The following is a 144,179-nucleotide window of genomic DNA, read 5'->3' as shown; positions in this document are numbered from 1 at the left end:
AATCTACTTTTTTATGTAACGGACTTTAAAAAAAAAAAAAAAGAAAAAAAAAAAAAAAAGGAACTTTTAAGACTAGTCTAAGCAGTTTATGCAACCGGTCACACAGTATATATATATATATATATAAATAAATATATATATATATATATAAAATAAATATATATAACAATAATTATAATAACCAATATATAACAATAATCTTTGTTTTATTTACAAATCATTTTTTACAGTGTGTGAGAGAACCATACTTTAAGAAATTTTAGCAGTTGCACCATCACTCTTTCCATTTTGGCTGTTGTTTTGAAATAAAAAAGGATCATACGCCAAATATTATACAATTGCTTTCATTTGCCACAACTTTATAACTGAATAATTTAGTCTGGCGTACCTTGACAGTTTTAGGTTTATAGGAGCACCTTTGAATGGTCAAAACTTGCCAAGCTGCAGGAACCGCAAAAAAAGCTGCATTGTTCCTCAGTCCAATGTGAGCTAACATCACTTTTCCCCATAGTTCCATAAAAATACAAACAAGCTGACCCTCTCACCAGAAAGGAAATTATGCTTGTCTAGACAGGATATAGTGTGGCACAGTAGGCTCGAGGCAAGGGCACCTGTTACTCTGAGGTCATTATTTATAATTTTATTTGAGAAAATGATATGGTTTGAGATAAATCATCTTAAACTGTATGTAGCACAATGTCTATAACTTGAAAGAGAAGTGTTATATTTGTACTCTGTTCGAATAATATTATTATATGCATTTTATAGTAAAAGAAACTATAATGTTTATCATATTTAAATCCAATCTTATCCTTCCTGGTGGACTAACAGTTGAGGGTCACCATAATACAGTCCTTTATTCACCAGAACTTCCATGCAGTTTTACAGTGCACCTTTAGACAGAAAATGCTGCGTATGTCTATTTTGGAAACCATCTGATTTAATTTGTCATTTAGGTTTACTTGACTAATCGTGGGTGACATGTAACGTCTCTTGTGTTTGAATTTATTTGAAAGGGTCAGAACACAATCTCCTGTTTGTTTATGCTGGTCAGAGTTGGCATAAATGCCACTGTTATTGTAAATGAATCACTGTTGTAGTCTCACTGTCAAGATGGTGCCACTTCAAATAAACTGTTTATAATTCCAGCTTTATAGTCTCAGAGTCCAAGCTTGTGGTCAGATTTATAAATTCAGGCTCATCCAAATGAGCATGCAGCTTGAAATTCCTCTTCAGCTTGCATGCTTCAAAATGAAGTTTCACATTTCTACAAACAATCTCTTTTGACTTGATGTTCATTCGACTTAAGGGATTACAATGGGTTACTGGGACAGAACAATAAATGCAGTATTGCAATATTTTTGTGTTTACAATAGATGAATCATAGTGAAACTCTTCAGTATAGGGGATTGTCTTTTAGGGGATTTAATGGTTCCTCCAACCATCATAAATCATCACAGTTATTATGAATTTTGTGGTGGAAGTCAATCTAGTTCTTCCATTGTTAAAACTCATGGATCAGACATTTTCTTGTCAGCAGTTCCATGGCGATGATCATGCCAGGAGGTTTTTGGAGTTTGTGGCGCCAGAAGGCCTTCTACAGTATGTCTCTCAGTGAGTACCTCACTGAGGACTTCAGTTTTACTGACGGCCCCCCTGGACTCTGGCCAAACTTATGATCCGTGTAGCTCGTTCTGGATCATGCCACAAAAAAGCAGATGGGAGAAAGAACATTTTTGTGAACGAATCCCAATCTCAGCAGGTCATGTGTGCTGAGTTTGAGTGTCAGTTATAGATGACAGATACTGGTGAGCAGCTGATTAAGTGAATACAGACGCATGAGGCTCAGTTTCTGTTTGGGAACCCACAACAGGACAGTAGTCCTCTATTTAGTTTAGGTGAAAGTGCTTGTAAGAGCAAGAATAGCAACTTAAACTTCATACTAGTAATCATATGGCCTTATAAGACTGGGATATAGATCATGAGTCATATGGACTATTTTTGGTGGTTTTGTGTCCTTTTTTATGCTTAATAGCTAGGGCTACACAATGAATTGAAACAAAACCAAAACTGCAATATGGCTTAGTGGGATTATATATGTGTGTATGTGCTGTGTGTTTCAGAGTGAAGTGCTACACTGCATGTGTTAATTTACACATGAGCAGCTCATGATGCAGTGTCTTGGAGCCTGCTGCACACAAATTCATCCCTGCTTTTGCTGTGAGTTTAGGTCATTTTACTCAATTTGTAATGATAATTACCTATATACTGTCTGTTTTCAATGAAATAGAAGTTTTAAAGGCTCCCTGCAGTTTTCTGCCAAAAAAGCTTTATGGTTTAACGTTGAAGACATTAAAGATGAAGACATTATACGACAACCATAAATATTGGCCATTAAATTGGCCATTATTAGCCATAAATTACATTGTACTTACTCAAATAAGTACTGAGTAATATTAATTAACTACATGTTCTTACTATAGAGTAAGAACATGTAGTTCGGCCATCTTTGAAACACCTCTTGGGCATTCAAGTGCAGCTCCTATCTCTTTGAATGGGGAAACATCAAATTCTCCAAAGCTGTTTGCCAAGCTTTCGATTAAATTTCATATTTGAAATCACAAATGAAATCTGACAACAACTGTCTCATAAATTTTGTTTCTAAATGCTCGAATCATGACAAAAAAAACTGCATTTTTCAGGCTGGATCAAGCTAATGTGCATGCGCAGTCCTAAATGTACGTCTCTTGTGTCTAAGGAGTTTCTAACGGCCACTGCAGTGACGCGGTGACTTTACCAATCGGCGATTGGCTCTTATTTAGAAGGATTTATTCCGCCATATTGCGCGTTGCACTTTTTCCCATTCAAAATAATACGAGTGACGCGTCTTGTGTTATTCTATAGTCTTTGGTTTGGTTTAGGGTTAGTTACTACCATTATGTTATTACCATTAACATGTGTAACTAATGTAAGTAACTAATGTGTAACTACGTCACCTTAAAATCAAGGGCCAGATTTTCTAAACAGAGCAAATTAGCGTGAGAGCACAATTCCACAAATGCGCCGATGGCAAGTTTTGCACGTGATCTACTGCTGACGTGCAAATTAAAGAACACAGACGCAGTCAAATTATTTACATAATGACCAACGCAATCTACCAAGAGCAGTGCAAATTAGCGTTGGGTCGCAAAACAGCAGAGCTGATGCTCATAGGCCAACATGGCTTGGCAAACGATATGTTCGGATAACGTCTTCCTCTGGCATTCCAAAGAAATTAATATGAGTGGAAAATATTTTCTCCTTTCTACCACACGTGCTCTATGTTCTCTGCGGTATCTCCTCCTAGCAGCAACAATTGCAGCCATGTCGCAAAATGGGTTAAGACATGCTTTTTTGGGGTGTTAAATAATGGCGCAAATACCAGTAAATTAACTATCGCAAACATTAGTAAATCAGGTTGCGTGATTCATTTAAATACTCTCCTCCCATTAATTTTGCGTCTGAAAGGGAAACTCCTACAAATGCATATGCAATAAGGTCAGCCACAACACCCCGTAGTTTAAGGATCCACCCAAATGTTTTGACATCATTGTAATATTTTGTGCCATCATACTTAGAACATCATGTGCACATAAAGACATCTGAAGGACTGCAATGCACTGAAAGTGAAGGTACTTTGAAATAAAGTTTATTTCAGTTGACACCACCAGATATGATAGATGCAGGGACAAGCATCCCTTGAAACACACCAGGATCCAGTTCACAGGTTAGGATTTAGTCTGCTGTGTCATAAATTACAGCTCAAGGCGGTCTGCAGGAGATGATGTTTGTTGTAACATCATGGGCCAGAACATTCCGGCAAATCAAGGGATCCCAAATATAGGTAGATCGAAGGAGGGGGAACACCAGATGAGAGCACGAGGGAGATGAAGAAAAAGGGTGAAAGGATGAGAGAGAGAGAGAGAGAGAGAGAGCTCTGGATTGTATTATGTGTTATTCCGAGCCGGGTGGTCCAGAGTTGCTTGGTTGAAGCAGTAAATTTTACTATTCCTCTCTCCAAAACAACTCAGTCTCAGAGCTTTTCTGCTGCGCGGAGGGGGGTCATTAACCATTTATGGGATAAGACAACACAGGCCGTGTTAGAAACAAAAATAAGATAGAGGAGAGAGAAAGACTAAGTTGTAAATGTAAGATTAAAAGTAAGTAAAACAGGCAAAATGAACTCAGACCATTGTGTAAACCACTAAATGTCACAGTAGTCACACTAAACAGAGGAGGATGAGCAAGGCAAACTATTTCACTTCAGTAATGTATAAATAAAAATGCAGAGAATGCATTCAATTCTACAGGCACAGGATGGTTTCAGGGCTTTGTAAATATCCTCTAACTGACTATGCTTTATATAACTGCCATGACTAGATCTCAAGCTGCTTATTCCAGGAACCTGCAAATCATTATTCAGTCCATAAAGATTGTTGCCTACTTTGAATCTTATCGTTTATGTGGAATGTCTTTTTGTACTGTAGCCTGTTTGTGTTTACGTGAGTACCTGATCTGATTCATTCAGGAATTATCTTCATGCTTGTCTTTGAACACAGCGACCTTTGATGCTAATATAAGAAACCAAAGAGGTTTTGGTGGAGCCTCCTGTGATGGGAGATCACCTCATTTTCTCATCTGAAAGTTAAGAATATGCTTTTATGTTGTTCTTGGCTTTTTATGGTGATGGTGATCAAGCAGTGGAGAAAGGGAAACTGCTGAGTTTTATGTTGATTCTAAATTTAAAGGGAAAACTCATCCAAAAAAATGAAAATTCTGTCATTATTTACTGACCCTCATGTCTGTTCAAACCTGTATTACTTTGTTTTTACATGAAATACAAAAGGAGATATTTAGAAGAATGTCCAAGCTGTTTTTTTTCTCCACTCAATAAAAATTAACTATAGCCATTTTTTGGCCTTTGTTATTTTATTTATTTATTTATTTCCACCACATCTCGAATGATATATTGTATTCAATAGCATTCTGTTCTGAGATGAAAATGATGGTGGAAATAACTTTTTTCAATATGTATCCTAAATACACACAATTAAGTAATATTTTAACTTTTTTATTAAATTATTTAACTCAAATCATAGCTGTCTCATATGTTCTCTTGAACACACTAGTACTGTTGCCTCCTTATTAAACTACACTAACTAGTTAGTACACTAAGTTAGTACACTAACTTTAAAAAAAGTTTATTAGCGCCAAAATTGTTTGGTGCGGCCCAAATGCTCTAATTGATAGAAATAATAAATATTCAAACGGTTTATGTTTATTTCTCAATCATTTAATTACAGTGTCATAGTTTTTTTTTATTATTTTTTTTTTAAAGATCATTTATATTTTTATTATGAATTATCATATTTTAACATTGAAAATCCTGGTCTGGGACAAAAAAAATAAATAAATAGAAATCTGTTAATTTTAATAAAAATCATCCACTGGGCCAAAAAAGAGCCTGAAGTTGGGGAAAAAAAAAAAAAACCCTAATATGCTGAGTTCTGTTGCAGTACATCTGTATTTTATATTTTGTAATCAAGATCCCAGGGGCATCTCTGCAGTTTCATGTCATTGAGGGATGACAGGGGAGCATGAATGACCTATTGTTCACCCTCCAACTGGGGAAAAAAAAAATAAAAAATGGAGCTAGAGAAACTGAGAGAGGGAGAAAAGAAGAGAGAGAGGGAGAGAGAGAACAATAATGACACTGTCTCATCTCTGTCGTCAGTGGGAAACAGGGGCTCAGAGGAATTAGGCATCTTTGGTCTGAGCCATCCTGGATTACACTGGCTTGCCTCTTGTCTGTGAGAACTCACTTGGGAAACAATTGGTGGAACTAATTACAAGTTCAGTTGAGGCAATGAAACTTTGTCTTTGGGTCTTCTGTGAATGATATTTATTTCATCTAACGAATATTTGTTATTCTGAAAGGAAGGAATTCCAGGAAAGATTATATTGGCAGATATTGGGTTTTTGGTTTCTTTTTTGCATTCACTAAGCAACTTTATCTAAGCCTTGGAGGAGTGATCATCTCCCTCAGGTTGTTCATGCTGGCTGACGGCTCTTGGCATTTAGCTGTGCAGACAGTAGATTCGGTGCTGCTCAGATGAGGGATCGCCTCCCTAAAAAGCTGCCAGTGATAAACATGATTTTGATCTGGTTGTTATTAGCACATTCCATGAAGGCGCTTACCTTCAGATTTATCCCGCTTCTCCACATTAAATGGTTTAAAGGCTGTCAACCTCATAGGCAGTTCCCTATCGCAAAAATATAGGCACAAACATTTTTTGACAGTAAAATCTGTCTTTAAACCTCACAGTCTCTCTGTGTTGTCAAAGGAGCGAATGCATAGTGGAAGGCTTTAACTGTAGTCGTCTTTTCTACTAAGTATCAAAGTAGTGGTTCTTTTTTGTTTATCTTTTTGTCTATAAGCATAAGATTGGATTTATCTCACAGTATACAAGACAAGTAATACAACACAGGCGTTTCAGCTAAGAATGTGCTACAAGGGACACCGGATGAAGGCAGACGCCTGCGACATAAAAACTGGTCAGTTGATGATGCACTGGAGAGCTTTTCAAAGCCACAGGGCATATTTCAAGGGCAGAGGAATGAAAGCTGAGGTTTCTGGTTTGGGGTCATCAGCGGAGTCAAGAACAAGAATCCCTCATGGAGCTCTGACAGGAAGTCATCATGCAGCGCCCAATTATGAGCTTGTTAAGTGTGTATGTCTGAGGATGTCTCCCTACTTTTTGTGTTTTTGTTTTGTTAGCATTGACAACATTTGGTACAATGCACTGTAGATGTGAAATTGTAATAAAAAAGTGCTGGTTTTGCTTTTGCTTTCTTTTCAAAGTGTTGATTTAAATTACTTTTTAGTGTGTGTCTGAAGTCCTCCAGCCCAATCCCAAATCCCTCCTGGCACTTCAAGTATCTTTATTAAGCTATATAATGTTTATTTTCTTTAATAAACTATGTAATGTAGAGATAAACACCTCAACATCAGAAAGAAGCACTCCATTTCACTCACTCATCACAGCACAATGTTAGTAAAGACCCACGAGACGTTAACTACCCTCAGACACTGTTTCTGCTCCTAAATGTTTACACAAGTGCCATTTTTAAGACCTACCTACCCTCAGCTGGCCCTGATTGTTTAAAGTAATATATCAGACCCACCACCTCTTAAGAGCACTCACTGTAGTCTGGGAGAGTTCACTAAGGTTCACCGACCATAATGTGTATGTATTCTTACTGTAAATATTTCCTTAGCTGTACATGTGTCCTGTGCCTCTTTTTCAAGCACTCACCAATACAAAACAGGGTTTATAAGCAGATATACAGTGCCTGTTCCTAATGAGCAGTGCCATCTTGAGGGTACCACAGACACAATGAACAAGAATTGTTACGTTAATAACGATAATGCAATTGCTGACATACAGTAAAAATACAATGAAGCATTTATTAATTGTGGTTAATGTTAATTTCTACTATTTATACATACATTAAGAAATTAAGACTTATTCAGCAAGGACTAATCAAAACGACAGTAAATACATTTATAATGTTACAAAAGACTTCTATTTCAAATAAATGCTGATCTTTTAATTTATCAAAGAATCCTGAAAATGTATCAGTTTCCACAAATATACTAAGCAGCACAACTGATTTCAACACTGATAATAATAATAAATGTTTCTTGAGCAGCAAAACAGCATATTATAATGATTTCTGAAGACTTCTGCGACACTGAAGACTGGAGTAATGATGCTGAAAATTCAGCTTTGCATCACAGGAATAAATTACATTTAATACAGTGGGTACGGAAAGTATTCAGACCCCCTTAAATTTTTCACTCTGTTATATTGCAGCCATTTGCTAAAATCATTTAAGTTCATTTTTTTCCCTCATTAATGTACACACAGCACCCCATATTGACAGAAAAACACAGAATTGTTGACATTTTTGCAAATTTATTAAAAAAGAAAAACTGAAATATCACATGGTCCTAAGTATTCAGACCCTTTGCTGTGACACTCTGGTTCTACACCTTCATTTGAGTCCAGCTGTGTTTGATTATACTGATTGGACTTGATTAGGAAAGCCACACACCTGTCTATATAAGACCTTACAGCTCACAGTGCATGTCAGAGCAAATGAGAATCATGAGGTCAAAGGAACTGCCTGAAGAGCTCAGAGACAGAATTGTGGCAAGGCACAGATCTGGCCAAGGTTACAAAAAAAATTTCTGCTGCACTTAAGGTTCCTAAGAGCACAGTGGCCTCCATAATCCTTAAATGGAAGACTTCTGGGACGACCAGAACCCTTCCTAGAGCTAGCCGTCCGGCCAAACTGAGCTATCGGGGGAGAAGAGCCTTGGTGAGAGAGGTAAAGAAGAACCCAAAGATCACTGTGGCTGAGCTCCAGAGATGCAGTCGGGAGATGGGAGAAAGTTGTAGAAAGTCAACCATCACTGCAGCCCTCCACCAGTCAGGGCTTTATGTCAGAGTGGCCCGACGGAAGCCTCTCCTCAGTGCAAGACACATGAAAGCCTGCATGGAGGACTCCAAGATGGTGAGAAATAAGATTCTCTGGTCTGATGAGACCAAGATAGAATTTTTGGCCTTAATTCTAAGCGGTATGTGTGGAGAAAACCAGGCACTGCTCATCACCTGTCCAATACAGTCCCAACAGTGAAGCATGGTGGTGGCAGCATCATGCTGTGGGGGTGTTTTTCAGCTGCAGGGACAGGACGACTGGTTGCAATCGAGGGAAAGATGAATGCAGCCAAGTACAGGGATATCCTGGACGAAAACATTCTCCAGAGTGCTCAGGACCTCAGACTGGGCCGAAGGTTTACCTTCCAACAAGACAATGACCCTAAGCACACAGCTAAAATAACGAAGGAGTGGCATCACAACAACTCCGTGACTGTTCTTGAATGGCCCAGTCAGAGCCCTGACTTAAACCCAATTGAGCATCTCTGGAGAGACCTAAAAATGGCTGTCCACCAACGTTTACCATCCAACCTGACAGAACTGGAGAGGATCTGCAAGGAGGAATGGCAGAGGATCCCCAAATCCAGGTGTGAAAAACTTGTTGCATCTTTCCCAAAAAGACTCATGGCTGTATTAGATCAAAAGGGTGTTTCTACTAAATACTGAGCAAAGGGTCTGAATACTTAGGACCATGTGATATTTCAGTTTTTCTTTTTTGATAAATCTGCAAAAATGTCAACAATTCTGTGTTTTTCTGTCAATATGGGGTGCTGTGTGTACATTAATGAGGAAAAAAAATGAATTTAAATGATTTTAGCAAATGGCTGCAATATAACAAAGAGTGAAAAATTTAAGGGGGTCTGAATACTTTCTGTACCCACTGTATATTAAAATAGAAAATAGCTATTTTAAATTGTAATAATATTTCACAATATTTCTGCATTTACTGTATTTTTTTGACTTTCAAAAACATAAAAAAGACCCCAATTTTTTAACAGTAATGTACTAATATTACAGCATTAATTTAGTATTATTTTATTAGAATAGTGTACTAATACAAATTTTTAACATTTCAGGTTTATAATTTAATATTATAAATTAATATGAATTAACAGTGAACAATACTATTACCTATAGATTAATAAATATTGTAAAACGTTGTTATTTATTGTTAGTTCCTGATATCTGAAGCATTAACTTAACAAATTGACCTTATTATTAAAATATTACCATTTTTTGTTGGTAAAATATGCCATCTCATAGTTTCAAGGACAGAAGATGATCAGTTGTTTTTCAATAAAACTTTAACACGATATATAGAATTGAAATATTAATTTGGATTTGTATGTAGCATATCTAACACTATAAATAAACTGTGATGTTTAAAAGATACAATTTAGTAACTAAAAGCACAATTAGTGAGTCTAATGTTAGATCAGAAGATAAACAAGAATATGTGCAATTTTTTTTTTTTTCAGTTTAATTTAAATTTAAGTGTAATTTCTCATTGCTCATTTGTTTCCTCATTTGCAAGTTGCTTTGGATGAAAGCGCCTGCTAAATTAATATATGAAAATGTAAATTGGAAAAATATTGTCTTTTCAAACACTCCCCCTGCAGTTCATTGGTCAGACAAACAAATATTCCTGACTCTAACTCATGACTTTGGTTGATGTTAATGTTATGATGTATGTCTAAAAGACTGCAGTTCAATTTGTTGCCACTAGTAGTGTGGAAAGGACACACTTCACCTTTTGTCTTATGCCATAGTTATCACCTTACATCTTCAACATCAGTCTCTAATCCCCCAGCAGATGTTTTGATGCATGATTCAGATCTGGTTCGGACTCTCACAGGATCTGGAAATTTTAACCTCTCCCTACAGGACCTCAAGGTAATGATGATGATAACATGATACACGTGTGAATTCCCTGCCCCCTTCATTCCTGCGCAAAGATCATGAGCCCCATGTTAGCTGCATAACACATTATGCCATGCTGATGCAGCCACATGTGCAGAATAAATGTCTTGTCTACACTGTAACTTCTTTTAAAAAAAATGCAAAGAGATTATGAAATCTAATCCGCCAGCTGAGATTACAAGGCCGGGCTGGAGTGGCGGCCGGTTATGATGGTAATTCGATCTTGTTGGCAAAAGAGATGGACGATGTGGAATAATCAGCTCCAGTATGCTGGCACCCTCAGCTCTGTGTCATTTTAGATGCCTGAGGGTTGACAGACGAGAGGAAATGGAGTAATAAAGAAGACATTATAGAAGACCTTATAGGGTGAAAACTCAAACATGGTGTGTAAACAAATATATAGACAATCTAGAATAGCTATTTCCTAATAACTAGTCTTTAAATGTAAATCCTCATTTGGAACCTATTTCACTTCTGAACTATAACATTTTAAAGTGCAATTAGGGAAAAAAAAAGTAGGAAGGGGCTTGACTTTTTATGATTGGTTGGTGAAAAGTGAGCGTTTGGTCACTTTTACCGTTGCTCTGTGAAATTTTACAATAAAGAATTTCATCTGATGAACTTTGGATGGCGAAGAAATTTAGCTATGCAAATTTTGCTGTAAGGTTCAAGTTTGGTGAACTTCGACACAAATTTGCAGCGCCGACCAATAACAAGTCTCTTATTTTGGCAGTGATCTCTCTGTGGGCGGAGATTCATAACATAGCAACAAAGCAAAACTAAGACTAAAGCAGTTTTAAAGGGTTAGTTCACCCAAAAATGAAAATAATGTAATTTATTATTCACCCTTATAATAAATTACATTATTTTCATTTTTGGGTGAACTAACCCTTTAAGGGTTAGTTGCTTCGCAGAATAGTATTGGATGCTTATTTTATCATCATTATTCCCTTATCTTATTTTGTCAAAACTACTGGGTTTTATATCAACTATATAAGAAATGGTCAAGTGCTTTGGTCTTGTCCCTGCTTTTATGGCTGAATATAGTATTTATAGTTAAATATAAGTGTCCTAAAACAAGCCTGCCTTTATTCTTTATTGGGAATCCATACAGCTTCTTATATATTCCAGGCATAATACGCCTTGCGGATTATTTCCATTCCAATTTGGGATGTTTGAAAGCAGCAAAGGCCATGGGAGGCAGAGATGGAGTAAAGTTACATTAATTGCCTTAGTACAAGAATTCCATGAAGATAAATGATTAAGCACCACGAGTTGTCACTGTGTCAGGGAAAAAGTGATCTTACCACAGTGGAATGTCGTCTTCTTCCCTTTGCCAAAAATAGGATGGAAATACTTAGCTGGAAAGCTACATGTACTAGAACAGCTAATAATTTGCTTAAAGAAGCCACATCTGGTATGCTCCTTACAGCTAAGGTTAAGAGTCTGACAAAACTAGAGCTCTAGGCTCTTGCCAGGCAGTGGCTGAGAATAGGCCTGAAGTTAAACAAAAATCTTAACTACAGGAAATTAGCCTGTTATCATAACAAAAGCATTTACATTGGCCAACAGCCAGTGTCACACATTAAAACCACTTGTTTACTATTTTTAATAAAGGCAGAAGTTTACATATAAATAGTGGAGACTCTTGCAAAACAGCTGCAGATTTCAATGGTTTATTTAGAAAAATCTCACAGCCAAAAAACTGTTGCACATTCACAGAACAAGTGCAAAAAGAGTTTGTGGTGACGCTTATCAGCTGCTGTGGAAGGCAGTTGATGACTGCTGTAAACTGACTGAATCTCTCAGCTATGTTACAGAGTTGTCAGGAGAAACTGTATGACAGATGTTAAAGCATATGTTTTTGCATTATTATTATCCATGTGAATTGACATTCTTGAACAGTTACTTAAAATCGGTAGTTGTGAAAAAACAACAACTTGGCATCGCTTCTGCTGAAAAAACACCTAAAATATTTTAGCTGACTTCAGCAGAAGCAATGCCAAGTTTTTTTTTTCCAATTAACGATTAAATAATATGACAACATATAATTATTTCAGAACTAAATAATTAAGTCTTCTTTTATGTCTATGTGTATGTGAAGAATGAAAGGTTACTGTCAGTTATACCTACTTCAAATGGAAGAACAATTGTGAAGACTTTTATGTTTATCCCAACAAAAGAAGTGTGTAATAAAAGTGAAATGTGTAATTTGTTCAACGTTAAAGCACTTTTCAATCTCCAAGTCTTATGTGGATAGACTATAAGAAAGTCATTTGTTTATTCTCTGTGGTGCATTGCTCTATTTGTTTGAGCGTCCCAGTCCACCTGACAATAGCAACACTGGCTCAACCAATGGCTTAAGTTTGAGGCAGGGATTTCTGTTTGTCTGATGTGGAGGGAGTCTTTGGAAACCTGTGTGAAAGCTATCATTATTTATTTTTGCAATTGTATTTGGTGCCACTAGCAGCTCAGAAACGAAATGTATTTTTTCATTGTAGATCTCTGACTTGTTGGACAGTGAGATATAAGTTTCACTCAACAATGAGGACCAGGTTCACCCTGAGTCTCAAATCTTTGGTTATTAAATCTAAGCTTAGTCACCAGTGCTTAAATGCTGACTTGAAGTGATGTGCAAAATAAACGTTGGGACCCAGGGACTGTGCGGCACCCTTGTTAAGACAGAACCCTGCCGAGTAAAGTGTTACGTAAAGGGGGGAAAGCAGCTGGGAACACTTAGAGCAAAGTACGGAAATTAAACTTCAGAAAACAAAGTAAAGGTTTTTCTTGTGTTTCCAATTCCACTGGTAAGAAAAAGGAGGAGCTATTTCTGCTTCAGGGATGTTAGCTGATTCGTCTGCCAAAACGGCATGTTTTTGTTAGTTCCTCAAGATTTTTTTTTCTCAAATAAAACAGCTTGGAAAAGGTCAAGAAGGGAGTGGTCAAAATGGCGGGAATGTGACATCATGTCCAATTATCCACTGAGAAAATCTGTTTGCTTCCCAAATCAGGCACCAATCAAATTGCTCTCATTCAGCCTTATCTGAATAGCAGGCTGCTTTGATCCCAAGTACACTTAATCGCAGAGAGACTTGCAGCCTCTATCATAATGGCCTGTTGATTATGAATGGAGATCCAAACAATTATGCTTTTCCCTTTGGTCTGTTTAACTTGATACCAGTTTTCCTGAACTATTACCATGCTATTATTAACCCCGACCCCTCATACATCAGAAAGACAATGCAGAGTCCAGACTTCCGGTTATTTATAACATTTAAAGGGAGATATTAACAACTGGGAAAGCTGGATATAAACCTAATGTAACTAGTTATTAGAAAAACATGCTATATGTGTCTTTCTTTCTGTTTTTTAATTCTCACCAAGATACACAAAACCAATCCACCACACACATTGTACCTAAATTACAATGATCTGACAGGAAATCCAGAGGAAATGCATTATGCTATCTTACAGTAATCCATGCCTCGTTTTTGGTGGTCTACAACATAGATGAGAGAGGCTACATCTATGTATGACCATCTGTTGATTTACCATAATGAAACTATTTGCTTCTGGCTGCACAAGCCTCTGTTACCGCATTTCGATTTAAGACAATCAGTGAAACGTTTATGAAAAATAGCCCTGTCTGGGCATTAACTCAGATTTTTGAGCAGGGTTGTGTGTGAATGTCTTATTTGTTTCCCTCCCAAAATGCCTCCATTATTCCAAAAATGTCAGGCAAACAAACTGCCAGGAGATTTTCGGCACACAACAGTATCTCAGCATCAGAGGAAATGTAAGGCAGGGGACCAAACTCAAGCTACAATCTACAGTCTCTCCTCACTCTCATTTTCCCCTGCTTCACAATGAATTCCAGATGTGTGTGTGAGTTTAAGTGAAATTGAGTTGGTGGTGGGGGCTAAACTTATTTCCTGCGTGTTGTTCACCTATTACACTGCAAACGAAGGCAGGCGTTGAGAATTTGAGGAACTTTTTAGGGTGTTTTAGGGGCAAAGGGATAACTGGTGTATTAATATAAACCATATATGTAAATAACATTCACTTCCATTGACGTTAAACTTGGCGCTTTGCGAAAAGAAAACCTGAAAGTCCTATCTGTTCTTTGGCTTCTGTGAAATATCTGTAATATTGTTTTATGCTGTCATACTGTTTTTTGTTTTGCATACAACCAGATTTAGCAAATCATTTGAACATTTTATGGATTTGAATTCTTGTTTTAAAAGTGATTGTTGTGTTCCCTAAACACAATACAGTATATGAATATATGGTCTAAACTAAAGCTTTGAATCTAAACTGAATTCACATTGTGTTCTTTCTATTAATTCACCCAAAGTATTAATAAATGTTTAGTTATAGGGTTTGCCAAAGGGAGTTTCACAATGTTTTAATAGTTCACTTTGTAACCTGTCATTACTAAAACTAAGCACTCCGGGAAAAGAGACTTGGAAAAAAAAAAAAAAAAAACTGTAAGAAAAGAAAACAATTCCTTTTCATTCTGATTTGTGAGGTTGTGTGTTTTTGCCGCAGTGTTCACATATGTCTGTATTCATGTATGGGACGGAGCGTGTGTGGTCTGCTTGCACAGTGCAACCCCTGAAATAGAGTCATGACTGAAAGAAAAATACTCTCTCTATTTTTAATAAATCTTAAATCCCCTCAGCCTAAGGGCCAGAATGTAAACTGGCGCAGAGCTTAACCATGATGTGTTATACAGAAACTGCCCCTATTGCGTGTGTGTGTCCAAGATGTGAGCTCCTCAGGCTTATTTGAACAAATTCTTTGAGTTGCCGACCAATTGGTGATGCACCAGTTTAGGAGTCTTAATGCAACATAATAATCAACATATGTTATTTGTGTTCTGACTGATTAACCCCAACCCCTCATACATCAGCTAGACAATGCAGAGTCCAATCTTCTGGTTATTTATAACATTTAAAGGGAGGTATTAACAGCTGGGAAAGGATATAAACCTAATTAGAAAAACATCCTAAAGTGTCTTTCTTTCCATTTAATTCTCACCGAGTCACACAAAACCAATCCACCACACACATTGTACCTAAATTACAATGATCTGACAGGAGACCCAGAGGAAATACATTATGTTATCTTACAGTAATCCATGTCTCGTTTTTGGTGGTCTACAACATAGATGAGAGAGGCTACATCTACATACTGAACGACGATCTGTCGAATTACCGCAATGAAACGATTTACAGCGACTAATTATATATATATATATATATATATGTTTAAACATGTAAAATGTTACTGATGCTGTAGAAATTGATACAGTAAAATGCCATGTCTTCTTGGGTAAATGGAAAACTGTACTTAAAGAGGTTGTTCCACATTATTAAGGAAGTCACAGTTCTCGTGCAATATGGGGAGGTTATTTATTGAGATATTTCTGAAGATGAAAGGCATGAAATGGTGCAATGTCTTGCAAAAGGCATGAAAACAACTAATATTTTGCGAAAAAACTGATTATCGAACTATCAAAAGATTTGTGAGTGAAGCACAGAAAAGCTTGTAAGATAAACTTATACGATAAAGCACAGATAAAGGCTTATTAAGGAAAGTTTCTGTCAAACAAATTAATTGTATTTAAAGGGCAGCTATAAAAAGCCACTGTTGAGCAGCAGACAGGTAACCCCTAACCAAAGCTCACAAAGAAAAACATTATCAGTGGGTGTGTAGCAATACATTTTAAGCTTCAAAAAGTTAAAAAGCACCATAAAAATCCATTCAACCTGCACTATATTTCAAATATTCTGAAGCATGATTCTTCTGACGATTCCTTTAGTGTTTTGATTTAGCAAAGCATGTACTCATATAAAGAAAAAAAATACCACTGAAAAAAAAAATCATAATGTGTATCTTTGAAATATAAAATGTCATATGAACAGCCAGCCAGTAGACTTATTTAGGTCTCACAAATACAGTAAGTAACAGTATCAGTTCTTGATTCATGGAGTCAGGCATGACGAAATGAATGACTTGAGGTTCAGTACGTGAGAAGCTGAGAATGACCTGTATTTCAATAAGATACTAAGATTAATTGAGAAACTGATTCATAAGTGTTTATGGTTCACAAAAAAGAACCAGTTCATAAGAGTCATTCAATTGGATTGGATCAGATCTGAAAGAATGATTTTATCAACAGATTTTATGAATCATATTTTATGGTCAATCTGTATGTTTTTGATTCACTGTTCCCTGTTTGTGCTGTATGTTTTGCACTAATGCAGGGAACCATTATTATTTTAGTGCAATGTTCTGTCCAATAAAAGAACAAATGTCTTGAAAATCATTTGGTTCCTTAATAAATAAAAAAAGGTAATACATTCACTAAAACCATATGTATGTTCCCATACCTAAAGACCAATGCTATTTCAACAGATATCTAATTTGGTACTGTTATCATTTTATAAAGAGCTAACATTATATAAGAGCTAAGATTTATGCATCACATTTTAATAAGGACAACAGACGCAATGCCACCCTGTTTTACACAGCCTCTCTGAACTTGTTTGTTTGTCTTTATATTTGTCACAGTGGTGCACTTTTGATTTTTACACGCAGGCTTCTGGCAGCAGATGCTGGGAGAAGTGGCAAGAAGCAAAATATACTGACCGCCTGCAATCCGTCCGCAAAAGCTAAATATTGACTTAGTGACCTGTAATCAGATTCATACACATGACAGAATGGAAATAAACACCAACATGTGCACTTCGCCTCTAACTGCCGGCAGCCCACAACAGAGGGAGAGTGCGGGATGCTGGGAGAGCGAGGCCGCCTGAAGCTGTCTGTAAAGTTAATCTGGTAATGGGTGCACAGGAATGGGAGTTAAATGATCCCATTCACTGCATGTATAAATATATATGCAACACTGTACGTCAAGGTTTTTTTCATTTGTTCACTCTAGCATTTGACGAATGTCACTGCCGTCAAAAAAATCATGATGTGTTTCTTCTCACAGTTGGAAACTGTTGGTTGTGAAACTGTGCTGTGCATGTGGAGTCATACGCAAGTCGTTATGTGCTGCATAATGTGTGTGAAGTTTTTTAATCATTACCCTCTGCTGATTATACATAGCCAACATCAGAACAAACCTTTTAGTGGTTTTCTACATCATCCATGCACTTTGTTGTTTATCGAGGGACAGATAGTTGGAGCGATACTATTACAGGTGTGATTTCATTGAACTTCACAACTGCCTGTCTGGCAGGGAGAAAGAGAAAATGAATGAAAAACAGAGTTGTCCTTTTCTTAGCAGACTTTCATGTGGCTGAAATCTGCATGACTGTGAATTATTCATTCATTAGCGCATACATGTGCGTGGCTGAGGTCAGGTTGTCGTATTCATTTGCTGTCAGTGAGCAGAAAAACAAGGAAATGTGTTGCAGGCATATCAATGCATCATAGAGCTGAACTGCAACTTACCAAGGTAAAAACATATGGGTGAAATTCAATGGTGGACATTTTTCAAGTTTAGCACTTTTTATCAGAATGGTTTCCTTATGAGAAACTTTTTTGATAATTTCTTTCCTTACAAAGCATAATAACTGACTTTTTATTCGCATAAATAGCAAAAAAAAATTGTTATTTTGAAGTGAAGCAGTTGAGTATTTCACTAAGAACTGATGATGTCCGATTCACGAATGAAATTTTTTTTTTTTTTTTTTTAACCCACACCTTTTTAGAAAAACTGGTTGAATCGTTTCACAGATTATTTTGAATGATTCTTTTGTAAATTCGACCAACACACCCTTCTTATTGCATTAAATACCTATTTTACATTTTGTTGAATTGGTGGCTAATTCATATCAATTTGCACAAAATCATCTGTATGTTTTCATTTGATTTGCTTATGCTCCACTGACAGTTTAGGGATGGGGTTAAGGGTGGACCTTCATGCTTAGGTTTTTTTTCTATCTAAAAATCGTATGTTTCCATATTAATAACGTCATACGAATTTATACAAAGTTGCCTCATAAAAGTTACATTTTCTCATGAGACTGGGTTTATTCAACTGATTCAGTGACCCAATCGAATTAAGTCACCAGTTAAAGGGATAGTTTACCCAAATATTTCTGTCATTAATTACTCACCCTCATGTCGTTCCAAAGACCTTTGTTCATTTTCAGAACACAAATTAAGATATTTTTGATAAAATCCAAAAGGTTTTTTTTTACCTCCCATAGAAAGCAACGAAATTACCACATTCAAGGTCCAGAAAAGTAGTAAAGACATCGTTAAAATAGTCAACGTAACTACAGTGGTTCAACCTTAATGTTATGAAGCGACGAGAATACATTTTGTGCGCAAAAACAAAAGAAAAATAATGACTTTACTCCACAATTTCTACTTTACCCTGTCATTCTCCTATGCCATTTATGTTCAGTGCTTCTGGGTTCTAAGTCAGAACCCCAACTCAGTATTGGCCGGTTCCTGCGTCAGCATCACATGCATGCGCCGTGCTGCTCATGTGAACAGCGTCGGCCAATACTAAGCTGGTGTTCTGATGTAGAACCTGGAAGCCTGCACTGTCTATACAGCATAAACATCGAAGAAGAATGACAGGGTAGAGAAGAATTTGTTTAATAATGTCATTAATTTTGTTTTTGCGCTCAAAAAGTATTCTCGTTGCCTCATAACATTAAGGTTAAACCACTGTAGTCATGCTGACTTTTTTGACAGTGTTTTTACTACTTTTCTGGACCTTGAATGTGGTAATTTCTTTGCTTTCTATGGGAGATAAAAAAAAATTTTAAAAAAAATTCTCAGATTTCATCAAAAATATCTTAATTTGTCTTCCAAAGATGAACGAAGGTCTTACAGGTTTGGAACTACATGACAGTGAGTAATTAATGACAGAAATTTCATTTTTGGGTGAACTAATCCTTTAACAACTCACTAAATTTGTGATGTCCAACTCGAAATGACTTACAATATGGTTCTCAGATGTGCTGCCTCATCTGTGTGACAATGGCTGCATTTGGTAAATTGCATAGCTCTTCTCCATCGAAAGTTAATTGTAATTCTAAATGATTATGAATTCATTTTACCCTGCCGCACCACCAGAGAACATTTCCCAAGCTTAATTCTTAACCCAGATGTTTGTGAATAGTGATTTGGGCCTGTGCACTATTCCATCTGCTCTCAATTCATTTTCCTTTATGTCTCATATGAATTGTACACCCGTAGAACTGACGTCCAAAACCCTTTATCGCATGCCAAAATATGAAACGATGAAAGAAACAGAATCTTTTATCCAGATCGTTTTGTTTTGAATTACAGCGTCTCCAAGTGCTGGTAAGAATTCGCTCTGTATTAAGGCCAATAGATGGTGTGCTCTGAATGTGTAAATGAGTGGCGTAATGGTTTTTGAAGTGCTGAGTTCGAATGTGTGCAGGATTTTTAATGCAATGTATCGGGAGGCCCAAATGGACTTTGCAGAGTGGAAGACTGATCATGTGACATAAGCAAACCATTAACATTTTGTCTTCTAAGAAATCTGGAACTGGTTTAGTGCAACTGAAAGTAGTCCAACTGTTTGCATCTGTGCAAAACACACACACACACACACACACACACACACACACCTTTCTGTATTGAATAAAGGGGGACCAATTAAAGATACATTTTCATTATAAACAACATGTTGCCTCTCTGCTCTGAATGGCTCTAATTGTTGCCTGAGAAGACTGTCGGCAGTACAGTAAGATTTTTTAAACAGGCCCTGCTTTAATAACCCATTTGTCTTGCATCCATGCTAGAACGTTTTTGGCGAGACTACACATGAGAGCAGAGATTGTATGCCGCTGACGCCAAGCACAATCGTAAGTATGTGAAAAGACTTTTCTGAAGCTAATTGGAAGGCGACTGAGGCTAATCAAGCCCTGGGTTCATAGCCAAATATGACTGGTCTTTTGGGCCTTTGACCCCGTGTTGCACAAGGAGAGGACACAAAAGGCTATTTATGAATTCAGTGCAAACTTTAAAGAGCCGGTAGTTATCCTTTTCTTGGCATCCATTTTTATTATTTTATAACTTACTCCAGACATTATAGTCCTCCTTGGTTCACTTAGCAGGTCTGAGAGTGTGGTTAAATCATGCCTGAACCGTAGTGGCATTCTTGATTTCAAGAAAATATTACTCATTTAGCAAATTTATTAGGCCACATTCTCCAGTTTTATATATAAAAGGTAATTAACAAAGTCCACCTGTCTCTATCGTCTACCTCGCTCATCTGTAATCTTACTTGGAGCCTTTTAGCATCTAATACAGTATTTAGAAGTGTCAATGAAAAAATGCTAAAATTCAACAGTGCTGCTTAATAAACTTGGATGTTATGTGGCATACCCACATAATTGCTGTACTCATGTTTGTTTCAGTGCCCTGCAGTTATTCAATCCGCAATAATAACAGGTTTTGATGTGTGTAAGCTTGGTTATATTTGAGAGCAGGAAAATGATTTTAAAACCCCTAAAGACTCTAGAGTAACCACAAGCAACAAACTGACACATGGTAAATGAAATTGAGATGATGCTTTAGGGGGGCATGCTAATGTCACATTTAAGATTAAATGTCAATGTATGATACATCCAATCTGTTGTTTTGTTTGCTGGATCAGAGTTTAAGTGATTAAATAATCTTTTGTATGTGTGGTAAATGTGGTAAATTATATTGAACCAATTAAGCCATTCAAAGAAGGACTTGGGTAAAATAAAAATAACCCATCAGAATGAATTTAATGCATTCTTGCTGAATAAAAGTATTAATTTAATTTATAAAAAAAAAAAAAAAACGTATCGACTCCAAACTTTTGAAGAGCAGTGTATATGTACTAAAAAGGTTATATATGTACTAAAAGATATATATATATATATATATCTCCACACAAAACAATTTGGTCTTTGAAGAAAATATTAATGAAACTGAATACTGAAATATATAGATGTTTTCTTGCATTCATTTCAATTATATAGTATATATATAAAATAATCAATTCTTTATAATTATTTATATTACATCCAGCATTTAAGGTTAAATCTCATAGGTCTGGCTTCCCAGTTAACTTAGCTCAGTGATCGGTTTAGGTCATAAGGTCATAAGCAGCTATTATTTCCCTCTCAGGCGCCATGTATTTGACTCTGGAGTCAGAGCTGTCAGACAGTCCTGGAGGCCTCATTGTGAGGGATTACTGCTATTAAAAAGAAAAAAGTTTGTAGAGAGGACCAAACAGAGACCCACAGCATTTATTCAGTGGCTTTCTCACTGTATGGCCAGAGTTTGTATTTATATATAATTTGATTGGATATCTGCCTACAGAACTGTTTTTTGTTGTTGTTGTTGTTGTTTCTAGTTTCAGTTTTAGGTAAACTCTAATGAACAGTGTTTTATTATCAACTTTCACATTCCCTGTGAACTAACATATTTTGTATTAGCATTTCATGTAAAGGTCTCTTCATTTTGGAAAATAAAATCCAGTACTGTTAAGATTTGTTTGCCTTTGCCTAATTGTAGTGGCTTATCTTAATCATTAGTTTACAAATACTTCTGCACTGGACTTTAGTATCAACAGAATCTCATTCATGAAAACTCCCCATTCACAAACAGAATAACTGCCTCTATTTATCTACCATCTAAAGGTCTTCTGACTTCACTGTGTCTCTTTTTTGCACAATGTGATAAATTAATGTTTACTAAACTCTTACAGAGTTGCTCTTGTGCAAGCAACAGTTGTCCTTTGTAACGAAGCCTGCTGAGCTATAAATTAAATTACCAGCACTCTTCCCAAAGACTGGAATGGAATGAACTTGAACACTATAGTATTTCACTTTTCTAGACATGCTTGTCAAATGCCTTAAAATGAGTTCTGTAGCCAGACGAATGAACTCATTTCTTGGTGACAATGTGACAGCTTGCAGACTGTAATCTCAAAGATGACGAATCTCGCATTTTAAAACGATTGTTTGCGGAAAGGGACCTCATTGCCAACAACCTTATATATGTATTAATAACTTTATAATATTTTAATAATAATACATTTACTAAATCTGACAAAAAAGACAAAATAATCTAGATATTTTGTTTGTTAAATGTTAATTAACATTTCTAATTATTTAAGATAATTATTTTGCTGAACGTAATGTAATTGTGTTGGTTTTTCAACATCCACGTGTGAATTAAACTACTGAAATACTTTGTGTAGCGGGAACCAAAGTAAATTGAGTAAAACCCAATAAATTCAGTGCTGAAGTACAGTAACTTAATCTTTTGCAGTAAACTATTTCTATACTCAACAGCTTATATTAATGACCTCAATTAAGGAAAAAAAAATGTTTTGAGTGTTAAAACAGTCTCGTCTCATCTCTCTCTCTCTTCCTCCCCTCATCTCTTCGCTTAATTAACTGCTTGGACACTTGCTTGGATGTGGTTCTGTGGGATTCACATATGTAAACAGCAGTGTTTCCCCACACTTTACTCTGTAAACCTCAAATTTGTCAGCCTTACAAGCTATGTAATGTGTGTGGAGCCTAAAGGTGCAGTAAAGGAAATGTTAATTACACGCCAGCTTGATGACCAGATGTAGTTGGTGGCACAGACAGTTTAGACCAATAAATTCTTATCTAGCAATGTTGTAAACTAGCTCACAATGTGTGTGTATATATATGAATGAAAGATGAATTTCGTTATACAGCTTAAATATTAAATAGAATTGTTATTTTTTACTTAATCTTACATTTGAACTTTTTTGGTCTCTGCATTTTTCCCAAAACTCTATTTGTATAGTTTCGATTTGACTATAATAAGAGCAACTAAGTAAAGTTGCTTTCTCTCTCAAAATATATACACTCACCAGCAACTTCATTAGGTGCACTTGTTTAACTGCTTGTTATGCATTTAGACATGTAGACATGGTCAAGACAATCTGCTGAAGTTCAAACTGAGTATCATAAAAAGGAAGAAAGGTGATTTAACTGACTTTGAACATGGCATGGTTGTCGGTGCCAGACACAGTGGTATGAGTATTTCAGAAACCGCTTATCTACTGGGATTTTCACACACAACCACCGCTAGGGTTTACAGAGAATGGTCTGAAAAAGAGAAAATATCCAGTGAGTGGCAGTTCTGTGGGCGAAAATGCCTTGTTGATGCCAGAGGTCAGAGGAAAATGGCCAGACTGGTTTGAGCTGATAGAAAGGCAACAGTAACTCAAATAACCACTTGTTACAACCAAGGTATGCAGAAGATCATCTCTGAATGCACAACACATCAAACCTTGAAGCAGATGGGCTACAGCAGCAGAAGACCACAGTCAGCGAAGAACAGGAAACTGAGACTACAATTCGCACAAGCTCACCAAAATTGGACAATAGAAGATTTGAAAAACGTCACACTTTGGGACCCTTAGTATAAACTGAGCATCATTTAAGCACCACAGCCTACATACATATTGTTGCTGACTATGGCCACCCCTTAATGACCACAGTGTACTCATCTTCCGATGGATACTCCCAGCAGGATAACGTACCATGTCACAAAGCTCAAATCATCTCGAACTGGTTTCTTGAACATAACATTGAGTTCACTATACTCAAATGTCCTCCACAGTCACCAGATCTCGATCCACTAGTGCACCTTTGGGATGTGGTGGTTTGCAGTACATTTGCATCGTGGATGTGCAGCCGACAAATCTGCAGCAACTGCATGAGGCTATCATGTCAGCATGGACCAAAATCCCTGAGGAATGTTTCACCTTGAATCTCTGCCACAAAGAATTAAGGCAGTTCTGAAGGCAAAAGGGGGTCTAGCCCAGTACTAGCAAGGTGTACCTAATAACCTGATGACCGACCTGTGTGTGGACAATGATTCACACCTGTAGGCAGAGGTCAAATTGTAAAAAATCTCAAGGGCAATGGTGTGGTCATGGCAGGGTCGGGGGCAAATGTTTCTAATTTTTAAACATTTTTATTTATTAATTTCTTAGCATTTTTTTCTATTCTGAATAACTGAATAAAAACAGCCAGAAAATTTGCCAAAAGTGCCACTTTCAAGCTATTAGACAACGATCCCTTAAGGAATCAACGCACTTCAGCTATGTTTGTTATTCTTTCTAATGTGTCAGGGGCAAATCCTTAAACACTAATCAAAGAAATATCATACCTTCTGTTCTTTTTTTAAAGAACGTCAAAAGATATTGATTGAGTTCTGATTGGTCAATTGCTGTCATTTATAGTTTATTAATTATGAAAATATTGCAAATTCTAAAATTTCATTTACATGATAAGTTTTACATAATGCACAACACTTTATCTAATGAGGATGGTGGTTTTACAGAGGGGAAGCTTTCTGTCATTTTGTTCATCAAGCCCTGTCTGTAGGACACTAAAGCACAGAGGTCAGAGAGCCTGATATCAGTGTTAGCTGCTGCATAGGGCCTGTCCCTACAAGCTCATCTCTCTCTTTACTTTGCCCTTATAGTTGGTTTCCCCAAACAGGAAACTCAAATGGCTGGAATGCTTGCTGAGGTAAAGTGGCTAATTCTCATGGGATCAATCCCAAATCATGGTCTAACTCCTTCTCCTTGAATCCCATGCTGCATTTCAGATTTTAAACATCTGGACAGTTTAAGTAAAGTAACAGCCCTGCCATCTCACCAGTCAGAGGCTTATACTGAGATCATATACAGATCATTATCATACAGTCTAGACTCCAGTATCAAGGCTACTCAACATCTACAAACAGGCCTTTAAAGTAAATGGTTAAGGGCTGGCTTTGGATTTTGCCCTGATATAGCACACTATCTGTTGCATAGTTTAAATCAAATCGTTCCCATACAGGAAGCTTGATGCATGGAGATCTGAATAATGTCAGGAATGCAGATGATGACGAGCGAATACACAAACAAAAGCAAACGAGCTATTACCTTCGGAACTTGTTGCGTCATTAGCGGCTCACGCATGAGTCGGTCTGATTAGGATTTGACATGGAAAATGGAAGTGCAGAGGAAGAGGAGGTGTTTCCGGAGCCTTATTAATGTGTCAGGTGCAGGGCAAATCTCCACTGTGAGGAAAGAAAAAATGAGTCATTATTACAGCTGAGATGTCGAGAGACTTGCTGGTTTTGAAGGTTGTCAACATGCGTTTCCAGCACCTGACCTGGGCTTAATCTTAAGCCTGAAGTAAAGAGAGCATAAAGAGTTCTGAGTTCTTTTGAAAAATGTTCAAAAATAATCCACATTTACAAACCTTCCACAATTGTACCCTCTCCAAGTTACACAAGCAGCTAAAAGTGTGACAAACTGGACTGAATTTGTTTCTCATGATCCTAAAAACTGCTTTAACACATTAAATTAGATAAGAGTAGACAGATAAAAATATGTTTGTGCCTATACACTACCGGTCAAAAGTTTACTATTTTTAATGTTTTTGAACATTAACGAAGTCTCTTATGCTTATTAAGGCTGCATTTAATTCATAATAAATACAGAAAAAACAATAATATTGTGAAATATTATTACAATTTAAAATTATGGTTTTCTATTTTAATATACTTTAAAATATAATTTATTTCTGTGATGCAAAGCTGAATTGTCAGCATCATTACTCCAGTCTTCAGTGTCACATGATCCTTCAGAAATCATTGTAATATGCTGATTTATTATCAATGTTGGAAACAGTTGTGCTGCTTATTATTATTTTATAACCTGTGATACTTTTTCAGGAATCTTCTATAAATAAAAAGTAAAAAAAAAACATCAGCATTTATTTCAACAATATACACTACTGTTCAAAAGTTTGGGGTCAGTCATTTTTTTTCTTTCTTTTTTTTGAAAAAAATTAATACTTTTATTCAGCAAGGATGTGTTAAATTGATAAAAAGTGATAGTAAAGATTTATATTGTTAAAAAAGATTTATATTTTGAATAAATGCTGCTCTTTTTAACCTTGTATTCATCAATGAATCCTGGAAAAAGTATCACAGGTTCCAAAAAAATATTAAGCAACACAACTGTTTTCAACATTGATAATAACTGAGTATCACATCAGCATATTAGAATGATTGCTGAAGGATCATGTGACACTGAAGACTGGAGTAATGATGCTGAAAATTCAGCTTTGCATCACAGTAATAAATTATATTTTAAAGTATATTAAAATAGAAAACCATAATTTTAAATTGTAATAATATTTCACAATATTATTGTTTTTTCTGTATTTATTATGAAATAAATGCAGCCTTAATGAGCATAAGAGACTTCGTTCAAAAACATTAAAAATAGTAATGTTTCCAAACTTTTGACCGGTAGTGTATATGAATTACGCTTAAATATATTATTATAGTTTAATTATTATTATTAGTTTTTACTGTAATATTTTAATGGTTGAGTTGGACCACGTAGAAATGCAACAACCAATAAGTGTCCATATGAAAACTCCTTCAGGTCAAAAATATGAGATGAACTTTATTTATTTGATTTTTTTTATTCAACACTTTTAGTCACTGAATCCTTCCATTTGTGTTATTTTATAATTTTGAAGACTTTAAAAAAGTAATGATAAAGAATTCTGGTGAGTTAGATTTTTTGACTGGTAAGCTGGTAAACTGATTGACAGTTGAAACAGAGATGCTAATAAAGAGAGAAACAGCTGTCCAAGCCCAACTGTGTCATGAGCACATTATTTTAGGCTTGGGGTCTCTTTGAAGTCCTGTCATTAACAGTGTGAATGAATAACTCCTCAACACTGGCTTATTCCATCACCCCAGATAACTTCACTCTTTAATGCTACATCTGTTATCTCTTCCTATATCATGGTTGAAGAAAAATCGCTGTATAAAAAAAAAAAAAATGAAGTAAAAATGGTTGCGCAGTCTCAGCACTTCTCCGGTTCATTGCGGAGTTCATCTGAACTCAAGCGCCCTCTTGTGGTGAAAAACAAATTAAAGCAGTTTTAGGGTGTTTTCAAATTTAGAAACACTTCTCTCTGAATCTGAATCTTTTAATTTAGTTGAATTACTTTTTAAATAATTTTACAATTATTTTAATAATCGTATACTTTCTTGTATGTCTTGAGGCAGTTACTGCAATGTTTTTCTTCATACAGGGTTTAGAAGCTTAGCCAAATATCCAAAACACACAGGAGGCCTCAATTAGACCAATAATTAGGTTGTGCTTAAAGACCATTACTGCGATTCGCGCACAGGTTGATGAGGAATAGCGGCCCCACTGGGAGGAAACACCTGCTGCCCAGCGCCAGGGGGGTTCGGTTGAAGGATGGAGAGAAAAAGGTCAGCGCAAAGTCCCCAGCCCTGATAAACGTGACCCCTCTGAGGGGCCTACAGCCTCAACCCTAATGCCTGACAATGGAAATTAGATCAGAACAAATTGGAAAGTTTTCCTATTTGGGAGGAAATGTATGAAAGAGAGGGGGACGGGGGCACTTTCTGTAAGAATATTTTCAAAGGATGTACAGTTATATGTATATGACAGTATGTTTATATTTATATGACAGTATGTAAAACTATATGAAAAAAGTATTTAATAGGCTACTCAATTTAAAAGACTAAACACAACTACAAGCCAAGTATACGTCAAATACCTAATTTTACTTTTAAGTATATCTCGATCAAAAGATTGAGTACATGTATATTCCAAATATACTTAGACCTTTCTGTCAGTACAAGTCAAGTATACTTGAGTGCAATTTTAAGTATATTTCTGAGTACATAAAAAGTAGACTGAAAGTATACTTTATTTTTAGTTTAAAAAAAAGTATACTAATAGTACACTTAAATAAACATCTTTTTCGTAAGGGAAAACACACATAGCTTACTGTGCGAGTTGCTGTGTTCATAAGGCATCGTGTAGTTCACAGTATTGGCCTAATTATTGGCATATAAGTAATTGGGCCCCTACTGTGAACTATACTGTAATGAATGTATTGAAATTTAATTAAATGAATGATGTTGTTAAATTTATTTTATATACATAGTTAAGTCCACTTATTTGATTTTATTACAGTAAAGACTGAAAATACATTTTCAAGAACTGTTTTATATGTATGTACAGTTTCTTATTGTTGCGCTCTAACAGTAAGGGAGAGCACTTCTTTTGTGAGTGTCAGTAAATTCAAAAAGTAATGCATTCTGTGCAACTTTCAAACAGTAATCTGATAACATATACTGACAGATCACATCCATATAAACACACTTATTATGCTGAAACTTGCAGCTTAAAGGGTTAGTTCACCCAAAAATGAAATTCCTGTCATTAAGTAGTACTCACCCTCATGTCGTTCCACACCCATAAGACTTTCGTTCATGTTTGGAACATGAATTAAGATATTTTGGTGAAATTTGAGGGTTTCTGAAGCACACATAGGCAGCAACGTCATTGCACCTTTTGAAATCCAGAAAGGTATTAAAGACATCATTAAAATAGTCCATGTGACTACAAGTGGTTCATCCTTAAATGTTATGAACAACGAGAATACTTTTTGTGCGCAAAAACAACACAAAAATAACGACTCTATTTAACAATTTTAACTGTTGTCATACACAGTTGACGTAGTGAATGCAGTTCAATGCTTCCGTGTTTACGTCTGAAAGCTGGCTCAGTATTGGCCGACGCTGTACACGTGAGCACCGCAACACATGCGTGTGATGCTGACGCAGGAGCCGGCCAATAATGACTCTGCGTTGTGGCGTAGAACGCGGAACTGCATTTACTGCATCAGCTGCGTTTAAGGTTAAGATTAAGGTTGAACCGCTATAGTCACGTTGACTATTTTAATGATGTCTTTACTACTATCTGTACCTCAAAAGGTGCAATGACGTTGCTGCCTATGTGTGCTTCAGAAACCCTCGGATCTTAATTTGTGTTCAGAAGATGAACAAAGGTCTTATGGGTTTGGGACGACATGAGGGTGAGTACTTAATGATAGAAATTTCATTTTTGGGTGAACTAACCCTTTAAGCATGAGCATCTGTGTCCTATGACTGAGTTTAGGGATCCAGTAAAACAATATTCTGAAGTGAATTGTGCACTTGGAGGTAAGCGTCAATAGCACAACTGCTTAAATCCACATGTGTCATGCGGCTGTGCCTTTTTAGAGAGAGAGAGAGAAAAAAAAACATACCCAGTGAAAATTACACACTGACATTTTCAGAGGAGCAGAACTTGTTACACAAATACGCAAACAAACAAAGCCAAAGCATAGCTAAGGTCTCCAAATTGCTATGTGTGTAACCATCAAATTACAAGGCAATATTATAGTTTATACAGCAATAAAAACTGTAATTATGTATTGTGGGTTCATAAATTGGTTAGATCTCAAATTTAGGTTGCTGCTAGATGCTAAATACCTTTCTGTTAATTTGCTCTCTCTTTCATTTCCTTTGATATGCTCATTGTGGTGAGATAAACCCCATAAAATAATAGAGCCCTTGATTGGGACACACTGCCAAAGCACACCAAGCATATCGAGTGAAATATATATATATATATATATATATACACATACAGTATTCTCCTAAAAATTATAGCATAATAGCAATAATGAAACATTCATAATCATAAGGGAAGTGTTCAGAAACCAAAATGGCTTTCACAGAAAAACTCTTGACCTCTGGGTTATACTCACTCGTTTAGGGTTTTGTTTGAGGCCCTATTTAATGGTTAAAATCTTTTTAATCTTTTTATATGAGCTCCAAATTTTCCTTTGGGAAAATATAACGTTGCCTAGAGACGTGCAAACCTTTCTTTGTAGTATGTGCCGTCATGTATAGATTTACATAGCACTCACTTCAAAAGAGCTTGTGGTACCATTACTGCCCCATATACCTCAGTACTAATTGGCAGATACATCTACACCAGAATTAGTGTAACCACAACATTAGCTTCTGCTATGACCACTCGTATATTCACAATAAGAAGGTTTCACTAACCAAACAAACTGAATTTACAGCAGATTTCAATCTAAATCCGTTATGGGTTTTATCAAAAAAGATTGAGTGGCAGTTGTTGACATTCTCTCTGCCTCAACCTAAATGGCCAGGAACAGAGTTATGCAGCAGATTCTGTAAGTAGCATTGTGTTCAGTGAAGTAAGATTACAGAATTTATGAAAGCAATGTCAGATCCTATTTGGCCCGACGCTGTGCCTGCACATTGGAATCACTGACAGAGGCAAAATGAAGTTAATTAGGTGCAGGACTGCTCCGGCAATGTGCTCGCTGAACTGTGGCTGCGGCGGGATCAGACTTCACTAATCCAGGTTTGGGAGGAAAACATGGGCCTCTGTGGTTCTGAAAGGCTTGTGGCTCTAGACTAGCTGTGGTGCCGACTGCTGGAGAAAGTCTTTGGGGAATCAAGAACGAACATATATGATGGTTTGAATGGATCTAAAAATAGATTTACTTGTGAAAGACAAAATTACTTTTTTGTTCAGTAACTGTACAATGGCCAAATACACACTGTAAAGTTTCAGGAGTGACAACTGCATTTAAATATTGCCCTAGATCTGAATATTGAGTCTGTTAGTTTTCTTTTGGCTCTATTGACCCTTTTGACCCTACGTGACCTGCCTACGGCACTTATCTATACGTACAGACATGACAGCACTGACTGATGTGCAATTCACACGTATGTGCAATTAATATGGAGGCCTTTTATTTATTTTTTTTATTTTTTTATTAATATTAGTTAATTTTTTGGACATCAAATTTAGGTTTTAAAATTCTTTGAAATGGTATCCTTATGAGACTATTTATTGTAAAAAGAATTACAAATGACAGTAACATATTACAATGATACATGCCCTATTTGTTTTAAAAACCTTTATTTCGCACATTGTTTGGAGGACAACACTGAGAAAGTGGAATACCATTTTTTTTAAAAATAAAATAAAATAAAAGTTTCCTTTTTTTTAAAGAGATTAATATAAGCAATAATCAACACATTTATAGATTATCAAAAAAAAAAAATTAGCTGCAGCCTTAGACATTATTATCGTCAACTACTTTGTAAGTAAAAGTAAAAACACCCTTGGTTACGCACAATCCTGAGTCACCTTATAATTACGGTAATTACAACATGGCGTGAACGCAGCCTTAGTTTGAAAGAGTGTGATCATAAAAGCAACGAGTCTGTAAAAGCGGACTAGTGCGTAGATGAGTTTTCCTGTTTGGTGATAACGTTTAATGTTCCAAACAACCGCTTTAGTCCCATTTAGCCACTTGTTAGCAACCGCCTTTTCCAAGACAAGTAAAAGCTGGTAAAAAAAAAAAAGTAAAAAAAAAAAATAAAAAAAAAACATGGAGGTATTACTGGTGTATTTTATGTCGTCGAGTAAAACGTGAGATATCTTGAGCCTGTGTTAACCAGACCTTATTTCAGACATTTAACCAAAAACCCATTCAAAAAGCCCACTGACTTCAGGACGATGGGACCGCAAGTGCTAAAATGCTAACTCATTTCCTTCAAAAATACATCATCCCTTCAGCACTCTCCTGTGGGGAAACCGGAGTACATACAGTAAAAGAAACACCTGCCCAATCCATACCCAACAAACGTGCAAACTCCACAAAGAAAAGCCTCCCAACTCAGCAAGGACTTGAACGAAGGAGGCGAAGGACTCACCACTTAACCCCTTATAAGTGCCTGTTTTCAAGAGACAGACACACAGAGGAGGAATATCAGTGACAAGATTTTTACTCACCCAAAGCGCTCTGCCAGCTTTAAAGTCGACTTTCTTTCTCTCCATGTCCTGCTCTGCTTTAACCAGTTTCTCTTGGCCTGGAAGAAAAGGAAAAGACAAGAATGTTTCCAGAGTAATTCAAGTGACATTTGCTACAACAACAATAGATGATTACAACAGTTTCAAAAAATAAGATGCAATGCAATGGCATTCATTACAATAGGCCTATTACTTAATCATATTCAGTTTCCATCAAATCCTCCAGCAAGATCTCGACCTCATTCTTTTCTTCAGAAGCTTACAGGATACCGACAGTTGTCACCTTCTTTAGGAAAAACTAGCCATTGCACACAACTCAAAACACAACCTGTCAATATTCGTTCAGTAGATTCACAACCAATGAATAGCTCCTTCACAGGTCGCACTTGAGTGCTAGTTAGTTTCTGGAGGCAGGAAAAGTCACCAAAGCATTTATGAACTTCAAAAAGAAGAGACTTCAGAGAACAAAAGGAGATACGAGTCAGTGCAAGGATCCGTTCACTTAAAAGATTCATTGAACACACATATGTGTTCCTGAACAACAAACACAGAGCAGTTCCAAGCAGTTGCTAATAATGCTGGCCTTGATAGAAACCACTGCATACATAAAGAAGAGGAATATATACCCTATATAACTGTAAATGAAGATGATAATGTTAATAGAGAAGCATATAGTACATGTAACATAGAGCTCATGCTGCTCTAATTGACTTACTGCTGATATCAAGTGTTGTTTACATTTAAATGAGCCTCAACATTCTATGTCAGTACAGCAACTGGAGTTGACATTTGAAATCAACACAACTGTCCCTGAAGCCTTGAAGTCTGATCATACGTGCTACAAGCTCTTTACAACTCTTCAGATTATTAAGTTTCTTCAATTTGTCTAATTTGGGAAGCTGTTCTTCAGCCATCAGCATGGAGCAGCGTCGCTCAAGAAGATCCAGGGCTCGTCCCACACACCTGAAGGAATTCTTGGTGGAGGGCGTCTCTTCCATTCAAGACCTTTCACAGCTGGCAGCTGTAATCAGGTTAGATCACACATACAGCTGCCCATATGTGAAAGATCGAAGACCCAACGGTTTGGAAGAGCGCTATCAAAAGAACGCTGCTGTTCTTCCTGACATCAGTCTAGCAGCCTCAGTCTCTTCAGTGGATGCGTGTCAGAAGGAAGAGCCTGTCTCCATCCACGGCTGCAGCGTGCAGGACTACCAGGGCATTTACCGCTCTGTGGTGGAGCCCATGAGGAAGACACGCTCTGGTCGGCACCGTCCCTACAGCCTTGAGCTGGGACTGAACATCAAGCAGCGGCTGTGGGAGACCCTCAACTGCCCTTCACTGGTGGAGACGGAGCAGCCTGACGGACGAGTCCTGATCACTGAGAGCTTCTCCACACCCAGCAGAAGCTTCGCTCCACGAATCCATGTGGACATCAGTGAAGAGCCCCTGCCTGAGGAACCCCGAAGAAAGAAGCCCAGACACTGAGTCATCAAAGTGTCACATGGAGGCTGGGATATCACACAGCGGGGCCTACGTATGTAAATATTGTATATAGTAATACAGTAAGTTTATATTTATAGAGTAAGTTTTCATTTTGATGAATGTTTTTAGCACACTGCTATGAGATTGTTTGGATGCTTTTGGTGATTTTGATGTCATGCGGCTCCTCCTAGGTTGTTCTAAACATTTTTTAATGCATTGCTACATAGTTGGCAGGATGTTTTGGGTGGTTTCCTGTGTGTTGACATGCGTTTGCCAAGGTTTTCTGAGTGGTTGTTGGCATGTTGGTGGTTTTTTCGGAGTGGTTTTTCGTGCACTGATATGCAGTTGTTAGGATGTTTCGATTCATTGGTTGACATGCGGTGGCTTTTAACCAGTTAGGTTAGGGTAGGTTAGGTTAGGGTCCCTCACATGGTTTGCAGCTTGACGTGCTGTGAGGGCTTGTGTGCATCAGTGATGCTGAGAGCTACGCCACTGGTACTTCACAACTACTGGTAGGGTCACCCATAGTGGACAGGTCTCAGCTGAGATGCCAGACGAAGACAAACCACCTTCTGGACAGGAGAGGATTGGCCTGATGTTCTTGGCAGAAGATCACAGTCATGTGACAACAGCAACAACACCAGAATTACCTGTATGGAAGAAACTTCAAACTGATTATATATGTGAAAGTCATAGATGGATCGATGGAAGCAACTGTTCAAACAGAATGAGGAAACACAAAATGTTAAACCAATGAAATTATTTCTAAATATAGGCAGGCACACGATCATGTAAATACCATTGATTAGAGTAGTAAAAATTATTTAAATACAACAGTTACTGTTTAATAACAGGTATTACAGTAATCTAAATTCATAAAGCAACTGCTCTGTAATATACAATTGTGCATGAATAATCAAAACGTGCATTTTAAACATAAAAACTAATGCTATCAGTCAATTAAAATTTATTCACGAATAATCACAGATTTAGAAAGTGCTGAAATCTGAATCAATATTTAATTCTTTTCCAGTGAAAATGCATTTAGTTCTTTCTTAATATTTTATTAAACTTTTACACAAACAAAGCCTTACTAAAACTAGCATAAAAATTAAATCTACTGAAAAACGAAAACTATCAAACACTAAACTAAAACAATCACAGCGTGAAAAAACAGCATCAGAAGCTCAAAACTATAACACTGTGTTGTAGGTTACTAGAGCGTCGTTTCAGTATGTTGTTGCATAGGTGAGAAAATATTAAAAAAATACATTTGATTCAAGTTGTCCTTTTAGTGAGTTCATGTCTGATTGTGCAGTATAGTGTTTTATTATTTTTATACATTAAGACAAATTGTCTAATTTTGTTTTGGTACTTTAATTGAATGAACAAAAACATTCTTCAAAATATCTTCTTTTGTATTCATCAGAAGACATAAAGTCATATACTGTAGGTCTGGAATGAAATGAAGGTGAATAAATGATGACTTTTTCAGTTACTATCCCTTTAATGTCCGTGAGCTTGATTTCCAGAAGGCCGATTTAAAGGGATAGTTCAAACCAAAACATTCTTAATATAAAAGAATATATTTTGAAGAATGTTTGTAACCAAACAGTTGTGGGGCACCATTGAATTCCATAGTATGAAAAAAAATACTATGGAAGTCAATGGTGCCCCACAACTTTTTGGTTATAAACATATCTTCTTTTGTGTTCAGCAGAAGAAAGAAATTCAGACAGGTTTGTAACAACTTGTATGTGAGTAAATGATGACAGAATTTTCATTTATGGGTGAACTATCTGCTTTAGACTCACAAATACTGGATTCAGCACGTTTTAACATGTACCTCAGGGATGACGTGTTTTTGTAGGCAAAACCTGGAAGCGAGTTAGCATTTTAGGACTTCCGGTTCCATCACCCTAAAGTCTATGGGTTTTTTGAATGGGTTTTTGCTAAATCGCCTGAAATAAGGTCTGTGGTTAACAAAGCCTCTAAATATTTTCACGTTTTGATCTATGACATAAAACACACCAGTTATAACCCTCTTGTGATTTTTTAAACCTTTATTGTGTCTTAAAAACGGCAGTTGCTAACAAATTGCTAAAAGGGACTACTTCCTTTGGCGGGGACTTTAGACATCATCATGACAAACAGGACATTTGGACAGCATTTCTCATGAAAAAGTGGATAAGTATTCATGCACAGCGCAGATCATAATCAGCGAGCATGTTTTTAAATAAAGTTGCTTTCTAAATAAAGTTTGAGGAAGCTTGGTGGTGTTGACGTTGATCCGCGACCATGGTGTGCTGTAGTCCGTTTATAGCCTACTGTTAGCTTTTTATATCCGACGACTTTATTTAGGCTTCAAAATGTATAAATGTTGTGTTAACTTGTAAAGATTATCTTGATAGACAAAATGTGTAAGTGTCATAGCCCCTTGTTAAACACAGAGCTTATTTTTTGCGATTTTTCCAAAAGTCTATGGGAAAAATGCATAGGCTTTCGATCGAGGGAACCCGTGCGCCGCTAACTTCCGGGTTGGCCTACAAAAACACGTCATCCCTGAGGTACTCTATTGTCATGCAACCTATTTTCAGTGCGGAGACCTACCAGTTGAATATATGATTAGAGTGTGAAAGAATTTAGACGTGCAAACTTGTACGTATGTCGTACATTTTATGCATTTAGCAGACGCTTTTAAACTTACAATAGAACATAAGCAATTCATCACAGAGCCAACAATAGTCATTGTAAACAAGTGCAGTTTTATAAGCTAGATTAGGAACAGAGTATATGTGAAATCATCAATCTACCTTCAGTGAGGAAAACATCTAACAGCAGAGTGTAGAACATCACTGTCAACAGCGGCTACAGAATGACTGAAGTGCGCAGCCACCTAGATGTACAGAGAAACACACTTTAGACATGACAATTAAACAATAAACATACATAATTATTTAATAATTATATCATTTGCATATTTAATTGCATATAATAAGCATAAGGCAAATTTTAATTATATTATTTTAAGAAAAATTTTATTAGCTGTTCTAGTGCTGATAATTGTAAATAAGCATATATAGGCTTGTCTGTGGATAGACATCTCAATCCACTTTTGTAAATTGAACGGCTGTCTTTTGTCTGGCTTCCGGTGTCATTCGCCTCAAGTTATTTTAACTTTACAAACAGCTCGTTATGCTGCTTGATATTGCAAACTGGTATTTCTTACCATATTATTTTAATGCATTGTCTTAATTATAAACACGCAGTTTTTACAGTTTACTGCACTTTGATATTCTTCTCGTTATTTCTCTAATAAATAATAAATCGGAAGTCTCGAACCTTCACAGAAAACACCTTACATCTGCGTTGAAAAATAAGGTGGTTAGGTTTAGAAATACAACTTCATGTACTCACTGTAGAAAAACCAAATTAACTTCATGGAGGTCCAGGAAAAACTGAGGGTTTGTTAATGTCCAGATTATAAGAAAAATCTCGTTTGAATAGCCATTAGATACCAAAACCATGTTTTGTACCGAATTTTCTACCGTTACTTCGCAGACCGGAAATGATCTCCATCTACTCTCAAGAAAACGTCACGTGATATTTTGTCTAGCATATTCATTCATTTTAGTCAATTTTACTCGAACACTTAATTTAGGTCAATGAAAATTGTAACAGACCTGTAACCAAACATTTTCAAAAATGTAGGCTTAACGTTGCATCAATATGAACAAGTCAAAGTACAAATTATCCTTCTTAATGTTAACAAAAACTCAAAGTCTGCAGGTGGCAGTCTTGAGCAGCCGACCACTACGCTAAAAACGAAGCTCGTGAAATAATAGCCTTTGTAATAATTCAATATATAATAAAGTACGCTGAATTATCCGCTTTTCCGAAATGATGTGTGGTAAATCCTTCTCTCTTCAGTGAATTATTAATTTTAGACTGGTCGAATTATATAGGCCCATATTTCACAGTGTAGCCCACATGGGCCAAATAAGGCCCACCACGACTTTTAATCAGGCCCGCAAACAAATTCTAGTAATCACTTTAATGTGGCCCGTGCGCTGTTTAAAGCTGCTGTCCCTTAGGTTTGGTACTCTAGCGGTTGATAAACTGTATGCGTCTTGCGGAAAAACATTGGCCCTGTCCAAAAATGGCACACTTCTATGCACTTTCGGCCTTGTGGACTTACAATGGCTGCCGAGTGCGCGTGTCCGTTAAGTCCACGAGTCCGTATGGTGTCCCATTTGTCAATTTTAGGCTTCAGAAGGGTGCTCGCGAGCGCCCCCTTTGTGGCCGATATGCGCCCTCGATGCGCACTTTTGCCCAATATTATCCGTCTGCAATACCGGAGGTTGCACTTTCAGGACCGCAGTTCTAGGACCGCATTTCTAGGACCCTAGTTTTTTTGTGACAGCGCCACCTACCGAATCGGAGAACCGCAGTGCCAGGACCGCATTTCCAGGACCCTAGTATTGGATAACGGAAAAAAGTGTCACCAAGGCAGTATTTCCACCCAATTCTAACTAATTAGAGTTTTTAAAAGGTTTATAATACCCAAATACTACTTTCATTCTTGCAATTAAACCTGGTTGCCAAGAGCCGAATGTTGATTAATTATTGTGACTAACTAGCATAATATAAGTCATCAAGTAAAATAAACAAGGAATCATGGTATAGCCTTTTCAGTCAGATCAACCATATTTTCAAGTACAGAGGGAAGACACAAGGATGACTCTGGGGGTATATTTAAGATTGTGTATATTTTATAAAATAATATATTACAACAGTTGAACACACAAAAACAAATTTGTTCGTGACATGAACCACACAGAAAGAACTTAAGTGACAACGTCTTCACTGACTCCAAAGAGAGAGAGAGAGAGAGAGAGAGAGAGAGAGAGAGAAAAGTGAATGAAATAAGGAACATTTAGTTAAACATGTTCAATATTTAAAAGATCTTAGTGACCACAGAGCACACACATTATATATGATACAAAAATAACTATATCAATCTTCATACCAATTAATGTTCATATTATTGTTATTGCAAACTGTTCAAAGATTTGGAAACATTTTGATGCTGTGGGAACAAAGATTCTCAAGAAAATAAAACTTTCATGTCAATAAAGCCCATCTGAACTGAGAAAATAAAAATAAATAGAGAGAGATGCAAGAGATCTGAATAGAAATAACATGTTATTGACATGACTTTTCCTGATCTTTGAATATTTAAAGCACAGATTCACAATCTGTTTGCAGCAGCACTACCTACCAATTGGATGTTCTCCCCACTTTTCTCAATTGTTTTTCTCTCACTCTATTAAATTCTTCCACTTTACTGAAATAGTAAATGGAGAACATGATCACTGCTGGGTTAACAGAAATACTGTTAATGCTTAAAAAAATTATACATTGGACACCGTGTAAAAAAACAAAAAAAAAAACATTTTCTACTCTTACCTGTGATGATAATCCGGACCAGAGAAGAAGGCTTCTCAGCATCCCGCAGAGAAATTCTGCAGCACAGCCAGGCCATATATGACGGTCTATCAAAAGAAAAATGTTCATTGAAATATACACAGATCTAGGAATTGAGGTCAATTTAAATTAATCATAACATTGCATTTCCCAAAAGAACATTTGAAAATGTTGCTTTCATAGAGAACTGTGCATTTGAAATGGCTCTCCAAATGGGATTTCACTTTGCTCAACTTTGTTGGGTGAAACAAAGCACAACTGCAGAACGGGCAGAGGAACTCCTTGCAGCATGTGGTGCATCTCTTTAGTCCAGGAAAGAATCTTCCTTCTTGGATTGTTATGCGTTTCTTGAAAAAGAGAGAGTCCAATTGTTCAAATAAAACATTTTAAGTTCATTTCATATAAATAAATAGACATAATTAGGCCTAAGCCTAGTACTTGACCAATTTATTTATTATTCTTTTGTCATATATTGCCTGCACTGAAATCACTTATAGAGTACATAGTACATGACACAATCTAACACGTGGTATTTTAACAGTCAATTGTTATGATGGCCTCTCTGTTATGTCTATTAAAAATGTCAAATGCTTCAATCAACATTATAAAAACAATGTCAAAATGAAGAGACATGCTCATAACATGTATTGTGGGTTAAACATGCCCAGGTGAAAAAATACTATAGTCATTTATAGTAAATAATATAGTTTTTTTTTTTTAACCATACTATAGTAAAGTGCTTGAATTAATTTGTTGTGGTAATTCTATAGTTGCTGTGGTAACATAGCTGTAGTAATATAGTATTTTTTGACCTGGGCAGGCTGACAGTGAGCACGCACGTGACATTTAAACCATTAAGATTATTTTAACTTACTTAAAATGGGAAAACAATGCATAAAGTGCTACAGTTTATTGTACTGGCTAGGATTAATAATCATACCATAGTCACTAAGTCAACACAAGCTTGCTAGTCGTGCTACAGTTTTGTTAAACGAATATGCTAACAATTCGTTTCACAGCATTATAAGCTAATATATGATGGCTATAAAGTGCATTCAAGACTATTTAGCAACTCACGATCACTTCACTTCGCAATTAAATGCATCACAATTGTTTTTAATATTAAACAAATAAAAATTGATTCACATTTGACACTCACACTCTGAATATCGTCCATCTTCCAGAAAAATATGCGGTCACTGGTCCTGTAATTCGGTAGGTGGCGTTGTCACTAAACATCTAGGGTCCTAGAAATGCGGTCCTAGGACTGCGGTCCTGAAAATGCAGCCTCCGGTTGTGCAGGCAGATGCTACTCCACTTTTGCGTCAAAGCGACGTTACGTCACGAAAGTGCGGACTTGTAGGAAGGCCGTGAGCGTTTAGGGTGCCATTTGGGACCGGGCCATTGTAGCCGGAGCAACTTCTCTCTGTTTATGTCTATGAAGAGTCACGCAGCTACTGTGCTACTCCGCAGCGGCACGACGCGAACAGTCTAAAATAGTCCGAATATAAACACTTATTATGGGTGTACGTAGTGATTCAGGATAAGACAAAAACACTGTTTGGAAAAATGAATTCACGATGTAATCGCTTATTGTATAATTTTAGTACATTTTGAACACAAAAAAGATACAGCAGCTTTAAATAAACGTCTGTGATATTACGTTACAACATTGAGACGCAGGTGGTGCTGTCGCGCTTCACTCAACTCGCTAATTTTATCAGAGAATAATGCTATCTGACTTTAAATGTGGCTAGCACAATGGCTAAAAAAAGAAAAGTGCAGAGACTCTGGTAAGAGTTTTAAAAAAAATAATAATTTGTTTAGGTTTGGCATTAGCCCGGTGCATGAGTCCTTTGAAGTTCAAGAGCTACTAAAATAAGCCAAATAATACAATTTCAGATATTTGTTATCTATATACCATTTATCTATAATAGCCTACCATTTGTTGAATGTTATCAAACAGTTTTTCCTAAAATTCATGAGCTGTTTTTTAAGTAGGCCTACTGTTTTGTTTAACTGGCAGTGTGCATTATGCCAAGTGCTTGTGTCCTTTCAAGTTAAAGTTGTCTTTTCTAAGTAAGAGCTACCAAAATAAGCCAAATAATACAATATCAGATACCATTTGTTGTCTACATACCATGTGGTATTTATATCTATAATTTGTTGACTATTTTGCTTTATGAAAATTATTTTCTGAAATCATTTTGTTAAAGATAAAAAAAGTCTGCTGTGACACAAATGTGTTCCAACTCAAAATTAAAACATTCAAAATTAAAACCTCATTGTTTTGATAAATGTGGTTTAATTTTGAGGTTAACCTCAAAATTAACCTCAAAATTAAACCACATTTATCAAAACAATGAGGTTTTAATTTTAAATGTTTTAATTTTGAGTTGGAACACATTATTAATACACCTATATGTATTATTAATACACCTATATTTCTTCAATAAATGAAAAAAATCCTCTAAATATATGTCCGGCCCCTGATTTTATTCACAATGTATATTTGGAAAAGAAACTTTATTGTTCCTGGTTTATCTTATTTAATTAAAACAGCTCACAGAGACTCACATTTATGTATTTTAATCGATTTCCAATGTGGTATAATACAGCAACTGCACAAACCATTTTAATTCACCTGAAAACTCTGGAGAATCCTGACAGGGGAAGTCGACTCACTCCCGAAATTGCAATTGCGACTGACACGGTGGTATCCATAGCAATGTTCTGGCCTCTCTCATACTTGGTACCCTCTATTTTTGACCAAAGTAATATTATAGCGACCAAAGTTTATTTATGTTCTGCAATTTTAACTAATCCACCATCGACATATGGGTCGTGTTTTGTTTATGCTTGGCAGACTGATTTGCAGATCACACAGTGTTTATTTTTTGGTCTTGGCCAAAGACTTTATGTCTTTGCTCAAAAAGAGATCACATTTATGGAGTTATTAAAGTGGGCCACGACAATTTGATCTTATTTTCAACATAAAGCATTTTAATTTATTTAAGTTTATTATGGGCATGTTTTTGTTTTTTTTTTTTTTTTTTTTTTTTTTCTAGCAAGAACTGGCAACACCTCTGTTTTTCTTGCCCATACAAAATAAGACCCACCTTACAGTGCACAGAATTTTTAAATGGTTAGTTCACCCAAAAATGAAATGTCTCCTACACTGTTGATGTTGGAAACACAGTGCAGTGCTTCCGGTTTCTACGTCAGAACGCCGGCTCATTACTGGAACCCGGAAGTGCTGCACTATACAACGTCAACAACGTAGGAGACTGACGGGGAAGAGAAGAAATTGTTGAATTAAGTCATTCTTTTTGTTTTGTTTTTGCACACAAAAAGTATTCTTGTCGCTTCATAACATTAAGGTTGAACCACTGCAGTCACGTTGATTATTTTAACAATGTCTTTACTACCTTTCTGGACCTTAAAATTGGTTATGACAGTGTATAAGGAGGTCAGAAGATCTCGAATTTTATCAAAATTATGTTCATTTGTGTTCCAAAGATGAACGAAGGTCTTACAGGTTTGGAACGACATGAGGTTGAGTAATTAATGACAGAAATTTCATTTTTGGGTGAACTAACCCTTTAATGTGGTTGCTACTTCCTACATTTGGCCATGTACACATTGCAGCTAAATTCAGTTACTTCACCTTTTAGTGCTTAATCCTGTTCTGTACACACACAGTTCAGTATGCCATGCACTCACTGCGTAGAATATTTGTAAATGCAGTTGTCACTACCTTAATTTTTCAGGAGGCTGTCACTCCTGTAAATTACTGAACTGTTTGTCTACAGAACAGGATTGGATTGACAACCGAATTTATCTGCAGTGTGTATGTGGCCAATTATTTACCTTGATTAGGTTTATAAAAATACAACCGTTTAACATGAACAGATACAACTTTTGATTTTAATAATGTATTAGTACATTTTGAAATTAACAACAAAGAATAAAAGATGCTTTAGAATTTTCATTGGTAGGCCTACTTTAATGTTAACAAAATAGTTAACTATTGTTAATAAATAGAACGCTATTGTAAGTGGTGGTTGATTATGATTTCACTTTTTTAACTTTAGTTAGTGTGTAATGTTGCTGTTAGAGCAAAAAGCAGCATCTGCAAAGCTACAACGCTCAAAGTCCAATGCAAAGGGAGATATTTTCTTGTAAAGAATTTGCTGTTTAAGGACTACAACGAGCTTCTTCCGGGGTTGGTGACATCACAAACCCCAAAATTTACATAAACCTTGCCCCCGAGAACACGCAACAAAGGGGGTGAGGCCATGTTGGGCTGCTTTAGAGAAGAGAAAGAGTTGTTGTAGTACAGTGCTGTTACCATGCCGTCATTTTACGCCGGACTGCTTCACAAACAACTCAACGCTGAATTTGCACAAAACATTAACATGACAGCGCATGCTCGTCGATAAGTTTAATCAGCTCCACAGAAAGTACATAAATGTATCCACTAACCGTTTAGAAACGTCAAGACGCATTTTATAAGTTGTAACTTCTTCCTGAGTCTCTCTATCAGTGTCCGACTCCGGTTGTAAGTAGTGAACACCATTTAGCCCTGCATATACTTCGTTTTTTGGCTGCGTGCGAGATTCTTCAGCTTTGTTGTTGAGCAACTGAAGCGCGAGCTGTTAAAGCTCCGCCCTCGGGGAGCAGCAGCTTATTTGCATTTAAAGGGACACACACAAAAACGCCTATTTTTGATCACAAGCAAATAGGGGAAAATTTGACAAGCTATAATAAATGATCTGTGGGGTATTTTGAGCTGACACATTCTTGGGACACCAGAGACTTATAAAAGGGGCATTATAGGTCCCCTTTAATAATGTTCCATTGTACACTAATGTTCAAAAGATTATGAACCATAGTTTAAAAGTTTTTAGTTTTCAAAAGAAATTACACAATATTACTGTTTTTACTGTATTTTTGATCAAATAAATGTAGCACTGGTAAGCATAAGAGACTTCTTTCAGAAAAAATAAAATAAAATCTTACTAACCCCACACTTTTGAACGATAGAGTATATTCTTCTTTAGGACAAATAACACCTAATGTTTGTGTCTCTATTAATGTGTGTGAACATGTGAGCTGGGCCAAATGAGAGAGGTGAGAGGAGCACATTATCCCGTGACAGGAACACCATATGGGGGATATGAGTAAGGGTGAATAAAGTGGGGAGGTGTTCCGATTCTTCCACATCCCTGCTGGGCACCTCCATCTCCAGCATTTTATCTGAGTCAATCTGCTGGAAAAGAGGCTTTGAAGATTTGGCTTCTTTTTGCTAATAAAAAAAACTGCCTTTATTTCCTCCATTTCATTTTAGTTCAATGCATATGAAAGCAAGGGGTCATTTTAGCACATGTTAATCATGTGAGCTCATTTGAGAATTTGTGTAAAGATATATATATATAAAGCTGACTTGATTAAGTACTTTTTTTTTTCCTTTTTTTTTTTTTTTTTCAAATAAATGTTTGCGAAATGAAAAGCGCCAGACATTAAAAAGAGAATCTGGAGTGCTTTATTTATTAAAGGCCTCTCCCAAAAGAAAGAGATGAATCGAGCCTGCAAAAATTAGATGAAATTCTTCAACATATTGAACATGTGTTCCCAGTCAAAGTTTGGATGAGTTCAGGACATGCCCAAAGCTCTAATCTGAAACACTGAAGGAATCTAAGTTAACACAACCAATGGTGTTTCCATTAAAAATACACTTTTTAAATTTAATTTTTTGTACTTCTTCGTTTTAAACACATTCACATATCTAATACATTAGAATGTTTTCTTTTGTTATGTTAGCATGTTTTCTGCATGAGGTCATATGATTATTAACAGATGTTTTTACTTGTTCCCTCATTGAGTCATTGCTATTGCATACAAAACAAATCATAAAGGAGTAAACAGAACAGATGACACTTGCTTTTCACACTCATACGAGCTACACTTATTTCTCAAAATAAATAGGTTGTAAGAGGAAATGGATTATTACTATCATTTTTTACTGTTGTGAGGTCTGGATAACTCCTTTAAAGACAGTTCCTCTCTCTGTGCGAGGTGAAGATGTTGAGATTAAGAGTGAACACTTAACAAAAGCCTCAAAACGCCTGTGGCTTCAACACGGTGGCAAGAAAACAAAGACTGTGTAAGTTAAAGTCTCTGTGTACACCTATTATTAGGCTGTCAGGACGGCTGTTTGTGTAACTCTGATGCATAGATTAAAGACATAAGCTTAAGGGACATAAAATGTGCAGGTACAGACACTTGTGGCTGTTTCCTCATGGCCATGTGCATGTCGCCTTGTGTTTGCCTTCTTGAATGCGTGAATGTGTGTGAACAGCTGTGAAAACACCAGTGATTTATGAGTGCCAATGGCCATCTGTCACCCTAACCACACTTGACCATGTTGTTCTGACATTGACAACCGCATAAACATAAAGTTGTCACAAGGGCTATATTTTAGTAACTATAAGATTTTGAGTCAGAAGTCCAATTGCATAAATGCTTGGCTTTTCTATAAAAATGGTTTTCTTTTTTACTTTAGAATTTTTATGGAAGTTTTAGAATATAAGCATCTTTAGAATCTTTAGAATATAAAGATATTATTTTAGAATATGAAATACAGGAATGTAAAAAAACTAGGAAAAAAAATCGATTCACCTAACTATCATGATTTTTTTAAATTCATATTGAATTGCTTTATTTTAGTCCCATAGACGAGGCGGAGGAAAGTTACCTCTTTTATTTCAGCAGATATGCATCATCAATCATGTATAAGTGTATCATTCAACTTTTCCCCATGGTCTAGAGTTAAAAAAGCAATCAAAAAATCACAATACGTAGCAATATCGAATCGCAATTATAAAAATCGTGATAGTATCGAATTGGGAGATAGGTGTATCGTCCCAGCCCTATAAAAAATATGACGTAAAAAAAGTCTGAAAATTATCTCTGACCATTACACAAACAAAAGTCATTCAAAACACATGCCTAATTCAAAACCATTTGCAAATTAATTCTCCATAATCATCTTAGTATGGCTGTTTTTACCCAGGGCCATTAAAAACAAGCTGATGTAGGCATATCTGTCTTTCCAAACTGTAATAAATTGATAGTAATTTGATTAAGATTTGTCCTCATGTAAACTGGGTTAACAAATTCTTGGCAGTGAAAAATTGCCAAGCTTAAAGACCAGGCCTAAGATGAGAACACAAGAAAGATAGAGATGCAGGCTGAGCAGGTGTGAGAAAGAACTTGTCACTTCAGGTTAATTAAAGTAGAAAGACAGACAGACACACACACACACACACACACACACACACACACACACACACACACACACAGACTCTCTCTATCTCTCTTTCTCTCTGAGGACATGAGTGACTCCCAGCTTGACTGTTTGAGAGAGAGAGTGGAAAAAGAAAGTCCCACAACCAGAATTGGGGGGACAGTGGTGTCTCATCATTAATCCAGATGGGTCCCCAAAGCCTGAAAATCTTCTCTGATTTAGTCTATGCTAATTTCAGGTGAGGGTGCACTTATCCCAGAGACAGAACTTTAAAACGTTTTATTATTTTTTTTCTCTAATTGTCTAATGTATGGCCAAAGCCAAGCTGCAACTACCATTTTAGACACAAGATGGCGCGCTACAAAGAATAAATGCTTTAATTTGGAGGATTCATATCAAAACTCTGACAGGACTGTCTGAATGTGTCCAATAGGCTTTAAAACATGTGCGATATTAAAGAGATTAAAATCATAATGTTGCCACATTTTATTTTTATAGACGCTCAATACAATGCAGAGAGTTGCTATATATTTACCCATCTGATATGTAGGTCTATCTGTGACCCTTCTGACTAAACAGCACAACATAAATGTTAATTATCATGACAGTGCAAGTCTGACACATTCTATAATCAGTCCGTCCGTCCAACATATTTCATCAATGCGAGGCTGATAATAATCACCTTAATAGTCAACACTTAGCCTACATTCTTGAAGGCATACATGAGTCAAAACATAGCCTATAAAAGACTGACACTAACGATCTGCTGTCAACAATAAACTGTGAGGCATGTTTATTTCACCACACTGTGAGGAAAAACACGCCTTTGTACTGAATTGAAAACAAAGTGTCTGTTAAACGAAAAAAAGTCAAAACCAGTGTATGCATAACAGTTTTGATGTGTTTTATTGTTTCGTGGTTGACAAGTGTGGTCACATGGTCTTCTTACAATTACAAATAGCTTACCACAATTATGTGTCGCTGTCTTGAAACTATGTTACCAGAAACTTTGTATATGAAAAAGGGTCACATTAGTGTTCCAACTAGTCTTAGTCGATTGGTTTTACTTTTACTATGCTCTGCCTAGCAAAAACACCTGTCCAAGGAGGTTCAGCAGCACCCGCAATGTATATCTGTACCAGTAGATGGTGCAAGTGTATCACGATCTACAAAGTGCTTCAAATCAAAATATTAGAATTACAAATATAAACTTTTAATAATTGTATATTTTTCTCGAGAGACGTAGTTTTGAGTAGTGAAAATATGCTGCAGAATATGGAGCATCATCAAGTAAAATAAACATTTTCATAGAAATGCCTATAATTAGGCTACCTCTACCAATGGGAAAACGTGAAGATTTACACTGTTAATGAAAATCCTTTGGTTGGTTTATATTTGATTTATCAGAGGTGTTCTGTGGCAAATACAGATAGATAGATAGATAGATAGATAGATAGATAGATAGATAGATAGATAGATAGATAGTACATTCAAATTCTACTATTTCGGTCTTAGTTACATTTTAACACATCTGAAGAATATTGATCAAAATGTGTAAGACTATAATTTTGATTATAATGATCATTTCTCCACAGCGCCCCCTCAGGTGGACTGCAGGCGGTCTTTTTACCGAGAGCCCCACACCATCTACATTGTTACAATCCTCCCATTTCCTGCAACACAACACTTCCATGTCTCTCGTGAAGGGTATGCTGTCTTATCGCTTCACAGTGGATCGTACCTGCTGCCTGGGGATTGACAACGATGGAAATATAAAGGTAAGCTACTTTTATTCGCTTTTATTGAAGTAATAAGCATGTTACCGGTAAGAGCATGCTATACTCTGTTAGACCGTGTGAGTAAGGAATACGCCAGGTTTCTCTAACGACATAAAACCTAAAAGGGGGGCATAATTTTAATGAAACATTTTATTTTATATGGTGTGCCAACCGCATACACAATGTTATTTGGTTATCTTTATCTGTTTTCTTGCCGTGGTGAGTGAACACAGGGGTTACGTATGATCACGAGCAGTTCCTCACACACACACACACACACACACACATATCAAGCTGCGCTGTTCACTTGGCAACGCCAATCGCCGTAGACGCCTTAACAAAACCACGGTTACCTTCTCCCGTATGAGGTTTACTAGTTTCCACCCACCGGTTAAAGCCATCTGAACGCACACAACCAGTAGTTGACATGCGGTGAGTGTAGTCAGTGGCTCAGAAGAGGTTTTTATACGAGTCGAGAAGACACTGAGCGGTTTTACGCACAACGCGCGTTTCTCTCACGCGTCTCTCTCTCTCCTCAGAGCGAATATGAGAGGGGTTCGCCGCAAACTGTCATTAGGTTGACAGCGATGGGCTGCTGATTTGGGAATCCCAGAGAGCTGGAAGCGCCCAGGAACACCATGACCGTGTTCAACCAGGAGAATGTGGAGGATTATTACGAGATTGGAGACGAACTCGGGAGGTACGTGATGATTTTTTGGGCGTTAGGTGAAATTTATTTCGTGCAGGTGGTTGTTTTGGATGAAGTATGTACGTATATATTTATGAAATATCTGTTTCTAATTAACTTTATGAAAACTGTTAAAAATAAAGGTTCCAAAAGAGGGTTTTCGCAGGTTCCAGAAAGAACCTTTTATAGAAGGAGTTCCAGTAGAACCTTTTTTCTTAGTGAATAACATTTTAATAATCTGAATAACCTTTTTTCACAATAAAGAATATTTTGTGTAATAGAAAGTTCTAAGGATGTTAAATGATCTTCATGGAACCATATATTCCAAGAAAGAACCATTTTTAAAAAAAAACAAAACAAAACAATGAACCTTCGAATACACCGTGTTTAAACAGCATACACAAGACACCTTTAAGTTGGTGCATAGGTCTTTTGGGGTGGGCTGTACTACTAAAAAAAGTACCTAAAAGTACCATGGTATTACCCTTGGGTTTTAGGGAATGATAATACCATTGTATTCTTTGAAGTAGCTTAAGCTACCATGTTAGTACCATTTAGTACCATGGTATATCTTAAGTGTCACAATTACTGTACCATGGTACCTCCACATTACTGGACACCCTGTAAGAAAGGGGGGGGTTGTTGCCAGGGTGGTCTCAACTCATTACTGGGTATCTCAAACCCCCCTGGAGCCAGGAAATCACTGGTTGTCACTCTAGACAGATGTTCGTACATTTCTTGTTGTAATGATCTCCAATGGCATTTATTGATTAATGGGGTTCAGATGGCTGTGAAGGCCCAATGTGTAGATTTCTCTTCTGGGAGCCTTACTTGAGAGGTTGATCAAGATAAATTGGGTTAGTCTGCTATGCTGCGACTCAATGACAATTGCATTTTTACTTAATAATTTGGCTGTTGAGGACATCCAGTCTGCAATTGATTCCATTTTGCAGGGTATCACAACTCCGTTCTTATTAAGGGATGGTCACACTACACTTTTCGTTCCATTCACACACATGTGAATGCTGGAGACTGGAAATGGAAGCTCATGTAAAGAAGTTTCACATTTACGCTGCATTTCAATGTTTGGTGGACTCTGACTAACCTGCGAATTCGTATCACTTAAAGGTGCAGTAAGTGGTATTTGAACTACAAAACTCACACTCCAATTCTAACCACCCTGCTCTGAGTCGGTCTCGAACCTCATTCTCTAGCGGCCGTCAGTGTGCAGTGGTTTACCTGCAAAACTCTCTCTATCTGGCCACTGTTACACACGCGATGCGAGTGGATGTCTGTTTATCACAGCTGACGCGCAACAAAATGCTTCACGAAAAATAAAGCGCAGTTGATGAACGAATGACAAGGAAGCACAAAAAATGAACATACAGTACACATGAGTACGCCTTCCCTCTTAGCTCTCTCCAGCGCTGGAAAGCTTTCTTAATATAAACCGGGTCCTAGCGCTTGCCCAGTCATAAACCTTCATTCCAGTGATATTCTTTTGAGCTCTTTTGTATTTTGTCCCATTTCTTTTTCTGCAGTTTTTTTTTTTCCCTTCTTATTTTCAAATCTCCCTCTTGCTCGTTCTCTCTCCTCGACCGTCATACTCCCCCTGATGCTGATTGGTTAGACATTTGTTGTTGGACTCGGCCCGACTAACTTCCAAACAGTGGATTTGAAATATCACTGAGTCCACCTTTAATGACATGTGACAAATAGAACATTGATACATCATGGCGTGAACTTTTAGCTGAATTAAAAGAAAAAAAATTAAAGATGCAGATTAGCAGCATTGTGGTGAAGTAGAGTAGAATGTATATTTTTAAATTTTAGATTTACTATTATTTATTATATGTTGAATTTATGTTTATAAAAAAGATGCCTCATGAAGTCATGACCGTTGCAGTGTCCAAAGAAATTTTACATCCTCAAAATGTGGTGTTTGTGTAATATTGTGTAACATTTCAGCATTGGTGGTCAGGAGATGGATGTTCTTTTGAACTGGTTTTCATGAGAATGCAGTTTCTTGGATTCCCATTGACTGCTCTGTGTGTGGGTGATAAATCACCACGCACATAGGGATGAGTCTGCTCCTTGTGTGGGTTGTGGGAAATCGGGCTGTTTTGTATTTAAGAGAAATATTTTATGTGTTAGTGCTCACGTAACAGCCTATAGGATGCCGATGCATTGCTCACGCTTGCTGAAATCTGTTACATAATGCATAAACGTACTGAGGGGACTTTGAATCGAATCTTGAAGATGTTCTTGTCATTGGCTCCTGAGGGATGACAGCATCTGTTGGTCGTTCTTATTGCATAATTTTTGACTTCAAAGCTGACTAGCTTACTCCAGTTATTACTGAATTAAACTGCTTTTGTAATAGAGAAGTAAGAAAGCAGTATAAAGCACTTAGGGATTGTGTTTCTCACAAGAATTGCATCAGAGTTTGGTTATTTGTAAAATGCTGTTAGTTAATTTGCATATTCATGAGTATTGATTTCATGTTTAAGTCTGGACAGCTTTTAATTGACAGTTACGTGTTTTAACTATTTAAATATGCATGACCCTTCCCTTTATTTATTGGTAATCTTTGTAATTTAAATGTTTGATTGAAAGCATCTGCTTGAATTAATTGTCATGTTTCTGTTTATGATGAGTATTGTGTATTTTATGCTGTCCTTGAATCTTTTATCATATGTAGGATACGTCATTTTACATATTCAAAATTATTTGAATAGTATTGAAGACAAAACATTTGAATATTATGGTTTCACCATGACAGCTTCATGACTAGTGATTAGTTAGGGCTATGCTATAGAGCTACTAATCCCACTATTGGATGAATGGATTGCAATTTGTTGAAGGTATCTATGTCTCTGTGTACAAAAGAGTCTGAAATAAAACAATGGGACCACCAATCATTGAAGCCCACTGGTACATTTTAAGTTCCCCATTTCGTCCTGCATAACAAAAATGCCCCCTTCCCTCCTTCACTAACAAAACCTCCAAATCAGGACCAAGAACACCATTCAATTGTTCCCAAAACAGCCATTAATTTCTTTATTCTCCTCACCACCATGTTCAGCGCTTAGCTTTGATGCCTCATCAGAATGGTCAAGCGTACCCCCCAGCATTGAGGCGTTTCTCGGCGCTTGCGTGTTACTCGGGCTTTAAGGTTAAACACACAGACTCTCTTTATGGGGCTTATGAGGCTTCAGCCCATGGAAGCTCTTAAGTGAGGAGATTTCTTTATTCTGATGGGAACTGCTCCGGGTGGTCCTCCTCAGAGTAGGAGGAGCAGTGCTCTGTTGACTAAATTTGAAGCGGGGGGTTCGGCTGGCACTGCTTTTTTTTTCATGGATTAATACTATGAGCTGCCGCAACTCGAAGGTGAAGTGTGTAATTTTTTGCACTAACAGCGACATTGAATGAAATATTCCAAATTTCCCCCATCAGGGTTATTATCGTTAACTAAATCTAATAAAAACATTTTTGTTAATTAAAACAAAGCTGAAATAAAATGTAAATATTAAATTCTAACTAAAAGACAGAACTAAAGTGAGGCGAAGCACTAAAATTATTAACTATAAATAAATAAATGGAAACTAAACTAAAACTGATATAAAAATGAAAACTAAATAGAAACATTAAACAAAAAAATAATAAAAATTACAAAAGCTCTTTAACAAAATTACTGATAATTAAGATAAAAAGTAAAACTGAAAATATAAAAGCTAATTCAAATGATGAATAAAAACTATAATAGTATATAAATAACACTAAAATAACACTGCCCCACATGCTTCATTGGATCCCATCCTTAGTCCAACCCCAAATGCTTAAAGTCCCCATGAAATCAAAATTGAAGTTTTTTGGCTTTTAATATGAATATGTTTTAACAGCCTTACTGTTATTTATAAGCTAGTGTGCTCCAAAACAATGACAAAATTCGTATTTAGAATATATAAGCATTCAAAACTTACAGTCTTTCACTTCCACCAATATGGATCAATGATTTTGATGACATCATGCTGCACTTGAGCTTCTCATCAGATTTTCTGTCCAATCAAATGCTCTCTGGAATCTAAAGTGCCCCGCCCCCTACATTATAAATAGCTGCAGCTAAAATCGGTCAATTGTTCACACATTTACTAATTTCTACATGGTGAATGGCACCAATAGCACAGAGCGGATCATATGTGCGAGTCGGCGCAGATCACAAAACCTATCGGATCCATTTGAATTCTGCACAGAATGCTATATTTTAAAGCGATGGAGGAGATTAGGAGGAGAAACAATTAGAGATTAGAAGGAAACTGAGGCTTTACAGAGCTCAACAGCTCTGGCCGAGCTGCAATATAAGCAAAATGCTGTTGGCTATTTAAAAAAACGTCCTGTTTCAGTGTAAATTACGTCAACCCATTGAATAATGCTGCACGTTCCAAGGCACTTCAGTGGGCCTTTAAGTTCCACTCTCACTTAAAACCAGATTCCAAGTGCTTTACCATATTCAAAGTACATTAAACATCACTGAACAACTTGGGAGTTGTGAGTCTGTCTGTTGGGAGTCTGTCTGTCTGTCTGTTTCATGCAGTATGGATCCTTTCTAGCCCACTCTTAGAAGATAAGCATCAGCTTTAATGCTAATGCTAAAGCGAAGATGAATTCCCAACCAATAAGGAGCTCCTCTCATTTTACAGTTCACTCAGTGATGATATCTGCGTTTCTCTATCACATTAAGTCTCTAAGACCGACTATAAGCTTGGCTGCACTCTGTCTGTCCTGCCACTAATTGGTTCCCCTTTGTGTCTGTTTGCTCTGGCTGTGTGTGTGAAAGGGGAGGAGTAGATTTTTGCTGGATCTCGCTGTCGCTTCAAGAGGCAGTGCTTCTGACTGTGTAGTTTTGAAGAGTGTGCTCCAGAGAACTTATTACCCGGACTGTGATTCTAATGAGATTCCTCCAAAAAGCTGAGATCCCAAGCAATTTTGAGGAGAGCCACTTTAACAATTCCCCCCCCCCACCCCCGTAATGATATGCAGAATATGCACGTTGTTTGTTGTTGACCTATATTTGCACCCCAGTGAAATGTGTCAGAGGGTGCTGGTGTTGAGGTTTGGAGAGTGGGAGATTAACTTTTTTTTTACCCAACCAACCATAGTGGTTAATGCATGCCTGATGATATCTACCATTTTTCTCAATGAATTTTAAATATTTATTATTATTATTTACTAATTTACTTATTTTTATATTAATATTTTACCTAGCTTTTGCCATGAAACTACTGATGTGGCATACAACCAATATATATATATATAATACCAATCCAGAACATCTTATAGGTCCAGTGTTAATTTCCCTTCCTGGATGTGACTCTAGCCCTCTAGTATCATGGTGAAGATATCTGCTGGTATGAGTGGCTATGCACACATTGCATCATTCAGAGTGCACTAGTGCGTAAACGTAGCTACTCGTCTGTCTTTGTGTGTTCAGTGGGTGAAGTTTGGGTGTCTCTTGTGAAGCCTAATGAGATCTGTGGGGGTGAGAGTGTGAGAATGTGTATGAGATCAAGAGCATTTGTGAGCGAGCGTGCCGGGAGGGTCATGGTACACTGTAAGACAATCCTGCTGTGAAGTATTAGCCTTGACCAGTGAAGCATGTGTAAGACATGAGTGAAAGTTAGAGGTTTTTTTCTCTGTCTGTCATTTTCTGTTTGGCATGGTGAATGCAGCTTTTGAGGATACAAAATATATCCTAACCCCCCCCCCAGCATCCCAAACTAACCATCTTAACTGGGCTTCCTGGATAGTACAAAGGTTAAACTGGCCACATCTGACCACAGCATGTTAATCAGTGCCTATAAAGAGACATTGTTAGTCATCAACAAAAACATGGCAGTTTTTAATGCTTTTTTTTTTTTTTTTACCTCCTTTCTGCTGTTGATGTGCAATAGGTTTGGTCCAGTTCTGCATTCTGAGGGCATAAAGCATCTTTCTCAATTTAAAGCCACTTAAAAAGTAGCCCTGTATTCTGCTGAAATGCAATTTATATGTTGCTTACAAAAAAGTATTTCATTAGGAATAATATATTGGTACCATATTGCTTATAGGTCAGTATTAGAAATATTTAAAGGGTCAGTTCACCCAAAAATGAAAATTCTGTCATTAATTACTCAAACTCATGTCGTTCCACACCCGTAAGACCTTCGTTTATCTTCGGAACACAAATTAAGATATTTTTGATCAAATCTGATGGCTCAGTGAGGCCTCCATTGGCAGCAAGATTATTAACACTTTCAGATGCCCAGAAAGCTACTAAAGACATATTTAAAACAGTTCATGTGACTACAGTGGTTCAACCTTAATGTTATGAAGCGACGAGAATACTTTTTGTGTGCCAAAAAAAAAAAAAAAAGACTTTATTCAACAATATCTAGTGAAGGGCGATTTCAAAACACTGCTTCATGAAGCTTCGTAGCTTTATGAATCTTTTGTTTTGAATCAGTGGTTCGGAGCATGAAAGTCACGTGATTTCATTAAATGAGGCTTCGTTATATCATAAGTGTTTCGAAATTTCAGTGGTTTCAGTGGAAGTTTGATACACGCTCCGAACCACTGATTCGAAACAAAAGATTTGTAAAGCTTCGAAACTTCACGAAGCAGTGTTTTGAAATCGCCCATCACTAGATATTGTTGAATAAAGTCCTTTTTTTTCGCACAAAAAGTATTCTCATCGCTTTATAACATTAATGTTGAACCACTGTAGTCGCATGAACTGTTTTAAATATGTCTTTCGTAGCTTTCTGGGCATCTGAAAGTGTTAATTACCTTGCTAACAATGCAGGCCTCACTGAGCCATCGGATTTCATCAAAAATATCTTAATTTGTGTTCCGAAGATAAACACAAGTCTTACGGGTGTGGAACGACATGAGGGTGAGTAATTAATGACAGAATTTTCATTTTTGGGTGAACTAACCCTTTAAACTCATCCAAATTGGCAGATATTGGATTTTTAATTTATTCATGCTTACTTGCTTGATATTTACATTTCAATTACCTTTGCTGTCATCTAACACATTTACATTATATTTATTATATTCACTTGTAGCTTTTAATTTATTTACACAAAATGTTAAAGAATTTTAAAATCAGCCATTTATCAGTTATTGGCCAAAAGATTTAAATAATTATTGGTATCAGCTAGAATTGTGATACCTTATATTACAGTAGACCCTGGTTTCACAGACAAGGATTAAGCCTAGTCCCAGGCTAAAATGCATTATTGAGCTGTTTTAACTGATATTGCACTGATATTTCTTAAAATATGTCAGTGCCAATTTTTTTTCTCAAGATGCAGTATTGTTTTTTCTAAGGCATGTTTATAAAAGCTACTTAAATGCCGTAATTTAATTAAGGCCTACTCCTGGCTTAATCTAAGCCCTGTCTGTGAAACCAGGCCTAGATGTTTTACATATGACAGATCATTTATGCATAATTTCACAGCACAGGATAGTCAGTAGTAAAGCATTTGAGACTGTGCTCTTTTTGCAGTACTATCAGCCAATCAGTCAGTGTTGTCAGCCATCATTTTCCTGTGGCTTCAGAGTAAATAGTCCCATGACATTTACAGCTCAGGTGATTGGCTCTAAAACATTGTCCAGAGCTGACACCCATGAGTAAAGATGTCAGAATTCAAATTTGGTTCCTGTGTTAGCTGAGGAACTACCACTGAAGTGAATGATAATGCTGACAGATAGCTTTCTCCAAGTAGAGCTCCTTGAATGTGTCAGTTCTGTTCTCGTTTCCTGTGATTAACAGAAACCCTGGTCAACTGGAGAATGCTATGAGCTTTGGTGTAGGGAGATTTAATGCATCATGCAGCTGGTGGCCTGTGTGTGTTTATACACGATTAAATATGTGTGTACTGTACATAGAAACCTGGTTACTTTTTGTGCCACTCCTTCGACAGCTGACTTGACTGGACTGTGAGATTATAATATTCTGCTTAATAACATTTGAATTGTATTTCTTTTATACTTTGTTTGAGACATGAATGCTTTGTATTCACCACAATGTCCTATTATTTAAATAATTTAACAGTTTTTATTTCATAATGAGCATGGCATGGTGCTATTTACATTTTGAAACCATTCATCATGCCTTTCTTATATTCTCTCACCATGTGCTAGAGTGATCTTGTGTGGGTATAATTGTGGGTACAAATGCTGTTTTATCACAGCCGCTTATTAGAGTTAATACCTCACGGTGTTGTCATACACACAAGAGACCTCTTGCAGAGTCCAGGATGTGTTGCTACAGTGGATCATAGTCCATTAATCAACTTTATTTGCAGAGCCAACACTTCTTCGTTCAGTGCTTGGTTTTATGTCACCGTAATGATTGTGCGCATCAGCCATGATGGGGCTATTTAATGTCAAGTGTTAGCATGTGAATATGAATAATAGGAATCCCCCTCCTGAATCATGATTCTTAATAGCAAAATACTGCGACTGACTGGCTGTGTCTTGGAAGTTTAAAGGTGGCTTGACCAAGAGCTGTGAAACAACATTTCCTCAGGCACATTTGTTAATATTCAGCAGTAAATTTGTGTGAACATGTTATGAATTTTTCTCACAGATCTCAGAGCACCAGCACTGTTAATGCTGTTGCTAAGCTACTGCTGAAGTGATGTCGTGGAAGGAATTCAGACTCCCTGAGCTGGATATCAAGTGCTTTTCTTCATATCTTGTAAGCCATTGTCATTGCCTTGTTGATCATTTTATTCGCCTTTTAGCATCATTTTTATCCGTTGTTTTTACTTAGACCAAGTATTTGACCCTATTTAAAATGGCAAGAGATGTATTGTCACAATTCTGCTTGAAGCGAGTCCAGAATAGTTAATGCTGGCTAATCACATTCCTAAAAGCTTTCTTGTTTTCTTTATAATTGTTCTTTTATGGAAGGGGTTGAGTTACTATATCCTCAGTTACTGTTAAGATGTCAATACTAAAGCTTCAGAATGTGCTTTCAACGCTCATGTTTTGACAGTAAGCAGTTTTTTGTCGAAACCAGGTGAATGTCAGTTTCTGTCTACATTAGGGCATTTGGAAGATAAGGCCCGCAGCAGACTTCAGGTCTCCTCCCCTGGGTTGCTATGGGAACCACCCATTTATCCAGTTCTTTCCAGGCGTAGCTATCATTTAGGTTTGGTCATCTGTGGGGCTTCCTCCATTAGCAATGCTTCCTTAAATGAGGTCTGATTGGCTGAATGCGAGACAGTCCTTCATGCTCACGGGAGAAGTCCAATTAATCGGACAATGCTGATATTCTGATTGGTTACACCGTTTTGATTGAATTACAAATGTGAGCTTGTGTTATAGCTGGATTTTGAGCACTCAAAAGTAGTAATGCCTACTTCAGACCTAGTCATACACATTTGCCACCGGTGCCTCTTTGCACAATGTGTTCTTTGTGACTTTAAATCCACTTGAAAGGACAAAATTACATTCCACTGACATGTCAAATGCCTTTCTGGACAAATCAAAGAGATTTTTTTTTTCTTTTTTTGGAATGCCAAGGATAAAATTTCCCTATTACCTCACAGATATCACCGGAACTAGTGTTATTTTTTAAATAAAAAACGAGTGACCCAGCCTTTCAAACTAGCCAATCAGAAAATGCTCTCTGCCTTTTACATTAGCATTAAAAAGTTTGGGGTTGGTAAGAATTTTTAAAATATTTTTAAAATAAGTCTCTTCTGCTCACCATGGCTGCATTTATTTGATGAAAAATACAGTAAAAACAGTAATATTGTAAAATATTATTACAATTTAAAATAACTGTTTTCTATTTGAATATATTTTTAAAATCCAATTTATTCCTGTGATGCAAAGCTGAATTTTCAGCATCATTACTCCAATCTTCAGTGTCTCATGATCCTGATTTAATGCTCAAGAAACATTTCTTAACATTTCTATATATATATTTTTTATTGTAAACGAAGCATGACCTATTTTATTTATTTATTTATTTATTTATTTGCACAATGCAGAGACAACCAATGAAAGTGAGTTCCCCTTAGGAAATTTTTACCTTCAAGTTGCCTTAACCAGTGAAGTTAAGAGTGCTAGCTGTAATAAATAATAAGATATTAGTCATATACCTCGAGAAAAAAAAAAAAAGAGAAGGTGCAGAGAGTTTTTGCATGTCATTGCCCTTTTTGTTTTTCCTTGTGACCGAATCTGTCAGTTTCAATTCCATAGAGGAGTTTTGTTTCATCAAACAACAGCGCAGTTACACCATGTATACAGCGGATGTAGCACGCCTTAAGTTGACACGTGTATTTTTGACGTGCTGTAAAATATAATGTGTTGATTTTTTTTATGTATTAAAAATACATTTTTACAGTTACTTCAAAATTGGTGTATACACATTTGAAGCAATACTACTGTAAAGTAAATTATTTTGCTATAGTTTCAATTGTAAATTTTTAATTTTCCTGTTGCTGAAGTCTACCCTGAGCTGATTGGTTTGTGTTAATGAGTATTCTGAGATGATAAATCTGCATTTGTGTAGACATTGAACACCAGTGTAGTTTTTTTTTACTTACTCAAATAGTTAAAATTATAGGTAAAAAAAAAAAAAACATTATGTGAGCTTGTGGCTTTCTTATAGGGGATGTTTAGCAGTATATGTTTCATGCAGAGTGTGACCTGGCAAGCCCACATTAGTCTAAGTGTTACCTGTCTCTGAGTAGGATTGCTTATCAGCTCCTGCTGATTGTACACACACAAACCCAGACAATCTTGCTCTAAAGCCCTAATATCCTCATCTCAAACCTCAGAGTGTGTCAGCTCTACTCCAACCACAGCTCTGTTTCCTTGGTTACTCCTGTGTGGCACTATGGCACTAAGAGATATTGCATAACGTGCAGTTTGGGCGCTAAAGATTATTGGGCCCTTTTCTCTCTGAACTGTCCACCCACATTCATTTTTCGCTAATGAACCAGTATATGACTCACATATACATATTATTATTTCAAATTATGCACATCTAAATGGGCTCATTTCTTGTGTTAAGATATATAGATGTGTGCCCACCCATTGCCATTAAGCATATATGAGTAACCAAACATTTTGCAGACATGCTTTGATGGCTGATACTTCTGGTCAGATGTTTTCACTCTGTTAAAGTATAGTAGGCAGATTTTTGTGTAATGTGTCTGTGTTATAGTCTAAAAACTCTCTAAATCCCAGTTCATGTTTAATTGCGTGGGATGACACTAGCAAGGCTTATTTAATTACACTTGGACCGGATCAGCGGGCTAGAAAAGTCAGTTCAGACTCTGCCAGATTCCTTCCAACAGACTATTCTCTGACCCAAACAAAACTCAGTTCACCAATGGAAAAGAGGTTCGCTGTATTTTGAGTACAAAGCTACAGAAAATACTGACTATACTGAGCACATTCAGCATTGCATTACAACACCATTTGCTTTTCAGTTCGATTTTAAATTTGTTCCTGTAAGGCATTTTAAATGTGGTAATGTAAAAACTGAAGCTTTTAAAAAGTGTTTTTAACATCCTTTTATCATCAGTTCACATTCATTATGTTAAAATGTAACATTTTTGTCAGATTTTGTCTTTGTTAATTTTTAATCCAAATGTGTCCCTTAACTCTAAAGTTGACATTGGAACATTGAGTGAACTACGGTAAAAGCGATATGCTAAATGTAACTTATCGATAGCAAAAGTGCTTTTGGTTCCTGGAAAACTGGCAGATTGCCTGGCCCACGGCCTGTGATCTTCATGCTGTGTTAAAATCACTCTATTGATCTGACAGCATGTGCATTGGTGTACCTAACCTGTTTGTATGTGTGTAGTCAGCATTTCTAAAATAGTTAATTTTGCAGTTTCTTCTTGGATAACAATGAATCTGTTAAGACTGAAGGTACTGAAGGTTGTACTGTCACTGATACATTTTCTTTCAAACCAGATACCCCAGATTGGTATTTCACTACTAATAGGTTATTACTTGTGACTGATGACTACTGTTAAAGGGGGCGTATAATGCTATTTCATGCATTCTGACTTATTTGCCCTGTTAAAGAGTTTGATTATCATGCTAAACATGGCCAAAGTTTCAAAACACGAGTTGGACGTATAACAGAGTATTTCTGTGCCAAAAATACTCTTCCAAATCCTCAGGAACTTCGAGGTTTTTTTTTTTTCAAGTATGGGCCTGAGTGATGTAAACGGGGGCGGAATTCCTTGTACGGGCACTTCTCGCGGGAGGGCGCGCGCGCACACTTCGACCAGAGAGCGCAAGAGCACGCCCATCAACGCGCGTTCGGCTTTACGGAAGTTGTCGGCAGCGCTGCACAGGTCACAGGACTTCACAAAATCAACAATGTCACCAAAGAAGTGTGTTTTTGGTTGTGAGGGAAAGATAACCTTGCTTCCCAAAGAACCCAGCATTAAGTGGAGCTGAGAGTTTTGTGCTCACGCATTACATTGATCTACTCTCGATATTTGTCATTAAAATAACCATAGAAACTGATAGTTTCAATCACTTTTTTATTGGTTAATATCTCGTGTTTTTCCGTGGCTGTTCGAGCCCTCGGGATCTGCGTTTATGGTTTTATAAACAAGGCCCAGTTCTATGCTGGATTTACAGATCGTTTGAAACTGAAAGATGGAGCGTTCACAGTGATATGATCCCTGTCATGAGTCGGAACCGCAGGTGGTGAGTAAAACTGCTTCAGATGTTTTGTTGGCAATAGGCGCCTAAGTGCATATAATGTAAGCAATACGAACGTAGTGAATTCAAAAAATTCATTATTCATCATTCACTATACGCTATATTCATTATAGTGATTCAAAAGTTATCCATGGATAACGCGATGGTGTGTTTAAATATATTTGTTTAGCTATCCATTGATAGCTTGCAGCCGATCTCTACGCAAAAGCTGCACGTGCTTGTGACAGCTCGCCACTCTATCTCCGCTCACAAGACACGCCTCCAGGCACTCGGCTGTTTTCGGAAAGACTCGGTACAGCATATGTATCTTATAAATATGATAATAAAAGACTTTTCGGCGATATGAAGGATGCTATACTACTCTATAGGTACTTAAGATTAACATGAGATTGGCAGAAACTGTGTGTGATACCCCCCTTTAAAGGGTTAGTTCACCCAAAAATAAAATTCCTGTCATTAAGTACTCAACCTCATGTCGCCCAAACCCGTAAGACCTTCGTTTGTCTTCGGAACACAAATTAAGATATTTTTGATGAAATCCGAATGTATCTGATCCACACATAGGCAGCAACGACATTGCACCTTATGAGGTCCAGAAAGGTATTAAAGACATTGATTAAAATAGTCAACGTGACTACAGTGGTTCAACTTTAATATTACAAAGTGAAAGGCAAAAACAGAACAAAAATAACGACTTTATTCAACAAATTCGTCTGTCCCCTGTCATTCTGCTACGCTATTTTGTTGCAGAGCTTCAACATTTACGTCCGAACAACGGCTCCGTATTGGGCGGCTCTGGTCATGTGAGCAGCACAACGCATGCATGTGATGCAGGAGCTGGCCAATACTGAGCCCGCGTTCGGACGTAAACACTGAAACTCTGCAACGAAAGTAGTGTAGCAGTATGGTAGGGGACAGACGATTTTGTTGAGTAAAGTCGTTATTTTTGTTCTGTTTTTGCACACAAAAAGTATTTTCGTCGCTTCATAATATTAAGGTTGAACCACTGTAGTCACGTTGAACGTTTTGATGATGTCTTTAGTACATTTCTGGACCTCAAAAGGTGCAATGTTGTTGCTGCCTATGTGTGGATCAGATAACCTCAGATTTCATCAAAAATATCTTAATTTGTGTCCTGAAGATGAATGAAGGTCTTCCGGGTTTGGGACGACATGGGGGTGAGTAATTAATGACAGAAATTCATTTCTTTCCCCATTACCGATTAAAATAGAGAAATTAGTATTGTTAATCCAGAGCTGTCCGCTGAACACAGTCTTTTTCGGTTTCGGCCCAGAATTTTCATTTCGGTGCATCCCTAATTTAAAGAGCCCCTTATTAGAATATTAAGTTGTTAGCTTAGCAGCAGGCTAATAGCAAACTCTATTGAAATCGAATGCAAGCAATTTCTATAGTTTTGTGTGGTACACATGAGCGCTCATTGGCCTTGTTTGATATTGGCAAATCACTGGCAGCCTGTTATGGCTCAGGGCCTTCATCATTTGTTAAGTTCACGCTGTTTTCACCTTAGTTGTCGATTCCATGCTCAATCTACTCTCTGTACAGCTTTTGTAATTAATTAAGCCCCAGCTATCCAGCAAGACTAATGCTGTGCCCCACCATCTGAAGCACGCCAAGTTAGACTCCATGCCTTTATGATGGTTCAAAAAGTAGATGTTTGGCAGGAACGCTGGCTGCATAAGGTCTGCTGCCAGGAGGCAACTTTGTTTTCTAAGTCTCGCAAAAGAACAGCTTGGACTGGAGACATGAGGAAGCGAGAGGAAATGAGGGTAACTGAAACAGCGCCATATTCCCAGGTGTGTCTCCCTCGCTCAAAAGTTCAAAAGTGCAAGGCTTTCAATAAATGGTGGGATAAATTGTATGATAATCCTGATACTGTAGTGCTTTCAGAATTCAGAATTATTTATGGATCAGACCGGCTTAGATTATGAGCCACTCTTATCGCTGGGCTCTTTGGGTGTAATAATATGGGGGTTGCTGAAAGCAATCTGGGGGCCGGTGTTGTGCTAACCAGTCAGGCACCCCAGTGAACAGCCTGACGAGCCAATGGTGGGCCGGCACAAAAGCTGCTTTGTCATAAAGCTTGCAGGGGTCGAAACCCAGCCGACATGATTATACAAAGTAGTTATTATCAGACGAGGCAGAGGCCAATATGAAATGTACACTGTAGTGTTAATGTTATCCTTTTTTTTTGCTTTTTTCCCTCCAATCATAACCACATCCAACCAATTTTTTGTTAATCTATTAATTTGGGGGGGACCTTTTGTCCAAAAAATCCTCAATTGTGTGGTGTCATTACAATAATTTTACTGCTCCCAGTCGAGTCGGAGCCTCTCCAATCCCAAATCGGAAATATTAAACGTTTAATATTTTCGACTCTTGATCGGGCTGCCTCCGACGGGATACCCACAATAGCAAATTAGAGTGAAACAGAACAAACGCAAGAGTCCCAGGCATAAAGAAAAAATTACAATAAGAAAATCTTATTATTTAACCTTTCTATGAGTAGGCCATATTACTTAAGATTTTAAAATGTCATATTTATGAATGTATTTCTATTTAAATATATTTATATTTGTAATTATGAATAATATTTATTGATTTTTTTTTTTTTGTAAATAAGTTTTTACTTTAAAAGTATATTGTAAAATGTAAGAATAATTAATTAAATAATTAAGGTATGTAAACTCACATGCATTCAAGGTGTAAAAATATTAGGGTTACTACTTTTTATTTGATTATGTATTATTGAAAAACCATAAGAAACCAACATGATTACAAAGAATAAATTAATAATAAGAAGCTAATGTGCTTTAAACCTGATCAGGTTTTTTTACGAGATTATGTGATTGACCCTTATAGTAACTTTTTATATTATATTAACCAACAAAAAGTACCTGGGATTTTCTTGTATTTGGTTGTTGAATCCCATCTGAGTTGAAACCCTTGGTTGAGTTTTCCCTTCACGCATGCGGATGGAGGCCTTTTGAGACCACTTTCATCTCACTGCTGCTATTCTAAGCTTGCGTGACGTTGATTTGCACCAGGTGAAAATGCATCTCATTTCCACAGTGTAAACACTCTAAAAGCAAGATGGGAGCAAACACATTCCCTGAGCCACCTGACAATGACTCCTCGAGGTGGTGAGACCGAAGGGAATGAAACCAAAGCTGGAAAAAACCAACAGCTCACTTGGCATCTTGAAAAAAAAAAAAAAAAAAAAAAAATACCGTCAAGGTTCAATATATTTTTTTTTCTTTCCAGTAAGCATCACAGATCTCTCTTGTGAATTGTGCATCTTTATTTTGTTCCAAGGTTAGTGGTCTGCCGGTTTTTATATCGATATGTGGTTTGTACTCAAATGAAAGGAATGAACTGTTTCTTGAATTTGTCTTTTTTTCTGCTTCCTTGTTCTCCTTTGCCTTTTTCAATTTCCCGCTCAAATGAGCAAGCTAGCGTGCAAAATTGGTAGGTGTCCTTCGTAATCGACAATGTCTACACTCTGCATTTTAAAAAGTGTTGACAGCTGTCTCATTGTGCACTTTTCTGAGCAATATTCTGCAGTCATTCAATATCAAATGCATTTTCTGCAGTGTTTAGGTTTTACTGCTGTGTGCTTACATTTCACATGGCTTCAAATAAGAAGAGCAATTAATTGTCGTTCCCTTTGTAAAGTGGCTCGGTCTAGTGTTTCTCTCTTTGGCACACGCAGAGGAGTCAGCAGTCACCGACGAGGCTGAGTAATGGGTTCAAAGGTCACTGTTCGTGATACGCTGACATTTTATCTGGTATTAAAGTGTTTTGATGAGTCCATCACTCTTTTTGATGTGGATTACAGCAGGATTCTGCGCTCCAGCTGCGTTTTCTTCCTATTGCTCTGTTGAGCCTGGTCTAAGAACAGCAGGAGGGTGGATCTTCTGAGGCAGTGACAGTCTTAGAATTTAACAGTAGATTCACTGGACACTTTGCTATGTGTTTAGTTCAGTTTATATTACAGGGATAATTCTCACAAAAATAAAATCATTTACTTTCAAACCGGTATGACTTTTTTTCTGTGGAACACATAAGAAGATATTTTAAAGAATGTCCAAGCTGTTTTCTTTCATAGAATGATAGTGGAGGGGTGCTAGGGACTGTCAAGCTCAAATAAATCCATCCATCCATATTTTCTTAAGCCGGAGTTGTTATTCACTGAAAATCTTGCTTAACATTCGTGTTCACCATTCACTTCCATTGTATGGAAACAAGCAGCTTGAACATAGCATTATATCTTCTTTAGTTGCACAGAAGAATGCCATTAGATGCCGGATTCAGACTAAATCATATCATCCCGTTTTTGGCACGATTCGTTTGACAGTAGGGTGTGTGGAGATTTGTAAATGACAATGGGCATCGCAATGAAAGAATTTTTTTCCGGTTCTCCACGATGGGTTCCGTCACATCTGTGACATGGACCAATAGGAGCACAGAAGCCCATCTGTACGCCGCTTTCAAACTTGGCGAAATGAAAAAGAGACAATGGTATTGGTGCTGCTAGGTGGAATTATGCAATAAAGGAAAGTTTTGTGGAGTTATGCAAACAATATGATGTTCCTCGAGGGACTATCACAACAGAGAGAAAAAAGATAAATGCTGGTAAACAATAGCAGAGCAACCCAGTGAGTACTGGAATTAGCATTAAGCTAACATGCCGCTTCAGTAGCATGTTTGCTAAACGTTTGTTTACGTTCTTATTTCTGGAAGTCAGTCACTAGTTCTGCCTTCTCGATAACATCTCACACGTCACACACGTGGGGAAGCAATGTGTAGTCTGAAAGGTTACTTGTCCACAACATAAGAAGAATTTAAGTGTCATAATCTGACACAGTGACAGTAAGAGACAAAAATATTGTGTAGTCTGAACCTGGAATTAGTTTGTAATGACAAGGGGGACTAATGACATTATTGTTATTTTTGAATGAACTTTCCCTTTTAATGCTTCAAACATGACTAAAAAAATGTGTTATGCTGCAGTGTGAATGTATCGTCTGATCGTGTCTGATAATGGTTGCTATATTTATAGACACAGATTTAGTGTGCTTTGGGTTTAAACATGCAGATTTGTCTATTTGTGACTTTAGCATTTAGAATATGCAATAGAATAAAATATAATTCAAAACAGGCTGTTAGTTCATTCCCTTGGTCAGCAAGAGATGAGGCATCTGTGTATCTCAGTGGATAAAATGCTGCATAATGGCTGTGCAGCACAACAAAGGTGCTCTGAATCCTAATGGCAACCTGGACTGGTGTTCAACCGCACACAGAAGGGAGGGTCATTTGGAAGAAAATGCATCAAAAAGAAGTAAAACAGATGTACAATAGTGAAACCAAGAAAAAGGGAACAAGCCCTGGAGATAGTGGCATTCGATCAGCCCCCCTCTTTATTATTCGCCCTTGATCATTATGTCTTCATTGTCGTATAGGTGATTTTTGCCATGCCACCGGGTCAGACTGATGCTGGGGATTTTGACAATGACATTCAAATCCTGCCTGAAGAATGAGCCAAGCACAAGGAATCTGCATTCAGACCACGTTAACCCACTTAAATATTCATCCAGAGCAGTGCTGGCTGGTTAGGACTGTCCGTGTGTGTTACGCTAATGGCACTGAGTGCACCTGGCATTATGTTTTCATTAGTAACCCACCACTTAGTGAAGGATCTCTAATTTTTCAGAGTTTCTTACCTGCCAACCTTTTATATTTGCTCATTCATGCTCATCCTCACCCTGTCATGACAAAGGCTTCCCATCTGACAGGAACATCTCTGATCTTATTTGCGCAGCTTGTTATTTTGCATTTCGTACAAAATGTAACAGGGCAAGAGTCTGCTTTCATTGCAACCCAGAATTGCTTTTGACACACACTTTTGTTCAAAAAGCTCAAAATTATCCATAATTGAGTATTCATAAGATAACAGGCTACATAAAAGACTAAAGCACCTGCAAACAAAGTGTTCTCCTGTGGGAATACGCCCCTGCACTTGTATGAGTTGTGGAGGGATTGACTCATACAGCCAAAATGATCATTCTGGAATTAAATTACTTGAATTACTACATTTATATTAAATGAATGGATACATATACATTTGTTTTAGTTATTTGGTGGTTTTCTTTATTATTTATGTATTGTAGTGGGAGAAAAAAAAAGACAAATAAAAAATTAGGAAAAGCACTGAAATGGAAATAGTATAATGAAGCTATGAAAACTTATGTTCTTCTCATCATGCATGGGGATTGCAGTGAATCAACAATAAACAGTGATCCTCGCAATAAGGGTTTCACGAGACGAGTGCCAAATCATCATAAATGTGATGCTGAATCAAACACACACATTCTGCAAATGTGGTTTTCCAAATCAGCATTCTTACCCATTTGTGTTGAGTAATGCAAATCTCTCTTTCTTGGCTTTCCTGGTCTAAAGATCTTTTCAGGCAGGCCCGGACTGCGATAGGTACACAGAAAACAGGACGCAAAAGGGAAACAGAGGCTGTTCACATCCCTCCCTCTAGTCCTCCTCCACAACCTGGCTCAAGTTTCACTGCAAAAGTTGGAAGCCTCTTTCCAAAGAAGTAACAAAGAACAACATAATCCCTCGCAATAGTGTGTGTCTGGGCGTAAAAGCTAAGTTTGCTGGCCCTCTTTGTTTACATAATTTTTGATGTGTCCTTTAGGTTTAAACATGCAAATTAAGTCATTATTAATGATAGGCTATTTTGCCTCATTGAGGTTGAGCGGGAGTGTAACTTGCACTTAAAGCATGGGGTCTCTCCTATGGGAATAATTACAGAGTGGGATTTTCCACTGAATGGGTTGTTGACATTTAGGCTTGTTCATAACCTGGCCATGGAGCGCTGCTCCAGTTGCATTACAAAGTTATACTATTACATTTCCCCCTGTCCATTTATTGCCCCTTGTCATCTGTATAATATCTGTCTTGTGATTGAAAAATTTGTTTAAAATGACAATTGATGCAGAATTGATATTGATATAGAAGGTGTGTATGCTGGCTTTATTGCTAGGAGAATGTTGCACAATCACTTCACCACAAAGCTGTCCAAGTGATTACGGACGTTTATTATATAAATTTTATGCATTTTCATATTTAAGAATAGTTCAGCCAAAAGTGAAGTTATTATTTTCTCACTCTCAATGTCGTTCTAAGCCTATATGACTTTCATACTTCTGTGAAACAAAGGATTATATATGTTATGAATGGAAGCATCTCCATTCAGGTTGTTTTTTTTTTTCCCCTTACAACAATAGTTCATGGTTAAGCTCCAAACATGAAATAAATAAATAAACAAATAAATAAATGCTCTGGTCAGAGGAGTTCTTGTATTAACAGCTCACTGGAGGAGAAGATTATCAGTGAATAATGACTTATATTTCATTCTGTTTCTTATACAAAAACTATTGTATGACTGAATGACACCATTTCCATACATGCGCACAGTCATATGGATATATATGCTACTGTTAAGGGTCGGTAAGGCTGCATTTATTTGATCAAAAATACAGTAAAACAGTAATATTGTAAATTATTGTCATAATTTTTTTATTTTTGTGGAAACTTTTATACTTTCAGGATTCTTTGATGAAAAGAAAGTAAAAAAAATTGCTTTTACCTGATATAACAAAAATTTTGTAACATTATAAATGTCTTTACTGTCCTTTAAACGGTGTATAACAGTTTTCATTGTATGGTAAAGACGTAAACAAAGGTTTTCCATATTTGTTTCTATTTGTTTTATGGGGAAAAACAACAAATGAGAGCATATGAATTGAGAAGATGAGTAAATGAGTAAATAATGACTATTCCTTCAAGGCGATCTGAACAGTTGTTTTCAGAAAGTCACTACTTGGGGAAACACTTTCTACTCTTACTGAATCAGGAGGTTTGTGTCTTTTCTCAAACACAGCCCTTTGCTTTCAATACTACTTCAGGTCTTGCATCTGCATGTTGGATTCCCCTTCAAACTCCCTCAAGGTACTTTCTTAACACACTATGAACAAATATTAATTATTGTGGATCAGCTTTATAATCTGTCATTGATAGTATTACTGACCTACATTTTTGTGCTTCATTCTGTCTCATACACGATGCAAGTCCCAGGTTGTAATCCTGGTTATGAATCTGGAAAACTTAATCTGGATTTTAATCTGACAGTGGTTTCTTTATCTTATACAGAAGTAATCGGCCCTCTAAGAAGTTGTGCCTTCTGGTGCACAATGTAAAAGAGGTCATGTGATGTATTGTAGTAGCATTTCCCATGACTGTGGAGATGTTTTGACTCTTATAGGCTAAAGGGCAAAGTCCAGTAACTGTAATTAATGTAACTGATGTGGATTCCAACATGATTAGATCTATTACACACAATTCTTTGAATTTTACACTGTTCTTGTTTTCTCGTATTCAGAGATATCCATCTTTTCATAGTGAAGTTTCATATACCCTAAAAAATGGTGTTTGATTTACTTTTTCAACCACATATAGCCACTACTTCAATAGTTTAACCAAACTCATATAACTAATAAAGACAAAGCCTGAGTGACTTACAGCACTCCAGACACTAGATGAATGCCAGCTCAGCTTCAGCCTTGATAATGGGAACTTGTATCTTGTGCAAATCTTGTGCCCATCTTGTGTGTGTATCTTGTGCCCACTCTAAAAAGTACTTCCTCTGGGCCAACTCTTTAAAGTCCGCTGTGATTGCCATGGCTCTTCATCACCATGGCGCTCCAGATTTCATGAGCATGAGCCCTGCTACACTGACATCTTGATACGCACATTTGCCTCATCTCCCATTCAGAGCAGGCAGAAACGGCTCTGAAAAGGACTAACTTGTATAAGAGAAAAACATGCCATGTCTATTGTCGGCCGGTTGCCGGGCTATGTGTGACGATGTTTGCTGTGGACTGTTGTGCTCTGCAGGCCTCTTTCTAGCTGACACGACCCCCTCCTCTCCTACTGCCCTGCCCCCAGCACTGCTATGGAAACTGGCACAGCTGAAGACCCATGCCCTCCTCTCACTGAGGAGTGTCGCTGACAAAAGCATTTAGACATGCCTGAATGCCAAAAGTAACGTTGTCAAAACCATGAGGCATGACTTTCTGATTTTCAGCTCTTTTTATTTCAGCTCTTGAAATGTGCCCAGGCCTGTATACATTATTTGTTTATTGTTTAGCATAATAGTCAACAAAAAATGACAATATAATTTACTATAAGCAATCAGTGATAGTTGATTGATAGTCAATGATTTTTTTTTTTTTTTTGAGTTTTTTTTTTAGTTTTTTCTGGTTCTTCATTAAAAGATTTGTGTACTAAAAAATGAAAATGTTGTTCCGAACCTGTATCACTTTCTTCCATAGAACACTTTTCAATATAATGGAATTGGGGAAGTCATCAGAATCACAAAAACATATCATAAAAGTATCATAAAAATGACCCTTATGACTCAAGATTTCCGAAGCCATATGAAATAGCTTTGTTTGAGGAGCAGACCGAAATGTAAGACTTTTTTTAGTGACAATGTTGTCATCTATACTGAGAAGTAGCAATGTCCTATATGTAAAATAGTCATTCATCAGTCAAATCTTTTAATGTGAATTGGTTGATCAAGTTCATAAAACAGTTCGGAATGATTTGGATCAGATGGTTCCGGTTAGTGAATGGACTCAACTCGATACGGACTCAACAATTTGCTTGCAGTGGTTAAAGGAATAGTTTATGCAGAAATGAAAATTCAGTAACACTTTATTTTAGGGTGTTTTAACTAGTTGCTTATTAGCATGCATATTACTAGAATATTGGCTATTTATTAGTACTTATTAAGCACATATTAATGCCTTATTCTGCATGACCTTGTTCTACATTCTTAATCCTACCCAATACCTAAACTTAATAACTACCTTACTAACTATTAATAAGCAGTAAATTAAGAGTTTATTGAGGGAAAAGTTGTAGTTAATAGTTTGTGTTCCCTGTACTAAAGTGTTACTGAAAATTCTGTTATTAGTTACTTGAATTAACAATGAACTAACTTGAATTTCTTTTAAAATGTCTTTATGAACTTTTTGAAGCATCATAGTTTTGGTGGAATGAACTTTTGACAGAGGGACAGATATCAGGTTTCATTAAAAATATCTTCATTTGTGTTTTGAAGATGTATGAAAGACTTATGGGTTTGGAATGACATGAGGGTGAGTAAATAATGACAAAATTTTCATTTTTGACCAAACTAACCATTTAAAAACCCTGGATAGGAAGATTATCATTGAATAACGATTGGAATTGAGGTTTGTTTCTTTTACAAAGCTCATATGACTTCACAATATAAAACATGGAATATAATCATATGAACTAATTTTACCATTTTGGAGCTTGACAGTCCCAGTCTTCATTCACTTTAATATGTGAAAAGAAATGGCCAGGATATTCTTCAGAAATTCACATTTTGTGTTGCATAGAAGAAGTCATATGTGTTTGGAACAACATGAAGAAAAGCAAATGATGACACCATTTTCATTTTTGGGTGAACTATTCCTTTAAGATTACACAGCGAGGATCTCTGCTTTCTCCGAACCTTTCAGGCCCCAGATAAAATGCAAATGTACTGTCTCATTTTGCTGTGGGGCCTGATTGCTGTCTGGGTGACAAAAGGTGGAGCAGGCAAGAATAGAGGCCCTGCGTTTTGTATTTGCATGAGAAAGCCCCATCCCAATGACCACTTTCCTTTTCCGTGTTGTTTAATTTTTTGTTTCTTTGCCCAAAAACAATTGTCTTTTCTGTGGAAAGAAACCTCCCAACAGCTGTATAACAGCCACTTTTAAAAGAGCCAGAAATGTTGCAGAGCTGTGACATTTTGAGAGGATCCTATTGGGATATTCCTCACAATATATGCTGCTTCATCGGCAGAGTTACAAGCTTCATGGGACCAAATGTGCTTGTTTGTGTATTATACTGGTGTGTTTGGTGTGATGGCTTTGAATGGCGTAGCGTGGGAGTCATTGTTATCCACCCTGATAATATCAACCATTGAAAAACAATGAATATCCACAGTATGTGGGAAAATCAGTTATCATGCTGTTTTGCGTTTAATATGCTGAAGTATTAGGCATTATTTATGTAATTCAAAAGAAATTCTTACATTCGTACACAGCTTGATATTAGTATTTAAATGTGATTGTGATGGTCAGCCTGACTTGATCTTGTTGGCAATTTGTGACCGTTCAGCTTGGCTGACTGTTGGTTTCTGGCGGTGGTTCAGAATGCATGTTGTGGCTTACGAAGACTAAGATGGGAACGTGTCAAAGGGGAATGTGGAGTCCTGCCTGTTGGCTATATGCTATAGAGGAGCAAAACTGAATTCACACATTAAAGTGTCATTTTCTCTTCTAATTTTAGAGCATTGTGTCATTTTCTGGATGCACAAATATTGCTTTTCTACATTTATTACACAATAAATCTCTGCTAAATGTCCAGATGTTTGTATTGAAATGTTTATTTAGTCCTATTTTGGTCAGAATTTTTATTTATTGTTTAAAATATATATATTTTTATATATATATATGTGTATGTGTATATATATATATATATATATATATATATATATATATATATATATTTACTTTGAATGACCAGGCTCTTGAATATTTGGTTATTTGTGCTTGAATATGACAACACTTTTTTTTTTCTTTTTTCAGTGGTCAGTTTGCCTTGGTAAAGAAATGCCGTCATAAGAACACTGGTGTGGAATATGCAGCCAAATTTATCAAGAAGCGGCGCAGCAAATCTAGTCGGCGAGGAGTCTCCAAAGAGGACATTGAGAGGGAGGTCAGCATCTTGAGGGAAATCCAGCACCCAAATGTCATCACCCTGCACGATGTGTTTGAAAACAAGAATGAGGTCATTCTCATCCTGGAGCTGTGAGTCATTGTTTTTCTTGCATTTACTGAATTATGAAATCATTAAGAGCCTCTATTCATCTTATTTCTGTGGCACAATTAAAAACTAAATCAGTAAAATCACTAAATCAGTAATAGACGTAAGTAGTACATGAACAACTGACATGAACTTTTAAAGCTCTGAAACATGACAGTATGAATAAATCTGTAAAAGAAGTTGTCTAGGGCTTCTCACTGAATTCAGTTGCACCAGCCTTTACTTACAAAGCAAACACTTGACAAGGTCAACAGTGGGGGGTTGAGGAGAACCAGTCTATTGAGAAGATGAACCAGTTTTGCTTGTTGTGCTGTCCACATTCATACTGCCAATGTGTTGAAATGGAAAAGACATGTATTGATGTTTGTACTGTCTTAACTATACCGGAGCACAAAAACAAAGACCTTTGGCTGATAAAGCAAAGTTTATTTTAAGTTATAAGTCAGGGCTCAATGCTAAGGATTTTTATTCTACCGCCCCGGGTCAAATTTTTACTTGCCCTGCCAAAATTTTTACTGGCCCCACTACAAAATAAATAATTAAATAATAATAATAATAAAATTATTGTTTTCATTGCTTTTTACTGTTGTAACCTTGTATTCTATTAAATAAGCTTATCGCACCAATATTTCTTATTTTCAATTTTGATACCACAGCAAAAACTACTAGCCCAACTAATATAAAGTTCAAACATTATTAAAGACAAGTGAACAATCAGTAATAAAGTAAGAGCAAACAAATTATAAGCAATAGCACAAATACAGTAGAACAGAGATACAAATTAAATAAACAGTGCTTTAAGTACACAGCCATGTCTTGTTTCTTTATCTTTTTGTACAATTTTCAAATAATCGTTTGTAATTTTGTGAAGCATCTTGTAGCTGGTTGGTTTGGTTCATAGTTTCATAACTCTTTAACGAAAAGGAGGAAAATTGATGGGAAAATTCTGGAATCAAGGCTGCTGAAAAAGTGAGCAGGCACTAATGCGCACTCTATTGGTGCTGTACAGTGCTAAGATGTAGTATTACTCTATTGTGCTTCAAGAATCACTTCCTAGAGTAACCAGTCTAACCTGAAAATCAACATGAAGTCTAACATTGTAAGCAACTTAAATGTGACCTAAAGAACTAAACTAAAAATAGTCAAGCAGTCACTGAGTCACTCATTACATTGCATGTAATTAATTTTACACGCAACAGAAAAGAATGTTTAAAAGATTTTGTTGTATGCAAATATTGTAAGGAGCCATGTAATTTGATACTTTGTCATTTAGTAAATAAATACTAAAAAAAAAGTTGTTAATGTCATTAGTGTCTGGAATGCCAAACCTCACCATTTCAGCAGAAATGTTTTGTTAAACATAGATTATGTGAAGGAAGCGTCTTTCTTCAGAACCTCTTGAAGTGTCTCCTCACCCAACTGGTTTTCTTTGCTGCTTCATATCTTTTGACAAAGGGCATCCCTGCAGCTATGATCTGAGCTCATATTTGTTACACATTACTCATCAGTGAAGCTATTTTGTTTACTAACTGAGGCTTCTGGAGTTAAGTACCTTGCTAAAGGACATAACCACACAATCCTGACCTCGGAACTGAAGGTCAAGTTTCATTTTCGGGTCATTTGGCGTCCTCTCAAAACCGTTGTGCTCCCAACCAATATTGAGAAGTGAGAAGCTACAAGCTATCACGTGTTTTTCTAGTCTCAGACGGCATTCTCACGGACCGCCCACAGTCTGTTCACTGACCGTCTGATGCGTTAAAAAATGGCAAGTGCTGGTTTGCACTATGCAACTTCCCCTCCAAAAAAATGATTTTTTTATCAGTCTGCCTTGAAACAAAGTTGTGTTTGGTAGAACTAATTTAATTTAGTTTAATCTATTTCAGATAACCCACCTTAAATGTTTTTTGTTTTATATGTCCATCAGATGGTCTCTTCCTGATTAAGTAGTTTCTTTGCCAGAACAAGCTGCAATGATGACTAGACTTTATGCCGCAAGTCAAAAATCTGACTACGGGACTTGTGTTGTTCAGGGTGGGGGCTGGTGTTGTTCTTTCTGTTTTTGTGAGGGGGAATAGAGACATATCTGCCCCTGGTGTTTTTGCAGCTGGGTGGCTCGTCACTGCACTTGCTCAGCCTCACCATTAGCAGCAAACGTTATCATGTCATCAGGGTGCAGCTGGTTTGCAGCTTCCCTCTGCTGAATAAATATATGCCCGGATCCTGTTGGTCCTCTCCCAGAAGCCATGATTATAGCCCTGCCAGCAGACATTTCTGCCAGAGCGAATCTCTCAGAACTATTAGAGAGGCTGGTTCTTCTGCTTAATAAGCCAGACTCACTCTAGGTGATTATTTTTTTGTTACACCATAGCCATATCTTTTTATTGCAGATTTAATTCTCAGATAATTTTATTGGTGTTTCTTTCTATGTAATTCTGTGAATCCTGATCTGATTCCCAAAAGAATCGCCTAAATCACATTTTAAGACTTTATTTATCTATTGTCTTGTCTCTGTTTGAACATTGAAAATTAAGTGATACACCTTATCTGGCATGTTATCTGCAAGTTTTGTGTTTTTGGTTTTGTTTCTTTCAAAATTTCTTGCAATTTGCAGTTATCCTGATTTGGCCAACCCATGTTCATTGGAAAAACATACCTGCGGCAATATTTCTGCAAAATGATAATGTTATGTTGTGTCTTGCATGTTACACAACACTTTCATAGTGAAACTCCCAGCGAGTGGTGCTAAAAGTGTATTCAGGTTTATCCGAAACAGATGAACGTGAATCTGGTGAGTGGTACTTAAAGGTTAATGCCCTATAGCGTTTGAAAATAACGTATGACACACTAAACCCTAAACATACCTGACTGTGTTAACAAAAGCAAGCATGACATAAACACATTTGCTGAAGCAACCATGCCATTTTAGCTTGCTTCAAGTCTTTGATCTGTTTTGTCATTACTCGTGTGTGTCTCATGGTACTGCATCACAAGTGCAATGCTGTACTGGGTGAGATACCAAGCATGTCTGCTACCGCTACGTCAGAAAAGACACATACGGGACTGGTTATGTGATGTAAACATTAAAATGTATTACAAATAATGCACTATGGTAAAAATGTTTTGAGGTCATAACATAGTATTGTGCAAGGAATCGTGTGAAAAAAGTCTTTCTTAATCAACAATCTGCTCCTGTAATCATTCAGTTCAATTCACATTTATTTGTATAGCACTTTTCACAATACATATGGTTTCAAAGCATGTCAACATTATAATTTAGAGTAATCATAAATTTGTGTCAAAAGGAATAAAAGTTGTTGCTGTTTTACTGCCCCTAGTGTTCATTTCAGTTGGAAACTGCAGTGATTTGTTTGTGTTTTTGTGTTTTACAAAAATGTAAGTAGAGGTACGTTTTTCCAATGAGCCTGTGTTGGATTTGACAGTTGTATATAATTTTTTAATGTGTTCTTTGATGCTATCTTGTCCAAGTCACTCTTGCAAAAGAGATTTTATCTCGATTTAATTTTATCCTGGTTAAATAACTAGCTCTATTGCAAGTGTCAAAATCTGTCCTCTCTCTATACAGTGTGGCAGGTGGGGAACTCTTTGACTTTCTTGCTGAGAAAGAGTCATTGAGTGAAGAGGAGGCCACCGAGTTCCTCAAGCAGATCTTGGATGGAGTCAGTTACCTACACTCAAAACAGATTGCCCACTTTGACCTGAAGGTACTGAGACACATTTGAGTTTCACCCCAATGCCAGACTGTGGTGATTAACGCTGTTGTAGACCAGCCACAACAAATCAATTGAGGCGCTTTTATCCTCCCTGCTGGTTATCCACTCATTTCCACCTTTTACATAATTGCTGGGTGTCCCGGAGCTGGGATGGTCATAAATTCAGTCCTTTTCCCTATGTAGTTTTTGAAAGGAGTTATTGCTAAATTGCATTAATTATTTAGTAACTGATTTGAACGTTTCAGATGTAGATTGAGTTTTTATTTCTGACTAAAATCACTTAAACCGAGTAACCAGTCTAACTGACAAACTAACATCAAAGCAACCAGCATTTACATTGATCAACTTAACTGTGACCTAAAGAATAAAATGAAATAGTCAGTCACTGAGTCTCTCATTATTATCATTTTATGTCTAATTCTTCGTGTTACTCCTGCAACAATGTTTATGTAATTAGATCCACTGCCTTTAGAGCAGCCATCCACACAGCTTTCCTTAACATTTCTGTTAAATATTTTGAAGTCATTGGAGCTTTTAAGAGATTAGTCCGTGCATGAATAAAGCCCACTGAAGGAAGTATTGTTTCTATGGAATGTCCAGGCAAGGATCTGTTACTGCCATGCTTGAGTATGCCTGTTCTTTCTAGAGAACGTTTCTGTAGCTTTGCATGTGATTTCCATGTGTTATGGCAGATTTCCTGCACTCTCGCGCTCTCCCCCTCTGCTGCTGAGTTTTTGTTCTGTACCTATCATTAGTTCCTCTGATTCTCTCTTTTGCATTCTCCCTCCAATTCTTTCTCTATTCTCATCTCTCTTAGCCGGAGAACATCATGCTGTTAAACCGGAGTGTGCCTCACCCACGCATTAAGCTCATTGACTTTGGCCTGGCCCACAAGATCGATTTTGGCAACGATTTCAAAAACATCTTTGGTACCCCGGAGTTTGTAGGTCAGTGTCAACCACTGGTCAGTCTATAGAGATGTGTTGTAATTACACCCGCTCTTATTGTTATGGTCCTCTGTCCAATCCTTTCTTTTCTCCTTTCATGTGTAATCTGAACCACAAACCTGACATAATTGTAAAGAAACACCATGGATCATTGCTTTGTGATCAAATGAATCCTGCAAATATTTAAACTTAAGTGGGAATAAGAAGAATTTCTTGTGTTTAAGCATAGGCTTTTAGATTAACAAGCTTTTAAGATAATGAGAAACATTATTTTAGTCATGTGTGTTCAGACATTTAACTGGTAGTGTGTTTATGTGTTTGGTTGGTATTTTGTGTACATCTACATAACAATTCTCCTTAAATCTTACTGCTTTTATTTTAACAATACAAGTCAGCTCTGTTGTGTTTTCAATCAAATTTTACAACAACAAGCCCTAAACAATCCCAGAAAGCACACAGACATGCACACCCACGCCACCCCCATTCCATGCCATTGGCATCGCATCCAGTCCTACCTGAATGGCAGCCAGTATGGCTGCAGGCAGTGATGATACAGCAGTCTTAATACAGAGACAGTGCTAAAGGCCACGGTCAAGTTCCAGCTCCCCCACAGTGCAGTCTATTTCAGTGCTTAAAATTACGATCAGGCTTCATGGAGGAGAATCCGGTCAAGCTAGGCACATGGTCTTAGAGACACTAATCCAAAACAGTCCCAGTAGTTGAACAATTAGCCCATTACACAGGAATGACTTCATTGATTTATTTATTTTTTAGCCTTAGGGTCAAAGAGGAACTTGCTCCTTTGCATCCCTGGTCAATGACCGAATCTAGACAGTATGGTACGATAAGACAAATGGTAAATCTAAATCAATTCTCAGGTATAGAGAGCAGCAGCATCTCTCCCACCTCAGCCTTATTTCCCTCTTTTCTCATTAACACATCAGAGATTGAGATCCTCTGAAACCAGTGACTCATTTCACAGCTCACGGTGAGAAACTACGAAAATATCCTGGTATCGACTTAGCATTTCTAGACATTTTTGCAGGCCTTTTTGTTAGGGAGAGTGGGGTAGGATGTGTTGCACCCCTTCATCTTGCAAACTGTGTATCGTTTTTTGTCACATTAGCCATATATTTAGAAAGAGTTCATATATAGCTGTTTGAGAGATGCACACAAGTGAAAAGCATTGTTTTAATGCTAAAAACTGTATTTTGTATGTCAAAATAGATTTTCTATATGGTAGATAAAATTAGTTTTAAACAAACTTATCCAGGTCTGAATTGCTGATATATAAAACCATGTAAATTATTTGGCTAAAGATTAGTAAAGGATTATTAATAAAGCATTTTCCTAAAATGGTTGTTGTGGTGTAAAGTATGTCAGATGCTTCAGGGTAAACGTGTCAGTATCTTAAAGAAAGTGTAAACTGGAATTTGTGACCAACTTACTTCAGTATTGTGATGTATTACTGAGTAAATCGGAGAATTGAATGAGAACAAATAGAGGGCAGGGCTGGGGTCATCAGTGAAATTTTCTGATTTTGACTAATTACAAAGACAAACATTTTTTTTTTCTGTGGATAAACTTGCACAGATTAATATTATCACAAGACTAGTAATGTGCGCTAACAATATAATAGGGTCAATTTTAATTTCATGCATACTTTAAAAATTATAGTAGGATTTACTTCCAAATGCATGAAATGCTATAACATATACTATTGATATTGTTTCTTTCATTTCATTCAAATATGAAATATTATCCTGGTTGTATGAAAATGTGAATGATATACAGCAAAATTTGATTGAACGAGATTTGTATGTGATTTGCATTAGTAGATTTTTTTTTTCTTCTCAGGTTTGTTCTTATTTTATTTGAAATCAGAATGTTTACCTACCTATTCAACTTGCTCCTTGATAAGATGCAACTGGTTTGGTTTGTTTTTGTTTTGTTTAGTTTAGTTTTGGTTTGCAGACATCCTGAAAAATAATTAGGTGTTTAAGTTTTAGCTCTCAGTTCTCTTTGCCAATAGGATGACTTAAGTCAAAACTGGCACAGCTTACCCCAATCTCTTCTATATTGTTTTTTGATTTGCAGCTCCAGAAGTGGTAAACTATGAGCCTCTTGGCCTGGAGGCAGACATGTGGTGAGAATGAGCGTTATCTTATATCATTATCTGACCTCACTGTTAGCTCACTTCCTATGCTAATCTTGTGTTTTTATTTCTAACTCTAGGAGCATTGGGGTGATCACTTATATTCTGTGAGTATTCATAATCATCAGTGTTGTTGTGATGTTGTAAATATAGTATATATCATTACAAATCAAATTGGAATACATTTATGGATTTTCACTTAGGCGGTAAATAGTATCCATTTTCGTAACTGAATTATTTTTCTCAAAGCATGACTGTAATCATATTCCACAGTAAAACGAAGGCTTGGTGTCCAAATTTAGCTGAATATGAAACAAATAAAGTTGAACTAAGTGTTTTTATTACCTTAATTTGCAGGCTTGTATCAGCTAGTGTCACAGAATAAACTCTTGTCGTTCTATAACTCTCATAATGATGGATGTTTGAAGTAAAATGATAAAGCTCAATAAGATCTTCCATCCAGCCAAGTGCTGCATCATACATTGATGTTTCCATGAGTTGCACAGTCAAAGGTTGCATTGACAGTTTTTCTCTGTCATTTACCACATTTTAATAACATTGACAGATAAAAAAAGAAAAATCCAAGCACTTGATGAGGCTGAAAGAGCTCTTGCCACAAAAGTTTTTGTGATATCAATGTCACATAAAAATACCAAGCAGTACAGTGTTTTACTGCCACACAAAAATAGACATGGAATTTATAACCCAGTCCGTCAAAGTGATGGATAATGATTATTAGTGCAACCTCTAAGTGCGGTGTCTAATTGTAAAGCTGGTGTTGGTCTTACTGTGGAAACATTGAGGTTGCTGTTAACTCTGTACGTGTGTGTGTGTGTGTGTGTGTGTGTGTGTGTGTTAGTGAAAGGGAACTAAGCATATCACAGAGCAATATAAACAATGGAACTTGCCTGTTGCTTGTGATAAGACCTGAGGGGACCCTCCATTTTTGATGGGAACCAAATCCCCATGTCTCTAACATAAACATAGGTGAATCTCACGGAAACTGTCAGGAAATATCTGACTCATATTTCACCCTATACTCAAAAGAGGAAAAAAAGAAATTACATTACATAAAGATCATTACATTTAAGCCTACTTTTAGGATTGCTAGAGCCACATTTGATCCAAAAAATGTCTGTTCTTCTCCATCTTATCTGTCCATCACTATCCGTCCATCAACATGTGCTAATATTAGCAGTCTAAAGAAAGCTGGAAAGTTCTGTCTATCTCAGGGCTGTTCCTCCCACTCCTCTTTCATCATTGGCAAATAAAAATAGAACTTTTTATCAGGTAGATATTGCACACCATTGTCACATCTAATCCTGTCGCTCTCCTTGCATTCCTATTCTACCTGTCTTTCTTTTTCCTCACACTTTTCTGTAACTTTAAAATAATTAATCCAGAAATATTTACAATATTTAATCAAGTTTATCTCCTGATAGTGTTTCTCACCACACATATTTATCAGTTAAGATTTTTAATTAGCAACAGCAATAAATATTAATTATAATAGTGGAAAGACAGCTCGTATGAACAGATGTTTCTCTGGTACTGTGGTCTAGAACAGAGATTATCATCACAAAGGAAAAAATGGAACACAGCACGTATAATAAAGTGGTTATTATTTATGTGTTAAATGGCCTTTGCTGATTTTCTCATACTTTAATCGTAAATGTCAGGAAACTGCTGGGTTGCAGTTTATAATATCACAGCATCAGACATTCACATCAAACTTGACTTTGTGGAATGCCGCTATACTGAAGACCTTCACATTCAATAAATGGTAGATAAAATGGTTTCTTTTTTCTCTGTATCTTTAGGCTTAGTGGTGCCTCACCTTTCCTGGGTGAAAATAAGCAGGAGACACTTGCTAACGTGTCAGCTGTGGACTACGAGTTTGATGAGGAGTACTTCAGCAACACCAGTGTTCTGGCCAAAGACTTCATTGCACGGTTACTGATCAAAGATCCAAAGTGAGGACCACTGAAGTAGCTTCTTATGTTTTGAGGTCGTTTGGTAGGGTTTTGAGGCTAGTTGTTTCGATTAAAAAAAATAATAATAATTGCACATTTTTCTGTAATTAATCGCAATTAATCGCACCTAACATTAAAGTTTTTAATACGTTTTTATATTGTAATAATTTCACATTTAATCTCCAAATTAATGTAGAAACAGCATAAAGACAGTATATTTTAAATATTTGATCTAACAGGTAGAAAATATACAGAAATTGAATAAAGTTATCAAACTAAAGTTTTTAGTAATATTAATAATAATTAACTGTTTGTAAACTGACTGTCTATACTGTCTGAATCAGTGAAAACGGCAAAGAACATTCACCACAAATCATACTAACTGAGGATGTGGTTGTCAACAAAAAGGAACAGGTGCTTTGCACAAGAAGGTGGAGATATTAATTCCTGTTCATTTGGTTCCATATTCGTCTACAAAATTGCATCTCTGTTGTTGACTGCTCTCATTTCATTTTTTTTTTTTATACTGTGGACTGACCTCATTCACCTCTGATGATTTTTTTAAAGAGAACTAAAACTAGCTCTGAGGAAGTTCCCTCAGTACTTCACTAAAATGCGTCATTCACAGCATAAATGCTGTTTAGGCCTAAACATTGTCACGAAAGCTGATATGCAACATTCCAAAACCCAATCCCACAATTCCATCTGTGTGCACAGTGCGATAACCATCTTTCAATTTGTATATTGAATGCCTACTTTTTTCTTCTAAAGGTTGTCCCTTATGTGCTTATTTGCAAGAGCTTATTTTTTTAACTTAAGTGGAAAGTATCATGATGAAGAGAGATTCACAGACTGCCTGCCTACGTTTATTACATATACTAAATTAATATTATAAGTGAAATTATGTTTTCATGTTTACAGAAAAAGAATGACAATCCTGGACAGTCTTCAACATCCCTGGATCAAGGTTTGTCCAGCAACCACTACATATGAAGCACGTATCAAACATTTTATTACCTTAACGTTGGTTAAATCTGTCAATCTCTTTTTTTTTTTTTTTTAAGCCAAAGGACACGCTGCAGGCACTGAGTCGTAAGGAATCAGCTGTGAATATGGAGAAATTTAAGAAGTTTGCTGCCAGAAGAAAGTGGAAGGTGCTTTTTTCATTTCATTTTTAACCATGTTTTGCTATGAGACATTGACATTATGTTAGCCAGACATTTGACATAAAGCGTGATCAGTATTGTGCCCTCAGTCAGCATTATGTGCCACACCAACAAGTCACACTATTTCCACACACACTATTAAAAGCATGGAAAAACAAACCCTTGAAGCTATGAAACAAAGAAGCACGCACATAGGTACAGTGCCCTCATGCTCAGAATTAAGCTCATGTCAAAAAACACATAATAGTTGGTTAATATTTTATTTAAAGAGTTGAAATGTCATTTAATCTTTTTGAAAAGAGTACTAATTGTTGTTTGATGCTTTAGATAGAAAAGCCTGTTACAAATTCTACAGAAGGTGTCAGGAATATCATCTTTGTCATATCATCATTTAAAATGGTTTGTTTGTTTTATCTCTCTTCCTTAGCAATCGGTGCGTCTCATCTCTCTGTGTAACCGGCTCTCCCGCTCCTTCCTGTCTAGGAGCAACATGAGTGTGGCACGCAGTGATGACACACTGGTAAGAGCTCACAGTTAAAGTCACCTTTCTAGAAGCTTATTTAAAAACAAAGCTCGTGTTAAGGTTTTGCAGACACAAGAGGATGTATTTTTTTGTTTTAAATGTGTGCAATAAAACAAGTTCAAGTTCAGACCCCCCCAAAAAAAAAAAAAAAAAAAAAAAAAAAAGTTCAGACCCCCCCCCAAAAAAAAAAAAAAAAAAAAAAAAAAACCACAACATAAAACAGCAGAAGGAACTGGCAAAAAGAACAACAAAACTCCTAAAAAGACACATGATCAGCCTGGCAACAGCAGAGGAACCCCCGTATCCCTGAGGCCTGGACTGCACTGTGTTTATGGGATGAAACGGCTCTAATGAGCTCCGTGAGCTTCCCACACACCTGAGAATAGAGGCAGACACACAAAACAACTCCACATAAAATTGACTTGGACATAATGAAATACTTGCACTTATGTTCTATCTGAAGGCTGTAATTGGTTTCTACAGGTTTTGGAAGAATACGGTTTAACACATTAATGCGCATGCATGACTGCTAATTGCCATGAACATTTATATTGAAGCGTTCCATAAAGTCAGATGACTCATCCAAACTAATATGCGCACATTCATCGACACTCATACGGTCATGTTTTGCATGATCTTTCTGCTGTCCAGATATTTGCTTAGTGATTTGTGATAAGCCTGAAGAGTGAAGTGTTATGCCGTTGTGCTACATAAATTATCTAACATTTACAGCTTACTATCTCTCTTCCCCTGCTTCGTACACGTCGCACATCTGTTAAACTGCTATAAAATAAACATCTTTTTTACCTCATGTACTCCACCTTCACCTGAAATAACCTTGTAACTCTAATATCTATATATTACTATATTACAGGCATTATGGTAATATTATAACCATAAGAAACATTTCAACCTTTATAGTGCACTTAAATATGTGATCACTTTTGGGTATCTTTGAGAACAGGAAATGGGTGTGTTTCATACAGGAAGGGTGTCAGCAGCAAAAATCATGATGTGAAATCTTCTATCATTCTAATAATCCATCTATACACTACTTTTAATGCATTTATTCAGCAAGGATACATTAAAAATGGATTGAAAGTGACAGTAAAAACTTTTATAATGTTACCAAAGTGTTCTATTTTAAACAAATGCTGCTCTTTTGAACTTTCTATTCATCAAACGATCCTGAAAAAAACTGTATCATTGTTTCCACAAAAATATTAAGCAGCACAACTGTTTTCAACATTGATAATAATAAGAAATGTGGCTTGAGCACAAAATCAGCGTTTTTTATGATTTCTGAAGGGTCATGTGACACTGAAGACTGGAGTAATGATGCTGAAAATTCAGCTTACAGAAATAAATTGCATTTTAAAATAGAAAACATTATTTTAAATTACATTAATATTTCACAATGTTACTGTTTTAACTATTTTTAATCAAATAAATGCAGCCTTCCTGAGAGTTCTTTCAAAATCGTTTTGACCAGAAGTGAATGATTTCGACACCAGTTTGTGATTTGTCAATTTTTTTATTTAAAATTGAGAAAATACCTTGAAAGGGTTAGTTCACCCAAAAATCGAAATTCTGTCATTAATTACTCACCCTCATTTCGTTCCACACCCATAAGACCTTCGTTCATCTTTTTGATATTTTTGATAAAATCCAATGGCTCAGTGAGGCCTCCATTGAAAGCAAGATAATTAACACTTTCAGATGCTCAGAAAGCTACTAAAAACATATCTAAAACAGTCAATGTGACTACAGTGGTGTTATGAAGAGACGATAATACTTTTTGTGTGCCAAAAAAACAAAATAATGACTTTATTCAACAATATCTAGTGATGGGCAATTTAAAAACACTGAGTCTTTGTTTCGAATCAGTGGTTCGGAGCGTGTATCAAACTACCGAAGTCACGCCCCCCAGTGGTGTACCATTGAAATTTCGAAACACTTATGGTATAACGAAGCCTCGTTTACTGAAATCACGTGACTTTGGCAGTTTTATACACACTCCGAACCACTGATTCGAAACCAAAGATTTGTAAAGCTGCGAAGCTTCATGAAGTGGTTTTTTGAAATCGCCCTTCACTAGATATTGTTGAATAGAGTCATTATTTTGTTTTTTTGGTGCACAAAAAGTATTCTCGTCTCTTCATAACATTAAGGTTGAACCACTGTAGTCATATGAACTGTTTTAAATATGTCTTTAGTACCTTTCTGGGCATCTGAATGTGTTAATTATCTCGTTGGCAATGCAGGCCTCACTGAGTCATCGGATTTTATCAAAAATATCTTAATTTGTGTTCTGAAGATGAACGAAGGTCTTACGGGTGTGGAACGACATGAGGGTGAGTAATTGATGATTTTTTTTATGGACTTTATTTTACAGTATGTGCACTTAAGTGTACTTGCAGTGTACTCACCTAAGAAAATACTGGTAATATGATTGGTTAAGTTTAGGTTTAAAGGCAGGATCATGGTTAGTACCTAGTTATTACCCAGATATTGTAATTACTATAATAAGTACATACTATGTATATGCAGAACAGGACTGTAAAATATGCTAATGAATATGGCTATGAGTCAGTACCTTATTATATATTGTAAAGTACATGGGATTATTAACTGATACCATCACTGTACCATAGTAGCGCCACTTTATTTTTATTTTCGTCATGAACAGAACAAATTTACACCCAAATTCACAAACAGAAATCATCTAAAGGTCACGTAGAATGACACAAAATCACATAGAAGTCGTGTTTTACAATCCAGGAGTGACTCTAGCATCACTTCCTGTAGAAGCCGCTGGCTGTTTGTAGAGTGTGTTCGAGCGTGCGTTTTGTGTAATTGGATACACTTGTATGAGATGTGTATGTGGGTCTATCTGGGTGTTATTCCAGTACACTCCTTCACTAAACACAAGCACACATACTCTCTTGTTCTCTTTCTGTCCCTCACGGCCAGTCCAGTTTCCCTTTAGCCGTGTATTTGAGTCTTCTGACACACACGTCTGAACTGTCAGATGCAGTTTGGAGGTGGTTGGGTCACATAGCACACTAAGCAGCGGTCGAGCGATGAAGAGAAAGCGCTGTCTGTGGGCCGCCCCTCGTCTGCATTATTCAATAGGATTAGGACTTCACGCTGTGTATTTGCTGATAAGACCAACCGTAGTACTACTCAGCGTAAAAGGATTTGCTCAAAGTGTGACTGTCAAAGGAGGCTTGCTTTTGTTTTTGCTTCCAAAGCATATTGTATAATAGCCTAAATACTGTCATGTTGGCAGTTTTTCATCTGAAGTTGAGCTTGTCATTTATTTTAATTCACAAATAGATCAAGTCAGAGCTGTGCAAAAGACATGTTGGAACTGTGGAGCTCACGTGGTTGATACGGGTTTGAGTCTGGTTTGTGACATGTTCTGATCTATAGAAGTATATAAAAAAGCCCAAATCTATACAAAATTTATTAATTTAATTAAGTGAATACATACATTTGACCTGAACCTACACTACCCGTCAAAAGTTTGGGGTCGGTAAGATTTTATAATGTTTTTAATGAAGTCTCTTAGTCTCAAGGCTGCATTTATTTGATTAAAAATAGAGTAATAATAGTAACAACTATGAAATAATAGTACAATTTAAATAAATAACAATTTTCTATTTTAAGATATTTTAAATTTTAATTTATTCCTGTGATGGCAAAGCTGAATTGTCAGCATCATTACTCCATTCTTCAGTGTCACATGATCCTTCAGAAATCATTCTAATATGCTGATTTTCTGCTCAAAAAAAAAAAAACATTTTGTATTATCATCAATGTTGAAAACAGTTGTACTGATTAAGTTTTGTGGAAACTGTTACATTTTTTTCAGGATTCTTTGATAAATAGAAACCTGTTAATTGTTTTTTTTTTTTTTTTTTTTTTAAAACAATTTATTTGGAATTTCCTTTTTGTAACAATGTACAAGTCTTTATTGTAACTTTTAATCAATTTAATGCATCTTTGCTGAATAAAAGTATACATTTCTTAAAAAAAAAAAAAATACACAGTCGTGTATTATACTAATATATGTCATGTGTGGTTGTATCTTGTAGTATGTGTTTTGGTCTGTTATCATGAAGATATTGTTTAGATTCAGTAATTCATAGATTTTATTTTTTGACAGGATGAGGAGGACTCATTTGTCATGAAGGCTATTATCCACGCAATCAACGACGACAATGTTCCAGGTCTGAAACACCTGCTTGGATCCCTGACCAGCTATGATATCAATCAACCTAACAAGGTGAGAGAGACAAAGTGCGACTTACAGAGGTGATATGAGGAAGGAAAAAGAGAGTGACATGCTTATACTTGACTTGGTCTCGGTCCAAGTGATCAGTAGCCAGCCTGAGCTTGATTGAGCTGATAAGTGTATCAGTGTCACTGTACGCCCATGACGTCTGAGTTTACATTGTCTGAGATGTGCAGCATGTGACTGAGAAACAGTCACTGGACCATATCTCATCCCATTTGAGTGTGGCTGTGCTTTGCATAGTCATCATCATAATGGGAATTTTGAATAGAATGAAAGTGGCTTGAGGGTTAATAACCATTATTATGCTAATCATTCCGGATACTTGCAAGGGAATACTGCTAAATTTTTTCTTAATCAGTATTTTTAGCCAGTAAAAATATTTAAAGATCCTTATATCAAGATCAATTTGAGACACATTTTAAATTAAATATTTTTATTAATAAAAATAAAAAAAAACAATGATTTAAAGATAGCCTATTGTGCTTTTTTACATCGATTGTAGTCTTGACTTTTCTTTTGGGAACGTACACATCATAATATCCCTCATTTAAAGGTGCAATGTGTAAATATTAGGAGGACATATTGACAGAAATACAATATAATATACATAACTATGTTTCAATGGTGTATAAAGACCTTACATAATGAACCGTTATGTTTTTATTACCTTAGAATGAGCCATTTCTATCTACATACACCGCGGGTTCCCTTACATGTTAAGTCACCATTTTGCGCCGACATGTTTCTACAGTAGCCCTAAATGGACAAACTGCTCTGAAGAGCGCTTTTTTCTTGACTGGCTACTCTCTGCTGTCTCAGACGACGACATCTTTGTCCTCTGTTGGCCACCTTAGCTTCTCTATATTGCAATTTGCAACCTCACGGCTAGATGCCGCTAAAATTTACACGCTGCGCCTTTAAATAATTCCTGCCCAAGGCATACGCAAAATAAAGGGGCGAGGCCTGATTGTGTTGCGTGAGTGGTATGTTGAAACTCGCGGTTATGGCATGCTTGAAGCGATTGACCAATCACAAGACATTAATCCAGCCAACCAATGAGAGCACATTGTGCTTTTCGTTAAGAGGAACTTCATAGAGACAGGAACTAAACAGAGCATTACTCTCAGACTGGGAAGAGAGGTGCTGCAACAAAATAAAATATGTGAAAAATAATGTTTTTTGAAAATTCAGGCATGAAAACCTATTCTAAGAGACTTTGTAAATGGGCATAATAGGTCCTCTTTAGCAAGATGTGTTTTAAGGGAGACTATCTTGAGTTAAGATTATTTGTCTTACCCCAGTAGTAAATTAGTGTTTTAAGTTTAAATTGAACAAAATTTAATAAGGTTTATGCTGTGAAAAAAAAAAAAAAATTGTTTCAGATTTTATTCCAGTTTTAAATGTTTTTATTAGAAAACAAGACAAAAATACTGATTAAGATTTAAGATTATTTTCAGTGAGTGTGTGTTCAGTGAATGTGTGTGTATGTGCGCGTGTGTGTGTGAGACAGGGAAAGTGTTTGTGTAGAAGGAGGGAATGAGGCCGAGGTTGATGAAACTGTAATCTGCTCACTGATGTGAAGAGACAAGCGTGCTTTTAATTGCATTGCTCAGAGCTGTCCGGCGCTATCTGTGTTTGTGTATGCACAGTGAGAACTATTCCCATGACTCTCATGCATTTATTCATTCAGAGGAGTTTATCGGCAGTCTTGAGAAACAATTTCAGTCTTGTGTCTGCAGGATTTTTTTTTTTACCAACCACTGTGATCACTCTTAGCCAATTAAAACTGCTTTGCGAACATTGAAAAATGAATCAGGCTAATTTGAATTGCCACGTTCATACTGACTCAGAATTATAGGCTTAATTAAAGCTGCTTTCGAAAGCTTCAAGTAGCTATTAGCGCCTTGTTATATTCAATACAGTGATTCTTGTTTGTGTGTGTTTCTGTTTGTTTTCGTTTGTGTGCATGCTTCAGCACGGAACCCCTCCTCTCCTAATCGCCGCGGGCTGTGGAAACGTCCAGATCATTGATGTGCTAATGAAAAAAGGGGCGGAGATTCAAGCCTTTGATAAGGTGTTGTAATTCATGCTCCCATTTAATTCATGTACAAGAAAATTAAAAAATAATGTACACTAGCGTTAAAATGTTTGTGGTCGAAAGGATTTGGTGCTCAGTTTTGATCATTTTAATGTCTTTGCTGAATAAAAGTTTTAATTTCGTTGTACCACCCCCAAACCTTTGAATGGTAGTGTACACATTAGACAAAATGCTCCATAAACATTGAATAGTATTGAAGACATGCTTTACCAGTAGTTTTAACAGAGTTTAAATGGTAAACATGGGCATGATAGACATCAAATATGCAAAACAGCTGCAAATACGTACAATTCAGCTCAACATGCCATTCTTTTCCTCAGACTGGAGCCAACGCTATCTACTATGCTGCCCGACATGGCCATGTGGGGACCTTGAGATTCTTGCATGAAAAGAAGTGCCCTCTGGACATCCAAGATAAGGTGCTTCCATCTCTCTTTCTCACACACACACACACACACACACACACACACACACTCAACAATCACAGCACCAGGGAGAGGACAGATTTGATTTTTCAAAGGCTTTCCCCATCCGGCACCTTTTCTCCAGAAAACCTTCCCTACTGAGTTCACATGCCTCTCTACTTCCCTTTGGTAATTTGCAGTTGCTATGGTTACCCGCTGGCCTGAGGTTGGCCGTTGTATGAAATAATTGTTGACTGTTTGTTGACTGCCTCACTAGTCAGTGAAGTGCGCTCAGTCAAGCGAAATCGCGGGGTAAAGTGTTGTTGAGTTTGTCGGGAGTGCCATACAGAATCACACTTGGAGTGTCCGCAGCTTCATTACGGGTGTAAATTGAGTTCTTAAAACATCCACCTGGGCCTAAACTGTTGCTAGGAGGAGCACTGTGCTCAGATCTGGTGCAAAGCTGATTTGGGACTGGCTTTGGCAATTCTCAGCACACAGGGATTTCCCTTAAACTGGTCACGTTCTGTTTACACAGGCTTTTCGGTTGCTTTGACCCTTTTTTTGGCGTCAGGGAAATACTTTATTGAAGTTCATAGCAGACTTGTTCAGCAGTTTTGATTGTTCCCCTGATGTACACATACACATGGTTATTGCATTTTTTTTTTTTTTTGTTCAGATCATCAAAATGTAATCACATTAATAAAATGCCTGCTCATCACTGAATTATGGGCAGACGTCAGCATGTAATTCATAATGTGAGTAATGTTTGACATTCTGTTCTAGTCTGGAGAAACGGCTCTGCATGTGGCAGCTCGCTATGGTAACGTGGATGTGGTCCAATACCTTTGCAGCATCCATGCCAACCCTGACCTACTGGACCGGGTATGTGTCATACACACACTGATCTACACTGATCTGAACAATGAACAGCCCAAGCCATTATGGACTGATATGACACTTAGCAGTTTGAATGTAGCATCACGAAAAGTAAAAATTTTCAGTTATCATTGTACAAATGTGATATTAACAGTCATCTGATTTAATAGATGACCGATAAAAGGGTAATTACAGACATAAGACGAACAAGTACTGTTAGACTGGTCATGTGATCTCAGTTTTTTCATCGGTCATGAGATGTCTGCCCCCATGAGGCAACCTGCTCCATGTAAAATTAAACCGCTTTTATTAGACTGCTGATATGACTGGGCTCTCATGTGAGTCCACATGATACTATTTTATGCACTTTTTTAATGAAGAAATTAAAACATTTTTTTGTATTACTTCAAAAATAATTAAGAATTCAAGTAGTTTTCCTTTCCATATACACTACAGTTTACAAGTTTTTAAGGGTGCGTTCACACTTGTAGTTTGGTTCGTTTGGTTCATTTGGTCCGGACCAAAAAAGAAAAAAAAAAACATTTAGTCCTGGTCCGATTAGCGTTCAGATGGGCAATTTTATCACCCAACCAAAAGATACCAAACCTAAAGGCAAAGGGATACGCTCACAACCTGATTGGTCGGATTTTATGACGCATTGCCTATTTTGAGACAGAACTTACCGAACCGAACATCCAAAACAATGCTGTGTGCTGAGGTATATGCGCTCGTTGTGTGTGCGTAGCCTGCATATGATGGTATTTTGGCCAGCTGGGAACTCGTGAAGAGCTTATAAAATGTGTAAAGGAGTCAAAACAGCGGTGGGAATCCCTCCGTCACACACACACAAATGATCTGCTGCGTGGAGACGCGCGTCTGATGCCTGTGAAGGGCAAACTCGTGACTATGACGAGAAAAACGATATGCATGAGGATTCTGTCCTTTTTAGAGTCTCATCTTCCTGTTTTTGGTTTGTTTTCATGTCTTTGGTCCATGTTGCGTTCGTATATCATTCAAACCGCGGCAGAGTTCGTTTGGAAGCGGACCGAGACCCATCTTTTCAGCGATCTCGGTCCGCTTGTTTGGTGCGCACCAGGGTTCGAATGCCAGCGTTCACACATGCTCAAATGAACCACACTAACAGAGCAATCACACCAGGGTTTGTTTTAATCGAACCAAACATGACAAGTGTGAACGCACCCTAAGAAGCAAGGATGCATTAATTTTATCAAAACGTACAGTAAAGAAGTTTAAGGCTGTTCTTTTGAACTTCGTATTTATCACAAAAAATGCAAAAAAAAAAAAATAATAATAATAATTCACAAAAAACATTTAGCAGCACAATTGTTTTCAACATTGATAATGTCTGTCATTGGACACTGATAATAATAAAAACATTTCTTAAGCAGCAAATCAGCATATCAGAATGATTTCTGAAGGATCATGTGACGGGAGTAATGATGCTGAAAATACCATCACAGGAATAAATCACTTTTTAAAATGTATTAATATACTGTAAAAGTTATACAGTTATTTGAAATTGTTATAACATTTTACAATATTACTGCTTTTACTGTATTTTTGATAAAAAAAAAAATGCAAGCCTTGGTGAGCATAAGGGTAGGGACACACCAAATCGACGCAAAAGAACTAGCGCTGATAAAGGCCGACTGTTTTGTCGCCACGCGTCACCTGCGTTACTGCACGTGAACACACCGGGAGAACTACAGCTGACAGTTAGCCAGCACGTGCATTCTGCGCCTGCCTGTAAGGAGATCGCTGTCCATTTTTTCATATATATTCCTCTATATTCGTAATTCAGAAAGGGAGACTGGCACTGCAGGCTGCAGATACACAAACCATAAACAAAGCAGCGCATGCTTACCGTTTTGAATATCATTAATGCAGATCACTTTCTATATTCCACTCGAATTCGCCCAGCAACACCCAGGTACATGACGCAAAATTAGAACAGCCTTCTGTCTGTACTGCCTGGACTTGTTTGCTCACTGTTTTGCTATTATTCTCGCGCCTCGACTCATTCACTAAACTGAACAGCCAATCAGAGTTCTCTCTCTTCTACATGCTGAATCTGCCCAAAAAAACCCGACAGAGTCCGACTAGAGCCAATGGTGCAGAACACACCGGGAAACTAGTCATCCGACACTTAAAAGCGGTCCAACCTTGCCTGACGTCCAATTGTCGGCTTGGTGTGTCCCGGGCTTAAAAGACTTCTGTCAAAAATATATAAAAAAATCTTTTTTGAATGGTAGTGTATTTGGAAGTATTTCTAATAATGTTGATAACTTGAAAGAAGAAAATGTTCTTTTAAAAAAAAAAAAAAAGAAAATGCTTCATCTCAGATGTCTTTGATGACAGTAAGAAATGCGAATGAAGGTAAATGGTATAATAAATGGTTTCGCTAATGCTGACGTGACACGAGTGCTGAAAACGAATCATGTCCGTGCCTCACTTCATTTGTTCAGCACTATGAGCTCACAGCAGTAACTTTCACAGGCACATAGTCTCTTGTGTTTTTGGAAATATTGCTTCCATTGACTAACAGGCAAGATAAAAAATAGTCACTATATAAAACTTGCTGTTCCTCAGATTAATGAGCCTGAAGCACCACTTCAGAGAAATGCAATAAAGATAATCGTTTAAAGATTATATGTGTGCAAGTTCAATTATTAGACTAACCATAAACAAGATGCACAACTAAATTATTATTTAATAGTATTACAGATTCATTTTAGAGTGGTTGCTTTTACCATTATCAACATTTTATGTTTCCATCCCACCTTTGCATCCCTCCTGTTTACTGTAATATCCTGCTCTGTTGAAGAAAACCTATATTCACATGCCATCCCAGGAGGGAGACACAGCCACGTGTTGTATATTTAAAATTTTTACATTCATTGGAGGTGTCAACCAGGGTTGCAGGCTAATTAAGAGCAATTCGTCATGTGAAATGGCCTTGACACAGAGTAATGTTGTTTTGTTAGCTCCGTGTGTTCAAGGTTATTCGTGAGCTCTTGGTCTGAATGCCAAAGACTGTTTTCATGCCTCCACAGGAGCAGGAGACACCTCTACACTGTGCAGCATGGCACGGTTACTCGGCGGTGGCCAGAGTCCTGTGCGAGGCTGGCTGTGATGTCAACGCCCGGAACCGTGAGGGTGAGAGCCCGTTACTTACCGCTTCCGCCCGCGGCTTCAAGGACATCGTGGAGTGTCTTCTGGAGCATGGGGCGGACATGGAGTCTGCTGATAAGGTGAACACAGACACTTACAAAATATTAACCATTAACTACTGCAGTGGTTGGGTGTTTTATGGTTCGTTTAAGGTCAAAATAATTATTGACTATCCTTATCATGGTTCGTTTACATCTATATATTTCAGGACGGTCACATCGCTCTGCATCTGGCGGTGAGGAGATGTCAAATTGAAGTGGTGAAGTGTCTGCTCAGCCATCACTGCTATGTGGACCACCAGGATCGTCACGGCAACACACCCCTTCACATCGCCTGCAAGGACGGCAACCTGCCTGTGGTCACGCAGCTCTGTGCTGCTAAAGCCAATTTGGATATTCCTAACAAAGTGAGATTCAAAAAACATTTTGTATAATATGCTTTTTTTTTTGGTCCCTAATTGTGTGTTTTAGCCAGTGTTATTTTTGTATTATTTACTATCATAGTTTTATTAATCTGTATTAATATTTCATTTTAATTTTAGTTTAATTTTTTTATATTTTTGAAATTTTTATTTGTTTTTTTTATATTACTATTTAGGTTTCATTTTTATTTCAGTTTTAGTTTGTATTTATTTTCAGTTACTAATTTTAATGCTTCATCTTATTTATTTATTGTCTAATATTTATATTTCAGCTTTATTTCAATTAACAAAATTAACATATACTTTAGAAAAGAATCCAAGGCACCTCTTCCAGTATAAAAAAAGTTAAAAAGTTTGTGGGGGGTTTTATTAATTTATTTTCTTGATTTTCTTGTTTGATGTATGCCATCATACTTTATAATGGGTAACAATATTATACTGTAGGTCCCCCTTAATGGTTCTTCTGGTTTCTCCCAACTCTACATAGTAACAAATTACATCTACACCTGCGCCTCATTTTGTACCTGACACGCTCTAGCCACATCCCAATAGAGGGTATGCATAGACGTCACTTTCCCACCGGAACGCGCTCCCTCAGCTGGACTGAGTGGCAAAAGAACTACCGCTGCATGATTGAATTTAATAGGGGAAACTGCGAAAGTGCAAGTAAAACAAACGATTACACTAAAGGTTGGGCTCGAAAGTGTTCCTTATGACATGTCAATGAAACCTAATCCATGGATATTAGATGATTTGAGTAAGTTGAAACCCAATACTTACATTTAAAAGTGTAATCCGGCAATTTCTCTCAAAAATATCCTGTCGTCACTGGCACACAATGAATTCTGGAGTAGGGTAGGGTGTGAAGGATCCATTTGTTGTATCCTTCATTACCCACAAAACGAAGGACACATTTCAAGGTCGCATTTAAAGGAGCCTTTGAATTAGGACAGCCTTCATTGTGCCGCGGTGACGCAATCAGCCTTCAAATGCGGCCTTCGAAGGATGCAGCCTCTGAATTGGGACGCAGCTTCTGAGGAAGACTGAAGGCCGAAATGCATCAGTGTGCAGTTTTTTTTTTTTTTTTTTTTTTCTATTGTGACTAGCCATAATGTGAATAAAGGCTTTTTAACTTTTTTTGGACTGGAAGAAGTGCCTTGGTTTCTTTTGTGTTTAAAACCTAACCAAAGAGCACTTTCTGGGAATACTTTACATGTAGCGTTCCAAGATGCTTTCTTTGATCTAACAAAATATTAACTTTAGTTTTAGTTAACAATAATAACCCTAGTTTTAGCCTTTTTATCGTATTTAAATATTAATTATTGCGCTTAAGAAAGCACTTTTTCTTTTCAGTCTTGAATTATCATCCACTTCTTTTTCCAAGTCCCCTTAACTGACCCCATTTACTTGGTTGTCATTTTCTTGAAATTTTTACATGCCAGTTATTCAAGCCAAGTTGTTACTTCTGTGTGAAATTTTTAAATGGCACTTCCATTACAGCTGGAAGAAGATTTGTGTTACTTCTAAATGAGGGCTTTACGGGTCAAGCGGAACAGAATTATCGTAATGTGAAATCAAATCATCAACGTTTTGCACTTTTATTGTTGTTGTTCACACTTGAACAATTTTCTGACATTTTTTTTTTACTTTTGTTTTCTAGTTACTGCTTGTGATGAATCATGCTCAGAAAGAGAGTGTTTAGAGATGTTTGTTTTTTATTTGACTGTAGTTTGGGAGAACACCTCTTCACCTGGCAGCTAGTAACGGTGGTCTGGAGGTGGTGCGTCATCTCTGCGTTACAGGAGCAAACACTGAGGCTATCACTAATGTAAGTTCAAGATCCTTCAGGGTTTTACTGTATTATGTACTGTATTATACATTTATATCATTTATGAATATATATATATATACACATTTATATACACTACCATTCAAAAGTTAGGGGTCAGTAAGATTTTTCGAAAGAATCTATTACTTTTATTTAACAAGGATTCATTAAATTGATCAAAATAACAGTAAAGACATTTATAATGTTACAAAAGATTTATGTTTCAAATAAATGCTGATCTTTGCAGAAAAAAAAAAAAATGTATCATGGTTTCCACAAAAATCAGCACAAATGTTTTCAACATCAGTAATAATAAGAAATGTTTCTTATGCACCAAATCAGCATATCAAAATGATTTCTGAAGGATCATGTGACACTGAAGACCGGAGTAATAATGCTGAAAATTCAGCTTTGCCATCAAAGGAATAAATTACATTTTAAAATATGTTAAAATAGAAAAGAGTTTATTTTAAATTGTAATATTATGAAATAATATTACTGTTTTTACTGTATTTTTTTATACATGCAGCCTTGGTAAGCATAAGAGACTTCTTTAAAAAAAAATCGTACCAACCCCAAACTTTTAAACAGTATTGTATATGCCTTTAGGTCACTATATAAATATTTATATATATTCTATATATAAATATAGAAAAGTAAAAAAAAAAGCTTTCTTGGGGTTCTGTTCGACTACTGTCTTCTTTTTGTGTTAGACTGAGGTGGAACACTAATGATCTGGTGTCCTGCCCTCTTAGCACATTAATCAATTTGCAGTCTCTTCATCTCTTTAAACAAGTGTTCATTTATCATTCATGACAGCCTAGATTACCATTCTCTCCTTAATCCTTAATCTTTCAATCAACTGCGTCTCGTCTTATATAGAGCCTCTCCCATAGGATGTGTGGTGGTTTCTGTAGGTTTGCGTGTTCTTATATGATTGTATGGGTATCCCCTATCATCATCATCATCCTTCTTGGATGAATAATTCTTAATCTGACTGATTCTTAATATGCATTTGTATGGATATATCTGTCTGTCTTTATCAAGTGTTCAGAGATTTGTGCGTTTTTTCTTTTTTTTTTTCTTTTCTGTAATATAAGGGTGTACCTTCTCCAGTAAGCTGTCAGCCTAGTGCAATATAATTTCCGGAGTGAAGCTTAATGAAACTGTGCCAGCAGAGAATCATTGTTTCACTTTCAGCACTGGTGAAGGACAGCATGTCCCAATGAACCCCCAACCAACTCGTTCTAAACAATGTATGTTTCTAATCAATAACCCCAACATACCTCCCCTCGGCCGACCCACACGCCCCTCGCTCACACCCCCTACCTCAACACCATCTCAAAGCGCTACTCCTTAGTGTTAATATTGAAGAGCAGCTGATGCACAATGCATGTTACAGCACACGGGAATTTTGAGAATCCATAATTCATTGCCAGAGGCATATGGGTCAGTGACTTAAGAAAGAAAAAAATGGCTTCCACATATAGGAAGCTGCTGATTAATGTGGCCTTCGGTCTTTGTATTTTGCTCTCTTTTTTTTTTTTCTCAGTGATTTTTTTTTTCAGGCTATAAAGTACCATTCAAAAGTTTGGGGTGGGTACGCTTTTTATTTTTGGTACCACTTTACAATAAGATTAACTACATTACCTGTAAAAATGTAATTTAAAATATAATTTATTCCTGTGAAGGCAAAGCTGAATTTTTAGCATCATTACTCCAGTCTTCAGTGTCACATGATCCTTCAGAAATCATTCTTATATGCTGATTTGCTGCTCAAGAAACATTTCTTATTATCAATGTTGAAAACAATTTTGCTGCTGAATACTTTTGAGGAAACTATGATAATTTTTTTTTTCAGGATTATTTGATGAATAGAAAGTTCACAAGAGCAGGAATTATTTGAAATACATATATTTTTTTATCACATTATAAAAACATTTGCTGTCACTTTTGATCAATTTAATGCATTTCTGCTGAATAAAAGTGTTACATTTTTAAAAAAAATCCTACTGACACAAACTTTTGAATAATAGCGTATTTATCAGACATATGATTTTCACCTGGCTGACGATAAAACAAACAAAAACACCTGTTTAAAACACCTTAGCAACTGCATAGCAAAGTGCTAAAACCCACACACAACGCCCAAGCATCATGATAGCACTCACATTTTCTTCAGAAAATATAAAAAATCCACTATGGTTTGTTTTTGTTCATCTCTTCCAAGCACCTACCATTATTATTTTTTTTTTTTCATGTCTCCCTTTCCAATACGATAATGACAAGCTGTGGTCTCAATGTGTCAAACAAACACTAGATTTGGTTGCCTCATGTCAGGATGCTCCATTCAGCCTTGAGATTTCCAGGCATCTTTAATCTTTTGGGAGACAACCACAAATCAATAAATGAATACAAGCCCATCCTCATGGGGACACATAGTATGAGCTGGAGACGAGCAGACAGACACAAAAAGAGTCTGTGAATAAGAAAATGGGCTGTTTTGAACGGCAGAATTTGTAGTCATATCTCATAGTCTAATTTGTAGGAAAGGAGCGTTAGATAAGAGTAATTACAGTGCAGCAAAGCTTTCCCATTTCTATCCTTTTCATCGGTGCTTTAACACCTCTGCGGTGTTCGTCACATCCTCTTTCGCTGTGGTTTGCGTGGGGGTGTGCGGGGGCTCTCTTTCAGAGGGAGGCTGGTTCATTTGTCCCCGTCGGTTTGAGGAGGAACACAGCTGTTTCTGGTTGTGTGGTTTGCTTGTGCTTGTGGCCCCAGGTGTTATGTGTGGGTTTGTGTTGCTGCGAGTGAGATTGTGTACGTGTATCCCAAGGTGTTTAATCATTAATGGTTTTGGTCAAAGGCTGTGACTCTACTGGGTTTTGGGTAAACAGATTTTTTTCAGATAACCAAGACTGCCTTGAGGTTTATGTATAGCATTGCAGAGTTGCCTCACAGCTTTTTCTTATGCTGTCTTTAAGACTGTATGTTTTAACACCCTTTTTTTTTTTTACATATGTCCTTTCTGTGGAATATAGTTACTTCGAGCAGGCTCTCACTCTCTGATAGTCATTCCCCCTCCACAACCCCGTTCCTGATGCTGATTTCACAATCACACATGTGCTGCCGTCAAAGCCTCCTGGGAAGTTCTTATGTGCGTCATTTTGGTTGTAATGAAATAGTCACAGATGTTTTTTTTCTCTCTCTCTCTCGTTTTCACTTTCACACAAAGACAGAAAGCTTTTTTAATGCTTGTGAAAAAAAGTAATTGCAAAGAAAGTGCATTAGGTGTGTAATTGATGCTTTCATTATGTGTTTTATCATTCCATTGCTGCCACGTAAAATGATTAGAAATGTAGATTGGTTGGTCCTCATTAACTGACTTAAATGAGTACCATTTTCCAGGACGTTCTCTAGATATAAATGACACCTGGGGTTTAGCCCATTAGTGCCAAATCATAATACAAAGCTTCCAGTCTTTCCAATTAATCAGGATTTTTTAATTTAATGGTTAATACTGGGGTTTAAATAATATATACTGTATATACTACCATTCAAAAAGATTATCATTATTAAAACTATAATTCAAAGACACATTAAATTGATCAAAGGTGACCATAAAGACATATTTTACAAAAGATTTCTATTTCAAATAAATGCTGTTCTTTTGAACTTTCTATTGATCAAAGTATCCTGAAAAAAATGATCAGTTTCCACAAAAATATTAAGCTGCACAGCTGTTTTCAACATTGATGATCAGCAAATCACCAAATCAGCATATTAGAATGATTTCTGAATGATCATGACACTGAAGACTGGAGAAATCGCTACTGAAAATTCAGCTTTGCCATCAAATAAATTGCATTTTAAATATATATATATATATATATATATATATATAAATTTATATAAATAAAAATATATAGAAAATAGAACATTTTCACAATGTTGCTGTTTTACTGTATGTTTGATTAAAGTCCCCCTGTAGTCTATAAATTTATCCCTTAAAGGTGCAATATGTAAGAATTTTGCAGTAAAATATCCAAAAACCACTAGGCCATTGTTATATATTTTGTTCACTTGAGTACTTACAATATCCCAAATGTTTACAACTATTTGTAAATCATGAGAAAATTGCAATTTTAACCAAGGCTCTGGGACGTGTGAGGAGTCGCCTGTCAATTGCGTCATACCCGCGTTACCCTCGGTTTCCGGTTTTATTTTTTAGAAACCATGGAAACACCAAAGATGCTTATATTGCATGTTTTAATAGACAAGGGAACAACTGTTTTGATATATTTATAGACAGAAAACTAATTATTGTTATATAGCTCAACACGTTTAGTCTTATTGCTTAAATCTAATTTTCTTGATTTTTTTTTTTTTTTTTTTTTTTTTTTTTTTTTGCGAGTACCATGCTTTACCATGCCTCAGAGAAAAAAACTATTTTGTCAAGTAGCTAACATAGCATAATCAGATGCAGCTTTATTTTTAGTAACAGTAATACAGCATTTTCTCCATCATACAATACGTTTTAAAATGAATTGCATGCCATGTATCAACACAAGCCATCCAGCATTTATTAATATGATATTCTAAAATCGATCTAGCTTACTGCAGTGTGCAACAGTGTCTCACAGCAGCCACCGAGCGAACGCACAGAGTAACGTTATAACATCATTTTCAACACACTCAAATGTATCTAATATGATAAACAGCACTGTGTTACCTCATACTCATGACCGGAAAAGCGGAAGCAGCGCCGGCGACTGTGGCATAATAAAAGTTCCGCTGCTTGCGGCGTGTTTTGCATTCGTCTAACGTTACACAATCGCTCCAGCGGCCTCATTCAGCTCCCACAACACTCGGTCCTGCTCTGCTTCATACTACAGTAACGTTAATAATCGCATCCATGAACATGATTTCTTCCCGAGTCCTATCCTGATTCTTTTCAACGGGCTGTGAGGTGAAGACCACATGGCCCAAGATTCCGCGCTAAAACTTGGCGTCATCAAGGTACGCCTTTGTTTTGAATAGGCCTCTAGCGGACAGAAAATTCTACAAATTGCACCTTTAAAACTCATCTTTGATCACCAAAATGATATTTAAATGTTTTTTTCCTAGGAAAAAAAATGTATTCATGCCCTAAAATAGCTTGAATGTTACTCTACACCCTTGCTTCATTTAGTATATGTGGATCTAAGAATATGCAAATTAGCTTCGCCTCCACTCAATCACACCAGCTCAGACTACCTGATCCACTCAGTCAATTCTACTGTAGTAAACACTGCACAATGGCAAGTGGAAATACTGGTTTAATTCAGCCATGTATGTTTGAACCAGAAACTGATTCAGAAGAAGTGGAAGAGTGAATTATACAGGCTCATATACAAGTCGATGTATCAGAATGGTACAAATAACAGTAATTAATAATAAAACAGCCTTTTGCTTGACTACGGTGTCAAACAGCTAATAATGTGTTGATAATGTTTACACAAACCATGTTCCCGTTTGCCATCTCAGAGTCAGGCAGCTGCCTTCAAAAAAATCAGTATTCTTAGAAACGCTTTGAACAACTTAGAATGTCAGACATATTGTTCATAACATCGCAATATCATTTACACAATTCACCTGCTATAAATGTACCCGATTTTTCATATCAACAGAAAAAATATACCGGTATAACCTGGCTTCTCTTGAGACTCCCCTGCTTCGCAGCATAGTTAATGATATGCTAAAGCCTGCCCCGCACATTGACGTGATTGGTTACAACGTAGTTTGTGACGTAGAGAACACCGGCAATTTCAAACCACGTTGAGACTGTCTTTTTTTCACTGCAGTTTTAAGGAGAAAATACTCAACAATGGTGTTGACTTATGAATTTGCACATGGTTTGTCTTAAAGCATATTAAAAACACCATACAGACATATAATCAACATTAAAAACTTGATTTTCACCACAGGGAGTCTTTAAATAAATGCAGCCTTGGTGAAAATTTTTAAAATCTTACCAACCCTAAACTTTTGAACTGTAGTGTTTATTGTATATCTCAAGTTCAAATGTCAAAGAATTTATTTTATACTGATGCACATTTTCTCTGATGCAGTGAACTTTACCTGAACTGTATGGTGCTAACATGGCTTCTGGCAGGTGAAGAGACTGTTTAGATGGGTGGACAGACAGATAGCAGCAGAAGTGAGAGGGGGTGGGTGAATAGTTGAACTTAGTACAGGGAGCTGTTCAGAGAAAGATTACCGTATCACAACTCTTCTTCGATGAAGCGCAGCAGTCAGGTGGAATGGAAAGAACATGCAATCCCATGAAACTATTGCAAATGAGTGTTGTAGAAAGAACGACCCTGGTACTGACTTAATATGGTTTGACTGATAACCATCATTTTTGACTGATTACAATTTTGTGGTGTCTTTCATCTGCACAAATATACATTCGTCTGATGTGAGCTGAAGGCCGCATTACACCTTTCGTTCATTTCAGCCATAATCACCGCTGTTCTATCTCTAACAGCTTTTGTAACGTACTGTGAGTCACGCTGTTGAGCTGTTAGGTGATATTCTCTCTCTTCTTTCTTTCTCACTTTCTCTTGTTAGCTTCCCACTTTCTCTTTTACACCCTTACCCTGCAAACTCACTGACTCTCTTGTTCTCTCTATCTGTCAGAGCTTTATTAGTGTGGTGGTCTGGTAATACTGAGCAGATGAAAGGCTGATGGACTTTTATTTATCTAGCTTTACTCATTCATCTGTGTCACTGGACGCTGACGGGCCCCGTATTGCCTGTAATGTTCTGTCGCTGCAGTTTATCCATCACTGTCATTGTCTCTTGCAGGATGGAAAGACAGCGGAGGATCTTGCGACTGCAGAGCAGCAGGAGCATGTAGCAGTGCTGCTGGCCAAGCTGAAAAAGGTGTGAGGCTTTGTTTATTATTCATCTCACTAAGACTCAAGAGACATTAATTTGCATTACATGAATGCTTTGTTAAGGCTTATGAGATCCTTTTTTTATGACACCTGCAAAGGATGTCAGTTTTGTTCTCAATAATGCCTTTCATCCCCTTAAATGTATGCAGAAGAACTGATTTTGTTATTTTAAAATTAAATGTTTGGCTTGCATAACACATAATTTTTTAACCCACTGATCTGCTGTTGGTCTGAATGTAACAATTATAAATAGTTGGGTTATTATTTTTTTTAAATAGTATTTATAATATTGCAAAGCAACTGAAATCTCATTGGCCCAAAATCCATCTCCATATAGTTGTGTATTACGCCACAAAATATGCTCAGATTGGCTGTGATTATATGCCATGCAGCAGTTGTTTTTTTATAATACAGTATATAATAATGTATAGCTAAAATAAATTTTGAAACTAATTAATGTTTAAATGTCCAGTGAACTTTATGGGCATCTCTGAACCATAATGACTTACAAAGGAATTACAGAAAGGTACCAAAAAGAGTGCAACAGTCAGGTTGCAGAAGTAAAAATACCATTCATATTTTCCATATTGGAATTGATTTTTATTGATAACAAACCATTAAAAACAGACCCACTGTGAGCTACATATGCTTTTGCTGAAGCCATCAGTCTGCATTATTTCAACTGTTTTTGAATAATCATGTTTAACATAGGAATTCCTGGTGAAAAACTACATTACCCATGACACTGCTAAAAAAAAATCTCCACCAATCAGAGAATAGCGTCAAGCAAATCATGCCACAAGAAATTTTTAGTGTCCGCCCACTCCAATGAAGCCCTGCAAATGACGAAATAGTCTCATGCATATTTTGCAATAATATAAGTTCACAGTCTTGTACCTTTTGTCATTTTATCTGATTCTCAAATACTTTGATTCTCATCAAAGTTTGTAATGTTGTGATTCACCTCATAGCTGGTTGGTTTGGTTCATGGTTAACAATTCTTTAACGAAGAGAGGGAAATGAATGGGAAGAATACACTCTATAGTGTCATGTTCTTACTATGATTTGTTGAATATGTTTCATGGTATTCTTTAAAGAACCTTGGAATACCATGTACATTTGATGGTACAGTGATATGGTAGTAAATAAATTCCATGGTATTTATCATAACTGAAGCCCGCAGCCCCTCCCATCAATGTGAAACATAGCACCAGATCTGCCAATTAATCCCAGTAAAATCCCAGATGGCATTTTGAAGCTCTTGCATAGTCCTTTACTGTGGTGAAAGGATTTTCAAGGTGACTAAAAATAAATGTTTTTCCATATGTTAAGATCTTTCAGTCGCTTCTAATGTGATCTTCCGTCTACATCAGTTTCTTTTAAATCTCATTTTACTGCTGCAATTGCTCTGATTTGATCTACTGCTCAGATGTATGTTTTTTGTCTATTAAACACAATCTTGACTTTATATTTTGAAAGTCATTTTATTTGACCGTCACATACATGATTTAATAATATGGAAATGTGGATTTTGCTCAGTTGGCAGACCCAGAATATTAGCATATAAAAGCCTATAAAAGAGCCTATAAATTACACTTATTAGGATGCACTGCACATTCTCAGTCACATTACCATTATGTCATTGGTCCATATGTCATGTTGTAATGTCATTGGATTGTGTTAATTTACATGGCCTTTGTGACTGGTCTTACAGGACAACCATAAGAGCGTTTACATCCAGCAGCTGCGGCCTACACAGACCCCTCAACCTCGTATCAAACTCAAGCTGTTCGGCCACTCGGGAGCAGGGAAGAGCACTCTGGTGGAGTCTTTGAAATGTGGCATCTTACGGAGTTTCTTCAGGAGGAGAAGGACCAGGCTGACCAACCCTGTACGGCACCCAGCCTCACCGGTCACCTCCAAACCTGCAGGTAGGGTGATGTGTCTTCCTTCTGTATCTATAGAAAAGCTGAAAATTATGCTTGGCAACTCTAAGTATGAAACTGTGGCAACTTTGTTCTCTTGTTGTTTCCCTCACTCATTCCCAGATTAACACACACACGTCATATAGCGCTATCCTTGGAAGGTGGAATCGCGGCAATATAATGCATTACCTATGAAGCTACGTTTCTTTTCTCACAAATACTGCCGCTGCCAAACTGAGGAAGCCGTCTCAGGGTTTCTGTGAGAAAAGTTTTTAGAAAGAACCAAAGTTCAGTGGAAGGCGTTGATTGTGCGAGACATATGCAGTGCAGTGTGACTAACACGTTTGTAGGGTATAAAAAAGGAGTTTTGAGTCATCTGACTCTCATATTTCTCCAAAATAAAATGCTCTATTGCAGTCCCATGTTTTTTTTTTTTTTTTTTGGCTGAACTTTTTAAATTATGTATATATTATGTGGTGATAATGGATCATCCATTGTAGGGTCCATCCATCACCAGCCCATATCTTTAACTAACTAAGCAACAGTTCCCTTACTATGCAGGGATTTTTTCTGCTTTAAAAAGCTTCTGTATGTTTTTTTTTTTTTTTTTTTTTTTTTTTTTTTTATTATATATAAAACCTTTCTTAAATATTTCTTTTCCTGTTAACACTGGGAAAGCTGGAATCAGGACTTTAGCAAAGAGCTCCCCCATGTGGTGGGTTTCCGCAGGCCGTTAAATTATAAAAATGAAACTTTTTTTTTATTTTTTATAAAACCTCAAATAATAGACATAATTTATCCTTCAGTTACAAATATATCCGTATTATATGTATTGTAATAAATTATAAGGAGCCATATACAATTCCATGTAGTTTACAGTCTTTCTTTCTTTTTGCTGTGTGTCTGTAGTGTCTGTCAGTATCTCTAACCTGTACCCAGGCTGTGAGAATGTAAGTGTGCGTAGCCGCAGTATGATGTTCGAGCCCAGTCTGACTAAAGGAGTGTTGGAAGTCTTCAGTCCTGTTCATAACTCTCTGTCCACGGCTGACGACACCGCTACCAAAGCCATCGACATCCAGAATGCCAATGTCAATGGTGAAAGACTCAAGTTTATTATTCCTGTGTTGGCAAAGCTGAATCATTCTAATGCTAAATGCTGATTTGCTGCTCAAGAAACATTGATGATGATAATAATAAATGTTTCTTGAGCAGCAAATCAGCATATCAGAATGATTTCTGAAGGATCATGTGACACTGAAGACTGGAGTAATGATGCTGAAAATTCAGCTTTGCCATAAATGAAATAAATTACACTTTATAATATACTACAATAAAAACAGTTATTTTAAATTGTAAAAATAATTCACAAAATTACTGTTTTTGCTGTATTTTGGATCAAATAAATGCAGCCTTGGTAAACAGAAGAGATTTTTTTTTTTTTTTTTTTTTAAAAACATTAAAAATCTTACCAATCTAAAACTTTTGAATGATAGTGGCATCTAGGGTAGTTACTATATTATCTGATTATAAGATAATATATTCTTTAATGTTTTTAAAATATGTCTCTTATGCTAACTAAAGCTGCATTTATTCAAAAATACAGTAAAAATAATATTATTTTGAAATATCTTTTACAATTTAAAGTTACTTCTTTCTATTTTAATATATTTTACAATGTAATTTATTCCTGTGATTGAACTTAGAGCAGCCATTACTCCAGTCTTCAGTGTCACATGATTCTTATATTTTTTATTTTCTAAATTGTATTATATTTTATGGATGCTTATTTGTGTGTATATGGGTGTGTTTTCAGGAGTTGGAGACTTCAGTATTTGGGAATTCTCTGGTAATCCCGTCTACTACTGCTCATATGACTACTTCGCTGCGAATGACGCCACAGGAATTCATTTGGTCTTATTCAGCCTGGAGGAGCCTTATGAGACTCAACTCAACCAGGTCACATTCTGGCTCAACTGCCTAAAGGCTCTCATGCTGCCAGAGGACAACATCGGTATGTGTGTGACTACAGTGTGCAATGTATAGATTTTTCCTCCTCCTTTGTAGAGGGATTTCCATTACAATAATTACAGGGATCAGCTGAAGCTGTGAAGTCTGAGATTAAGAGGTCTTAGGAAGAAGTTATACAATTTGTTCTGTATTAAAATGCATTTTATACTTGGTTAGTTTATTTATTTTACAATAATGCAATCACGGAATTACACCATAACATATCTGCATTTATTGCATTTTTGTTAAGGCTCAGTTTTATTCATCAGTCTCTGCCCCTCTTTTACCCATACTGTTGAAATTCTCATATTCATAATGAGTCAAATCAATTTTACTAACATTACAAATTTACTAAGATTTGTAATATTAGTAAGCTACGAAAACCAATAACCAACTTTACAATCCAATTACCCATTGCCCTATTACTATGAAAGTAGGGCTGTCAATTAATTACACATTTTTAATCACATTAATTACATAATATCACATTATTTGTGGAAAACAAGTAAAGCATTGACTAGACATAACAAAATATGTTTTTAGAACAATATATTGGTTGTTTTATTTCCATGTCATTCAACATAAGTTAATAATTGGCAAATGTTTTTTGTTTTTTTACTGTTGAGTTTGTCCATCAGTCTGAGATAGACAGGCCCATTCACACAGAATACATTCTCACATTCCATCTGCACTATTTTTGCTTTGTTTTTCTGTGTACATATACGCTAGATGGATTTTTTGGTCATTGCATCATGTCTTGCCATTTTTCACACCATGTGCACCATACTTTTAAGATGCTCTGACAAGTTAAAAGCAATTACACTTTTGAAAGCATCTCCATTGTGCCTCCATCGCTTTAGCTGTTTTTGAACCAATTCTCCAAGTTACTTTTAACACATTTACTTTTAAATATGATTATTTGTACTAAATTAACAAGGTAATTGACATCTCTATGAAAGAAACGAGCTTGTGCATGCAGTTTTGTTGTCCATGTATCACTGTTTCACTGTTCTCCATTCTGTGTGCTTCATTGATGCTGTTTGTAGTTTTCTCATTCTTGTCTCTCTTAAACTCTCTTTGGTAATTTCAGCCTGACTTGCCTTTGCTTGCACTGTAGTGATGGTTGATGAATTTGTGTAAGTACTGTAGCAGGCCCATCCATAGTGTTATGGATAATGCCTAAAAGAGACTTCATTAGAGTCAGTTCATCAGTCTAAATCTAGGAATCTAGTTCTTGGTCTATGGCTCTCAAATAGTTCAGAATTGACATTATGAATTGAGATTAAATTTGTTGAGAACAGAGAATAAGACTGGTGCTCTGTTGTGTCCGCAGCCTTTGGAGGGAAGATCAGGAATCCACTGCGTGTGGTGCTGGTGGCCACACATGCTGACATTGTGAATCTGCCCCGATCGTTTGGGGGAGAGTTCAGCTATGACAAGGAGAGATCTCTACTTAGGGAAGTCAGGAACAGGTGATTAAATCATTATAAACTGTCAGTTTGGATCTATGAGACCTACAAGGACAATATTTGGCAGAGTGAGCCTTTTACTCTATGTAGCACAGATTAAATCATACTGATTAAAGTGATTTGGTAGATAAAACATCATTATAAGCCAAAATGATCAATTGAGTTAGATCTCCTCAGCCTTGAATGTGATTTGTTTCTATTGAATTGATTGTTATACTGATTATTTTTTTATTTTATTTATTTATTTTATCAGGTTTGGGAATGATCTGCAGATCGCTGAGAAGCTCTTTGTCATGGATGCAGGAGCGTCCAACTCCAAAGACATGAAGCTGCTGAGAAACCTTCTGTTAGAGCTCCGCAACGCCATCATCTCTGTAAGATCGTTCTCCACTCTACTGCACATCCCAACACTTTACACTTTCAATTGCCTAGATGTAGCATTCATGTTAAAGGGTTAGTTCACCCAGTTCACTGTCATTAATTACTCACCCTCATGTCGTTCCACACCCGTAAGACCTTTGTTCATCTTCAGAACACAAATTAAGATTTTTGGCGCTTCATAACATTAAGGTTGAACCACTGTAGTCACATGGACTATTTTAACGATGTCTTTACTACCTTTCTGGGCCTTGAAAGTGGAAATAACGTTGCAGTCTTTTGGAGGTTAAAAAGCTCTCAGATTTCATCAAAAAATATCTTAATTTGTGTTCCGAAGATGAATGAAAGTCTTACTAGTTTGGAACGACATGAAGGGTGAGTAATAAATGACAGAATTTTCATTTTTGGGTGAACTAACCCTTTAAATGAACTGAAACCCCCATGTTTTAACATTGATGATTCGCATTAATTATGAAAAAGACATGAAACTTTCTAAAGACGTTGCTTTTTTTTTGAGTGTTTTTGATGTATAAAATGATTTTTAAAATGTTTATCCAGCAATCACAGAAAAGGAATTGGAAATTTATTTGCCAAAAAGTGTGAAACTCTGATTGTAATGTTGAGGCTCCCTTCTCTTTGCTGTCAAATAACCAGCACACACACAGTTTTGTCTCAGAAATACACAATAATATCAAACACTCAGATGCTCCCTCCTACATCTCTCTCATCTTTCTCTCACTCCTACACGTACCTGTACTGATTTCTTTCTCATCGGCCATTATATTGTGTCTGGAATGGATTTTTGTGTACACGTCCAGTATATTATAAAGAAAAAAAATACTATATCAAGAAGTATTTACTATAGTATATTTATTTAGGAAATACATAAAACAATTTGTTTGAAGTGTTGAAGTCTGGCATTCGTTTATCAGTGGTGGTTTCAACTATCACTCCTACTTTTGGTTAATGGGGGAAAAAAAACTTTAGACTTATATTTGGACAATATTTCAGGATGAGAATATCAAAGACTTGGGGGTCTGCTCTTTTGACTTGGGCTAGAAAGTAACTACCAAGCAACCACTCATAAACCCTAGCAACTGCATAGGAGCATGTTAAGAACCACTCGAAAAGACTTGACAACCCTATTGACAAGTACACTCTTCAGAAATGTAAAAATTGCTTTCTCTCTCATTTTGACAGTCCTGCAGGCCGATGACTCAGCTGGCAGAGAAGCTGTTGTCCACTCTGCCTTCCTGGCGGAAACTGAATGGGCCAAACCAGCTGATGTCATGGCAACAGTTTGTTGTGGATGTGCAAGAACAAATCAACCCTCTAGCCAGTGAAGAGAATCTGCGGGAACTGGCTTCACAACTTCACAGCATGGGAGAGGTGTGTGTGTGGGTGGGCGGCCCAGTGAAGGTGTGAGAGTGTGTGTGTGTGTGTGTGTGATGATGAGCAGATGATTAAATATGTATGCATGTTTGAATTATGGGTATATAGCTGTGCGTATAAAGTGTGTTTGAGGTGGTTGCACTGTATCATTAATTAAAATGATTATTTTCATGCATTATGCTTTACTATCGCACACGCCCCCGCTATTAACGCCACATGCATTACCTCAAAACACTCAAAGTCTACAATGCAAATTTTCTACAAACATGTTTTTATGTGGATCCAAATGAGTTGGTAGGCGTCAGCAACTGAATAGGGGCTTTTTCAGTCTATTGACCACCCACAACCATTACAACAACAGCTTCACCGTTAGAGAGGGCAGGTGAATGAGTCATTCTCATCAATATTAGTCATTTGTGTTTTCAGCAGCAACACTTAAACACATTTTAGGGAATGTTTTGATGTTGATGGGCTAAAATGCCAAGCTGTGATTCAGCTTTATTAACATTTACTTACATAACATACTCTGTTTATGGGGCTTCAGCTCACCTGTATTTAACCTCACCCCACTTAATATCTGTTATGTCATTTCTCTTCAAAGAATAATTCGCCCAAAGACGACAGTTGTTGTCAGCCTGTTTGACTTTTTCATTTTTCTAAGTGACACTTTTTGCAATATAATAAAACTGCATTTCAGTCTTAGGCTATTAAGCTCCAAAATTTGAAAAAAATCACAGTTTCATAAAAAAATTTCCATACAATGTGTTTGCTGTATTTCTAGTCTTCTGAATCCATACACGAATCTTGTGTGATGAACAGACCTAAATTCTGCTCTTATAACTGATATACATCATCTGATGATTTACTCTTTTTTTTTTTTTTCTTTTTTTTTTTTTAAATAATGATTTTAAATTGAGAAAGTGACCTTTCTCTCCAAAAGTGACCATTTAAATTTGGATCGACACATCTGCTGAACTGTTATGGAAGCCACCTAAAGGCTTGTTCATACCAACACAAATATTCAACACAAATATTTGGCCCAATTTTGGCATATGATATGTCTGTTCAGACTAATATATAGAAAACACCAAACTAACAGTAGTTGGCGCTTTTAGAAAATCAGTCAAAAACGGTACGGAACTTTGTTTTGACACCCACTTGTCAGGGAGAAAAAAAGGATTTACAATGTTTTCAAACAGCCGTTCAGATTTTTGTATTTACTATGGTGTTTATCAAACAATACCAAATACAAGGGTATAGAGAGCTGGTTCTGGATTCTTCCTCTGCTGTTTACTGGCAGCAAAATAGTCTGTAGGTGAGCGCCACCAAGTTGTAGTATTATGTAACTTCAGCGGCTCTGAGCATGTGACCAAAAGTGTGAATCTTATTGGTTGACCAGTTTTCTTCATTGTACAGTGGAAAACAATTTAGTACATCTTTACATGAAAACAAATCCTTCACACTGACAGCATGTGAATATTTGTGTCGGTCTGTACAGACACATTAAACGGATAGTTCACCCAAAAATTAAAATTATCCCATGATTTACTCACCCTCAAGCCATCCTAGGTGTATATGACTATCTTCTTTCAGATTAACACAATTTTCTTTTTTTGGTTTCACACTTTGAAACCAAAAAAAGAAATGCATCCATCCATAATAAAAATAATCCATACGGCTCCAGGGGGTTAATAAAGGCCTTCTGAAGTGAATCAATGCGTTTCTGAAAAATATCCATATTTAGAACTTTACTAACTATAAACGGTTGTACACATTGATTTGCGGCGGAAGAGTGACCTCTGACCTGATGCATGACGAAGACTGAAGCGCAGAGTATAGAGCAAAACAAAACACCAGTCACGAATTAGAAGTCTAAAATGATCATTTTTAAAGAGAAATGTCGGAGGATTTTGATATAAGAGAAGAAGAGCTTAAGTTTGTTGCCCAGCCCTAATTGTTTGAACCGTGAGAGGCGTCTAAGCTTACGATACTCCTACATCGCGTCAAAGGTTAATCATTTGGCGCAAGTTGACTTGCACAGTATGTGTATGGTCGTCCGCCAGAAGCTAGTTATTTGAATTTATAAAGTTTTAAATATGGATATTTTTCTTACAAAAATGCATCACTTTGCTTCAAAAGGCCTTTATTAACCCCCTGGAGCCTTATGGATTACTTTTATTATGGATGGATGCATTTTTTTGGGGAGGCTTCAAAATGTAACCCCCCCCCCCCCCCCCACCCCCCACCCCTTCACAACTATTATAAACCTTGGAGGACTAAGGATATTTTTAAATATATCTCTGATTGTGTTCGTCTGAAAGAAGATAGTCATATACACCTAGGATTTCTTGAGGGTGAGTAAATCATGGGATCATTTTCATTTTTGGGTGAACTATCCCTTTAACAGCTGTCTATTTAAATAAAAGTTTCATTGCACTGAATATTCATCTTGATGTGAACAGACCTTTAAATGGAAATAAGAATCACCCATTTGCTTGCACTCAATCATTTTTATTCCTTTTTTCCCCCCTAGATTAACATCATGCAGAGTGAGACTGTCCAGGATGTTGTCCTGTTAGATCCTCGCTGGCTCTGTAGTAACGTACTTGGCAAGCTTCTCTCAATTGAAACCCCCAAAGCGATCCACCACTACCGAGGCCGCTACCGTGTGGAAGAACTCCAAACCCTTGTCTCTGAAGGTGACATCGACGAACTTCTCCAAGTGCTCGACGCCATGGACGTATGTGCCCGTGACACAGCCAACCCAGGAATGGTGGACATCCCCGCCCTGATACGCACGGGTGGCCTACAGCACACCTGGACTGATGAGGAAGACATCGAAGGTGAGGACGCATTGCTTTACGGTGGAGTGCGCGTGGTCCCTGCGGAGCACTTGGCGCCATTCCCTTGTGGACTTTTCCATAAGTTTCAAGTGAACTTATGCCGGTGGAGCCGGCAACAGAAGCCTGAGGTTGAGGCCGAGGATGTGAGGTTGTGGAGCGGTGGAGCTCGGGTTGGACTCGGTGGTGCTGAGGCTCTAGTGCTGCTTGTGAACCACGGGCAGGGAATGGAGGTACAATTACGTGGACCTGACATAGATCCCGGACGGTGCTATGCTTTGTTGGACACGTTGTGCGGCATGGCAGAGGGTCTCTTAGCTGCTACGTTACCCGGTTTGCTTACCGCCCGACATTATCTAAGCCCTCAGCAGCTGCGGGAACACCACGGCCCTGTCATGCTCTACCAGCCGAGGGACTTTTTCCGCGCTCAGGCACGAGGTGAGAATGCGCTGTCGAACACCATGGGTGGCTATCGTGAGAGCTTTGTCAGTATCGTAGCATTAGGTTGCACCCAGGTCTACAAACAGGGCAGTCTTGGTGGGGAAGTGCCCGTGGCGGAAGTCAGTCACCTGGCTCGACGCAAGCTCTGCCGCTTGCTGGACCCCCCTGATGCCCTCGGAAAGGACTGGTGCCTGCTCGCCATGAACTTGGGCCTTAGCGAGCTCGCTGCTAAATACAGTTCTGGCACCAACGGGACTCCGCCTGCCGACCCTCTTTCCCTTCTCAGCCCCACAGCCACACTCCTGCAAGAGTGGAGCCAACGACCCGATTCATCCATAGGCATTTTGGTCGCTAAGTTGCGAGAACTTGGCCGTCGGGACGCAGCGGATTTCCTCCTTAGAGCTGCGCCAGTGTTCCGAGTCAACTTGGAGATTTTGGGCACCCCACCGGAGCCATACAGCCCAGTTTGTAATGGGGGCGGCACGTCCTACAACTCCATCAGTTCCGTGATCTCTCGTTAGGACGTCACTGGTGTCTATAGAGAAACGTGCAATTAACCAACAAGAGTGGTGTTAAATCTCAAACTCCCTGGTGTCCTGAGACTGAAGTATTTGAATCAGATACTCTGTTCATGTCCATTTTGTTGCCCTTTGCGATTTCTGAATGTTCATCCTCGGTGTCTCTGAAAAGGTGCCTATGTAACTTTTCCCCTGCAAATCTTTTATCGACTGTCTCACATTCCCAAGGTGAAACTGTAGACGGCCTTTCTCAAAATGTCCTTATTGAATAAATCTGCAGTTTGCAATTACTTTTATATAATCAGACAGCTGTTATAGGGGAATTACACTAAATTTGATGACCGAATGATAGATCACTAAGTGCTTGGCAACATTATTTAATAAATGACTCAAGCTATTGAGTGCCTTGAAGATGGTAAACTGTTGACAAAGAGCCATCATGTAGATTTCAAAATTGGATGTGCACCTCTGCAAGTGCTTCAGTGTTTACCTGTCTTTTGAAGCTTTTAATGAACATATCTATTACGCAACAATAGATTAATGCTTGTTCTCAAACATAGAAAACTGTGTAGTTTACATTTACTACCTGAATGTTTCTTATTGCAAAGACAGGATTTTATTTGACTGATGAAGCACAAACCAACATACTAAACATTCCTTGAAAAGCGAAAATACATGGTAAAATCTGGTTTCTAAAATCCTTCACATTTGTCTTATTCACACTTGTCACATTCACTTTTGAGAAACTTTACGGTTATAACTACCTGACAAATGGAAATGATGAAATAATCCAGGCACTTACATGACAAATAAGATTTCATTTTTTATATATATAAAAATGATGTCTGCTTCAGTGTATTGATAAGCATGATCTTTGTTGCAATTGTTCCGCTGTTATATCAATATATTCTGTTTCACACATTTACACTGTTGTTGAGTGTTTAAGACAAATTTATTTTGAACACTTAGTCATGTGTATTCTTTACACTGGAGAATTTAAAAAAAAAAAAAATGTCATAAAATGTCAACATTTGCATTGAAACTGTTAAAAGTGAAGCCATTCCTCAGTTACAGGAGTACCTGTCTGGTTGTAATGAATGTGGTATACTGGACACAAATGAACTGTAGATGGCAGCAAAGACTCTCTGTTACATCTGAACACATGCTATGACTCTTTTGCTCTCCTTTACATGAGACAGTTGCAGTTTCATCATGTTTTTAATGTCTAAAAAAAAAGAGAACTGTTCCATATTATATTTTGGGACAGGTCTATCCTCCAACCCTTCATCATTCCCCTTGCAGGCTTAAAATCACAAACATTTTTAAAAGGGAATTGGGCTTATTTTGTTCTATCATTCCAAAAGGCACATTTTTATATTGTGATTAAGTCTATGTATTATGGAGCTCTTTCTCTGTTTAGCTGTGGTCGAGGTTTATGATTTCCCCTCTTAAGACTTCAACAGGGTAAATCAGAGTGGAATTTATCCTGGTGTATTTAAGACTTGTACAGTCATCTCTTTGCACAAGACCTTCACATTATTTCTCTATTTATATTATGTTTGCATGTCTCTGAATGCCATGTCCTTAATACTTCCTTAAACTTTACAGTGTACTACTTTTTTTTTTATAATAAATTGTTTACTCAATGATTGCATTATATAAATGCTTTTTTTTCCATTTACATTTCTCTGTTTAAAATAGATTTTTAGGACAATAATAATGAATTTTATTTATGAAGCACCCAAGCTCAATGGCACTGTACAAAGAAAAGAAATGATGTGAAGACATAACAGTTAGAAACTGTTATATACAGTGCACAGCATAAATGAGTACACCCCCTCTGAAACTTCTGAAAGTCAGCAATTACTCAATTACTTAGAAGACATGTTAGGGTTCTTTAGACAGAGATATAATGTTCCAGCAAGTCTGCTTAATCAATTACCAAAGAAGCATGTCAAAATTATTCAGGAAAATAAGATTTTCTTATCAAGGTGATAAAATGTCGTGTAGCAAAAATGAGTACACCCTCCTAAAAGTTACTAAATAAAACAAAATAAAAATGTTCTGGTGTAAGTTTAAGGCAATGTTTGATCAACAGGTAAGTATGTTGAACCAAAACATTTAAAGAGAAGTAATTTCTTGACAATTAAAAGTGTTATATAGCCCACTGAATCATTCTCGGACTTAATGCTGACAACAATGGAAGCACTTGGGAGAGAACTGTCAGGAGATTTATTCCTTGGCACAAAAGAGGACAGTGGTACAAGAGGATTACCAAATCACTGTTTTAAGTGTGAAAGTATAACAAAAGTAACACAGAAATTCAAAAACAATGGACTTGTGACAAGGCCCCTGAAATAATCAGGCCTTCATTTTAAGCTTTCATTTAGTGATGAGGGTTTTTTTTTTTTTTTTTTGCTAGACAAAGAGCAGAAATACCAAGCGAGTGTCTCAGAGCCAGCAAAAGCTATGAAAATAGTGACTGTTTATCTCACAGAGTAAGATGCAGCCTGCAGAAATGACATGCACTGGAACTACCTACTGTAGCCAAAGCACAATAAAGTCAGTTAGCCATTTCCAAAGCCCATATTTACAAAATATTGATTCTGGGAATCAGTACTCTGGTCTCATGAAACCAAATCAATTATTTTAGATCTAACAGCATCCAAATTGTTATGGTGTTGCTAGAGGAGGAGTACAGTGAGAAGTGCCTGGTTCCCACAGTAAAGTTCAGTGGTAGTACAGCTCTTATATAGGGATGTATGAGTGCTGAAGGTGTGAGGGAGTTGTGCTTTATCAATGCTGTCATGAATTTCAACACCACTGTGTAATTTAATACACAAACTTGAAACAGAAGATGTTACCCTTTCCTCATTCTCAGCATTGTTGAGCATTTTTTCAACATGACAGTGAGGATATGCATTCTCCCAAGGTGAAAAACCTTCTGTGGACATGTATTGCACTCAGTCTTAACACTCTTGAGCACCTATGGGGGATTCTGTAGAGACGAGCTGAGCAACACTCCCCAATAAAGATCAGGGCATTTAAGGAACTCATCATCCAGGAGTTAAACAGAACAGATGTGACAATCTGTCATGAACTTGTACACTCCGTGCCAATGAAGGGTCAGAGCAGTATATTCAAAATTATGGAGGACATACTAAGTGCTAGAATATTATACATTTGTTGAATTAAATCTAGGGTGTACTCATTTCTGCAATCCTTAATTTAAACAAAATTGGCTAATTTACTTATTTTATGGCTATTAATGACATATATTTCTCAGTTTTTATTATGTATATGTTTAATACATTTTAGTTTTGCCATTTTTCTGTGAATTGTATTAGTGATCATAAAGAAAATACATCTTTTGTATTTGTTCAGAGGGGGTGTACTCATTTATGCTGTGCACTGTATAAGCAAACAAAAATAATAATAAAAAAAACAAAAACTCTCGCAGAGTAGGGCTGAAAAACTGAGAGAAAAGATAGATTTGTAGTTGAGATTTGAAGGAGGGATTGTAGAGATGCTGTGGAAATCACAAGGACAGGAAGATTTTTTAGGACAGGAAATTTTCCCCTACAAAATGGCAGATTCCTTGGTCTAAATTATGTAATATGCTAAAAAAAAAAAAAAAAACATGTCCCAGTAACAGTCCATGTTTTGTAAAGTTTTCTCAAGTACCCTCCAGTAAATTCTGGGTAATTCTGAGGCCTTTCGAATCCACCATGAGAAGCAGGGCCCACGAAAATGATAATGATTACATGATGAATAATCAGTCATGTGCATGTTTTTTTGTTTTGTTTTTTTGAGGAGTCAGAGTGTATGGCATGACAGAGCATGCATTACTCAGCAACCGGAATTACCAAATCACCTTAATTTCAGCATAACACATTGAAGCTTTCCTGTTCTCTTCCTTTTACAGTTCTGTTTCTGTTATACACTCTTAAAACAATAAAGGTTCCAAAAGCAGGTTTCTTTTTTCCACTATAAAGAATCTTTATCCATGGAACCATCCATACCAATAAAGAATTTTTATTTTTAAGAGTGTAGTTGACTTTAAAAAAAAAAAACTATTTAGTGACAATGTACTACTAATGTAACATAGAGTCATGTTTGGCGTATATGTTGCTCATACTTGATCAATGGTATATCTTTTAACTGCTCTTTTTTGATCATTTCTAGAGGAGGTGGACTGATAGGCTTAAGTGATAAGAGCAATCTTCCCATCCACAGCTATTGTGCACTACTTGTGACAGACAAGCCCATTAATCAGTCTGTTTTCCTTTTGTTGTTATGTAGATTCAGCAGCACTCTAATTCTGGCCTGCAACAAAGCTTTGCAGTGAATGTAAACAATGTGGAATGTTGTTACAGAGTCAAGTTATAGGACTAGATAACCTGCACTGATGTCCTCACATAGACATACTGATAGTAAATTCAATATACACTGGTTTTGGTGTTCTCTTGATGTGTGAGCAGCGTTCAGTGCATTCATATTGAATACTTACGATTTTATAGTGTTCCTTGTGAAAATGTGAGACTTGAAATGGATCCCTTTTGTGTTATGATCTTTTATAATTTAGTATATAAACGTTTTAAATGTATTTATTCACAAATGATCTAGTTAGAATCTTGGTTTGGTAATTGAAGCTAACATTTTTCAATCAACTGTAATAGATTTCTAGTTGTTTGAAAAGCTTGTTTTTGAACAATTAGGAGGCATAAGCACTACTGGCTGGTTAATAATAAGTAACTTAAATGCTTCTGATTTGTGAATGAATTAACATTATTAGACAAATATACCGTTGCAAAGAAAGATCGATCAGTGCATACTAAAAACGTAGCTAGTAGTTGACAAGCAGTAACAGTTAGCTCATTATTAGCTGTTGACTTGTGCTTTTTAATAAATAATAAATACACACACACACATATATATATATATATATAAATGTATATATATATAAATGTATTTATTATTTATTAAAAAGCACAAGTCAACAGCTAATAATGAGCTAACTGTTGACTTGTGTTTTTTAATATATATATATATATATATATATATATATATATATATATATATATATAGGCTACATTTAATCATATATAACGTTACATTTATAAACTCAAATGCAACAATATTTTGTCTTGTTTAGATTGTTTCTTCAGATAGCAACGTTGTTTTTTTTCTCTATGAGTAAGATCATCTGTCGGGAACCCAATCACGTGCTGGTGGGTCACATGCTATGACGTTCGTCGGGGGCGGGATCGAAAGATCTATAGGCAAGAGTCTCGACCAATGAGAAATTGAGGAATTTGCCTTCAGACGCGGTATAAACTTGTGGCCCGGCGGCTGCGACAGAATATTTTCTTCTGGGTTCAGGACGACAGGGTGAGTCGGGTGTTTTTAAAGCTTTCTGGAATCTTTTGTTGTTTTTGCATTTATTTTCAAAGAAGCGTCTACATGGACCATTTTTATGCACATTTATTATATACATCTTTGTTTTGTTTAAGATATTTTTTAGCTTTACACAGAACAGAATGGAGCTTGTTAGTTCGCTCTGTTGCTGATACATTCTTATGAACTGTATACAAAATACATTCGTATGAACTGTATTCGACACACGGTTATAGGTTAATTTAATAGATGAGTAACGCATAGCGCTTTTTGCTATAACCATTTCTCTAAAATGATTCCAATAGTTTCTTTTTCGATTTCCCGGCCTGGTTTCGGTCTTTGTTTTCTTTTCCTGGGAAACTGTGGGCTGCATCCACCCTCCCAGATCCCGTGACTGTTACAAAAGGAACACCGTATTCTCTTCTGTATCCAGACCAGTGTTTCTGTCCGGAGGCCCGTGTGAACAAATATATTTTTTAGAAGATATACAGATACAGATACATGGCTTTTATTACTATTCATAGCAAAGTTATTAACTACATATCTGCCTGTTGGTGGTTCTTTACACGGTGTAAACAAATATGTCGTGGCAGTAATCTGATCTCACGTCGACGCCTGTTCTTTTAAATATACATAAACGTTTAATTATACAGCAGTGAGGTGACTGACTAAGGAACATTTGGCATGAAATTTCAAGGAGTTTAAGCAATGTCTTGCGAAACATTATCTGAAACTATTTTCAATTGGTTTATGCAGCATTTAGGAGCATATTAATTAAAATAATTCATATTTCATCCACAAAAGAAAAAAAATATGACAAAAAGTTACTTACTAAGTCATAATAATGAGTTCAAAAGTCAAGGTTGCACTTTATTTTACAGTACGTGCGTTTGTGTACTTAAGAACTGGTTAATATAAGGTAACTACATGGGTTAAGGTTAGGTTTAGGAGTAGGTTCAGGGTTAGTACCTAGTTATTACCAATTTATTGTAATAACTATTATATGTACATAGTATGTTCATGAGGAACAGGACTGTAAAATAAAGTTCTACCGAAGTTGAAATTATGACATTCTGGTCTTAAAAGGTCGAATTATTTCCATAATTTCATTTTTTTAATCTCATAATTATTTTTTTTTTTTGTAGTTTCGACTTTTTATCTCAAAATTATGACCTTTTATGTTATAATTATGATCTACCAAAGAAATGGGCTTCCATATAAGACTGAATATTTGCACAAAAAAAAAAAAAAAATCACAATTCAAAATATTAGAACTAAAATTGTGGTGGTAAAAAAACAAAAACTTGTACATGTTTTGATATCTTTACATGGAATACAAAAAGTTCATGGTCACTTGTTGCAACATGTCTGACCTGTTGTTGTTTTTTCCCCCCAGTGTTTTGATCATGAGGGTGTATTTGGCAGTGTTTACGTTGTGCCTCAGTGCTGTATTTGCTGCTCCAACTCTGGACAAGCAGTTAGACGATCATTGGGAGCAATGGAAGAACTGGCACAGTAAAAAATACCACGAAGTAAGTGTTAAAGGTTCACTGATGGCTTTACATTAACAAGTTGAAAACGAAGCAAGATGTGGAACTCAGCGTTATCTCTTTCAACACAGAAGGAGGAGGGGTGGAGGCGAATGGTCTGGGAGAAAAACTTGAAAAAGATCGAATTGCACAATCTTGAGCACTCCATGGGCGTACACACTTACAGACTCGGAATGAACCACTTTGGTGACATGGTAAGACTGCAGAAGAAGTTTATTTGACGCGTATACATTCTGATTTGTGAAATTCCTTCAGCATTAATCAATCTATTCTATATCTACAGACTCATGAGGAGTTCAGGCAGGTGATGAATGGCTTCAAGCACAAGAAGGAAAGACGATTCACTGGATCCCTCTTCATGGAACCCAACTTCCTGGAGGTCCCAAACAAGTTGGACTGGAGAGAAAAGGGATATGTGACTCCCGTGAAAGATCAGGTGAGATAGCTGCCTTTATAGCTTAAATAGCTAGAAATAATGTATATTTGAATATGAGCCATGGCCTGTATTTAAACTCCATACAAAAAAACTGGTCTGACCACTTTGGAAATCAGATGTATATATCATATGATGTGTAAAACAAAATAGTTGTGTTTTCCGGGTATGCGCAGAGAAAACATGTCACATGCCTATAGATGCATAGCGTTTGTCTAAACTAGTGGTAAACTAACTAGTAAACTACTAATATTTTTAACTCCAAGGCACAACAATATTCAAAGGCCCACTAGCCCTAGTTTTCTATGGGCACTCATAGTTTCTATAAATTAAAAAGTAACTAAAATAATTATATTTAAAATAACTAATCAGAAAAATAAAATAATTACAATTCAGAATTTTGGTTAACTTTCAGTATTCCAGAAGTTTTATTTTTATTCACAATTTCTACACAATAAAATATTTTAGAGCTTGCCATTACCAGTAATTTGTAGCAGTTATTAATTTACATGACTTTTCCTCATCTCTTCATATATCTTTCCTCATCTTCTTCATATATCCATGATAATTGCTGGTTTAAAATATTTTCAAATATGATATTTCCAGGGTGAGTGCGGTTCTTGCTGGGCCTTCAGCACTACCGGAGCCATGGAGGGTCAGATGTTCAGGAAGACTGGACAACTGGTGTCTCTGAGTGAGCAGAACCTGGTGGACTGCTCTCGTCCTGAAGGCAATGAGGGCTGTAACGGAGGTCTCATGGACCAGGCCTTCCAGTACATCAAGGACCAAAACGGTCTGGACTCAGAGGAGTCCTACCCCTACTTGGGAACTGTAAGTTACATGACTTTTTATTCTTCTCAAATTATTCTGATTAATGACATAAAGGATTACCATAACACGAATGTTTTGTTTTTACATTTGTTTTTAGGACGATCAGCCCTGCCATTACGATCCTAAAAACAGTGCAGCCAATGACACCGGATTCGTTGACATTCCCAGTGGAAAGGAACGTGCTCTGATGAAAGCTATAGCCGCTGTGGGGCCCGTGTCTGTGGCTATTGACGCTGGACATGAGTCTTTCCAGTTCTACCAGTCAGGTGTGTATATTTCTCACCGCTAGTTGTTAAGCCAGCTAAATGACTGAATTATGACAATTTAGTGAAGGAGAGAAGTCTGTTGATGTGAACTAACAGATATATATCTCTTGTAATAGGCATCTACTATGAGAAAGACTGCAGCAGCGAGGAGCTAGATCATGGCGTTCTTGCTGTTGGTTATGGTTTTGATGGTGAGGATGTTGATGGCAAGAAGTACTGGATTGTCAAGAACAGGTAAGAAGATCATTTATACTGTACATTCATATAAAACCATGAATGGCCAATGTTTAAAGCCAGTGTTTTTAACACAATGTGCCTTTTCTGTATTCTAGCTGGAGTGAGAGCTGGGGTGATAAAGGATATATCTACATGGCAAAGGACAGACACAATCACTGTGGTATTGCTACAGCAGCTAGCTACCCTCTTGTCTAAGGAAGATACCTCTAGTGTTAAAACATTGTACCAGAAGGCCACATTACTGTCTCGGGTACTCGAGTGGTTTACTGAAATCCACTAGTGTAGTCAAAAAGGAGTCACCTGACACAGGGGGCTGTGTCTCACAGCCTGAATGAGACTGTGAGAAAGAAACCTCAAGCTCTAGGTATTGTGTGACACTGTTTTAGGGACTTTATGCAATTGTTTTTTGGTCATTTTAATGGCATTGATTTAGTTGATTTTTGCCTCAGTGTAAATACATGTTCTTTAGTGTAAGTCACAATGTACAAATGTGTTTTTTATTTCTACTTTCTGTATGATCAATTAAACATTTAAAAATGTAACTGTTACCGTTTGTCTTGGATTTATATTCTTCCTGTAGTTTTAAATATAGCATAATTTTGCCCACTACTGTTCAAAAGTTCATATTTTTTTTCTTGAACACCAAATCAGATCATATTAGAATGATTTCTGAAGAATCATCTGACAGTGAAGACTGCTGAAAATTCAGCTTTGACATCACAGGGAAAAAATTACATTTTAAAATATATTAAAATCAAAAACAGATTGTAAATTGTAATAATATTTCACAATAGTACTGCTTTCACTGTATTTTTGATCAAATAAATGTAGCCTTGGTGAGAATAAGAGACTTCTTTCAAAAACAATCCCAAACTTTTGAACAATATTGTGCATAGTTTACTGTAACTTTACATATCATTTGCAAAACAAATTTATTCCAATCACCTCACTATGACATTTTGTTGACTGACATGAGCAAACAGAAAATCAAAAACTAGTGTGCCCTTAGCCTATTAAAACAGGAAGTTTACTGTTCATGACTGAATGGTACTGCTTTTCAGTACTGCTTTCTCAAGCTTAAACATATCCAGCAGCATATCTGGGATCAGTGTCATGTTCACGGGAGCTTCAAAAAAAAAAAAAAAAAAAAAAAACGTTTTCCAGACATACCACGTCACATTCTATTTTTTCTTCACTGTATGTGTTGTGATCTTCAGGAGGTGAATATTAACATGGAGGGCTGTTCATTTGCTCTCGCAATACAATGTTTATACAATTTGTTTATCTCTTGGCATGTAGCCATTACACGGGCAGCCATCATGACCAGCAAACTAAGACTTGTGGGGTGGAGATTACTAGGGTTTTGGCTCTTGTACTAGTAGGGAGGGGTCTGTGAGAATGAGTGGGTGTAAACCAACTAACAAACAGCACATTGCTGAAGGCACATAATGTTCACATAACATAAGCGAGGAAGAAAGACAGATTGCGAAAGGGGTAGAAGACTAAATCTGAACTGAAAGACCTCAAATGTGCGATTTTGTGAAATAAGGAAAGAAAAAATGACTTAAAATACTGGAAATTTAATGTGATTCTGTTTACAAAAGCATTGCTTCTACTATTTAAAAAAAAAAAAGCTACTGTGATGTTTTGTATTCAACTCGATGTCATGTGGGTTTTCAGTGGATCAAATCACAACCGAAATCTCTTATTTTTTCTGTTTCTTGACAAAGGACAAGTACTCCTCCACATCATCTGGAGAGCCCACCACAAAGGGTGCCCTCTGGTGCAGTGACTCGGGAATAATATCCAAGACGCGCTGGGTGCCTGTCGTGGCGATGCCTCCGGCCTGCTCGATCAGGAAGGCTATGGGGTTACACTCGTACAGCAACCTCAGCTAGAGAGTATGAAAAATGTGAGGAAAAAAAGAGAGCCATAGAAGTTATATAACGCCGATAACCCCACAAACCAATTTATTTTTCAAAGGGTCTCTAAACCGTGAACAATTATCCTAGTTTTACCTCTGAGTTTGAAGCCGATATGTTTCATTTCCTCTTATTGATTGTCATTTTGGGTCATTGAGTATGCTTTTAAGTTCAATCAGAATGGATTCATTTTAGTCTTATCTATGTAGAACAGAGAAACTGGACTGTGTAAATACATATTAAAGTTTATACACTAGCATTTCTTGAAAAGCAGCATGAACTGCAGATACTATATCTGGGTCACTGCTTTCATGCTATAGTGTATATTTGCTCCAGTTTAAGCTTATGCTGTGTGTTTGGCCAATTCCCATTGTCAGGAATGACACAGCTCAAATGAGAGGTTATCTGTTATCACAATTCGACCTGCCTGTACCTGCTGTAAACCATAAAGTAATCTACAGTATTAAACACTGCAGAGACTTATTAATAATTGAAGTGTTGGAGTTACCTAGTCTGCTGCAGTGCTGTTATTGTCAACTAAAGTTAAAATTTAAACATAATTATTGTTAATAGCGTACTGCAGGTGTGACGTCAAAATTCTGAAGACTTATCCACCAGTGGTTCCTTCGAGATTTTCCTATGGGTTTTTATAATGGGGTTTTTTAGTTTATGAGTAAAATATGGTCTGTGGTAAACATAACTTCACGATACTCGTCAAGTTACGTTTACCACAGACCTTATGTTACTAATAAATTGAAAAACCCCATTATAAAAACCCATAGGAAAATTCCAGAGGGAACCACTGGCGAATTAGTCTTCCGGGTTTTGACGTCACGGCTGCGGCACTCTATTAAAATAAAGTTAAAATAAATAATATGTAAATATTAGATGTAAACTAAAAAACAAAAATGAAAAATAAACTGAAATAAAATATGCTGAAGTACTAAAATGACTAAAACTGAAATAAAAATGAATTAAAGCTAAATAGAAATGTTAAAAAAAACTTATCAAAATGACACCAGCACATAACAATGTTACTAAAACTTAAACTAAAATTATAATAAAACTGAAAATATAAAAATAACAAATATTAATGAATAAAATAATTCCAAAATAACACTGGACACAACCATAAGATTAACCTGACAGCGTATATTGCATGAATCACTCTACTGTAACATAATATGATAAAAGTCTATTATCTTTCCCCTTCATCATACTCATTGTTTTATTATATAACTATCATCAGATGTGCTTTTTTATGACTGGTTTCCATTGTTTGCCCTGAATATCTTAAAATACATGAGCTACAAATGATCATGTCATAAAAGCATAGCCGACTAACCTTTCCTTTTGGACTCTTCTCATTGGCTGGGTACATGAATATGCCACCATAGGCGATGGTACGGTGTATATCAGACACCATCGACCCAACATACCTGGCACCATACGGGGCACTACCATCCTGTGAGACAATTACATTTCATCAAATATAATATTAAGACATGTCATCAGTATTTATATGAACAAAAACTCAAACTTTCTTCATATATTATTTGGCTTTGAATTAGAAACTTTGATTATACATGATCTTTTTAGGCTTTTGAAGAAATTGAAAATAATTTCGACTTGCACCACAGTCTGTAAACAATCTAAAACAAAAATTGTCGGGAACAAAGATCACAAGTGCTTTCAATAAAAGAGGATAGGAAAACAGGAAGTAGCGTGAGAAGTTCCAGGAAACAGAAACCCAGCTGGACAGCTAAAACACATCGGTACACTTTATTTTACAGTGTCTCTGTTACACATCTGACATGTACTTACTAACCCTAATTATATAGTAAGTACATGTTGTTAATTAATATTTCTCAGTACTTATTTGTATAATTACACTGTAACAAGAACACTTTAAAATAAAGTGTAACCCACACATCTGTCATCAAATGTAATGCCTTTTCCTTTAGAAATAGGTGAACAGTAAAAACAACAAAAAGAAACTACATAAAGTTGTAATTTTGACTTTAAATTTGGATTTTAAGAGGTGGCAGCATGTTTCCTTAGCCAACCCCACCTCAAGCAATGACAGACACAATACGCAAACAAATCAATACTTCATGAGGTCAGAGATAGCATGTTTCTAACAACACTTCTAAGAAAACAACTTGATATCCAATATAAAAACATGAAAGAGTTGATAACATAATGTATGTCATTAGCAAGTTTCCCATTTCGTAATGCAGTATTTTATCTAAGACAAGCTCTTCAATTTTTTCTTGTTTACTTTTTACTTCTTATCATTATCAGACTGATTAAGATGATCTTAAAATGAAGAAACAAAAACATATTCCTGGAAACTCAAGATCTTACATCTGTTCACTAAAAAATAATTAACGTTAATAATTAACCAGCTGACCCACTGGAAATTAATACTCAGCATATTTTATGATCACACTGCACCCAGTCACTCTCAAATCAGTTACATATGCTGAGTCTATATGTTCCAGGTCAGAAAAAAGATCAGCTTTCTGCAGAGGAAGTCGCTCATCACTTTCCAGCATATGTAAGGTGTGTACACATCAGCTGATGCTAAGCACGGCCATGCAGTCATGCAAGCATTATTCAGACTCACTTTGTTTTAAACTAAGTGATCTTCAGGCCAGCTAAGCAACATTCCCTGTTCTGTCGCAACGTGTCATGAACATGTGAGTATGGCTCTATCACATGATGTGTTGTACACAGCAAACCATAACACTCAACAGTTTGATTTGTGCTGTGTAAGTTAGCTCAAAAAATCTTGGCCAGCAACAGTAAGATTTTCCAAAAATAATATAAACAGACAAAGCAACATTCTTTGGCTATGTAAGTCTGTACAGAACCCACCTCTGGGTATTTCTTGTGCCTTAAATACTCAGTGACTGCAGGTTCAAAGTACTTAGCATAGCCCTCGTTGATACTGTAAATCTTCCCCTTTTTCTTGATCTTCACATTTCTGTCTGTCAGAATGAATTCTCCAATCGCCTGAAGAAGAGTAACATCAAAACAATTCATGTTCTAATGAGCTTATGTTACACAATGACACACAACTGCAGGCCTACTGTACGCTGTAGTAAAACTGAGAAACTAAATATAAATTAGCCAAGGATGAGGAATCAAAACTACTTCACCACAGCCACAAAATATTCAAGAATTTTATCCGAAATTGAAAAAAGAAGTGCCTCTTTTAATGTGTAAAAAAAAAAAACTAAAGATGTTAAACCATAAAGAGAAGTGAAACAACTCTCAGTAACACGTTGTTCTACAAGTATAAGACGTTTCACAGTTTACTACATAACAATTTTTGTTTTTAAGACTATCTCATGTTTGGTGACTGCGCACTTTGCTCGTATAGTCGTTAAGCTGTAAATGATTCACTTGAATCGTTTGGCGCGCCTTTAATGAACTGATTCCTAGTAACTTGAAATACTGTGACCATGAAATTCTGATATCAAAACTACTTTAATATGTGTTAGTTTATTTAGTCCTGGCATTATTATTCATTATTAATCTATATCATTTCAGCAGATTGAACATTTTGTGCGTACTGGATCCAGCATGAAGAAGTTAACTCCAGCTCCTGTCGTGAGAGCCACTAGCGTGGCGCTGCCGTAAAGAGCGTAACCCGCACACACGATCTGATTGCCTGGCTGTAGGGCATCCTTGTCACTCGGTTCTCCATCTGAGGCCTGAAACAGGAAAAACAACTGAATCAGCAGTCTGTCTACAAAGACAAAAGAGTGAATTTAGGCTCATCGTGATTAAATGAAATTGTACATGCACATCAACATTAAACAAACCCAATGACACCACCTAGAGTACATGTTTGTTACTGCAGTTCTACGTGAAGTGTAACTTTTTAAAGATTAGTAGTAAGAAAAGTTAATATTAAAAAAATAATAAACGTTAAATAATAGACTAATAAGATAAGCTGTACCGTTACTATTCGTTACACTCTAGTGCACTTAATAAAATAAATTTAAAGTTGTATTGAATTCATTGCTTAGCCAATATTTGTCATCAGGCAGGGTCAAAAGCAGTCAGCATACCTCGTCAATCTGCATGGAAAAGTAGCACAAGAACACCAAACATCAAACCAATCCATCTTATATGCCACATGACAGGAAGCTTACATGGAAATACAATTCTATTATTATTTATTTACATTTGCTTATGGGTTTCTCGCATGCATCAAAAAGTATAAACCAAATGCACATGCAACTCCAAACTCCAATCTAGCAGAGAACAGATGCAAACACTCACCCTTCTGTAGATGGCAAAGATGGTGCCTATGGGGGCCAAACAGTCAATGTTGGAGGAGCCATCCAGAGGATCAAAGCAGACTATATACTTTCCCTGTGACAAACAGCAGCCTGAACTGAGTATGCAGCCGAAATGAGACGGCGACCTCATGTGGTAATTATCTGAATGAACTCCAACAAATATGCATTAGCACAGGGTACATTAGACTGACATAAATAGTTTACATAACAGCCATAATTTATTTTGAAACCACACAGACATTTGTAAGGTTTTGTTTACTTAATTCTTCCAGACGTGCAATTTTATTTCCCTGACTATTCAAGTTTTCCCCCTCAATTAACATTGCTAATTGGATGTGTGTGTGATGGAAACTAATTATACTTTTCCTATTCTAATTATTTTGATAAAATGCAGCTCAACATATTCATTATCATTATTATTATTATTAGTTAGAGAGAAAAAAATCCTGCTGGCATGAATACAAGGAACTACCAGGTATTCTAATCTAAACATCAGAAAAAAGTCTTATTTGTCTTGTTATTTACCTTTCAAAACAAGCAACGACGTTTTAAAACACATTTTGAGCTAGATTATTCTCTCTTTTATCTAAAAGAGTAGCAGTACCCTTTTTTTTTTTTTTTTTTTTTTACGAAGAGTAGCAGTACCCTTCATAAGCACATTAATATTTACTTGTTAGACCAGAGTTCATTGCTGAAATAACAACTCCAATTTATATTTATTCTATTCCTTTGGTTCATTCTTTGGTTCATTCTTGAACATGACATCATGTGTTAAAGGAATAGTTAAAAATATTTTGTCATCATTTACTCACTCTCATGTTTCAAACCTGTATTAGGCAACTTTCTTTCTTCTTTGAACACAAAAGGAAAGGTCAGGGCCTGTTGACCTCAAAAAAAAAAAAAAAAAAAGGACAAAAGCATCCTGAAAGTAGTCAGTAAAACTCATGCTACAATTTCACATTTTCTTAAGCCAAACCAATGAAAATATCTCTTATAATATATATGTTCACATCCAAATATGGCATGTCAAGACACGTTTGACACTCATGTATGTGAAGTTTTTAACCAATCATGAAATGCCAAATTCGAATATGAACATATTCAATAAAGCATAAACAAGATTTGAGAGCTACAGCAGGGGGATTTTCAGTGAATATTGCCTTAAATTTCCATGTTTTTTTTTTTCTGAAGCACATGGCTTTAGAAGACTTGGACTATAGTACAACTTTTGTGAAGCTTTTACCATGCACTTTTAGGAGCCTGACTGACTTTATGAAAAGAGCAGCATAAACCTTCTGCCTATCATCTTCTTTTGTGGAAAGAAAAACATACTACAAGTTTGGAACGACATGAGGATGAGTAAATAATGGCATACCTTTCTCTTTAACTGTAAAATAAAAAGAAAAGAAAATATTCATAAACAAGACTTATCACAATGCTCATACTCTTTTCTCAGCAGGAGTGTAGATGACATCCTTGTTCTCCTCGGAAACCATCAAACAGGTGCCATAAGAGGCCTGCAGCATGTTGATGATCAGATCATTGGAAAGCACATCCAACTTCTTCTGCTCGTCACCTGTGACATTCACATGCCCGGCAATGCCTTGACTGTGTTCAGTGAAACCACAACATACTAATATTATTAAAAAGCAGACACTGAGGTTCAGATGCCAAAACACTGAATGGTGGCATTTCATTATTCCTATAAATAATACTGCCATGAGAATTACATATAGTGAAATAGAAATGAACAGCCTCAAATGTAATGGATCATATTATTTTATAATTATTAGAATTATTATAATAATATTATTTTATTCTTTACAAAGACAAGGACATCACAAACTACTAAAAAGGATTTATGGTAGCACTTTTAATTTTCAGTCCTGTTCCACATGTCATAACAATCATGTTCTGTTCTGTTTAGTTATCCATGTGTTCCCTTTCGCTGTTTGCCTGAGTTCTCCTTCATTATTTGTTGCTATGGTTTCTGACTGAGTTTCACACCTGTTCCTTATTTCATTGATTATCTTCCCTGTGTATGTAAACCCTCAGTTTCTCTTAGTTCTTTGTTTGGCATCGTCTGAGTAATCATTGACATTTAATGTATAGTGGCTTGTTGATTTCTCTATGTTCATTAAAGTTTCTCGTATCCCGTTCATCCTGCGTCTCGCTCTTCTTAACAGCGTAGCATGACACTTAACATACTATGTACTTCCAATAACTGGGTAATAACTAGGTACTAACCCTGAACCTACCCCTAAACTTAAACTTAACCCATGTAGTTCCCTTATATTACTGAGTATACTTTCTTAGGTAAGTACTGTAAGTGCACGTACTGTAAAATAAAGCACAGCCCAGTTTATTGTTTAATTAAACATACTAGAAGTGTATCTTACTGTAACTTTACAGTTCTTTAACTTTAACTAGTCTCTAAAACCACTAGGTCTGTGTATTTGACCTCACATATTGATTTTATCATTGGCTGAGCTGAAAGATCTTTCACCCTCTTCTGCTTCATACAGTAAAAGCATGTGTTCACAACACAGGTACGGTAAACTATATTCATTCTATTAATGCAAAATAATTCAATGAAACTTACAGATGAATAAGTCCAGCTTTCCTGACAGCAGATGAAATAGCTTTAATAGCTGTTAACATGGAATTGATGAGCTGTGTGAGTTCTCCGGTGGCCCCCTTCGCCTTCCGCCCCGTCTCCATCACGAAACGAGTGAGGGTCCATACGTCCACATCAAAGACCGACTGATCCGACATTCTTACAGTATCCCGAGTGTTGCAGCGGTCGGACAGGCAGAGACTAACTGAAGAGACTCTAGGCAGTCTTTTTACATACACAGTGAGTGGAAGAAGGCCAAAGTTATATTGGTGAAGCAGATCAAGTGACAGTAGTATAGTCTGAATGCTAGTAGAGCCTGAGCTCAAAGAGCCCAACTTATAAAGCACGTTCCTTGGCTCTCAGATAATTATTTATGTTCACTGTTGACACATGACATATACCCAGAGGTTAGAAGGTCATGGGTCAGAAATCAAAGCTCATGATTGTTTATGACAATCATGTCCCGATGAACACTGGAGGTCTGTTAAATGGATCGCATTAATAAAACTGTGTATTTATTTACATATAAATGTGTCCTCATGACTCAAAATCAAACCTAGAACTGTGACTAAACACATCAAACACATTTAAAGAAAATGGATAAACACCATGCTGCTCATGCATTATATTTGATTCACAGCACTGAAAAGTGCCATTAACATGCTTTCTGAGGACTTCATTTAAATTGTAATCCTCAACAAGCACTGTTTACGCAATATATTTAAGCACTGCTATAGACGTCGCTCTCCAGATTCAACAGATTTGGCAGATTGGCAGACATATTTCCAAACAAGCATGCTCTTATTGCCTTAAATGTGAGTGCTTCCTCTGCTACAGAGCCCAAAATAATAAATTCATTAGGATCAGAATCTTCCAGATGACATTTCACTCACAGAAGAAAAGCTGTGGGCTCCAACACAGGAGAAATCACTGAACACAGACAAGCATTTCTCTGATCATTTCTATACACAAAGGTTGTTTTATACTGCACTATGCTACAAATAATTATCATTAACATCTTAAAATGAGGGTATAATTTATAAACAGATTAGCATGCATATAATTTAACAAAGGTCATGTAGAGCAACACCCCAAAATGTGTCTCAAATGTCAGTTGGTCTCTATGCACCTACTGGCCTTTACAGAAAAGGTCATCTGCTCTTCATTTGGTTGCTCAAACTTGTTGTACAGTATATTTAAATCTCAATACATTGAGGAATACATTGAGTATGACGAAGGAAAAGTAGCCATTTTCATTCACAAATAATATTAAAGTGTTCTCAGAGACTTACTGAAACACAATTAAAACATTTACATACTTTAAAGTCATCATGAAATCAAAATTGACAATACTTATATAGCAGTATTTATTATAAATGATTTATCCGTGCACATTAAACGTTATTTTTTTTATTTGTGTGCCATCTTAATCTTTATTCAAAATAACTTCCCCTCCCTCTTGCACCAACATCTCTTCTCTTCTTTGAAGACGTGTTTACTGGCGCAAGAGTGGGACAACCTCTGTCATTCACATGAGATCACAGCAATAGCAAACCACAACAATTCAATGATCCAATCAATTCCCCATGGACAAACTCACATTTTATCTCGTTCGAGAAGCTGTTTCACTCGGATATACATCACAATAGGGAAGAAAAGACGCAACAACTACAAAGTCTTTTGTTTTGCCAAGAACTTTATTCACAGCTTCCCTTAATAGGGTGCAATAAAGGCACAAGTGATTATTTGATCTGTACAGAGAGAAATGTGATCAATTTAAATTCAAATCATCCTCATGAATTTGCTTCTGTCTTTTAGGTGAACAATAATTTCAGCTGCCAATAACACCCACAGAGATTGTCTAGTGCAGATAACACTGTTTCTCTAAAAGTAAATGTTTTGGTCTCAAGTTTTTCAGTAAAAAAATAATCACTGCTTAGTCCGTGTTCTCTAAAATACTTCTTATATTTCTTTATGGAGGTATAAAGTGTATAAAAAACATTTGGTTTCATAGAAATTAGATCTACATTACAGAGGTATTTTGAAAGTTAGAATATATTTTGGTATCTTTTTCTGGAGTGTCAAGTATTATATATCCTCTTTATTATTCAGAGTTGTACATTCTGACTATTGGTCTTCATTTATGGTGTTTCTGAAAGATGGAGATGTACTCTTGGACGTCATCAGGGGAGCCCATCACCACAGGTGCCCGCTGATGGATGTTCTCGGGCTGGATGTCCAGGATGTTGGTGGTCCCTGTGGTGGCCATTCCTCCGGCCTGCTCCATGATGAAGGCCATGGGGTTGCACTCGTAGAGCAGTCTGAGCTGAAGAGGGTGAAAGAGTTTTATAAGTCTCTACCAGTCCCACCCACATTACTCATCCAATAACATTTAGTTATGGCTTCCTCCTATTGCTACAGCTCCCTCTACAGGCCTTATTGTGGATGTGACCAGCAATGCAGACACACAAGTGAGTGAAGCAATAAAAGCTTTCTCACTAAGGTATTTGAATTATGATACTGTGAAGTGATAGCATGGCACAAAGGTTTTACACAAGTATAATATAATGGAATGGATCCTTGTTCAGGTCTTACAGATAAGAGAGAACAAACATTGACACGCCTGTAGATGTGACACCAAACAGAAGAACTGGAGCAAAGGTCATATATACTTTTCATGTCTTCACTTCATTCTTGTATTTTATTAAATAGTGCAGTGTCCCCAAAACTATCAGGACACTCTTAAGTGATTATATGAACATCATTAAATTAATATATGACTATATTTATCTGAATACATGACAGTATATATGTGAAAAAAGCTCAACAGTTGATTTATTGGTGTGCACATAAACAAAGTCACATGAAACAATGTTTAAATGTACTGTATGTTTAGAAGTACCTTTCCTTTGGGACTCTTCACATTTGCAGGGTAAAGGAAGATTCCTCCATAAACAAGCGTCCGATGCACATCTGCCACCATTGAGCCTACATAACGGGCTCCATATGGCGCACTGCCATCCTGAACACATTTTTATAGTTATTATATGGATGATATAAAATAATCAATGTTTATTTTCAGATGTTTCATGTTTTTGCTTTTTTGGTTCTGCAAATCGGATCAATGTGTATTTGAAATGTATACGTTTGTTCAGCTTTTATATGATTAGGAACAATATATTTTTTTTTAATGAAAAAATGCATACTGTACCTCTGGGAACTTTTTCTTCTGCAGGTACTCTGTGACGGCAGGATCGAAATAAAGGGCATAACCTTCATTCAGACTGTAGATCTTCCCCTTCTTCTTAATCTTCACATCTCTGTCCACCAGAATGAACTCCCCAATAGCCTGACATTTAAATTCATTAATGCATGTGTTATTTAGAACTTAATGTCTATGCACAGCATCTGACATATGCTCTCAATTACCACAGAAATAACTTAGATTCATCCTCATTTAAAAATAGACACATTTTACACTAATAAACATCTTAAATTGGGGCAAGCTGGCAGCCATTAAAATAAAAATTAAAAAAATGATAAACTACTACACTTTTAGAATAAAGGTTCAATGGGGTTCTATACAGAACAGTAGAGTTCTTGACCCAATATTAAAGAATGCTTTATGACAAAAAGGTTCTATATAAGTACAAATGCCTTAAAGACCCCCTGAGGTGAAAATCAAGTTTGTCATGTTGTTTATATGTCTATGTGGACAAACCATGAGCAAATTCATCAGTCAACACCACTGCTAAGTATTTTCTCTTTGAAACTGCAGTGTCGGGTTGAAACGGCCCTGTTTCCTACGGTCACAAACATATAACCAATCCTGTCGTCATGAAGGCGGGGCTTTTCTCTACTGACTTTATATGATGTTCAGAGCATTACTAAGGATGCTAATTTTTAGAAGGCAGCTGTCTGATTTTGAGATGGCAAACGGTAACATTGTTTTTGTAACATTAGCAACACATGATTAGCTGCTTGATAGCTAATCAATCATATCAATTACCATTATGTGTCCAACGTTGTGGAGAGCGATACATAACATACATTACTCTTCTGATACATCGACTTGTAGACAAGCCTGTTTAACTTGCTTTTTCTCTTCTTATTTGGAATCAATTTCTGGTTCAAACATACATGGCTGAATTAAACCTATATTTTCATGTGCAGCGTTTACTACAGTAGAGTTGACCGAGTGGATCAGGTAGTCTGATCTGGTGCGATTGAGTGGAGGCGGGGATTTATTTGCATATTCATGGTCCGTGTATTCATTAAGCAAGGGTGTAGAGTTACATTCAAGCTATTTTAAGGCATGAAGAATTTTTTTTTTTTTTTTTTACAGGAAAAGAACATTTAAATATGTCATTATCAAATTGATGAGTTTTAAGGGATAAAATTATTGACTGCAGTGGGACTTTAAATTATTGCATAATACTTTCAGCGGGTTATTTCAATTTTTTTCTAGTGATAAAGTATGTTTATGAGCTGTTTAATAAATAAAATTTAATAAAAAAATAAAATAAATAAATAAACAAAAATTAATTAATTAATTAAAACTAAATCCATAAAATGATCCCAAAATCGGAACCCCTAAAAGGTTATACACATATGAAGCATATGAAGTGTTCTATAGACACTTTTCTTCTAAGAGTGTAAACAGTTTCAAACTATGTCTCCTAGCTGTATGAATCATATCATGTATTACACATTCTTAGCTTGTTTTGTGTAGACTGAATAAACTGTGATACCAACTGATTCACTGCTAAATGATCCCAAAAGTGATGTGTTAAAAATTGTGTAAGTAAAACGCACTCACTGGATCTAACATGAAGCAGTTCACTCCCTGACCAGTGGAGAGGACAACCATGGTGGCACTGCCGTACAGTGCATATCCAGCAGCCACTATGTTTCTACCAGGCTGCAGGGCATCTTTCTCAGACGGCTCGCTGTCTGTGCACTGTGAACAGAGCAGTCATTAAAGTGTGTTCAGATACTAGGGTGGAATACATGTGGACTGTCATGGGCTGTATACTTGCATATCTATTAAATATATTCAGTCATACCTTTCTGTAGATGGCAAAGATGGTCCCAATTGAAGCAAGGCAGTCAATGTTGGATGAACCATCAAGAGGGTCAAAGCAAACCACGTATTTACCCTTGAACACATGCAAGAAGCTTTGGTTAAATAAATATTACTGAAGTAGCTGCCATACATCACAGCCATTTAATGATGTTGCTCTATTATATGAAGACATTTGACCTTTCCAAAATCCTCAGTCATCTTAAAAAATCATCTCATATATATATATATATATATATATATATATACGTCTGATTTTAACTTACAGGGTTAACAGGGTTCTTTTGACTAATGTATTTCCATGACTTTTAGTTATTCATGAATCCTGGATAAGGGTTTAACAAGTGATTTTTATAGAAATTAAACTCACAATGTTCTCTAGAGCAGAGAACTAGAAACATTTACATTCAAAATTACATTTCCATGATTTTTAAGATTTGTGTGTAATATACAGGACTGGAAATGTCTCTCAGTTTCCTATTCTTGAATGTCAGATTAGATTCAGGATGGGTTTCTGGCCAACACTGCAGGTAAAGGCCTGAATATCACTACGTACAAGATATGATTCATATAAGCATCCATCTCTAGCAGCTAAAATCAGTTAGAGTCATCTGACTAGGTCTCTAAGTTCTGCACAGGAAAGGCAAGTTTATCTTGAAACACACACTTTTCCATTTTTGGAATAGAATGTGACAAGTTACGGTGAACTCATTGGCTATGATTTTGGAAAAAAACATTAAACAAAATATATTTTTATATAAATTGTTTATACACTTACAGTATTAACTTACCCGTCTATCTGGCTCCACAATGATTGCACTGTCATTTTCCTCAGTGACCAGTACACATGAGGTGAATGAGGATTTGATCATGTTTATGACGAGGTCATTGGAAAGGATGTCCAGCTTCTTAACCTGGTCACCTGTCACATTGGTGTTTCCAGCAATGCCATACCTGCCAGAAATATTTCAAAGTCATGAGTTGAATCATATCAGAGGGACTGAAATTAGTTTTTAGGTATTGGTTCTCAATGGTTGTTTATAGAAGTGTTGTATAAAATATCATAACACTATATCACACTACTTCCAGTACACCAGCACTGTTTGCTCATGTGATACTGCAAACATAATATATGTAATGCATATTAATCACAAGTGTGAGAGGGAGGGAAAAATAAACGCTGAAACGCCCCTTTCATCTGATTGGTCAAACCGCGCCGTCTTCAGGACGGCCTTAGAATAGAGTACCTCAGGGATGACGTGTTTTTGTAGGCAAAACCCGGAAGCAAGTTAGCATTTTAGGACTTCCGGTTCCATCGCCCTGAATGGGTTGTTTCAATGGGTTTTTGCTAAATCGCCTGAAATAAGGTCTGTGGTTAACAAAGCCTCTAAATATTTTCACGTTTTGATCTATGACATAAAACACACCAGTTATAACCCACTTGTGTTTTTTTAAACCTTTATTGTGTCTTAAAAATGGCGGTTGCTAACAAATTGCTAAAAGGGACTACTTCCTTTGGCGGGGACTTTAGACGTCATCATGACAAACAGGACATTTGGACAGCATTTCTCATGAAAAAGTGGATAAGTATTCATACACAGCGCAGATCATAATCAGCGAGCATGTTTTTAAATAAAGTTGTTTTCTAAATAAAGTTTGAGGAAGCTTGGTGGTGGTGACGTTGATCCGCGACCATGGTGTGCTGTAGTCCGTTTATAGCCTACTGTTAGCTTTTTATATCTGACGACTGTATTTAGGCTTCAAAATGTATAAATGTTGTGTTAACTTGTAAAGATTATCTTGATAGACAAAACGTGTAAGTGTCATAGCCCTTGGTTAAACGCAGAGCTTATTTTTTGCGATTTTCCAAAAGTCTATGGGAAAAATGCATAGGCTTTCGATCGAGGGAACCTGTGCGCCGCTAACTTCCGGGTTGGCCTACAAAAACACGTCATCCCTGAGGTACTCCATAAATAGTGGGTACGGCATTGTCGAATCATCCCGTTTTATAAGTTTTTGTCGCCACGCGAACCACCACTTGCTGACAAATCAGAAATGTGTTATATTTAACTATAATTAGTGCTGCTGCGAAACTTCGCCTCTAATGTACGACACTTGAGAGATCACAAGTCATACAGTATGCTAACAAGGAGTTTGGTGTATTATATAGGCCTATTATTTTTATTTTTTAGTAGGTTGATAAATGCAATGCAAATAGTTTATATAATATGAATAAAAGTAAAATGTTTACTGTATGACGTATGGGCAACAAGGATTGGACGTAAAAATCAATGATAAACATGACCATGAGAACATGTCCATTTCCCACTCGCCTTTTAATGAGATCACAGGTGTGTGTGTGTGTGTGTGTGTGTGTGTGTGTGTGTGCTCTCCGTAATTGAATGCAAGTGCAACATTATTTTTGCAAACTGAAGAGCTCATAATGTAATGTATGATAATGTATTTTGGTTTTTAAATTTACGTAATATCACTCACTTATATAGTGTTTTTATAATGCGTTTGCATTTGTAATAATTTATATCTAATTTAATTTCTTAATTTTGTTCATGGAGATAACGTGGACATTGTGTCATGGTTTAGTGGAAGATTGCTGCCATTTACTGGAAAACAAACATTTAAAATTAAAATAACATGAAATTTCAAGAACAGCCACTAGATGGCTGCAGTGCATCACTCACGGGCTCATTTGCCATTTCCACGTATTTTTATAGATAGCCTATCTTTTCATTTAGATTTGTGTTTAGACATTAGTATAACATTAAAAATTTATCTTTGTCAAAGTATGATCACTGAAGTATCATTTTTTGCAATTATGTCACAATACAGTCAAACCTGAACATGGTGTTATGTGTGTGTGTGTGTGTGTGTGTGTGTGTGTGTGTGTGTGTGTGTGTGTTCTCCATCGTGGATGTGTTATGGTGTCACCCCTTCACTTCTGTGTGTGTTTTGCATTGTAGCTGATTATTTGTTTGTTTGACAAAATATGTAACAGAGCATTTTTATATAATCTCCCATTCAAATCAAGATCAGTTTTGGTTGCATGCATTGTTGTTATAATAAAATAATGTTTTGCACATTACATTTGACATTGTATTGACTGACTCACACATCTGCCTACACTCTCAGAAGAAAGGTACAAAAGCTGTCACTGGAGTGGTGCCCTATCAAAAGGTACATCTAGAGTGTACATTAGTACCTTAAAGTTACATATTGGGTACCAAAAGTGTACATTCCCAAATGGTATATATTAGAACCCTTTTAAATGGAAACATCCCAGCAACAGCTTTTGTACCATTTTTCCTGACAGTGTAGCCTGGATATTTCTAGTAATCCTGAAGACCTTGTTTAGCTGGTTCAGGTATGTTTGGATGGAGCTAAACTTTGCAGAACATTGATCCTCCAGGAGCAGGACACCCCTGACATGCCATTTACTTTAATTGAATGTGATTTATTATCAACACCTAGTAGTACATCTTAAAATATAGAGCTCATGACAAATGAAAACAAAATAAAAGAAAATACTTAGAAAAATATTACCAGAGCTTTGCTCGACAAACATTAAATGCATAAAGCAGTGGGAATAAACAATACCTTGAAAGGAGTTAGCAAACTTCAGAGAAACATCAACCAATTAATAATGTAACGATAATAACTTTAAAAAAGTGCTATCTAATTAATATACAATGTTAAGAGGGTTGATTTTAAGTTGTATTCCACATATGACAGAATCTGTTAAATGTAGCCTAATTTGTAGATTAATGTATTCGATTAATTTTAAATCAGCATGGTCAAAATAATTTTTGATTATTTGTTTAACACTGATAATAATTTGAACCACTGCAAAAAAATCTCCTCATATCACAATTTATATAATTGCTATTTTTATTGGATTGTATTTCTAATCCAAAGTAAACTATTAACAACATTTTTTTTTATAACCAAAGATTGACACTGTATTCTAGCCTATAACTTTAACATTACAGTTCCTGTTCATAATTTGTATTTCATTTGAAGACCTATAATAGCCTATTGTTGCTGTCCAACCCTGCTAATTTTGTCAGGTATTCAGCAGCCTACGAGTTCACTGATTCAATGATCTTTTTTTTTATCTCATTCTTTCCGCGTGAACTGAATTCACAACGCAATCCAACAGTCCCCATTGACTTTATATAGCGTGATGCTGCCTCCTTGTCATTTCTAGCTTATAACAAAAAATAGAATGTCTAAAAGCTGCTATGTGACAAGGTGTACAGCAAACAAGCTAAAAAACCCAGAACTAAGTTTTTATAAGCTGTCGACCCCAAAAAACGAATGTTTAAGGACACAAAAGTGGATACAGGCAGTGAGACAGAGCACAAGGGGTTATATTACTATAAGAACTACATTGGAGGGGAACGTATGTTTTTTAGCTTGTTAGATTTACACCTTGTTACACAGCAGCTTTTAGGCATTGTTCTGTTTTTTTTGTAATAAGTCAGAAATGACAAGGAGGCAGCCTCACGCAATACAAATTAAGTCAATGGAGACGGTTGGATTGTTTTCCCCCCCGGTGGGCGTGGTTTTCAGATTATACTAAATGCGCTCTGTCTCGGCGCGGTTTGACCAATCAGATGAAAGGGGCGTTTCAGCGCCGCCCACATGCGAGAATGAAATATCAAAGCCATAAACCGATTTGTAAATCACAAACGAAGAATGAGAAATCGGCCCAAAATCTCATTTTCCGTTTGTTAAACTAAATGGAAAAACGAATAAACGAGCCGTCTTTTCATTTCTCGATATTCCATTCAAAATACGAAATTAAATGATCAAATAACCTTTGATAACACTTAGCAAAAATGATATAACCTTTGATAACACTTATCAAAAGTTATATAACCTTTGATAACACTTATTTTACAGTGTCCGTGTACACGTTACATGTACTTGCTTAAACTTGTCCCTCAAATGTGATTGGTTGATTAAAATGTTGTTCCTAGATCAACAAGGATACTGATCCAGTAACATGTTGTACTTGGTGAAATCACGTTCACGTTGTGGGTATATATATATATATATATATATATATATATATATAGCAATGAAATACAACATGGACATTGTTTTTAAACTAAAACGAACACATTCGTTTTTGCAACTAATGTTTTTTGCAACCCAAACTTTTTGGAGTTCCAATCGATCCTGTCAGAGGTGTGCACAAGAAATACTTACAGGTGGGCGATACCTGCTTTCCTGACAGCGCTCGAGATGGCTTTCACAGCCGTGCACATCGCGTTCAGAAGTGTTGTCAGCTCGCCTGTGCCTTTAGCTTTTCTGCCCTCTTCAAGCAGAAATCTCGTCAAAGTCACAACGTTAGTGTCGAAAGATCCCCGGTCTGACATGACTGCAGATTTAAAGATCTTCTTGCTGATTTAAAAAAAGAAAGAAAAAAATCTCGCTGTTGTATTAATAATATGTTTTCATGCAACTCATTCAATCGAGGAAACAAAAATATGAAGGCGGAAATGGTGCTGGAAAGGGGTGTATGGAGAGCTAAACCAATGAGAAAGTGCACAGCCAGAGGCTCAGAGGTGTGACTGACTGACTGCGTGCAAGTTTCAAAACAATGTTGCATTGTGGAAACGGGGGAGTGAATGAAAGCCCCCCTCATGCCTGATCTCTGCTGTGTCATCATGATTATGGGCTTGACCCACTGACGAGCTGAGATTACTACAGTATACGAGTAGCGGCAGTTTTAGGGCGAATTTAGGTTCTTCTGTTAATTCATTTAATCCCACCTGTAATATTTCTTACCAAAATTTCCTTTTGAGTTTGAATGGTCTAAAAGAGTTGCTGAATATTTTTCAGAGAGTGGTCAAGTCAACTATAAATGGAAGTCAGTCTTCAGTCTTCCATGTTTGTACTGTAGGTTTTAGTTTGTCTTACATACTGGTCAGGCTGGTTTATTGGCTGGATTTAGAGAGCTATTATAATTTTACCTATTTTACTCAGTTGTTGTTCAGTTCATCTTAAAATAGAGGTAAACAAACAACTAAAATAGTTCCCCCAACACATAAAACACATGCTCATGTATGCAAAAGATTGAACATATACTGAAACATACTTCAGACATTTGTCTGATATGGATAGTAAGAAATGTAGGCTAAGTAGTGGACTATATGCAATTTACAGTCAGAGCTACGTGGTTATAGGAAATTATCATTGCAAAAACATTTATGCTGTAAATATTCAGCATTTTCCTTATAATGAGAA

At 36.7% G+C, this 144,179-nt stretch overlaps 4 protein-coding genes and 2 long non-coding RNA genes across 8 annotated transcripts; 3 read left to right on the top strand and 3 right to left on the bottom strand.

The window, feature by feature from the left end:
* Window positions 1-25,415: 25,415 nt before the first annotated feature.
* On the bottom strand, window positions 25,416-37,904 carry LOC127513358 (uncharacterized). Its single transcript, XR_007930388.1, has 4 exons — window positions 37,129-37,904; window positions 36,525-36,607; window positions 32,212-32,288; window positions 25,416-25,556 (listed from the first exon to the last, which is right to left on the bottom strand). It is a non-coding gene; the product is annotated as an uncharacterized LOC127513358 (long non-coding RNA).
* Window positions 37,905-45,206: 7,302 nt separating this feature from the next.
* On the top strand, window positions 45,207-116,903 carry dapk1 (death-associated protein kinase 1). 3 transcript variants are annotated; one of them, XM_051895058.1, is made up of 27 exons: window positions 45,211-45,364; window positions 48,103-48,285; window positions 48,825-48,985; window positions 73,489-73,710; window positions 77,310-77,448; window positions 78,275-78,404; window positions 80,502-80,550; window positions 80,640-80,666; window positions 82,380-82,532; window positions 83,454-83,499; window positions 83,597-83,686; window positions 84,126-84,218; window positions 88,393-88,512; window positions 90,500-90,598; window positions 90,943-91,041; window positions 91,813-91,911; window positions 94,980-95,177; window positions 95,306-95,503; window positions 97,248-97,346; window positions 104,196-104,273; window positions 106,002-106,218; window positions 107,122-107,307; window positions 108,026-108,223; window positions 109,553-109,691; window positions 109,942-110,062; window positions 111,267-111,455; window positions 113,992-116,903. In XM_051895058.1, the coding sequence occupies exons 3-27, from the start codon at window positions 48,924-48,926 to the stop codon at window positions 115,258-115,260; spliced, it is 4,320 nt and encodes a 1,439-aa protein (XP_051751018.1). In that variant the 5' UTR covers window positions 45,211-45,364; window positions 48,103-48,285; window positions 48,825-48,923; the 3' UTR covers window positions 115,261-116,903. The 3 variants fall into 3 exon arrangements, with proteins under 3 accessions (XP_051751020.1, XP_051751018.1, XP_051751019.1); XM_051895059.1 differs by lacking the exons at window positions 45,211-45,364; window positions 48,103-48,285 and adding an exon at window positions 48,573-48,717; XM_051895060.1 differs by lacking the exons at window positions 107,122-107,307; window positions 108,026-108,223; window positions 109,553-109,691; ... (1 more) ...; window positions 111,267-111,455; window positions 113,992-116,903 and adding an exon at window positions 106,336-107,107 and having other exon boundaries at window positions 45,207-45,364.
* A 3,522-nt stretch (window positions 116,904-120,425) lies between these two features.
* Window positions 120,426-124,519, top strand: ctsla (cathepsin La). Its single transcript, XM_051895063.1, has 8 exons — window positions 120,426-120,648; window positions 122,051-122,186; window positions 122,276-122,398; window positions 122,488-122,640; window positions 123,244-123,468; window positions 123,566-123,734; window positions 123,851-123,968; window positions 124,067-124,519. Exons 2-8 carry the CDS (start codon window positions 122,061-122,063, stop codon window positions 124,164-124,166), a joined length of 1,014 nt encoding a protein of 337 aa, XP_051751023.1. The 5' UTR covers window positions 120,426-120,648; window positions 122,051-122,060; the 3' UTR covers window positions 124,167-124,519.
* fbp2 (fructose-1,6-bisphosphatase 2) lies at window positions 124,371-133,103 on the bottom strand. The gene is made up of 7 exons (XM_051895062.1): window positions 132,812-133,103; window positions 131,655-131,817; window positions 130,190-130,282; window positions 129,475-129,615; window positions 128,774-128,911; window positions 127,239-127,358; window positions 124,371-125,865 (listed from the first exon to the last, which is right to left on the bottom strand). The coding sequence occupies exons 1-7, from the start codon at window positions 132,982-132,984 to the stop codon at window positions 125,677-125,679; spliced, it is 1,017 nt and encodes a 338-aa protein (XP_051751022.1). The 5' UTR covers window positions 132,985-133,103; the 3' UTR covers window positions 124,371-125,676.
* Window positions 130,222-131,807, top strand: LOC127513359 (uncharacterized). Its single transcript, XR_007930389.1, has 3 exons — window positions 130,222-130,342; window positions 131,466-131,568; window positions 131,666-131,807. It is a non-coding gene; the product is annotated as an uncharacterized LOC127513359 (long non-coding RNA).
* A 1,399-nt stretch (window positions 133,104-134,502) lies between the features above and the next one.
* On the bottom strand, window positions 134,503-143,518 carry fbp1a (fructose-1,6-bisphosphatase 1a). The gene is made up of 7 exons (XM_051895065.1): window positions 143,139-143,518; window positions 138,701-138,863; window positions 137,893-137,985; window positions 137,646-137,786; window positions 136,038-136,175; window positions 135,729-135,848; window positions 134,503-135,152 (listed from the first exon to the last, which is right to left on the bottom strand). Exons 1-7 carry the CDS (start codon window positions 143,306-143,308, stop codon window positions 134,964-134,966), a joined length of 1,014 nt encoding a protein of 337 aa, XP_051751025.1. The 5' UTR covers window positions 143,309-143,518; the 3' UTR covers window positions 134,503-134,963.
* Window positions 143,519-144,179: the final 661 nt, after the last annotated feature.

The sequence above is a fragment of the Ctenopharyngodon idella genome, chromosome 5, assembly GCF_019924925.1.
Source record: "Ctenopharyngodon idella isolate HZGC_01 chromosome 5, HZGC01, whole genome shotgun sequence".
NCBI lineage: Eukaryota > Metazoa > Chordata > Actinopteri > Cypriniformes > Xenocyprididae > Ctenopharyngodon > Ctenopharyngodon idella.
The sequence above is the reverse complement of the archived record's forward strand: the minus strand, read 5'-3'. Positions and strand labels throughout refer to the sequence as shown.

Bases quoted from the DNA above. Each gene is read 5' to 3' on its own strand.
- fbp1a (XM_051895065.1), bottom strand. From the start codon at position 143,308: ATGTCAGACCGGGGATCTTTCGACACTAACGTTGTGACTTTGACGAGA. The intron at 137,986-138,700 runs GTAAGTTAATAC...CATGTGTTCAAG, and splicing joins TTGTGGAGCCAGATAGACGG to GGTAAATACGTGGTTTGCTT. The intron at 135,849-136,037 runs GTACAGTATGCA...AAATGTGTTCAG, and splicing joins AGAAGAAAAAGTTCCCAGAG to GATGGCAGTGCGCCATATGG.
- fbp2 (XM_051895062.1), bottom strand. From the start codon at position 132,984: ATGTCGGATCAGTCGGTCTTTGATGTGGACGTATGGACCCTCACTCGT. The intron at 128,912-129,474 runs GTACGCACAAAA...ACTCTTCTTCAG, and splicing joins ACTTCTTCATGCTGGATCCA to GCGATTGGAGAATTCATTCT. The intron at 127,359-128,773 runs GTGGGTTCTGTA...ATTGTCTCACAG, and splicing joins GGCACAAGAAATACCCAGAG to GATGGTAGTGCCCCGTATGG.
- dapk1 (XM_051895058.1), top strand. From the start codon at position 48,924: ATGACCGTGTTCAACCAGGAGAATGTGGAGGATTATTACGAGATTGGA. The intron at 90,599-90,942 runs GTGTTGTAATTC...TCTTTTCCTCAG, and splicing joins AGATTCAAGCCTTTGATAAG to ACTGGAGCCAACGCTATCTA. The intron at 104,274-106,001 runs GTGTGAGGCTTT...CTGGTCTTACAG, and splicing joins TGCTGGCCAAGCTGAAAAAG to GACAACCATAAGAGCGTTTA.
- ctsla (XM_051895063.1), top strand. From the start codon at position 122,061: ATGAGGGTGTATTTGGCAGTGTTTACGTTGTGCCTCAGTGCTGTATTT. The intron at 122,399-122,487 runs GTAAGACTGCAG...CTATATCTACAG, and splicing joins TGAACCACTTTGGTGACATG to ACTCATGAGGAGTTCAGGCA. The intron at 123,735-123,850 runs GTGTGTATATTT...CTCTTGTAATAG, and splicing joins TTTCCAGTTCTACCAGTCAG to GCATCTACTATGAGAAAGAC.